A 144,179-nucleotide genomic window follows, 5' to 3' on the forward strand; every position below is an offset into this window, starting at 1 on the left:
AGAAAATTCAAATAGCCAACAAACATATGAAAAAAGGTTAATCTCACTAGTAATCAGGGAAATACAAATTAAAATACTACAATAATAATACTAGTAAGAGTTAACATTATGGTGTGCTTACCATATAACACAGACTGTTTTAGTGCTATAATTATAGTAACTTTAAAAAATATCTCAACAATACTGTGTGATAGAATGGTAGGCAGCATTAGTTAACTGATATGCTCTGCATGAGGAAACTCAGATAGTCTTAAAATCAGGCATCATAACTCCTTACATTTTGTTCTTTTTCAAATTTTTGTGACATTTCTGCATCTTTTGTATCTTTGTAAGAATTTTAGAATCTGCTTGTAAGTTTTTAGAAATGAATTCTGCTGGGGTTATGATTGCAATTGCATTGAATTTATAAATCAATTTGAGAATAACTGACATCTTAACAAAAGAATAAGGGATGTAAAAAGTGGACAAAAGTAAGTAAACAGTAAGATGCAAGCATAAATTATAGCAGTAATTATATTAAATGTAAATGGACTAAAAAGTTTTCCTGTTAAAACAAGGAAAGAGCAAACTTCCAATTTTAGTGTTAGCTTGACTCTGCATAAAATGTAGTTACTCACTGCAACAGAAAAGGCAGGGATTCCTAGAGCAAAATGTGGAAGAGGAAATAGCTTTTAGCTGCCAACCCTGCGAGGCTGAATTCTGAGTGAAGTTTGAAGCAATAAAAGCTGTTCTTTCAGTGCTGTGGATTGTTTTTTAACATGCAAAAGATGGACTTTAATCTGTCTTTGTTACAGACCTTTTATTTTGAGGAGTCCTCCAGAATGTGTCCTTAAGTAATGCAAATGTAAAGCAAAGACTCTCTATGGAAGCTGTTTGAAAAGCTAAACTGTGCTTTGTTGTTGCAAATTGTTTTAAATTCTTGCTAGTGTTGCTTAAACTCCAGTTTGGTCTTTTCACAGGAATGGTTGTGGCTAGTTTTCTTTTAAATTAACCAAAGGCAAACAGGTCATCTCTGTATATACAGGGGTGAGTAAAAGTAGGTTCATGATTGTAATACAAACAAATAATACAATAATTAATAAATGCTAATACAAGAATAAACTTTTGTGTACTCACAACTGTAAACCTACTTTTGCCCATTCCTGTATTTTTTTCTGAAGACCACACACTAGTCTCACATGAAAAACTTATTTTCTCTATATTAATGACTTTGTCCTCTTTCAAAAATAAAAACCTTGCTTTATTATTCTAAAAGAGAATTCCCCAGAATATTTTTTCTCCTCTGTATTTTCATTACAAATAGCTCCCATTTTATCTGAGGATGTGTCTGTCTGATTGATCTAAGATGGAAAATATCCTTTCTAATAGATTATCTTATATCTTCAAATTTCTCTCCTAACTTGGGGATGGAGTGGGAAGTGGGTGGTGGAGGGTGATTGGGTAAATCTCATCACACCTCACATAGCATCAGTGTCAATGGTAGGATACTGAGTTGGTTGGACCATACTCTATCTAAATTTTTGTTATTATTGAATGGCCCAGGAGTGTCCAACCTTTCGGCATCTCTGGGCCACACTGGAAGAAGAGTTATCTTTGACCACACATTAAATACACAAACACTAACGAAAACTGATAGGCAAAAAAAAGGTGTTTTTTTTAAAAAAAAAAAAGATTTTATTTATTTATTTATAGAGAGGGAAGGGAGGGAGAAAGAGAGAGAGAGAGAAACATCAATGTACGGTTGCTGGGGGCCGTGGCCTGCAACCCAGGCATGTGCCCTGACTGGGAATTGAACCTGCGATGCTTTGGTTCACAGCCCATGCTCAATCCACTGAGCTATGCCACCAAGGGTTCAAAAAAAGGTTTTAAGTAAATTTGTGATTTTATGTTGGGCCACATTCATATTCATCCGGGGCGGGGCTGTGGGTTGGACATCCCACAGTCTAAGAATTAGAGTGGAGAAAATCTATAGAGATAGAAAAGTATCCGTTGTGGTGTAAAGAAGGCAGGGCTTGCACTGGGGGTAGAAATTTCATCTTAGTGGCCTAAAATTATTCATTTACTAGCAATGGTATTTTTTTTAATCTGTACTGCTTGTACACTGCCACAGAGATGCAAAGAGACATCCTAGAAGAGCGTATATATGGAACCATATTAATAAAATGTATACAAGTGCCACTCATTAAGTGCCAAATAGGGTAAATAATACAACAAAACTTCGGAAAGTAAACATCGAAGTTAAGGCAGTGAGAGGGTGGTCTTTAAAGGGTAAAACTGGGATAAAATGAGGTGCTAGGGGAGACAAGTCTATGCAGGACGCAGGAAGCAGATAAAGGTCTATTATCAGGAAAACACGTGCAAAATTATTACGCATTTAGTTTGTCTTTTTATTTGTCATTTATGACCTTTCCAGTGAATGCAGTAAAAATGCAGTAAAAAAAATAAAGTATGACTCAATCTCCGCCTCAAGGAGTTTAAACTAGATGAGACACAAGACAAAGAAACACATCTGCAGCCAGTAGAGGACAGACAGGCCATGAAAAAGTGCCATATCGGGTGGTTCAGCCATAATTTCGGACAACAGCAGTTCCGCATAGGGCATAAGTAGGAGACAGGCTTTGGAATAAGACAGATCTAGGCTCCAAACTCAGATGTTCCACAAAATACCTGTGTGACCTTGTGCAAGTCTTACCACCCTACTTCTATGCTGTATGTTATAAACATGACTCGAATAAGGTCCAAGTCTCTTAGTTGTGGGGAGAACGAAATCGTGCTGATTTGACAAAGAGCTTGACCTGAGTATCTAACTTCTACCCGCTCTCCCCTCTCATCACACCGCCTCTTCTTCCCACAGTAGGAGTGAGTGATTCGAGTAGAAAGGGAAGGATGAAGGGAGGCAACTTCCTCCCCGCCCTTGCCCCCTCCCCTTCGCCCCAGCTCCCGATCTCGAGTTCCGGGAGAGTCACTGTGGAAGTGGGGTGAAGGCACAGAAGTGGGGTGGAAGCATCTGCTCACTGTAAACACAGACGCCATCAAGAGTTCAAATTCCGTCTAGCCACCGGATTTCCGTGTCACACTGATGTCACCCCACCCTGGCGCCTGCCCTCAGTTTCCCCAGCTGTGTAATGGGGATAGAACATCTCCTCTCCCGAGAATTTGCCTGACCTAACCGTGTGAAGGCGAGAAAGAGCCCCCAGTTGTTCTATAGCCCCACCAGGTCCCCCTCCCACTTCAGCTTTGGCCTTTTGTACCGGCCCCACGTGACCCGGCCGGCTCTTCTTTCTTAACTGTCCCCCCCCTTCCCCAACCCGCCCTCCGGCCTTTCCCAGCTCCCGGCCTAGCTATTCCCGCTCCTCATCAGCCCCCTCCCGCGCTCCTGCTCCCTCCTCCTCCCCCCTCACCTCCCTCGCAGGCTGTTCCCTCTCCCTCCCCCAGGCAGCCGTTCCCTCGCGACGCTTCCCCTCCCCCCCGTGGCTGTTCCGCCGCCTCGCCTCCCCTCCCCCCGGCCAGAGCTCACTGTCTCCAAGATGGCGGCCGTGTCAGTTTGGGGCATCTCCGCGGTCGGGGCCGGGGCCCCGGGATCCCGGCCCTCTTCCTCCCCAGTAAGTAGCCGAGAGGCCACCCCTGACCGCCTCTGGCCATCGAGCCTAAGGCTGAGCCGCTCTGGGGCCCACTCAGCCACCTTGCGGGGTCGGCGGGCCGCTGCAGGCCCTATCGCGGCCTGCGCCGCCTCCCGCTGCTCTGCGCCAGGCCTCGGGCTGGGGCGCCGCGGCCGCCCCCTCGCGCCCGGCCGGCGCCGGGCTCCCCCCGGCCTGCGGCCGGGGCACTGCAAGCCCAACGATCCCGCCGTCCTCCCGCTGGCTGCGCGCATCCGGGGGTGTCTGCGGGTGGGCGGGTGGCGAGCAGCGGCCCAGGCCCCGGAGCCTCGGGCTGGGTTGTGCGGGTGAGCCCGCTCTCCCTCGGGGGCGCGCCCACCGCCTTGGCCCCACCTGCGCCCTGTCGCTCGCCGCCCCAGCCGGCCGCGGCTCCTCTTGCCCGCGTTCCCCGGCGCTCGCTCTCCGTCTCGGGCTGGGTGTGTGGAGGTCCCAGCGGAGCTGTGGAGGCAAGTGGGGGTGACAGGCTGGCGGGTGTAGTGGTGCGGAGGAGGCTGCACGTGTGGTGTTGTGTCTGTCGGGCTGTCAGCCGGGGCGCCGGCAGGGGAGGCGGCGGGCTGCCTGTCAACCGCCAGCCGGTTTGGACAGGAGCTGCCGGACCTGTCAGGCTTCCCCGGCCGCCGGCGCGCCCCAGGCCCTCCTTGAAAGCAACCTCTGTGGAGCTTAGGGTTTGAAGGAGCTGGGAGAAGGGGATACATTGCTCTTAACTCTTTTACGGGATTTCGTGGTTAACTTAGTCCCCGAGTTCAGTTTCCGGCTAATGGGAACAGCGTACCCGTTGGCAAGCTGCAGGGTTGGTGCCGTTCAAGTGTTTCAAGTTTCTCGCTCTTTTAAAAAGAGAGCGCGAAGATTGTTTGGGGGTGGGGAATGGAGGCCGGGGAAGGTCTGTCGGAAGCAAGTTGTGCTTTCTCTCGAGCGGCTGGTGTACTTGCAGAGTTTAACGTTCAAGTCTGCAGGCGCTTTACTTTCTGAAGACCTGGAGACTCTTGAAAAATCCCGGCCGGCTGCCGAGACAGTAACTGTCATTCATTCTTCTACCTGCCGGCTTTATCAGTTAGGACGTTCCTAGCGTCTCAAACTTAGGCTGTAGCTTCTCGTTTAGTTTAGCGTTAGTGTCTACATAACGAACTTTCGTGGAGTAATAATATCCTCGAATCCTGCGAATTTTATCCTCTTGAGATTTTCACCAAAATGAAGCTTAGCTCTCTCAGGGAGCTTCTTTTTAGTTGGCCGATTTAAAAATAAATTTTGGCTCAGATTTGAGTGTTTACTTCAGCCTTTCCTTTCCTATCAGAGTTAATAGTATGATCCCTTTCCTAATATCTATTAGTTTTTCTTTGGATTTTAATTTCACTGTTAAGAATAATTGCTGTGGGAGCCATTTTCTAGCATTTTTTATGTTGTAAATGCCCCTCAGAATAAGAGCAGAGGTCTAAAAAACACTTAAGTTAGTTAAATTTATTTTTGGAAGCAAAGGAGTTAGATTGAGAACGTATTATTTTGGTGATTTTTTTAAAAAGATTTTTATCTGCCATGTTCTTTTGTCTGAAAGAATAATATTGACTTGGATCCTGGAGAGGCAGTGTATTAGTATATTTGTTTTATTTATTAATGTTCATTTCAGGACAGCATTCTTGAATCTGTATGTGATCTCTTTAGAACCTGAAACAGGGAATACATTTTTTCCATACTGTACATTTGATATGTAGTGTGTACATTTGAACACAGTGGTTCTGGTCCTTTTTCATTTCTAGTTTATCTGTAGATTGGTTATGAACATTTTGACTGCTGTTACTCCTTCAAATATATTGAGTCTCAGTGTTTTAGCTTGGCTGTGAGAAGCTATTGACATGTAATTGTTAAAGTTTGAATAACGTTGGATTATTTAAAAATTACTTAAGTACTTTTCACACTTGACTATTTTTAGCATTGTTTTTGTTTCCATTTGGAATATTTAAGGTAATTTGTACTTAAAATATGAACTTGGTCTGTGTAAATTGTATTTGTTTCTTTAATACATGAAATAGTTAAAAATTTTCTTAATGATTTTCTGTGTATCTTAGTGACTGTTTTTATACAGTCTGAATGTCTGGAATTTTAAAAAGTGAAAGATTCACTCTTACTCTCATTACAGGATTCTTCCTACTAATCCAGATACTTGTTGAAGTGCTGAATAGTTTCTTGGGGAAAGATGTCAAGGAAGAGTTTCAGTTCATAGACTGGTGAGCAGAGATTGTGGAGTACAGAATAGCCAGCACCCTCTAGTTATTTGTAGCCTAAGGTCATTTGTAGTGTATATCATTTTGTTTCCTCATTATATCCTAATAGTTTATGTTTTTCTTTTCTTTTTTACGCCCAGTGGTTTACATACATGATTGTTTTGGAGTGTTGATAGAAATGTGTTAAAACTCCTACAGGTGCTTAATAAACACTTGCTATTTGATTGCTTTTAAAGACTAGGATGTTTCAATTACAGCTTATTCACAAAATGGTCCTTGATAGAAAATTGACTTTGTTTTAATTTTTTTTCAGGCATAAGGTGCACAGTATTCTGCTGGAAATGAGATGTTCTTGAGTTTTTACGACTTTATGAAGAGACCCGTGTGTGATGCTATTGAGAAATTTATTGGGAAGTTTGAAGACATTTCAAATGACAGGTTGTTTTGGTTTCTAAAATAAAGCAGGGAGGCATTCTATTTTGTGAAAGGAGGAAGGACTTAGGCCAGAAAACTTGTATGCTATGGTTAACTGGTTCTCAGCCTCCGATAATGTTGTTTTCCATGGTGTAAAACTTACTCAGCATCAGGATAAGGGATAACGACTCTATGGATATACGAATCCTTCACCATGGTAAAACTCGCTAACCCACTGTATACGGAATGGATTTTGGAGGCCATCAAAAAAGTGAAGAAGCAAAAACAGCGTCCTTCAGAAGAAAGGATATGCAATGCAGTGTCTTCATCCCATGGCTTGGATCGTAAAACTGTTTTAGAACAATTGGAGTTGAGTGTTAAAGATGGAACAATTTTAAAAGTTTCAAATAAAGGTCTCAATTCCTATAAAGATCCTGATAATCCTGGGCGAATAGCACTTCCTAAACCTCGAAACCATGGAAAATTGGACAATAAACAAAATGTAGATTGGAATAAACTGATCAAGCGGGCAGTTGATGGCTTGGCAGAGGCCGATGGCTCAACTTTGAAAAGCATTGAACGTTTTTTGAAAGGTCAGAAGGATGTGTCGGCATTATTTGGAGGCAGTGCTGCCTCTGGTTTTCACCAGCAGTTACGATTGGCTATTAAACGCGCTGTTGGCCATGGCAGACTCCTTAAAGATGGACCTCTTTATCGGCTCAACACTAAAGCCACCAGTGTGGATGGGAAAGAGAGTTGTGAGTCTCTTTCCTCTTTACCTCCAGTGTCACTCCTTCCACATGAAAAGGATAAGGTGAGAATGGTATATGCATCAGTGTTCATAGAGCTGATGATGTAGCGTGTTAAAAGATGCATTACTAGGAAGTAATATAGAAGTTACACAAGTTTTGTGTTTGGAGATTTGTGAAATGGTCAGCTCTGGTTTTTTACTGGTGAGTTCTAGGCATGACAATTCAGTAGATGCTAAATGTTCTGATACTTTGTTCTGATGCTAATTTTTCTGAGATTTTTGATGCCTGAGTCAAAGTGTAGACTACTGATCTACCTAAAAGAATGAGTTTAGTTTAGAATTTAAAAAGCAGTATACAACTTTAAAACTGTTTTGTAAAAGTTCTTTTAATATTGTATGGTGGAAATTAATGGGAAGCCAAATGAATGTAGGAGCATGAATTTAAAAGAAGAAGGTTACTCTTAAGAACCTGTATTCTTTTTTCCATTTTGCTGCAGATTATCATTAGACAGGAGTGAGACCCATTCTGCTGACCCATAGTAATAGCTAAGCAAATTTAGCAATTCTTATTTCTGCTCTTTGTATTTCAGCTTTCTGTCGTATATTCTTTGCATGCCATGAGTACTAAATATTATTATTTATGGCAGGTAAAAGTGCACGGGTTAGGAATACAGTATTCTATGGTAGTAAAGGTCTGGGGAGTTGGGACTTGTGATGCACAGATGATAAACCTTCTTCTGCTATGTTTTATGCTGTTATTTTGTGTGGTTTAAAGTATGTCTTAATAGTAAATTTTGTTCCTTAAGTAGGTATTTGGGGATGAGGAGAGTTTTGATAATAGCTGTTTTTCCCCATTGACCTGGTATCCTAGCTGTATGTTTATTTCAGTTGCTCTGATTTGTAGTTGTACACTTTGTATACAGTAGTAAAATAATATTTATTTTGCTTAAGATCATGGAGTCTCCTTCTAGGATGAGAAGATTGTAAAGTTAACATTGAATATAATTAAAAATATTTGAGACTTGATCTAAATTTACTGTAGTTAATAACCCACCTATAGATATTTGTTTAAATAACATTGAAAACAGTATTTTTGTTTCAAGCTTTTAGAGATCTATTTTAGAGTTAATTTTTTTCTCTGCAAACTTTGAAATAGAAACATTATCTTACTGTTATTACCCTTAAAATGAATCTGATAGAGAATTATATTCATAAAGTAGCTTTGTATCATTTAAGCATTTATTGAGAGTGTTATTGAATATTCAAGGTGGACAAGTGTAACTAAAATGCTTTATTCTGTTCAGTACTGTAAGAACTCTATCTGTAAGAACTGTTAATCACATATGGCTGAAGTGAAATAAAATACAACAGTTAATTCCTGTGACTGTTTTAAAATGATTTACAGGTTAATGGCATGGAAATGGAATAATTTATAGTTTAGGATGAATTTAGTGTCATATCTGTGGATTGAGTATTATAAATTCTTTTAAGAACACTTGGGTGCTTGGCTTGTATTATAATTTCCCTTGCTTGAGTTAGATTTTTTAGTTAGTTAAAAAGATATTAGTCATACATGAAATTTCAGCTGTGCATATTTTTAAAAGGTAGGTAGTTTAGTGTAGTGCAGTGTAGGACAAATCTGAGTTCTATTACCTAGGATATTTACTTTTGAAAGGGACTTGAAGAACCATCTAACCCACCAATTCTTATTATGCAGCTGAGCTGAGTTTCATCTACAATAGTATAGATCTGCTGGTGTGCTTTGGATAGAAGTGTGTCTTTGGTTACATAACTTTAGGAGTATGCATTTGGGAAAATTGAGTTTTATTGAGTAGACTTATATGTATGTGTACTGGTCTTATTGGAAAACAAGTTTCAAGAGTTGGTGGGATCTATTTATATTTTTAAATGTATCCTTATTTGCAGTAGTGAATTTCCCGGTGGACTTTCCCCAAAGACAGGGGTGTCAAATTAATTTTCACCGGGACCCACATCAGCCTTGCAGTTGCCTTCAAAGAGCCAAAATAATTTTAGGATTGTATAAATGTAACTACTCCTTAACTGTTAAGGAGTTGAAATTACATTCGCCGCTTTGAAGACAACCATGAGGCTGATGTGGCCCCTGGTGAAAATGAGTTTGACACCTCTGTCCAAAGATATGAAAAGTTCACATTCAGTATGATAATACAGTGGGCTGTAGGGTGCAGCATTATTCCTTCTCCAAACAGATTACAGTGTATGTCTGTCTCCTTTCATTGTATCTTAACTACTTTCCTTCCTCTTTTTTAAACTACCTGGTGGATTTCTGTGTGGATTTGACTGGCTTGCTGTTATGAGCCTAGATATTTAAAAAAAAATTATACAGAGTGTATTTTTGACAGTGATGGGGAAAGGAAAGAGTAGGCCAGAAGTACCTTCACTTATAGACTTTTATTAACTCAGCAAATAGGTATTGGGCACCACTATGGGTCAGGCACTCTGCTTAAAACTGAAAATGGCTTGGAACTAGAGTGTTATCTTCTCTGGAATGCAAATACATGGTCCGGCAGAAGTAATACCTGCTTGAGTGTGATTAGTAGGGTAATACTATGGGTGTAATAATTTATAGCTTTAATTTGAACAGTTCACCTGAAATGTCATATAATGTGCTTGAGTGTGATATTGTTATGTTACAGAATTGCATGCTTATGATTCTGTTATAAAAGATTTTGTAATAAAAAAGGGGCGTTATTTGTGCTGGACCCTGTGTATCTATTGGCCTGTTCAGCAGTGGGGTGAGATATGAAATTCAGGGAGTATGTGGGGTGACTTGAGCAAGTGCCTCTTTACAGTTTTCTATATCAGTTCTAACTTTTTATTTATTTATTTCAATCAGCCCTTGGAAGGAACTGTAGACATGTATGTTTTTTTAGCAGCTGAGTAATTTTTGCTCTTTTCAATGAGATCAGCTGTGTAGAAATATTTTAAAGAATTTTTGTGAAGACGCTTGAACTTAAGTATGTTTGCACATCGATAGGTAGTGAGGAGAAACTGGGATACTATGATTTAAAAGTTTCATCTATGTTGTAAGATAAATAGCTGACCTAGCTTTAGGTGTGCTAGTTTATAGTGAGTTTATTCATTTTTTTAACTTAATGATGTGTTTACTGTGTACCAGGCATTACTTTAAAAGCTAACTTTATTAACTCTTGTAATTCTCATGCAACTCAGGGTAGGAGTGTTATTTTACAGATGAAGCAAGTGAGACGTAAAAGAGATTTAGTACATTGTCCAAGTTGGGCATCAGGTGACAGAGCTAGGATTTGAACTTGGGCCGTTTGACTTCAGGTTCATTGTATGATAACAGTTTATCTCCTGCTTCTTGGGAGTTCTTATGTATAATGCCTATCACTGCATGAAATACGTAATTGTGAGTGTTCTTGGTGTTAACTTCATAGCACATTCTCTAATTGTGGAAGGACACATTTCTCCCTCACCCCATACACTCACTGTTTGTGTTCCCTTTTTTCTCTATCATTGAATGAATTCTAAAACTGACTTTAAACCAGTGATAAGAATGTATCATAAATAAAGATTATGAATAATCTAGTTTTGTCTACCTGATGTCCATAAAAAGTAGTTTGCCTACATTTTGTTTTATTTTTAAAAAATAATTTTTAAGCTTATTAATTTTTATTTCAGTTGTCACTGAAGTTTTATCATTTGCAGTTTGGGATCTGATGCATGGCTGTAATAGTGTGCTTTCATTTGGGACAAAATGTTGCTTTCCCTTAAATTGTGGGATATAGGTGAGGGTAATAGTGTGTAACTGGCTTAAATAACAACTTCATCTTTGTAAATTTCTTTCTTTTTGAAATGTAAATATTACTCTAATATGTGCTCATTTACTTCATGTATTTATTATTCATTCAGCAAACATTTAGATGTCTACCACAAACAGTGCATTTAGGATTTAGGCCCTGTGGTAAATTAAGACAGCATACAGTCCAAATTATTTTGCTACTGGAACTTGGCATTTTAAATTTATGGAATAAGCAGGATCTTAGATTTTTGGTATAGAGATCTGATTAGAATGGAAATATGTTTGCAACTTACGAGAATTAAAAATGATAAAGTTTTGATTTAGTTATGTGAAAATGGCCTATAATTTATAGTAAAATTGCTTCACATTTATGTTAGAATAGTGGTATTATAAAATTGTTTATATTTAGAAACTTTATATTCGGTATTCTGTTGCTATGATACTTTTTCATAATTGTTGTTGCTGTTAAATTCAGAGATGTATTAACTACTTGACAGAATGATTGGTCATTTAAAAAACAAAACAAAACCAATTACAAACCATTGAAAGGAAAAGATGCTATAAAAATGTTGAGAAGAGATAAAGTGGTGGTAAATAAGTGAAAAAAAATCTCTATTCAAACTATAAAGATTTTTTATATTAAGATTTTTTAGTAAGAGCATGCAAGCAAGTGTATTTAATAGTAATTGGGAAACATTTTGGGGGGAACTATTTTTAAAAAGGATTTTACTTACTTATTTTCAGAGACAGGGGAAGGGAGGGTGGGACAGAAACATCAGTTGGTTGCCTCTTGCACACCCCCAACTGGGGACCTGGCTTGCAACCAGGCATGAGCTCTGACAGGGAATTGAACCTGTGAGCTTTCAGTTTGCAGGCCAGCGTTCAATCCACTGAGCCACACCAGCCAGGGAAGGAAACTTTTAAAAAGTACAAGTTTTAATTCTTACATTATAGAGGAGGGAATGAAGGATGATGCTGACATAGCAGTTTTTAAATAAATAAGGATTATTTTAGAGAGAATTATCCTAACCATGTATAGTGAATTGTGGTTTTTATCTCATGGCAAGGACATAGGGACATGGGTAATGTGGATTTGAGTTTACAACCAACTAATCTCAATAATCACAATTTTTATACATTTCTTACATCATTGTTTATACCATATTTTGGTGACTCTGAAGGTTCTTCATCCTGAGGAGAAGCTGGCTAGAAATAAAAATTTGTCACTAACAAGTCATTGAGGTAGATTAAGTATATATGTTGTTAGAAATTGACTCTCACCAGACTTTACATTAAAAAAGACAAAAACAAATTTAAAAATAACTGTTAGAGATCATGTTTGTAATGCAGTGTATGTTTAAATTCACCAACTCCACAGATAGTTTTTTGGTCTTCTAGTTAGTGTATGAATTCTGTGTGTTTTGGTAATTTTCAGCCCATAACACACTGTGAAAGAAAACTTGAGCCACTGAACAACCTTTGGTTTAGTCATTGCTAATCAAAACTACTATACCCAAAACTTCTATGCACACACCTAGACATTTTTCTTGTACTTACAGTTACTAGCACTGTATTCTGTGTGTAACTTCTAATAAATTGATGAAATAAAGAGAAGAAATTAATAAAGACATCAGATGCTACAAATTGCTTTAGGAATTAGAGACCTAGAGGTTTTAAACATCTTCACCTCTTTCTTTGTCCTAGATCAGTAAGTCAGGAGAACGGAAGCAGTTGCTTATAGAAACCTACTAATAGCTAACATTTGTTAAGGGCTAGCAGTGTGCTGGCCACTGTTCTGAGTGCTTTAACATGTACTTTCTTATTGAAGTTTCAGAAGAACTTTACATGGTTAAGTTTTATAGCCATAATATATTTACATAATAGTTCTTTAATAGCATTTAATAATACAAATATTCATTATTGTTTCTCATAAGACACCAAATGGAAAGTGAATGTATGCAAAATATATTATCTTTCCCCTTATCCTTTCTTCCTTTTATTTAGTTCATCCTGACACATGGGCCTCCACTGTTTTACATTACATTTATTTTTAATACTTTGAAAGTGAATAGATAACAGGAACTGTTTTATGAATATGGAAAAAAAATTATTCCAGGCCTCTTGAGTTTGTAAGACTATCCGTGACCATTTTTTTTTCTCTTCCTATTTAGAGTATTGGAGAAAGTATATTTTTTACACTTACTTGGTTCTTAGCTATGTGAGAGGACTGAATGAATCTGGATGCCAAATTTGCTGGTTAAAGTTGAATTAAAAAGTTTTTCTAGTGAACTGGGAAGTGTTTCTTAATGAATACTTTTCATGCTCTGATTTAAAAATTTTTAAGAAACAAATCTTACATATAGGAATTACTAAGAGCCTCATACTGGTACAGTTGTTTACCAATTGGCTACTCAGGGTGGAGTCAGTTCACAAAGGATCTGCAGCAAATGAATTAGACCTGCAGCAACTTCAGCTCTTCTGCTTTCCCCTGCTCGAGCAGGATTAGGACTCCTTCGGCTGCAGCTGGTTCCCAGGAATATCTAGGCGGTTTCGTTCTGGTTTTCCTTTGACAGGAAAGTCATAGTTCCCAACAGATGGCTTTCATCAGCACTATACATAACTCTGTAAATTCGGGTTCAAAGAATTGCTTTCAACTTCATTAGGGAACAGGTGAGAAAACAGTTTGTAGTAAGGGATGAAATTAAGCATAGAGGTTATAATAGTGTAGCATTTAGATTTGGAGAATGATATTCTGGGTCAAAATAGTTTTTAACTGCCAGAAATTAAAAAAAAAAAACGACTTCCTAAGAAAAAATAAATCACAGTGTAATGTTGATTAAGGTTTAGTTTACAGATGGATTAATTATATTATGTTTTCAAAGTATAGATAATTTCTTACAAAGAAGAATTGAGTCTTCTGCATTTTGTAGAATTTTATAGCAATCTTGGGTAACAATGACTCTAATTTTATTCCACAAATAGAGAAACTGAACACTAAGGAGATTTAAGTGTCTTTTTGCATGCCACACAGCAAGTTAATCAAATCTGGGAGAAGTGGTTAGGCCCTTCTCTGTTCTGTGCTTTTTTTCATTAGACTGTAGTACTGCTTTATAGGATTAGAGAGCAATGAGTATAAACTGTTGTAGTTAGAACACTCTTCCTTCATGGAAACCACAGACTAAAACCCTGGTTTAGAGAATTTTGGTGGCTTTTATAAACCACACATATGTAAATCTGGTTGTTTCAGAGTGTGAAGATAGCTGTATACTCTAAAAGTCAAAACAATTTTTTTGAAGGGGGAGGGGAAAGACTGCTTTCTTATTGCCCAAATCAGAGGAATTAGAAGGTCTTCTTATATGTTTAGCTAAATATTAGAAGGAGAACACGTTGCACTGCCTTAATGTGGGAAGAAAAAGTACTCCTTGAGTTTTGGGGAAAAATGTCCACTTAGAGTTAAGTCTGATTTTCAGGAAGTGTACAACACAGATGACCTGTGAGTGACTTGGATAATTGGTTAGAATGTAAAAATTTCAATACTGAGACAGGAAGGTACAAGCCTTTCTATTTGTCAGTGAAGTAATTCATATAAAAAGCATGACTAAGTATGGGTGGATTAAGAGTATCAGTCTGTCACTCATTGTTATGCATATTTAGTATCTTGATTCTGGGTGATTTGTAACACCAGTGCACAAACTTTACGGGGAAGGTAGTATACAACAGATCATGTTTGCCATTTTGGGTCTTTATGGTAACAGTTCATCTCTGCAATACTTTGTCATAAAATTTAGCAAATGGAATAGTGGGAAATAAAGGTTAAGATCGAGGACAGTTATTTGGGTGGTTTTAAGAGTACTGGCAAAACTTGTTAAGGACAAAATGACTCCTAGTAGAAAGAAAATCTGGCATCTAAAAAACTTAAAATCTTTGTATATGTGAAAGACAGCTGATTCCTTTGCTGTTTACCTTTTGTGTTTCCATATATGTGGGGTATTGTTATGCTTATCCTATAGCCTGCTTGTTTCCTTCAGTGAACTGTGAACAGTTCTTGACCTAGGGGAGCTGCTGAGTGTTGGTTATCAGTTCTTTCTGCTTAGTAGAGTGTAGGGTTGTTTTTTTTTTTCTTAGTCATTGGCCTACAGTGGAACATTTAACTCCTGAATTTTCTACAACCTATAACAGAACTCTTGCAAACATTACGTTTTTGTGTGTGTGTTGAGTGTGATGTTATGCTTTAATGGTTTCCCAACTTTTCTATTCAGGACATCTTTAAATATCTGACTTACTAAACAGTTTAGATCCTCTTTCACCATTTTCCTGCTTTAGTTATTTCTTCTCATGCCTGTCAGTTTTTCTTTAATTTTGTAACATAAGTCTAAAGCCCTGTTCTTTCTAAAGCAGAGGTCTTGACACTGAATCCACTTTAGAATTGCCAGAGGAACCTTAAAATGTAGTAAGCCCAAACTAATTAAGTTATACCCTGCCACTGGGGCCCAGATTTCAGTTTTGTTTTAAGTCTCTGTGTGCTTTAATGTACAGCCAGGGTTAAGAACCACTGCTCTAATGCTTAGAACCAACATCTGTGTAGTGGAAAGTGGCTGAGGGAGTCGGGTCAGAAGGAGTAGCCACTTTTTACCTAATAATTGAAATTCAGACAAATACAGGAAACATCATACCTATGCTCATGAGCACACTTTGAACCCGGGACAGTGTACTTCTGGAAACCCAAACTTGATTTTATCCTACTCCCTGACCATAACTGCCTCGGTTCCACCTTTCTCTCTCCTAACTCCAACTGTACCTGCTCTTTTATTTCATCAAGGTCTCAGACAGTACATATATAGTTTGGAGAAGGTTCCCTGTGAATATGATGGATGCCCCCTCCCACCCCCCAAATGCCTTTTCTTTTATCTACTTGGTGTTATGGTTAATCACCTTAGTTACACACTTTACTCTTGCATCTAATTGACAAACAGAGACCTTGAAATTAAGCCAACCATTTTCTCTCCCTGCTTCAATATGGGGCTGTTTATCATTTTGAAGAAAATTTCACAAACCATGCAGTGGGGTGCCACTTAGAAATTTGAGGCCTCTAATCTCAGCTCTACCCTCTGCTTGGGGCAGGGGTATATGTCTGTGTCTGCAGTCTTCTCTTGCAGCAGTTGAGCATTTCCTCCAACCCTTTTACCTTTTTCATTTTTAACAGACTGTCATGTCCTACTTCTTAGAATAGAACCTATCCAGCTGTATGAGTTCATGCAACTTATACCTCTTCCACATTAACCTGAAAACATCTGTACTTACTGTTATACCCTTTGCTGTCTTTTCAGAGGATGTAAAAGAAGTGTCTTGACAGGAGCTAATTTCTCCATTTATGTGCGGGATCCTGGTCTTTCTTGTGTCAGGGCACTTGTTTCATCTGCATAATGTTCTCATTCTTGTCACGTTTTACCCCTTAGATTGGGAAAGTCTCTCCCATCAATTTAGAATAAAATAAACAAAAACACCATTTCAGATCCTTCTCTCCATCTACACCCTGTTTCCTTTCCTTCATTTTGAAGCTTCTTGGGAAAAAATAAACTCTATATTCACTGCAAGTCTGTTGCAATCTGGCCTTTAGCCCTGGGGCACCACTTAGAGTTCTTGTGGACAGTTTTCAGTCTTTATCTTACTTGACCTCTCAGCAGCATTTGGCACTGGTTGACTGTATTCTGTCCTTGCTTGGCCTGTGGGGTACTTCTTTCTTCCTAGGTGTCTTCCCTGCTCCTTCCATCTTAATGGTAATTCACTTTGAGTTTACTGGCTTTTCATCTTTGACTTTTTAAGAAATCTTACTTGTAGGATTCCCTAAGGTTTTGTTCTTTGTGCACTTCTTATTGTTTCAACATCTCTGAGTTCTCTCTCAATATCTTCCCTGTAGTAAATTCAGAATCCAAACCTCTCTTGTTCATTCCAGACTTATGTCACTATGTAGTGTCTTAACTCAGTCACTTCAAATTCGTGATGACCCAGGTGGAATTTATCACCTCCTTCCCACTTGATCTTCTGATTTCTTACTGAGGTGGGAGGCATTGCCATTGGCTCTGATTACTAAAACAAACTTTGTTGTTAACTTGTACACCTCATTTGCACCTGTTTTGTATTCAGTTCTTTCATTCACAGTCCTACTTCTTTAACATCTCTCTTTTTTTTTAAAGTATATTTTATTGATTATGTTATTATAGTTGTCTCATTACTTTTTTCCCCTATCCCCCCCTCTGCCCAGGACTGTCCCCACCACCAGAATTCCTCCCTGCCTCTGTAATTCATGTCCATGGGCTGTACATATAAGTTCTTTGGCTTCTCCATTTCCTATACTATTCTTAACCTCCCCCTGTCTATTTTGCCCTGATCATTTATGCTACTTATTCCCTGTACCTTTTCTCCCATTATCCCTCCCTCCCTGCTGATAACCCTCCTTGTGATCTCCATATCTGTGATTCTGTTCCTGTTCTAGTTTGCTTTTGCTTTTGATTTTTGGGTTCATAGTTGTTGATAGTTGTGAGTTTGTTGTCCTTTTATTGTTCATAGTTTTGATCATCTTCTTTATCTTAGATATGTCCCTTAAACATTTCATACAATAAGGGCTTGGTGATGATGAACTCCTTTAACTTGACCTCATCCGGGAAGCCCTTTATCTGCCCTTCCATTCTAAATGATAGCTATGCTGGATAGAATAATCTTGGATATAGGTCCTTGTCTTTCATGGCTTTGAATACTTCTGTCTAGGCCCTTATTGCCTGCAAGGTTTCTTTTGAGAAATCAGCTGGTAGTCTAATGGGAACTCCTTTTTAGGTAACTGTCTCCTTTTCTCTTGCAGCTTTTAAGATTCTCTCCTTCTCTTTAATCTTGGGTAATGTAATTATGGTGTGTCTTGGTGTGTTCCTCCTTGGGTCCAATTTCTTTGGGACTCTCTAAGCTTTCCAGACTTGCAAGTCTATTTCCTTTGCCAGAATGGGGAATTTTCTCTTCATTATGTTTCCAAATAAGTTTTCAATTTGTTGCTCTTCTTCTTCTCCTTCTGGCACCCCTATGGTTCGAATGTTGGAATGTTAAGGTTTTCCTGGTGGTTCCTAAGCCTCTCCTCATTTTTTTGAATTCTTGTTTCTTCATTCTTTTCTGGTTGAATGTTTATTTCTTCCTTCTGCTCCAAATCATTGTTTTGAGTCACAGCTTCCTTCCCTTTACTGTTGGTTCCTTTTATTTCACTTCTCATAGCCTTCACCTTTTCCTCTATTTTGCAACCATACTCAACCATTTCTTGAGCATCTTAATTACCAGTGTTTTGAACTCTGCATCTGATAGGTTGGCTATCTCTTCATTGCCTAGTTTTTTTTACTGGAATTTTGATCTGTTCTTTCATTTGGGCCATATTTCTTTGTCACTGTGCACCTGTTATGTTGTAAGGGGCAGAGCGTTATGTATTCGCCAGGGTGGGGCAACTCACCTTGTTGCCTTTTGGTGCTTCTGTTGGGGGGGCAGGGAGTCTGAGAGGGAACAGTGCTGCTTGCTCAGCTTTCAGCTGGCTTTTAGTCACTTCCCCTGCTACCAGCAACCAGATTGGGCCTTCTGGTGCTGATTCCTAAGTGGGTGGTTTTGTGTATGTTTTAGGACCCTGTGGGTCTCTCCACTAGACTCTTCTGTGAGACTGGGAGTTTCTCCTGCTGCTGCAGTCCCCACAGTTTTTTCCAGGCAGAGGTTTTGAGACTTTATTTCTCCACACTGGAACCCTGGGTTGCCCGATAATCACTTTGCAGTTATTCCTCACTGTTTATCTGCATGCAAATGTGGGACCACCAGCTGCCATCTCCCCTGCCTGGTCCTCTAGCCGTGCCTTGCTGTGCATTCTCTTCACCCCCACCGCGTGTCTGCGTCCCTCCTACCAGTCTGGGTGAATATTTCTTCTTTAACTCCTTGGTTGTTGGACTTCTATGGAGTTTGATTTTCTGGCAATTCTGGTTTTTTGTTTTTAAATTTGTTGTCCTTTTTTTGGTTGTGCGAGGAAGCACTGTATCTACCTATGCCTCCATCTTGGCTGGAAGTTAACATCTCTTTTAGTTCACCTTTGTTCCATCTGCCACTCTCTTAATACAGTTGTTTGTTTTTTTTCATTTTTCTCCTGATTTACCTTAGAAGCTTCCTCATTGGTTTTTCTTCCTCCAGCATCCTCTTCTTCCAGTCTCCATTATGGCCAAGAATGATCTTATTAGAAAGCAATTAAGAACACAGGCTCAAGAACCAGACCATCTGGATTTGCATCTCATATTGGCAGTACTTGTTTTATGACCTTGGGTAACTGGTTTAATCTTTCTTTGCCATGCTGCTTTCTATAAAATGGGGATAATGCAATACCTATCTCATAATGAAGTTATGAAGATTTAATGAGTCAATACATATTGGTGTTGTCTAATAGAGCTTTGTGTGATGGTTGAATGTCCTATATCTGTGCTCAATACAGTGGCCAGCTCTTGAAATGAGGCTGATTGACTAAAGAACTAAATTTTAAATTTAATTGTAATTTAATTGAAATAGCCACATATGCCTAGTAGTTACTAGAGAGTACAGAATATATAAAGTCCATTGCTCTATAAATGTTAGCTATTACTATCATCTTTCTAAAATTAAATTTACTCCTCTTTTTAAAATCCTTTAGTGCCAATATTTTTGTCTTCACCCGAGGACATGCTTATTGATTTTAGAGAAAAGAGAAGGGAGGGAGAGAGAAAGGGAGAGAAATGTCAATGTGAAGGAGAAATATTGATTGCCCATTGCATGCATTCTGATTGGGGATGGAACCTGTAATGTAGGCCTGTGCCCCAACTGGGAATTGAACCTGCGATATTTTGGTTTACAGGTGATGCTTCAACTAACTGAGCCACACTAGTCAGGCCTATATGTGACTTTTAACTTGCTTCTGCACCTTTTGCATTGCTCCATACTTGTCTACTGGTAGTTCTTTGTATGCTCCCTGTGTTCCATTATACCAGTGGTTCTCAAAGTGTGGTCCTGGGATTAGAAGTAGCAGTAGTGCCACCTGAAAACTTGTTTGAAATGCAATTCTTGGGTCATATTCCTGGGCTACAGAATCACAAACTTGGGATGCGGTCCAGCAGCTTGTATGTTAATAAACCCTCCAAGGGAATCAGGTGCTTGCTATGGTTTGAGAACCACTGAGTATTCCAGACTACTTGCATTTCCTTAGATCCACCTTATTTTCTCTTGCTCCTACAAGTGGTGACACTTGTTCAGATGATCATCCTCTCTGTCTTCTTCACCTCTTCAAGCTCTGATTGAATTTTGCAGACTTTGTTCAGGCATATACTCTTTCAGCTTCTTCCTTCCCTTTCTTTCACCCATTCTGTTTGCATGCTGACTCAGAGAGCTAGCTCTCTACGCTCCCGATATCCTATACATTCCTCCCTCATAGCTTGTTTTGCGTTGCATTGCTTTAGCCTCTCTCCTGCTAGACAGTGAATTTAGGATCTTGCTTTTCATCTTTGTATGTCTTTTAATCTAACACAATGTCTAGTATGCTTTACAAGTATTTGTGGAACATCTTCCAGGTGCCAGCATAGTGAGTATAGGTCATGGGTAAAGGAGATAGAGTCCCTGTAATTAACACCCGTGGTGATAAGTGCTCTGATGGGATAAAACAGTTTAGTGGAAGCACAGGGTGGGGGGGAGTTAGGGAAGTCTTCTCAGAGGAAGTCACATGTGAGAGATTAGTGAGATGGGGAAGCTCATGGGTGGGGTGGGAAAGAGAGTGGTTCCTGCAAAGGGAACAGCATGTACAAAGGCCTAGAAGCAAAACATTGTAGACTCATAATAAATGTTTCATTGAAGATGAATAAAACACCAAATCACATGTTTAACTTTTAGATCTTGGTTTTGAAGCCACTGCTCTCCTCAGCAAACATTCCTTAGGATTTTATATGGTTAAGGTTTGTGATAGGGGTAACCTCCAAGCCAGCAGGATACATTCATTTTTTTTCCTTTTAATCGTAGAAGAAAGAATATGGTTTATCTGAAGAATTATTCTACAGGGCAAGTAACATCAGTAGAGGCAGAGGTAAACACATTCCTCTCCTTGTATAATAACAGACCAAGGTCTTAAACTAACAACTTCAGACTTGGAGCACTAACAAAGCACATCATTAAGAAGGCTGCAAGGTGGCTAGCATGACAACCACAACTGTTGGCACTTCCATAGTCCCTCTGTATTGGGCCTTTTTGCTCTCATTGCTGTCATTTTAGGCTGCCTGTTGCTAACATTAACCTTCATTTGTAAAAGCATCAAGGCCTTGGTAGATAGATGTGTTGTGTCAGCTCCAGCTTTTAGTCGTTGAATACCTGCTTTTGTCTGTTTGGGATTTTATATATGTAATTTTCAGTACAAACTTATCTTTTACTCTCTTGGAATGTTTTACAAGTGGGTTGGCTCCATCATCTATCTTTGACAGAATGATAAAAATCATTTTATTTCTGATAACTTCAGCTAAGCAGGGAACTCTTAACTTCAGCCAAGAAACCTAGAGAAGGAAAAGGGGAAATAAAAAAACAAAATCTTCCTCCAAAACTTCATATGGGTGGTAATAACGTGTTTCTGAAGTGTCTCACAGATTATAAAGAATTTTGCTTTCATGTATATTTTATATAACGTTTTTATAGTAAGGAAGGCAATCCAGGTGCTATGATAGCCAGGTTTTATTTATGCAGAATTATATGGTTAGTTAAGGGAATGAATGGAACTGGTGCCCAGGTCTCTTTCAAGACCAGTACTACTTCAGCCACATCATGCTGCTTCATGTTCATGAAAATGACCAACATTAAACAAAGTAGATGCTCCTTTAACATTTATTACATACATCTCTCAAAGTATTTATCAAATCATATGTGTTATTAATCTATGTATCCAGGTCCTGGCACTTTGTAAGATACTCAGAAAATGTTTTTTAATTGAAACTGTCAATTAAAAAGGTTTAAACTGGAGAGGGGAGTGATGGAATTAGGGTGATTTTTAAAAAGCATTAACTCTCTTAGTAAACTTAGAAGCCAGACCATTTATCCTCTCAAAATTTATAGCCTGTACAGAATAAGAGGAGAAAGTTTCAGATGTTTTCTGCAAATGTTTGATAACTCAGGTGAAAAGTACCAATTGCTACTTCCTTCAAGGTAATATTTGTTGTCTATTAACCATATAGCATTTTTTAATAGTTTAAGAAATTGTTTCCCCAGTGTAGATTATACATTCATTAGTACATAAAAATTTAAAAGTACGAAAGAGTATTACATGACAAGGATTATTCTAAATCTTATTCCTTCGCTAACCACTTCCACTCCTGGGAGACAGCCAGTAAGTTTAGTTTCTTTTCTACCTTCTAAAGAGATTGTGTGTATAAAAATATTTACCTTATGTATTCACTTTCTCCCTTTGTTTTTCTCCTCACAGTTAACATACCTTAATACATTGTTCTGCACCTTACTTGGTGGAATACTTGGGAGCTTGCATTTTTAACAAGCCCCCAAATATTCCACGGCTGTGCAGAATGCATGTTGAATAGTAAGTTTCTGTAGTACTGAATCTCTCCTTTACTCTTGACTGATTGTCTTAAATTATACGTGTATTTTCAGACACTCATTCAGAGTTCCAATTAATATCTATGTCCCAGGCACTATGCTAGGTATTGGGAGTGTAACAGGAGTGCCAAATAGATACCCTCCTCTCAGTCAAGTTGGGAAACCAAGGAAATTATAACAAAGTATATGAAGTGATAAGGGGTAAGTGCAGGGAGCTCTGAGAATCTGAGTACAAAAACTGCTTTTGAAACAGGTTTGTGAACATAATGAAACTAATTTGGCTGATGTGTCGACCTCTATGTTCCTAATTAGGTGTACAGTGGAGCTTTGATTGAATTGAATGCTACACTAAAACAGATGTTGGCAAACTTTTTCTGTAAAGGACCAGATAGTAAAAACTTTAGGCTTTGTGGGCTGTGTAGTCTCTGACCTAACTACGTAACTGTACAAAGCAGCTACAGGCAATGTGTAAACAAACAGTTATGGATTCCAATAATACTTTATTTACAAAACAGCTGGTGGGCTGGACATGGTCTGAAGGTCATAGTTTGCCCAGTCCTGCTCTAGAGCAGCATGGGCATCCTTGAGCGTTCAAATCAGTTACCATGATTTAGGGTAGCAAGTGGAATTTGGGCTCTGGAGTGTGCTTTCTTGGTTCACCACTTAACTAGTTGTGTGGTCTTGGGCAAAGTATTTAACCTCTTTGTTACTTAGCTTCTTCATGGGGTCATGGGGTCATGATTCACACAATTTTGGAGATGGTAAGTAAGGAACACTGTGTTTGATAACACCCAGGAGAGCACTGGTAAATGGTAAGCATTCAGTAGGTGTGACTTTCCCTGCCTTCTGACCTGCCTGCAAAGTAGTTCATTGTGTACTGAGGAAAATTAAGAAAAAATGTTCTTTACACATAAGAATCTTAAAATTTTCCTGGAGATTAAAAGAGGAGCACTTTCAAAATAATGTGCAAACAAATACAAGGCCTCAATAAAGAGGCAATCTCAAATAGGTGAGAAATACCTTTTACTTGTAGAACTAAAAGTCTTAGGGATTCTTTCAATTCAAACCCTTATTTTTATACATGGAAAGAGATTAAATTACTTCCCCTAAATGTCTTTGTTGTCTTTATAGATATGCAGAGAAGGCTTTTTTAACATTTAACTAGATGTTAACTGGTTCTTGGCTAGGAATTTATTTCTGAGCTAAATTTGTCTTGTTGCAGTTTAAGCACCTAATAGCTTGTTCTGGATATTTTGAACACTTGGTAAATGTTGACTCCCGATAATTTTGTAACCTCAGCAGATATGAAGAATAACTATAGTTCTGATTAGATTAAACCATTGTGATTTCTTTAATATTGTCACTAGGCACAATTTTCTATGACATTTTTGTAGCTGTTTAGTAAACCAGCTTGGATTTTTTGCAGAACTTAGAATTTACCATACTGTTAGTCTCTTTGAGCTGCATAGTAGAAGGGAAAGGTGACATTGAATACTGACAAGTTTAAAGAAAATATGTTGTTTAGCAGTGTTAGTCATGCCTCCTATATCTGTCTCCCATTGCTTTAGTTCTGGCTTCTTTTGTTTCTTGGGTTACTGCACTTGTCTTTCAGCTGGTTTCCCTTCATTCATTCAGTAAATATTTAATGAAATTTCACATGTGGCAGGTACTGGTCTAAGTGCTTGGGATTGAGCAGTGAACCAACCAGATAAAAATCCCTGCCCTCATGGGGTTTATGCTATCTAGCAAACTCCAGTCTAGGCTTTTGGAGCTCACCTCTATACTTTTGTCTGATTACTCGCTTTAAAATATCATGCCCTCTCCTTGTTTATATCCTCAAGTTCTAGTGGATTTCTGTTCCTTCTGGATAAAATTCAGACTTCTCAGCCTTTATCCAACTTGATTTGTTGCCACACTCTTTTGAACCCTGTGTCTTTCAGCTTGTTGCAGTTCCTTGTACTTAACCATACTCTGTTGCCTTTTCAGTTATTATATGTATCTCTGTTTGGAACGTTACTCTTTTAGACCCTTTCAGTTTTTATGTGTCTTTGTTTAGAGTGTTAATCTTTTGGATGCTACTTCATACAAAAACAAAAGTAGCTAATACTCATCTTTTAAGCCTCCTTGACCTATCCACTACCATTTCTCGGTGAGGTGACTTTTGTATGAACATAACATATTCGCATCGTACGTTTAGCATGCTGATGCTATGATGTTTTTCTCCCTGTATTGTGATAGTCTATTCATCTGACTCTTCTACTAGATTTGAAGGCAAACGCTGCTTTTTTATTTCTTTATTTCTCAGTGTAAAGGCGCCTGGCTCATAGTTTGAAATATTCATTGAACAAATGAATGAAGTGCCTGAACTTTTATCTTAGCACTATCAAGTTGACTGGAGAATGTTGGGGTTTCATTCAGTATATCTTTGAACTTAAGGAGTGCTTACTGTGTGCCAGGTAATAGAAACAAATAGAAAAATTGCTGTTAGATGAGTCAACAGTACCGGGGACAACTTCCTTATTTTCACAACAGACTGTTCTCTCTCTCTTTCTCTCTCTAAATAGCCTCTATCAAGTATACAAACGGTGCTGATAGTATCTTTTTAATGAAGCAGTGTTTTAAACAATTAAAGAAAGACTGATAAAAAATTGGGGACACATAAACCATTTAGGATTATGTGAGTCCTGGTTTATCCACAGAAACTTTCTGTGGACACCTTCTGGTTAAGATCAAGAAAGTGTCAGCATCCAGACTTGCAGAATGGGGTCAATAGCTTGGAAGAAAATTCTGGAGACCAGAGTAAAATAATCTTTAATGATTATTGCATCACTGACACCCTGGGTGGTTCAAAGAACGATGTTCTAAAAACAAACAAAACAGCAACAACAACAAAAAAAATGAGCACTGACAACTCTGAATAGAAAAGTGATTCAGAGATGAATTCTGAATTCAAAAAGATTAAGGATACTTAATGTTGGTTACATTTTTCTATTGCTGCATGACAAAAATATCTCTAAATAGGAGCCTTTTCAATAAGTTTATGTGAAAAATTTAACTAATAAAAGTTTGACAAAAATAATTGGAAAACTAAGTGGGGGAGAAGGCAGAAAACTGTACTTGAACAACAATAAAAAATAAACTAAAAAAATAATTGGGGGAAAATGGAAGTATATGCAATTCTAATCTTTTTTTGCACATCCCAGAGATCCAAAATCACTTGGATAATTTAGTAATGTAAAAAAATATATTTTAAGCAACTGTATTTGCTTATTAAATTGTTGTATCTACTATCTTTAAAAAATGTGAAGGCTTGGAAATGTTTTCTTCCTCCCTCTAGTTAAGAATAAAGTCTTGACCTTCAAATGTTACTTTTGGAGAAGAATTTCTTCCATTCCCTCTGTCCCCCATCTTTATAGTAGAGCTATCTACTTCTATTTTACCAGCACCTCTCTGTTTTAAAGTATAGTAGTCATTTTCATATTTCAGTTCTCTTTGATTCCTTTATGGGCATTATACCTACTTTTGTATTTGTAACTATTAATCTCTCAGTTTGTTGTTTTATGTTTATAGAGATGTTAAAAGTGTTTTGTTTACTCATGCTGATGTTTTTACTTCAAGGATTTGCATATGTAAATCTGCTTTGAAAAGAATTGTTAAAATATGCAGGTTGGGGCAGAAGTGGGTTTATAGTTGTGAGTATGTAAAACAGTTTATTCTTGTATTATTTATTAATTATTATATTATTTTCCATATGGACAATTGTAAACCTACTTTTGCCCCTCCATGTACAGTGTGTGTGTGTATTTGTATAAGGAAAAGTTCTAGTTGATCTTTGAATAATTAGCCTTGATGTTAATTTTTATTGCTCACTTTTAATACTAATTTAAAAACATTAAGTAGGAGAGTTGTGTTTCCCAAATTGCTTCTTCGGTACACCAGTTCCTGAAATGCATTTAGAGAACAGAGAGTCACAATAAGTTTAGGAAACAGTGCATATTTACAGTTCACATAAACATATTAAGGGAATTGTGGAATCTCCACCTCTACACCTCTTAATTTTGCTAACAGAACTTATTTGAAGACAACCCGTACTCCCATCTCTTACCACCCTTAAGACCTGTTTAGGAAGTAGTGCTAGTATGCTTTTTCTGGGCTCTAGTGTTCTTTCAGAATTTAGTCCTTTGGTTGTTAATGGCAATTAAAGTCTCTGATTTTCTGCATTTGCAGTAAAATACATGTGGAAGTTATTTAAAGAAAAAAGAAATTGCTACTTTATTTCAATTGGAAAACCCTGTCTCTAGGGTTTGCGTATATCCATGAGCAAACATTTTTGCTATCTTGGATTCCTATGAGAATATCAGACTTTTAGCTGTTTGGATTATTGAAGTAGAAATAGATAAATTGATGTTAGACTCAGTTTTTCATGGCACTGGAAGGGACAAAAATGTTTTTTAAAAAATAAAATGAAAATGCTTTTTATAAAGAAAACCTTTAAATAAAGTACTCTTAAACATACCCGTTTCACTCACCACTTTTTATTACCCATTTCTCTGCTAAGAGGAGAGGACAATCCAGTAGTTGAAAAGTATCTGTAAAACTTACAGGAATTTGCAGATTGGCATGGAGGGCTTTCTAGATATACTAATTTTTAAGCACCTTGAAGATAAAGTGTTTATTTTTTTATATTGCTCTTGGGCAAATACTGTTTTATGGATGATAGTAACTTGTGTTTGAATTTAAGGAAAGGTGTTTGTTTGTTTGTTTGTTTGTTTTCAATTACAAAGTGCCTCCTATGTGTCTGACATTGTGAATCACCTAGGATTAGCCATTAAATACAATTGTGGTAGCTGGAAACTTGTTCTAGTTGCCTCCTGATTTCTCTTCCCTCTTTACTTCCCAGCACTGCTTTCTTTTCCCTGAGCTCACAGGGCCTGATGGGACCTGACTATGGATTGCAGTCTGCTTACCGTAGCACAGGGCTGCTAGTTTAAGAGTTAGGATTCTCTTTAGTGCAGAAGGGACACAAAACCAAGGCCCTGATCTCTTTGGGCAAATATTTGTGGGTTTTGATATGCCAGTGATGATATCAGTAGGTCTTGCTATGTCTTTGTGGATGACATCAGTGGAGCATCTCTAACTTTAATTTGATATTTTCTAGCCTACTCTATATACTATTCTCTTCATTGTCATAATTTCTCCTTTCACACACTGGTTAAACTATTTGAAATAGTCTCTTGAGGCTTAAGGATGAAGAGTAGTTGAAGAATTATGAACAGTGATTTCTTAGCTAATTAAAGAGACCTGAACCTATAATCTAACCTAATTTAACCTAACCTAATCATGAGCCTATAACTAAAGCTAATCGCTGCATGTACCAAAGTATGTTACTGGATCACACACTATTCCATCTTCTGCTTCAGTGTCTGTCTCTCTTGTAGATGAGGTGGCTTATCCTAGTTGAGCGACATCTCTGGATTTTTGTTTATGCAGATTTGTCCCACTTTATTATTTTATTTTTTCTTTATTTCTCTTTCACCCTCCTATCTGTTGTCTTACTGGTATGATTTTCACCCCTTGCCCCCCAATGTACCCTAAAAGAAAAATGATTATGCTTTGGATTGCAGCTATGTTTATTGATTTGATTTTATATATATATATATATATATATAAATTTATATTTATATTTATATTTTATTTATTTATTTTTAGAGAGGGAAGGGAGGGAGAAAGAGAGAGAGAGAGAAACATCCATGTGCGGTTGCTGGGGGCCATGGCCTGCAACCCAGGCATGTGCCCTGACTGGGAATCGAACCTGCGATGCTTTGGTTCGCAGCCCGCGCTCAATCCACTGAGCTATGCCAGCCAGGGCTGATTTTATATATTTTTTTAAAAAGGGCCCTGGCTGGTGTGGCTTGGCTGGTTGAAGTATCATCCAGTAATCCCAAAGGTTGTGGGTTTGCTTCCTGGTCAGGGCATATACCTAGATTGCAGGTTCAGAACTCTCCAGGGCACATTCGAGAAGCAACCCATTGATGTTTCTCATATCGATGTTTCTTTCCCTCCCTTTTCCTCTCTCTAGAATCAAAAAGCATGTCCTGGGGTAAGGATAAAAAACAAACATAAAGAAATGGTAACTTGAGACTTTGTGTGTTTTAAGAAAGATCATAGCCCCTAAATATCAAGTCAAAAATACGGTTCTATTTACTGGTATGTTGCCTTCAATTGATTTAGCCTTGGATAGCTGTAGCATGGGTGCAGGAGATTGTGAATGATCTGTAATAGTTGATTATAGAATTATGTCCAGAACTTGTTTTGCTTTGTATTACATACAGGACAATATGGTAGGAAAACAGCTATAGCAAAGAGACTGTAGTAGTATATCTGATATCTCTTTTCTCACTCATCACCTACAGTTCAACAGTGAATACTTTCGGCTTTGCCCTTGGAGCAGGAATCAATAATTTACAGTCCCAGCCAAATTTTCACATTCATACATGTGAAAATTATATGTATTTCAGATTTCAGTGTCCATATAAAGTATTGGAGCACAGCTACCCTTGACTTGTGGCTTCTTTCATGCTTTACAGGAGACATGAATAGTTGCAACAGAGACCTGATGACAGGGGTGTCAAACTCATTTTCACCGGAGGCCACGTCAGCCTCACAGTTGCCTTCAAAGGGCCGAATGTAATTTTAGCACTGTATAAATGTAACTACTCCTTAACTAGGGGCAAGGACCTCGGCGCTGCCACTGGGTAGAAACAAGGTGCCCAGCCCGATAAAAACAAGGTGCCCGGCTGGATTCAGCCAGCAGACCTTGTGTTTGCCACCTGTGCCTTATGGCCTGCAAAGCCTGAAATATTTACTATCTGACCCTTTACAGTAAAAGTTTGCCACACCCTGCTCTAGAGTAAATGCAGAATTCATCCATTTCTCACTGCTTGTACTGCCACTGTTTGATTCAAACTTCTTGACTAGACCATTGCTATTACCTCCTAATTATCTCCTTGCTTTTGTCCATTCCTTCCCACATACACACACTTCCTGGTTTTACTTCCTGTTCTCCCCCTTCGAACTGTCCACCAGCGCTTTGACTTTCATGTTGTTCTTTGGTATAGACCTGCCTCGTGGCATTTTGAATTTGCTTTTCCCTTTTTTGGAACATTTTCCCTCCAGGTAGTATCTATTGAGGATCTTGCTGTGTACCAGAGACTGTCCTCAACTCCTCCATATTGCCTTGTAGCTTAGATTCCTTTGTGTGGGAGTGTAGATGGTTAAAAAAAAAATTAGCAAACCTAAAAAATAAAAGCTATGATAGAAGATGTGCACTGGAAAAAAACAGAGCCTGCCAAGAGAGGCATTGTGGGTAAAATGACCTGTGCACAGAGGGCTGGGGTGGAGGTTGTGGTGGTGTCTCCGTGGTAAGTGTTTGCATGGTTTGTTCACCTCCCTTTCTCCCCTGTGTGGAGCTGCGGTCTCTCCACCACACCTGGAGCTTACGACATGTCTTGTGATGCTTTGGTATGTAGCACTTACTGCCATCTGATGTATTCTGTATTGTATTTATTTTTGTTTGTCTCCTCCTACTAGAATTTAAGCTCCAAGAGGGCTTTCTTTAATTCCTGCTTTTTTCCTTAGTGTCTGACACATAGCAGGTGTTCAGTATATATGAAATGAACCAATCTAGGTGAATCTATAATCCCTAGACTTATTCTTTACTAGTGTTGTTTATAGCATGCTTATCATTACGTGTATTAACTGCTTAATGAGAAATAGGTTATTGGGTATTAAATTTGAAAGCAAGGGAAGAATTTCAGCACCATTAAGTACTCTTCAAGATGATTTTGTTTCTGTTCAGACCAAATGGGTACTTGCCTATATAGGTAGGAGGGTAGCCATTAAGAAAAAGTGATGTTAGGAAGTGATTGAATGGGAGAGAAAAAAACATAGGCTGTACTCAGTGATACATTTAGATAGGGACACACATATCCAGCTTCTCAGTAAGAATGCCCAGAAGGGCATCTCCCCAAATGTTCATCATTATTTTCTTTTCCAATTCAAAATATACTTAAAACAATTGATTTAGAGCAGGGATCAGCAAACTAAACCCAGCCTGTGGGCAAGATCCTTTGACCTATTTTTACATGAGCCTTCAGCCAGTTTTATATTAAGAGTTATAACGAAGCAAAAAAGATGATATGTTCTAGATGATATAGACCTTATGTCAGGGGTGTCAAACTCATTTTCACTGGGAGCCACATCAGCCTCGTAGTTGCCTTCAAAGGGTTGCATGTAATTTTAGGACTGTGTAAATGTAATTACTCCTTAACTGTTAAGGAGTTGAAATTACATTTGGCCCTTAAAGGCAACCACGACGCTGATGTGGCCCCCGCTGAAAATGATTTTGACACCCATTCCTTATGTGGTCTGTAAAACCTAAAATATTTCCTTTTTGACCTGCTGCAGAAACAGTTTGTCAACCTCTGACTTACAGGCATCTTCTTGATTACACTTCTGGAGGTATTGGGACCTAGAAAGCTATACTGATTTATTAGGGGGAGGGGTCACACTTTTATAGGTACAGATCTTGAGTCTCTAGCCCATTATTATTATATTTTTAATCCTTACCCAGGGATATGTTTATCAGTTTTAGAGAGGAAGTGGGTGGGAGGGGAGGGGGAGTAACATCCACTAGCTGCCTCCTGCATACACCCTGACCTGGGATCAAACCCACAACCTTTTGGTGTACAGGATGGTGCTCCAAACCAGCGGAGCCACCTGGCCAGGGCCGGCCCATTATTTTTTATGTGCTTTTCTTTTCCATATCAGTGAGGAGTGATATTTCCTGTTCTGTGATATCTTAGGCAAATTGTCTTCTCTAAGACTTAATTTTTATCATCTGTAAAACTGAGAAACTGATAGTGGTATAGGGTTTTTGTAATGATGAAGTAATACACACAAGATACCAGTATACAATTTAAAATTCTTAACAAATCAGTTATTATATTTTGTCATGGTATGGTTAATGGATTTCTTGGGAATCACTCCCCCTCCCCCTACACACAGTTTTTAGGGAATAAGGTCATGGAGCGAATGTGTTTCTGTCTTTTAAGACCATTAATTCAGATCTCTTTTGTGTCTTGAAAAGTAGTTGGAGATCTAACTATTTTAGTAACATTGTGCTTACTTGATTTTGGGGGGCTTAACCAACTTATAGAACATAGTTAAATAGAACATTTTATTCCAAGATGTAAACAACTTATTTACAGACAGAATTTTGAACAAAATTGGATTGCAGATTTGATTACTTTTCTAACGGTAAGGCAGAAGAGATTTTTGTGTGTGTGGTCATTTTGTTGTATGCAATATTAGTGACCAAGATGTGGGGGAGCTGAAGGGAAAGACTGAGGGGAAGGAGAGAAGGAAATGGACTACCTGTGGGAATTCAGTATAGTAGTACAGGTCAGTCTTTATTTCTAGTGCATGTTTACAGAAATGCTGGGAGATTGTAAAAATTGCTCAGAATATCATTTATGCATGGATTAGTGCTGCTTCAAAATTGACCTTGTCTCTGAGGGGTAAGTATGTTATGAGATTGGGAAGGCCATCACATGGTTCAACGATCAACCCTCCCACCCTGTGTTTACATAAAACAGGGTTAAAAAATGAATATCAGGGGCAGTTTTGAATGAAAGTCACAAAAGGACTAGCAACTTTGGTTAAGATAGCATCAAGGAATCGTGTATCCAGTGTTTAAATGTTTATTCAATAAAGGAGTGATTGTACATGTATTCATATGAGCATTCAAAAAACAGTGTCAGAGCTACTTTGTAGTACTGCATTTATTTATAAATTTATATGCAACAGTAGGTTCTTTTTGGTGTATAGTTTTGTGAGTTTTGACAAGTGCAAAGGGCTGTGTAACCATTACCACAATCAAGGTAACAGAAAAATTCCAGTATTCCACCCTGACCTCAGTGGCTCAGTTCACTGGGCACGTTCCTCAAAGTGAAAGGTCGCTGGTTCTATTTCCAGACAGGGCACATGCCTGGGTTGCAGGTTTGGTCCCCAGTTGATGTTTCTCTTTCACATCAATGTTTCTCTCCTTCTCTTTCTCCCTCCCTTCTCCTCTCTCTAAAAATAAACAAGTAAAATCTTTGAAAATTTCAGTATCTCCTCAAATAAACTTCCCTCATGCTACTCTTTTGTAGTCAAACCCAACTTCTTCCTAAACTGGCAAACTAATGAGCTGTCATTCTCCCTATACTCTTGCATTTTCCAGACTATCATATAAATAAAATAATATATAGCCTTTTGAGTTTGGTTTCTTTCATTTAACAGAATGCATTTGAGATTCATTCATGTTGTTGTATGTATCAATATTTTGCCCCTTTTAATTGCTGAGTAGTATTCCATTGTATGGTTGTACCACATATTTTCTTTCTTTTTTTTTTAAGATTTTATTTATTTATTTTTAGAGACAGGGGAAGGGAAGGAGAAAGAGAGGGAGAGAAGCATCAGTGTGTGGTTGCCTCTTGCACACCCCCAACTGGAGACCTGGCCTGCAACCCAGGCATGTGCCCTGACTGAGAATTGAACTGGTGACTCTTTGGTTTGCAGGCCAGCACTCAATCCACAGAGCCATACCAGCCAGAGCTGTTTTTTTTACCTGTTGAGGGTATTTGGGTTGGTTTTGGTTTTGGCAATTATGAGTAAGACTGCTATGTACCTTTATATACAGGTTTTTGTGTGAACATAGGTATTTTAGTTTCCTGTGTAACAAATTGCCAAACTGGGTGCCTTAAAACAACAGAAATTTATTTTCTTACGTGTCTGGAGGTCAGAAGTCTGAAATCAGTATCACAGGGCCAAAATCAAGGTGTTGGCAGAGGCATACTCCCTCCATAGCTTCTTTCAGCTCCTGGTGGCTCCTGGCATTTCTTGGCTTGTTGCTGTATCACTCCAATATCTGCCTCCATATTTATATTATGCTTTCTCCTCTGTGTGTGTGTGTGTGTGTGTGTTTTAAATTTCTCTCTGTCTCTGTCTTATAAGGATATGTGTCATGGTATTTAGGGCCCATTTTGTAATCCAGGATAACCTCCAATCTCAGAATCCTTAATCACATTTGCAAATACCCTTTTCCAAACAAGTTAACATTTACAGGTTCCCAGGATTAGGAATTGATAATTTGGGGGACCTTATTGAGCCTAGTACATTGGGTTTTCATTACACTTGGGTAAACACCTAGGAGGGGGCTTGCTGGGTTGTATGGTAAGGGTGTGTTTAACTTTTTATGAGAAAGCACCAAACTGTTTCCATAGTGGCTGTATTGTTTTGTATTCTTACCAGCAATATATGAGAGTTTCATTTGCACTGCATCCTTACTAGCATTTGGAATTGTCATTTTTAAAAAGTTATTCTAATAGATACATAGTGGTATTTTATTGTGAATTAATTGACATTTCCCTAATGACTAGTCATGTCCAGCATTTTTTTTGTGTGTGCTTATTTGGTGAAGGGGTCTGCTCATTTATTTTCCCATTTTCTAAATTGGGTTATTTTCTCTTTTCAGCTTGCTCGTTTAAAAACACTTCTGTTCTCCCCAGAGTTAGTCCAGGACCCAAGGGGATTTGGATGATGTTGGTGCTTTTGTAATCCCTGAAGTTTCTTATATTTCCTCGCTGCAGGCTTGTTTCCTTTTCTGAATTTCTAAACTAAACAAATTAGACTTGAGTTCTCTTCTGGCTCCTAATAGATTTACTTAGTATAGGAAATAAAATCCAAATCAGCATGCAGTGGGTGTGTTTGTCAGGTCTGGGGTTGTAAGTGACTGAAACACTTGAGGAAAAAGAGTGATTTATTAGTGCATTTGATCAAAGGGTAGGGATGAAGTTGACTTTAGGGACAACTGACCCAAGGATTAGGTAGGTTACTGCCTGGAGTTTCTGTTTTCATCTTGCTGCTTTCTTTCTTTTTTTTTTTTTTTTTAAGATTTTATTTATTTTCTTTTTAGAGGGAAAGGGAGGGTGAAAGAGAGAGAGAGGAACATCGAGGTGCAAGAGATATATCTCATTGGTTGTTTCTCTCACACCCCCAACTGGAGACCCGGCCTACAACCCAGGCATATGCCCTGACTGGGAATCAAACCTGCAGCTTCTCAGTTCGCAGGCCTCCGCTCAGTCCACTGAGCCACACCAGTCAGGGCTCATCTCTGCTGCTTTCAATTGATAACATTGTCTCCCATCTCAGACAGATTCTCTTTAAATACCTGGGAACATGGTTGCAGATGTTTTAGGAGTCAGATCCTTCCACTCTTGAGACCCTGGAAGAAAAAAAGGGATCTTATTTTCTTTATTAAAGATTTTATTTGATTTTAGATAGGGAGGGGAAGGGAGGGACGGAGAGAGAGAGAGAGAAACATCAGTGTGTGAAAGATGCATCTGTCAGTTGCATCCCAAATGCCCCCAGCTGGGAACCTGGCCCACAACCCAGGCCTGTGCCCTGACTGGGAATCAAACTGGTGACTTTTCCTTTTGTGTCACAGCATTAAATTGGCTGAGCTAAGCTGGTCGGGGTGGGATCTTATTTTCAAACTTGGTTCAGAAAACCCCTGGAGTTTTCAGTCTGCCCTACTTGAACATCTTAACTCAATGTGAACAAAACAAACTCTTGATTCCTCTTCCCTCTTTTTCCCCCATTGTTTTTCCATATCAGTAAATCCACCCCTTAACAAAGCCAGAAAACCAGGAGTCCTTAATCCTTCTCTTGACTGATATCCAAACCTTGCTTACTATTTTGTAACCGCACTGCTCTTCCTTTAATTTCTTAATACACCAAGCTTTTTCATTCCTCGCGACCTGTGCACAGCTGTTCCTTCTGCATGCAGTGATTTACCTCTCTAGGAGTAAAGCTTCTTCTCTGCCGTTAGATTTCTGCTTAAATGTCACTGCCTCAGAGAGGTTGTCTTTCTATAAAGCATGCAGCTCCTTCTTCATTCCTTTCTCTTTCCAAGCTCCTTATTTGCTTCATAGTACTACTTGTTACAACGGAGACTAATTTTATCCATCTCTTTATTTGGGTTTTGTCTTTCTCTATTTTAACACTAGATTCTAAATTTCTTGAAGTTAGGAACATTATGTTGTTGACCATTATAGCTCCAGTTCTAGTACAGTATATGGGGTATACTACATTAGGCATGTAGAGGTTTTTGAAAGAATAAGAATGCATTTTTACCATAGGCCCAAACCTGGGTATAGTGCCCTTGTGGGATAGCAGTTAGTAGATAGAATCATAATGGCCACTGCAGTAGGCTCCAAGGAACCTACATTAAGATGCCATACTTAATGCTTTTTTTTTTTTAGTATTTTGAAAATAATAGTAATCAATTCTGGTGTTAATCATTATATTTATTAAAATTTTTATTTGAATAGAAATAATCTCTAAAAGTTATCTGTAGGCATAGGTCTAAACTAAATTTAGAGTCTTTATTTGAAGCAATACTTACTAGAGTCTGATTAGCCCTCTTCTCTCTAGCTACTTCGTGTGGTGGACTGAGTGACAAGGGCTAACCAGGTGTTTTAAGGCAGAAGCAGTAACATTCATTTTCACATTGCTCTGTTATGCTTATCGTTGAGGGCTTCTGTTTAGTTTCTCTTATTGTCCCTTTCTAACACTTTCCTTTTGACCATCCATGTATTTGCTGCTCTCTTAACCAACTATGGGAAATTCAAGACAAAGAAGGGTCTAGAATCAAGAATGTTTGGACATGTAGTAGGACACGAAGTTTATAAACCTGGCTGGAAATGACTGCTGAGATAGTGAAGGTTATAGTGAGTGGATAATTTGTCATTCAAACCAGGACATTTTTGAGGTGAAAGGGAGGGCCAAGAAAACGGTTGTAAATCTGGCCTGTCTCATGAATTCCCAGTATTGGGGTGGTAGGTGATAATCAGTTGTTACAGTATGTGGTACTTTGAGCCTGAAGGCTTTGAATTGGGAAGAGACTTGCCTAAGAAGCCAGGCAGAGCTCTGGGTGTTTTTTTGTGGACTAAACATAAACAGCGAGCCAAGGGTTTTGTAGATCTGTCCTAATTAGTAAACGTAATTGCCCAACAGATAAGGTTGAAATCCTAGAACTGGAACCTAATTCTCTTTGACTTTCCCATAGGAAACAACTAATATGCTTTGCTCTAATGTTCACTCAAAGAAGACATAGGTTGTGTGATGTATTCTTTGTCTTGTGAAGGCAAGCTTCTGGCCTTCTGCCAATAGAAGGTTATTGAGTATATTATGCTCTGGTGTTGAAGGCTTTCCCAGATAAGTTCACACTTTCTTGCCAGTTTGTCCTATATATAAGCTTTACACATTTGTGAGTAGATTGGAAAGATGGGCTTTAAGATAGGTTTTTCAAAGGCATGAGGCTGAGGCAGGGGCAGGAGTACACAGCAGGGAATGGAAGGCAGTTTGGAGATGGATGGTAGTAATAATAGCAGTTGCTATAATTTTTTTTACTATACATTATCATTTATAAATAACATATATAAATACCTTTTTTTTTTTTAACATTCCCGGGGCAGCTATCTGTGACCTGGGGAAGGGCTGCTTTTAAAACTTCATTTATTAGACTTCCAGGAAGTCCAGGAAGCTCAGAGAGTCCCAAAGAAGTTGGGCCCAAGAAGAAACATACCAAGGCACATCATAATTACATTTACCAAGATTTTAATCTTGGGGGATAAGGAAAGAATCTTAAAAGCAACAAGAGAAAAGGAGACAGTTACCTAAAAAGGAATTGCCTTTAGACTATCAGCTGATTTCTCAAAAGAGACCTTACAGGAAAGAAGGGGCTGGAAAAAAGTATTCAAAGTCATGAAAGGCAAGGACCTACATCCAAGATTGCGCTATCCAGCTAAGCTATCATTTAGAATGGAAGGGCAGATAAAGTTCTCCCCAGATAAGGTCAGGTTAAAGGAGTTTATCATCACCAAGCCGTTATTATATGAAATGTTAAAGGGGCTTATATAAGATAAAGAAGATGATCAAAACTATGAACAGTAAAATGACAACGAAGTCACAACTATCAACAACTGGAGCCCCCAAACAAAAACAAAAACAAAGTAAGCAAACAACTGGAACAGGAACAGAATCACAGAAGTGGAGATCATATGGGGGGGTTACCAGAGGGAGAAGGGGAGGGAGAGAAAGGGGGAATAGATACAAGGAGTAAATAGCATAAATGGTAGGTACAAAATAGACAGGGGGAGGTTAAGAATAGTATAGGAAATGGAGAAGCCAAAGAACTTATATGTACAACCCATGGACATGAACTAAAGGGGGGAGTAATGTGGGTGGGAGGTGTGTGCAGGGTGGAGGAGAATAAAGGAGGGGGGGAATGGGACAACTGTAATAGCATAATCAATAAAATACATTTTAAATTTTTATTTATTTATCTATCTATCTATTTATTTAGAGAGGGGAAGGGAGGGAGAAAGAGAGGGAAAGAAATATGGATGTGCAAGAGAAATGTTGAATGAGCGAATCAGCGATCACTTGCCTTCTGGCTTGTGCTCTGGAAGGGAGCCAGACTGGGAACCAAACCTGGGACCTTTCAGTTTCGGACCCATGCTCAACCTGCTGAGCCACACCAATCAGGGCTATAAGTACCTTTAAAAAGATTGGGTTTTAAATCTTATTTATGTAAAACAAAGTTGAATTCAAATTAGGGAGAGGGCACAGGTTTATAGTCAGGTACATGCTGTGGAATTTCATCCTCGCTTTTTAAAATTCCACCCTGGGAATTGTTAATAGGAGTGTTGTGATTGAGATTAATAGGTATGACAATATGCAGCAAGACTAATTCTATAAAGATAAACATCACTCTAGAATTGGGTTTTTAATTTTTGTTAGGTAAATGTGTACTTTTTAAAAAATGAGACTTTTGTGCTTTTGACAGTGTTCATTAATATTGAATATTTTGTGAAAAAATGGAAAACATTAAAAGTTTTGTGAAGAATGTAAAATATATATTTGTTGTATTTGAGCTGCTGCCTCATATGTTATCTTTTCCATGAAGACACTTTTGTTATGCTTTTTCTTAAAAAATATTTTTTACTCCCTTGCTAGGTTATGTGCACCTAGAATATATAAATTTGTTCAGTGAGAATCACAATTACTATGTTTTCTGAGCTAATATTAAATGTAATATTGTAAAATTTTATTCCTATATAAGGTAATAGCAGCACCATTTATATTTTAATTCAGAGTACTTTATGCTTTGCATTTTATTTCATTTAACCACATCAGACAGATCTAGTTACTGTTATCTCCATTCTTTGGAGGAAGAAAGAGAACCAGTAAATAGCTGTATTTTCAGCAACCCATTAAACTCAACCCCCAGAGAACTAAATGAAAGACGAAGGACATGAGGCCCTTGGTAAAAAAGCTGTCCTCGCACAGGGTGCTATGCATAGAGTTGTGCACTGTGGAGTTTATATTAAAAATAGTTTTTCAACTGCTGTGTAGACATTGCTGTATTCGCTTTCTATATTGCTTTATTCATCAAGTTTAAGACTGTTCATCAATTTTAAAATGTCTTCCCTCTATACAGACTTTCTAGACCTGTACCAATACGGTTGCCATTAGCCACATGTAGCTGTTTTAAGTTTGAAAAAATGGTAGCCACATTTCGAGTACCCAGTAGCCTCAGGTGGCTAGTGGTTACTGTATTAGACAGCATAGATACAGAAAATTTTCATCACAGAAAAATTATTATTAGCATTGTTTTTTAAGAACACTATTAGAGAAAATACCACTTGAGGACAGGTTTTGTTTTTGCTTATTAGGCTTTAGGAATTTTGTTAAAAATGTAAACTTTACATTATCATAATGAGAGGAGCTTTGTGGTTTACTGTCTGTCGATCAAGCTTGTCATATTCACACTTAGTCTAATCTTTGATTAAGTTTCTCTCTATATAAATCAACCATACTAGGCTGAGGAATATTTTGGTTAAGTAATAAAAAAATTGCAAATGTGTGCTTTATGTCATTAATGGTTAATATCTTTTAGGCCTTTCTTAATGCTTAATATGTTTTTTCTTATCCATAGAATGAGGATAATGAGATAATGAATACATGGAATTTGAATTAATTGGTGGCAATTATGAAGTTAAGAATTCAAATCCTAGTGAACCTCCTAGTCCTAGCAGAAATCTTTGCTCAATTTTGAAGTTATTTCAACGTCAACTCTTTTAGTTTCTTAGTCCTTACAGTTTAGTGTCTCATTAAACATAGTCTACACACTTGTTAAATAACTACTCTGGACCAGTTACTACCTTACTTATTTGCTAATTCACTTAATGATTACCCTTAACTAGATTATGAACGACTTGAAAGTGGGAAATCCTGTTTTGCATTTAAAATACCTATAATTTTAGAAATTAAGAACTGAAAGAGACTTTAGAGATACTCATGTCAAATATTTTCAGTTTACAAATGAAAAACCGTGAAAGGTTAGATTATTTGCCCACAGTTGGAAAATGAGGCCTACAGAACTTGGGTAGCTTTCCTTCCATCAGACTCTCTCCTTCACTAGTTGGTTGTTAAATTTAATCTGAAGGGAGCCCTAAACACTATTTTCGATTGAAGCTACTACTATATTTTGTAAGTGTAAACTATGTCAGTGTGGAACAAAGTTATTTATAACTCCTGATATTTCCTGTTTGTTTCTTATGATGCATTCTTAGGGACAGATTATATGCTGTTTTTGGAGATACAGCATTTTTATCTTGAAAAAGCATCTTTGGTTTTAGAACTGAATAAACTGCCTGGTTTCTCAAGTTAAATAAATGCTCAGGCATTTTTATGTCTTACCTTTGGTAGTAGTAGTAACTTATATAATCTGTTATGGAGGTGGAGTGTCCATTTATAGAACCTAATAGTCCTGTTTTTATGAGCTATGATTTCTGATCTCTACTTATACATTCTAGTTACAGTTTTTGTTTCAGTATTACTGTTGGTCACACACACTCACAGGAGTGCTAAGAATAGTAAATATTACTATGTACAAATGAAAACTTACATTGCTAGGGTACCTGAACAGTTTCTTAAAATTCATTTTTTATTCCCTATAGTCCTTGGCATAGTGTATATTAGATATTTATAAGGTGATTGTTATTTGATAGGATACTTTTGCTTCTCAGAGATATTATTGGTTTATTTCTCTGTTAGCACATGCTTGTAGTTGGCATGGACCAGACCAGCTCAGGATGTTTTGCAGAATGCTAGCTATTTCCCCCTGAGAGTAGAATTCATCCTCCTCTCGTCACCTCCACACCCCGAGAATTAAAATCGATTTCAGAAGGGAGCCTTTGCTTGTGAATCAAGATATTAATTATAGGCTTTCTTCTTTCCAAAGGCACTTCCCTTTTCTGCAGTTGTGCTGTGTGCGTGTGTGTGGTTGCATGCAGCGTTTGGATCTGTGCAGCACATCGGCTTTCTAGACATCCTTTGTATAGTAACAGCATGTGCGGAGGGGCTGGCAGCCTGTAAAGCAGTTTTTCTCCTCTTCCCCCTCTTCTCAACCTCCCTCCCTCCCTCCCTCCCCAGATCTGGTGACATTACATAGATAAATGTGGTGGCTAGGAAAACATCAGAAGGAATTTAATGTCTGCCAAAAATTTGCAACATGAAACCAAGCTGGCTGCTTCACCCTAGCTTTCCTGATACCTCATTGTGTGTGTGCCATCCGCACTTGTCAGGGCTTTCCTCCTCGAGCATTACGTCACTATGTGCTCCACCCTCATCACACTCTCTTTTATTTTGAAAAGCTAGTGTCCTCAGGCTTTAAACTTGTTAAACACTTTAAGGCTTTATTTGTGCGCTTACAGAGGTAATATTGAAGATGAAATATATTTAAGTCTGAAAGAAACTTTAATTTGATGTAATGTCAGTTTAAAGTCTATGTGTGCACTTGTGTTTTTGTACAATATTAGGTTAGTAAAGGGAAGATAAGGTACTGATAGCTACCTGAAATTATTACATTGGTTTAAAAAAAGGTCTTTCTATTCTTTAGGAAGAGAGACATTTTCCCAGAGGACTTTGAAGACTCCTTAGAGAAGTACTGATTTTTAACTGTTGATCAGCATTGCAAATAGATATTTCTAGAACAGAAGTTCTTTCATTTATTTACTGTCTGTTGAATTGAAGAAGATGATATGAGACCTTGAAATTTAGGGTTCTTATTTTCAAGACTACTAGTAAAGTATCTATACTATAAAATGCGACAGTAATTTTTAGAGAAAAAATAGCTTTTTATTCTTGCCCACAGTTTGGTGAAACTGCTTAAATCCACATATAAAGAAATGGTTTTGGCTATTAATTAAAACTTTATATGAAAATAAGATGAGATTTTACTTTTTAAAATCCCTTTAGGCTTTTTATAGTTTAGGAAAGTACTATGTTGAATAGATTAATTTGAGCACCTTTAACTAGAGTATTTTCATTGCATTTATTTCTTAACATATGCTACTCTGTATTATAATGTATTTTTAATGCATATGTACTGTTTTTAAGACTCAGCAACAGAGAACTAGATTTGTAACATCTTGTTTCTCTAGCATCTTACTCAGTGCTTTTATATATGATAGGTAGTATGGATACTAGTATGTGGAGATAACAGTGAAGATGAGAATAGAATGAAGTGATTTCAGCAGACGACTGTCTTAGCTAGGGCTCCCATAACAGAATACTGTAGACTGGGTAGATTTAAAAGAAGAAATGTCCTTCTCACAGTTCTGGAGGCTGGAATGCCAGAAAAAGGGTGACAGTGAGGTTTATTTTTCCTGAGGCCTCTCTTGTCTTGCAGATTACTACCTTCTTGCTGTGCCTCAAATGACCTTTTCTTTGGACACCCACAGCCCTGGTGTGTCTCTTCCACCTTTTGTAACATACCAATCCTGTATGATTAGGACACCATCCTTGTGACTTCGCTTAACCTTAATTACTTCTTAAAAGCCCTGTCTTCAAATACAGTCACATCAAGGATTAGGGCTTCAACATATGAATCAGAGGGGTGGGTCACAGTTCAGTCCATAAACAATGACCTGAGGATAGGCAGATATGGCAACTTATTAAGCTGCTGGGCTGGCCAAAAAGTTCATTTAGTTTTTTCCATACGATGGCTCTAGTAGTGTTTAGTTGTCTTTAACTTCATTAGAAACAATTTTGTTAACATTGTATTATGACAGCTGTCATATAAGCGTTATTTTTTAAAAACCTATCAAAATTGGTAAATTTTTTGTGCAGCCATTTTAATGTTGAAGATGGAAGAAAATATGCAACATTTTCAGCATATTATGCTTTACTATTTCAAGAAAGATAAAAACGCAACTGAAATGCAAAAAAAGACTTGTACAGTCTGTGGAAAAGGTGCTATGACTGATTGAAGTTGTCAGAAGTGGTTTGCAGTCCTGGCTGGCACAGCTCAGTGGATTGAGCGCAGGCTGCAAAGCAAAGCATCACAGGTTCGATTCCCAGTTAGGGCACATGCCTGGGTTGCCGGCCAGGTCCCCAGTGGGGGCCACATGAGAGGCAACCACACATTGATGTTTCTCTCTCTCTCTTTCTCCCTTCCTTCCCCTCTGAAAAAATAAATAAATAAAATCTTTAAAAAAAAAGTGGTTTGCAAAGTTTCTTTGTACATTGACATCTTGGCCAAATAATTCTTAGCTGTGGGGCTGTCTTACGCATTGGAAGATGTTTAGCAGCACCTCTGGCCTCTACCCACTAGAAGTCAATCATGGGAGATAGCTGACATGCTCACAATTTCCAAATCAATAAAGTTATTGGTGAAAATGAAAAATGTGTTTTGTCTTTTACAGAAAAACTAAATAAACTATCCATCTGCCCTGACCAGGAATCAAACTGATGACCTTTCGGTTTGCAGGCTGGTGCTCAATCCACTAAGCCACATCAGCCAGGGTGACTACTATGAATTTTAGATGCTGAGAACATTCCCTGTACATGAGACTTGGTATTGTATGGTGTGTTAGAATCTGTTGTGGCTGGCCTTTGACATTTTTTGTTAACTAGTAGAATTAAAAGATCATGTTACATCAGAGTAGGGTGATTTATCTTGGTGACTTTAGGATGTTGGCTCCATTGTAAGTATAATTATGCAAAGCTAAGAATCCAAGAAAAAACTGCCTGAGAGGGAATTAAATGTAAGATTTGATATGAAAGTACCAACCTTGATCCTGAAAGAAAACAAACCCACAGTAACAGCAGCAATTGAGCAGAGTCTTGAGTACAGAAACCCAAATATAACTCACTGAAGTCAGTGTGAACAAAGTTGAAATCAACTGTGAAAAATTGTATGTACCATAAGAAAGCTTTCAATCATGTAAGTTGTAAAAAGAGTTTTTATCCATAGTTTGTTTCATTGAGTGACTGAGTTGAAGCTGTTTAGATTATTGGACTTGTAGTCAGAATGTCTACCTGAATTTAAATACCTTTAATCACTTTACTAGTCATATATAGCTTTTGACAATGATTTTTGTCTTTGGTAAAATAAATATATAATGGTTTTTAAAGATTACTTCCAGTTCCAAACATCATGATTATAAAGTAACAAAAATATACTTCCTATCAGGTATGCATTAGTTATTAGTTTTGGTAGGTCTTGAGGAAATGATGATATTTTTCAGTTTGTTCAAGTGTTACTTTGACCTTGGCCACAATAATCACACAATTACAATCTCTTAAAAATGTAAACATTAAAATTTTGTTGAAGATCTTGCTCCTTCTAAACCATCACTTTCATATACAGGGTGGGACAAAGGTAGGCTTACAGTTGTAAGTATGTGAAAGACAATTTGTTCTTGTATTATTATTTATTCATTGTATTTTCCATACAAACAATTGTAAACCAACTTTTGCCCCACTGTGTATTTTTAGCATAGAGAATATTCTTTGTTAATGTTTTTGTACTCAAGTACCACTGAAGAATTTTTCCTTAAAGTGGGCAACGTGTCCTGACTGGTATGGCTAAGTGGGTTGGGCGTCACCCCACAAGGCAAAGTGTCACCAATTCTATTCCCAGTTGGGGTATATGCCTGGGTTACAGGCTACCAGTTTGGGGCATGACAGCCAATCTCTGTTTTTTCACACATTGAGTTTTCTTTCCCTCTCTTTCTTTCTCCCTTCCCCTCTCTCTAAAAATAAAAAAAAATCTTAAAAAAATAATAAAGTGGGTAGTGTGCAGTGTAGTAAATATGTATGTACAAAAAGACTTTAAAAATCTGACTTTCGGCCAAGATGGAGGCATAGGCAGACACACTGTGCCTCCTTACACAACCAAGATAGGGACAGCAACATTTTAGAAACAGAATAACAACCAGAACTGACAGAAAATTGAACTGCATGGAAGTTGGACAACCAAGGAGTTAAAATAGACATGTTCATCCAGACTGGTAGGAGGGGCAGAGTCAGGCAGCTGGGCCTAGGGCGCAGATTGTGGCGCAGACTGTAGAGAGCATTGGGACTGGGCGTGTAAGGCATCTGGGGCGCACAAGACCACAGCAGGCGGACCCTGGGCCTGCAAGCAGCTGGCAGACCCCAGCCGAGGGGTGGCAACTGGCAGACCCAGCGAGGTGGTGACTGTGAAGCAAGGTACTTCGCACAACCCAGGATCACAGCACTGGGAAATAGAGCCTTGGGGCACTGATTGAAAATACCTGTGGGGGTTGAGGTGCAGAGAGAGATTCCCAGCCTCACAGGAGAGGTTGTTGGGAAGTCCCATGGGGTGCACAAGTCCACCCACATGGGAATTGGCACCAGAGGAGTCCAGTTTGCTGGGGAAAGCGGCGGAAGGGACCGAGGTCTGACAGAGGGCGGACCAAGCACTGTTGTTCCCTCTCAAACCCCGCCCCCACATACAGCGTCACAACCCAGCGACTGGGTTGACCCACCCTCGTGAACACCTAAGGCTCCACCCCTCATACATAACATGTGTGACCAGACCAAAGGAAAAAAAATATGGCTGAAACAGAAGAACAAATGAAAACCCCAGAACCAGTACTTTTAAGCACCTGAGAGATAGCCAATCTATCAGATGCACACTTCAAAGCACTGGTGATCGGGATGCTCACAGAATTGGTTGACTTTGTTCACAAATTAGATGAAAAAATGAAGGCTACAATAAGTGAAATGAAGAAAAATGCACAGGGAACCAATCGTGATGGAATGAAAGCAGGGTCTCACATCAATGGAGTGAGCCAGAAGTGGGCCAGAAGGAAGGAAAAAACATAAACCAGAAAAGAATGAAGAAATATGAATTCAAAAAAATGAGGAGAGTCTTAGGAACCTCCAGGACATCTTTAAATGTTCCAACATCTGAATTACAGGGGTACCAGAAGGAGAAGAACAACAACAACAAGTGGAAAAGTTATTTGAACAAATAATAAAGAACTTCCCCATTCTGGCAAAGGAAATAGACCTCCAGGAAGTCCAGGAAGCTCAGAGAGTCCCAAAGAAGTTGGACCCAAGAAGGAACATACCAAGGCACATCATAATTACACTAGCCAAGGTAAAAATGAAGGAGAGGATCCTAGAAGCAGCAAGAGATAAGGAGACAGTAACCTACAAAGGAGTTCTCATCAGACTGTCAGCTGATTTCTCAAAAGAAACCTTACAGGCAAGAAGGGGCTGGAAAGAAATATTCCAAGTCATGAAAGGCAAGGACCCACATCCCAGATTGCTCTATCTAGCAAAGCTTTCATTTAGAATGGAAGGGCAGATAAAGTGCTTCTCAGATAAGGTCAAGTTAAAGGAGTTCATCATCACCAAGCCCTTATTTTATGAAATGTTAAAGGGACTTATCTAAGAAAAAGAAGATAGAAAACATGTATAGGAAAATGACAGCAAACTCACAATTATCAACAACCACACCTAAAACAAAAACAAACTAAGCAAACAACTAGAACAGGAGCAGAACCACAGAAATGGAGATCACATGGAGGGTTAGCAACAGGGGAGTGGGAGGAGGAGAGAGGGGGAAAGGTACGGAGAATAAGTAGCATATATGGTAGGTAGAAAATAGACAGTGGGAGGGCAAGAATAGTATGGGAAATGTAGAAGCTAAAGAACTTATGACACATGGACATGAACTAGAGGGGGGAATGTGGGTGGGAAAGGGTATGCAGGGTGGAGAGGAGTGAGGGGGGGTAATGGCTTGGTGTAATAGCACCAATAGCACTGTACAATAGCACTGTAATAGCATAATCAATAAAATATATTTAAAAAATCTTAATGCAGTCATGTAAATAACATATATAGAAAATCTATTAGTCCATGGAAAATTTTAATCATCTTACTTTTTTTCTTTTGATGTTAAAACAACACAAAACAAAACCTTTCCCTGATTTGAAAAGTGGCAGCTGATTACTTAACAAAGGTAAGCTCTGAAGGATAGTTTAGAACAGGGATATAGGAAACCAGTATTTATAGGTGCTCCTTTTGAGTTATGGTTCCATAACTTTATCCCATTTAATTTTCACAAGAACGTAGAAGGTACGTACATATGTTGTGCTATTTCACATCAAAGAGGTTCAGTAATTTGGCTAAAGTAATGCAGTAAGTGGCAGAACCTAGTCTGTGTCTAAGTTCTTCTGAGCTGATTCTTAGAGACAAGGATACAAAGGACTGAGGGAGGGGTAGAACAACCTAGGGAAAGAGCAAGCAGTATGATCTTCTGAAGACAAGTGAGTGTACTGGGAGTAGAGGAAGATGGTGTGAGAAAAGTAGTTTAGTATATGTGGAGAGAATTGAATAATGGCCTGTGGGAGTTGGCAATTGGCATATGTTGTGTAATTTTTGAGCCAGGCAAGTAGCTGCTTTAAAAAAATAGTATTTTAGGAGAATTACTCTGATAGCAATGTGTAGAAAAAAAACAAAGACTAGAGGTCCACATAGAAGATTGCATATGGGGAGAGCCATAGGTATATGAAAGAAACTGAAATAGAAAGGAAAGGACCACAAAGGAAAGGAGAGACAGTAATAACTTAGCAGTATCGTATTTGGATGAATGAAGAAAATGATACAGCACTGACAAATTACGCGGGGCTTTCAAATAACTGGTGAATGTATGAAAGTTAACTGCAGTTTCTTAGCATAGTATTTAAATTAAAAAAATATGTATACTATAATTTTTGATGTCACCTCTGCTAAGGAACTAGAAAATTGTTATAGTGTCTTGACAGATGATTGCTTTCTCATCTACCATATTTTGCCATGTATAGTGCTCTCCTGTCTATAATGTGCACCCATGTTTTTTCCAAACTTTCAGGAAAAAAAGCTTTTGTTTTAATTTCTTAATGCAATTTTTAATTTATATTTAGAAACAAAACAGATTATCGTATTCCAGGGTATTATTTTGCATACGGAAATTGTTACTGCTTACTAGAGTTACACTTTTAATGCATAAGCATAAATAAAAGAATTAAAAACATTCATATAGATATGGAATTAGTACTATTTTTCCAGACCCATATATAATGTGCATCCTTATTTTTCCATCAGAAATTTTGGCCAAAAAGTGCATATTGTACACAGCAAAATATGGGTAAATATTATAGTAATCTATATGCATAGTAAAAATGTAAATTGAAATTCAGCATTACTGATCTAATTATACCATTAACTTTCACCAGTAATCTTGTTATTATATCTAATTGTAGAAGTAATTGAATGAACTCATCATAATAAAATTGAGTTCAATTTAGTACCCCTATTGAGGCTTTGTAATGCCTAATGGGTTGTGTTGGAACTGATTAAAATTATACAAGGTTACCTTATTGTAGACAATAAATAATGGAAAATGGACTCTTTTCCAGGCAATTCATGTCATATATTTTGTAACTATATATGGTCGAGGAAAAGATTATCCTACAAATATGTTTAATAGGAGCAGTAGATTGCTTGATAGTATATAGGGTGCTAAAGAATTTAAAGAGATTAAATCCTACCCAAGTTCACCTCCCCTGAAATTATTGAATCTTAGAGGAGAGGCTTTGAGCTACTTACTGATAAACCTATTTGAGGCTAAGCATGATTTTGTTATATATTAATTTCCTTTTTTTAAAGGTTTTATTTATTTATTTTTAGAGAAAGGGGAAGGGAGGAAGAGTGGAAGAGAAACATCAATGTGTGGTTGTCTGTCGCACACCCTCTACTGGGGACCTGGCCCACAGCCCACACACGTGTTCTGACTGGGAATCCAATGGGCAGCCTTTTGGTTTACAGGCCAGCGCTTAATACACTGAGCCACACCAGCCAGGGCCCAAAGCCTGTACTCTTTAAACAGTAACTCTCCATTCTCCCCTTGCTTCCAGCTTCTGGTAACCTCTATTCTACTTTTTATGTGTATGAATTTACTACTTCATGTAAGTGGAATTATACAATATTTGTCCTTTTGTGGTATAGCACTTAATTAAAAATAAATAGTTGTAGTAATTATACTTGAACCTAAGTTTTTAAATAGTCGTTGTATAATACTCTATAGATATTTTGTAATTAACTCTAAGGAAGAATGATCTGACCAATTTTTATTGCTTAGTGCAAGTTTGAATATGATAGGGGGTCTTATGTGAATTATGTGTTTCTTTCATATTCCTAATATTGGCTGTGTTAACTTGTCTCAGTTATTTCCAGTAGCAATAAAACTCAAGAAAATTTGTAGCTTTTAAAAAAATTGCATATCTTTGTTGCCTGGTATAGCCTATGAAATGACTTTATTATTCAATTCAGTCTTGGAATGACTGGAAATAATTACATAAGCAAAACAGATTCTTGACTATCCTTTATGTCAGTGTTTAAGAATAGAGACAACATAAAGGTGGGTTTGAATTCCTCAGAAGACATTAGACTATAGAGACAATGACAAGTGTGTAATGGGGAAAAATTCAAGGCAAGTCTTGGGTGAAAAAATGAAAAAAAAAAAAAGAAAAAAGATTGGACTACCTCAGATGATGTATTTGGATAACTAGAAAGTGTCATAATATTTAAGATATTCTAAATGATTGTGTCTAAAAAGTATTTTCTTTCATGGCATAAACCTCACACAGTAGAGATCTCTGGATAAAATTTTTACTTTTGTATTCTTGTTTCAAAAGTTATTTCCAAAAGCTCAGCTCAGAATGCTACTCAACAGTCTGCTTGTTTTGAGAGCATCTATTGTGTATTTGCCTGAATGCTGCCATCTGGTGATTGTAAAAGAGATCTCAACATGGTGCTTAAGGCAACCTGAAGCAACAGATGACACAAGGTACAATCTCAGTACCTCCTGCCACAAATTTTCTCCTGCTTTTGAGAAATTGAATGGAAGTGGGTTGCTGTGGCCGAAGTCCTAGTTATTGAGGTCATGAAATTACTTTGTGAGATTATTTGGTAAACAGAACATTTTTATATTATTAAGATGCTCATAGCTTTAACAGGCTCATACCAACTCACTTCTTTATAAGATACTGTTTTTCTTATTATTTCTAATTCTGCAAGGTAATTTAATGTATTGAACAACACTCAGGGTATACTGTATACTAGGCAGTGTTATTAGTACCAGGACTGCAGTCCTGAACCAACAGATAGAAAGAACCTTCATCGAGTTTACATTTAGTGGGGGATAAATAGTAAGATACACCTGTACACAATATGTTAATTATGTGAAAATAATTAGAGGAAAAGATAAAGCAAGGAAGGGGGATATGAATTATTGTGGTTGCTGAGTTGTTTTGAAATGTTAGATGGAGTGGTCAAAGAAATCCTTATTGAGATGACTTTGAGTAGAGATCTGAAGGTTGTAGGGAAAAGAATTCCAGACAGAAGGAAAGCAAGTGCTGCAAAGGCCCTGTGACTGGAACATCTGACTTGAAAAGAAGTAAGCGAGGAGGCTGGAGTAGAATGTGAAAAGGAAAGAGCAATAAGAGATGAGGTCAGAGAGTTATTGTGTGTATATGCGTGGGGGCGGGAGGATGCAGATCACATAGGGCCTTGTTGGCCATTTGGCATTGAATCTGAGGTGGAAGTCTCTGGACTGGGTGGAGGGGTTAGAGCAGCTGAGTGACATGCTCTGACTTACCTTTTAAGAGGTTAACCCTGGTGCTGTGTTTAACAGTGTGGGAAGTCACTTGCTACGAACTTTTTGTTTTATAAGCTGTGGGAACAGATTATATAGCTATGAGAACAGTAAGGTAAGGGCAAGGCTTGGACAGGTATAGAAACAGTAATTATATTGCATATTGCTTCTCTTTACATGGATTTTTAAAATTATGTTAACAATTGTTCTTATTTTATCTTTGTGATAAAAGGTAATTAAAACCATCTTGTAGAGTTTTATTAGGACAATGTTACGAATATCTCTTCATTGCCTGAAATCACCCCAGCACATTTCAGGTTTAGATTTCTGATTTTCAAGCTCATTATAATATTTTGAGAATGAGAAAGATCTGGCGTTGTAATTTTTTAGGCTCTTAACGGTATAGTTAGCCATATTCTAAAATCACACAATTACTGATTAGCAGTGCTATTTGGTCAACAAAGAAAACCTCACAAACCTCACAGATTATGTTGTAACCTAGACAGTTTATTTAAACCACTTTTTTTGCTTGCAGTTCAATTCTCAAATGACTAATCCTCAAAGTACTGTTACTCTTCCCCAGATTACACTGAACCGCACCCCCCCCCCAAATTATCAATTAGTTTTTAAGAATCATGATCATTTGTCAGAAATAGTATTTCTCTGTGGATTCAATTTTATTCTGATATCTGAAAAAAGTTTATAGTTTTTATGTTTGGTCCTGTGATATCAAAGAATAAACATCTTCAGTGTGAAGTGTTTAGGTTAAGGAAATATGGCTGCACTGCGATATGTTGCTGAAAACTATCTGTTTCTATATAATTTCAGTCTGTTTGGATCAGTGACTTAACAAACTGCTTTTCAACCTATTTTATTATCACATTGTAAATATCAAGAGTGTATAAACTTAAAGTTGTCATTACTGGGAATAATCAGCAAATTGTTTTGTGTAGTGAGTAGGCAAGGTCTAAGACTATAGTCATGTGATAAGTACCAGAACAATTGAGTTAAAGTGAATGGCAACACAGTTCCCAAGTAATCAGGCAGCCAGTTTGTCTAGATCACCTACCCCCTACCCCGCTCTAATGAATAGATTTGAATGACCTTCAGTTGTTTTGGATTGGAATAGATAGTATATATAGTAAAATAAAGTCTTGATCAGGTTAAAAAACATTAACAGCAGTAATATTGCAGGGAACCTAATATAGGGACAGTTTTGCTGGAGATTTCTTACGTATGATTTGAAATAGGATTTTATGTCATTAGGAACTTGATTGCCTAGTTCTAGATGATAAAGACATGTGTTTGAAGACAGATAATACAGTTTTAATTTAAGACATTTCCTGTGCTAAAGGATAACAATTTCATTTCTTAAAGTTTCTCTTCTCTTCATCCTCCTATGTTTGCATCCTTAAATATGACCTAATCTATCTCTCAGAAGTAGTTGCAGATTAATTACTTCACTATAGCTAATATGTGTAAATTATGGTAAGTTAGTTTGAATTATGACACTGCTCCCCCTCAGCCCTATAGCTTTTTATTACAATGTAGGCTTCTCCATCTTTTCCATGATTGCCAGTTACATAGGATTCTTTTCATCTGAACCCAACTTTGTTCTTTTTTAAGCAGACTGCTTAAGTAATGTAATGAACTTGATCTGTGAAAGTAGTACCATTAGCCTACCACTAGTAGGTCATTACATTGAATTGTGTCCATATCCTCCTAAGTAGAGTTACTTTTCTATACTCTTGCCACTCTTTTTAAAAGGGGCTGAGAGGTACTCAAGAAGAGTTGATACATTATTTGACCTTTGCAGCTTCTAAGATGATTGTTATTCCTTTATTAAGTAAATTCTTTTGATAATAAGTTCTTCCCATCTACTAATACCACAATCTCTGCTTTTTTTTGGTACGGGGGTTGGGGGGGGGCTGTCATTTACCAATACGCTTTTCTTTAAAACTTTAGAAAAATTGGAAAAGTCATTATTTTTGTTGACTTAACACATTCGTAAGATTCTTTTACAATCATGTTTTCCCAGCTTTTTGACTTCCTAACTTTATTGTCTTCAACTTGACTCTCCTCTGCACTCAACTAGAATGTGAATTATGAAAGTGGACCTTGGTTTGCCTTTTCACCACTGAACCCTCAAGTGTCTAGAATAGTGCTTACTGAATATTAAAGAGTCCATGCACATTTGCCATTTGAGCTTTTTAATTAGCTGAAACTTTATAGTTAGGAAATTATGAACTCTGAAGTTCCTTTGCTGCCCACAATCCCCATTTCTCCCACTTTTCCAATTCTTCTACTTCCTGCTGGACCTTTATTTACGATTCATCAGTATTTCCATGGTACCAAAGCTTCTTACACTTTCAGTTTGTCAGCCTCTTCTGCTTATGATGCCCTTAACTTTGTGGCCAACCATTTTAGAAATATTTGCATTCTCGTGGACCTTTCCCTTTAGTTTACCTTGGCAGTCTGTAGTTCTCTGATTTTGTCAGTCCAAGATTTCAGAGGTGTTAAGAAAACTTGTGTAACCATTTTTATTGGAAGTAATACAGATAGATTCTTTCAGATCTTGACTTTGTGGTTAGGGTTGATTGACAGTTTTCTTTTCCAGTACTAATTGATTTCCTATCACCTTACATTTAGAGGCTTCCAGACTTTTTCTGCTCTCTGTAGATGCCCAAACCTATCTACTTTTCTTTAAGCAAGTGACATTGCCTTCTATTTTAGTGAAAACATAGAGGCCATTCTGCAGAGACTCCAACTTTTCTCTTGTGTTTTGAATTTATTCTCTGTGTTAATACATACTTTCTGATTCTTTCTTTCATGAGGAATGTGTATCCACTTTCCATTTTGATAGGAGAGTGGTTTTTGTTAACTCCATTCTTGGACCTAGCCAATCTCACCTCTCAATTTTCTCAGTCAGTTATCACTTTCTCCTGGTCTATCTAACCAACCCCTTGCCCCACTTTTAGCAGGGGATTTTACTTCTTAGTTTCCAGAAATAATGAAGATATCAGAAGTTAGCACCCTCGACTTTTCCCTGTTTATGCTTTCCATCTACAAAGAGTATGCATCTATATCACTATACTGTTAAGGCTAGTCCCTTTACCCATGCTTTAAATACTATACTGCCAAGACCAGTCCCTTTACCCATGCTTCATAATTTATCCTCTTTTGAGAAGGGGGGTGGTAGGAGTAGCAAAAGGTCAAGGGGGTCATATATACGGTAATAGAAGATGATTTGACTTTGGGTGGTAGTCACACAATGCAATATTGAAGGCCATGTATCATAGAAATGTACATTTGAAACCAATATAATCTTATTAACCAGTGTCACCCCAATACATTTAATTAAAAAAATCATCCTTGAAAAAAATAAAATTGAAAAAGAACTCAACAAACTCACAGTTATTACTCTGAGTAATTACTGTATTACTGTCATTTTAGTTCAGTTGTTAATAACTGTGAGTTTGTTGTCAAAAACTTTAAGGAGGATAGTTCATCCTCTTTAAACCAGTGTTACCCAATAGACCTTTTTGTAATGGTGGAATTGTTCTGTATTCGTATGTTTAATACTGTAGCCATTAACCACATGTGACTCTTGGACATTTGAAATGTAGCTAGTGTGACAGGAATTAATTTAACTTAATTTTATATTAAATTTAACCAGTTAGGTCTTGTAGTGCCTACTGAATTGAACAGTGCATCTCTAAACCTTACTCCATACGTTCCTGTTATTTCTTGTTTCGTGAATCTCTGACCATGTGTTGTCTCTTCCATATTTTAAATAGATTTAGTCTTTCTCATCTTAAATACTTTGAACACATCAAAACTGTTTGCCTTTTTTTTAAAAAAAACTATCTCCTGTTTGGTCTCTGTCCCTTCATGGCATTCTGTTGGTTTCTGAGTTTAGTTTTTATGTTGTCACTGAAAAGGATGTACTCTTAGTAAGGTTTCCAATTATTTCTCAATTGTAGAAGCCACTAGATACTTTATCTTCCCAACATTATTGATTCCTCTGCTTCTTGAAATCCTTGTGTTTTCACTTCTCTTGGTTCTGTTTTCTTTCAGACTGGTCCTTTCTGGTCTCCTTACTCACCCCACCCCCTGCTCCTTGTTTCTAAATGTTAATATTCCTCTGTCTCAGACTTCATCTCACTTCTCCACTCCCCTCCACTTACTCTCACTCCACCTTTTCATTGGATGCTAGCAGTTATCACCTGCACCTTGATGTCTTTTAAATCTGCCTCTAGTCTATTCTCTATCCTAAGTCCCAAACTCCTGTGTCCAAATCATCATTGGTATTTCTGATAGAATATATTCCAAAGGTGCCACACTATAGATGTTTACTAATTTAAATTTAACTTTCTAACTAAAATATATATAAAGGAAGGTATACAGATTGTAAGTCTATACCTTAATTATTAATTATTACCTAATTAACAGATATGAAACCACCATCCAGGTCAAGAAAAAGAATGTTACCAGCACCTCACAAGTCTTTTTCTAATTCACTACCTCTTCCTTTCTCCCTAAAGTAACAACTATCCTGACTTATAACAATGCAGAACTATTTTTGAACTTTATGTAAATAAACTGATACAGTGTACAGGGGTGGGCAGTTTGTATGGGAGATAATATAATAAGTAATAAATAACAAGAATAAACTGTTCCACATATTCACAACTGTAAACCCACCCTGTATATTCCTTTGTATCTGTTCTTTTGTTCATTATTTTTTAAGTATATTTTATTGATTATGCTATTATAATTGTCCCATTTTTCCTCTTCCCTTTATCCCCCTCTGCCCTACACCCTCCCTCCAGCAGTACCCCTTAGTGCATGTCCATGGGTCGTACATAAAAATTCTTCGTACATATGGCTTCTCCATTCCCTATACTATTCTTAACTCCCCCCGTCTATTGTACCTACCATATATGCTTCTTATTCCCTGTACCTTTTCCCCCTTCCCCTCTCCACTGAGAACCTTCCATGTGATTTCCATTTCTGTGATTCTGTTCTTGTTCTAATTGCTTTGTTTTTGTTTTAGTTCAGTTGTTAATAACTGTGAGTTTGTTGTCATTTTACTGTTCATAGTTTTGATCTTCTTTTTCTTAGATAAGTTCCTTTAACATTTCATATAATAAGGGCTTGGTGATGATGAACTCCTTTAACCTGACCTTATCTGGGAAGCATTTTATCTGCCCTTCTATTCTAAATAATAGCTTTGCTGGATAAAGCAATCTTGGATGTAGGTCCTTGCCTTTCATGACTTGGAATACTTCTTTCCAGCCTGTAAGGTTTCTTTTGAGAAATCAGCTGATAGTCTTATGGGCACTCCCTTGCAGGTAACTCTTCTCTTGCTACTTTTAAGATTCTCTCTCCTTCTCTTTAATCTTGGATAATGTAATTATGATGTGTCTTAGCGTGTTTCTACTTGAGTCCACCTTCTTTGGGACTCTCTGAGCTTCCTGGAATTGCTTCCTTTGCCAGACTGGGGAAGTTCTCCATTTTTTCAAGTAAGTTTTCAATTTCTTGCTCTTCCTCTTCTCCTTCTGGCACCCCTATGATTCAGATATTAGAACATTTAAAGTTGTCCCATAGGTTCCTAAGCCTCTCCTCAATTTTTTGAATTGCTTCTTCATTCTGTTCCAGCTCTATTTCTTCCTCCTTTTCCAAATCTTTGATTAAGACCTGGTTTCCTTCCCATCACTATTGGTTCCCTGTATATCTTTCTTTATTTCACTTTGTATAGCCTTCACTTCTTCGTTTTGTGTCCACACTTAATCATTTCTGTGAGCATCCTGATTACCAATGTTTTTGAACTGTGTGCATCTGATAGGTTGACTGTCTCCTTTTCACTTAGTTCTTTTTCTGGAGTTTTGATTTGTTCTTTCATCAGGGCCATATTTCTTTGTCTTGGTGCACCTGTTACGTTGTAAGGGAGCCTTAGGTATTTGCCAGGGTGGAGTAACCCACTTTGTTGCTCAGTCACTTCCTCCACTACTCACAAGCAAATTGGGTCCTTTTAGTGTTTGTTCATTCCTGGGCAAATGGGCATGTGTATGTTTTAGGTCCCTTTGGGCCCCTCCAGCGGACTCTCCTGTGAGACTGGACCCAGTTTCTCCTGCTGCTGCAACCCCTACAGATTTTTACAGCCAGAGGTTTTGAAGCTTTGTTTCCCAGTTCTGGAATCACTGGTTGTGTGGTCTCTCTCACTCCCCAGTTGTTCCTCCTGGCTTATCTGCATGCAAATGTGGTACCACCTGGTCTGCCAGCCACCGACTTGCCGTGCATCATCCCCGGCTCCCCCTACCCCACTGCTGGTCTCTCCCCCACCTACTAGCCTGGAAGGATGTTTCTTCTTTAACTCCTTTGTTGTTGGATTTCTATATAATTCTATTTTTTGGCAGTTCTGGTTGTTTTTTTTGTTTTTTGTTTTTAAATCAGTGGCGATCCTTCTTCTGGTTGTGAGAGAAAACAAAGCATATCTAACTATGCCTCTATCTTGGCAGGAACTCTGTTCACTATTGTTTGTGGTGTTCATCCATGTTATTCACTGTAATTTATTTTCATTACTGTTTTGTATTCTATTGTATGGTTATAGCACAATTTATTTATGTGTGCAACCATTGCTAGTTATTTGGGCAAATCTTGTTTGAGTAAATTTTGTTATGAATAATGCTGCTCTGATCGTTTTTATGTATGATTTATTGTTTATGTATGTAGGTACTTCATTTGGGTATGTAGCTAGGAGTAAAAGTGCTGGATCATATGGTATGCCTATGTTTGATTTTCATAGATAATGTTATATAGTTTTCAGAGTGGTTTCTTTCAATATATATTCCAGTTAGCAGAGTGTAAGATAGTTCTTGCTGTTTTACCTTCTTATCAACACTGTTGTCAGTCTTCAAAATTTTAACCATTCTTAAAGATCTACTTCTTTGATGGCTAATGAGGTTGAGTGTCTTTTCTTATGTTTATTGGCAGTTTATGTATTACTCATGTATTTGCTGTTGTGAATTACTAGTGGAAGTCATTCGCCTACTTTTCTCTTGAGTTGTCTTTCTCCTTAATGATATATAAGAATTTAAATGTTCTGGATATGAGTCATTTGTTAAATATGTGTTAATATCTTTGTGACGTGCCTTTTCATGTCTTTGATGATGTCTTTTTAAGTTTTCCATCTTCCTTACTGTGCTCCCCATCCCACATAGCCATCAGATTCTGCCAGTTCTGTCTTTTAAATATCTCTTATGTCTCTTCCCCATTCCTTTTGTCAGTGCCTTAATACAAGCCCTCATTACTCATGGCCAGGATCATAGATCATATTCCTTCTAATCCATTTTCAGTTGCTTTGTAGAGTGACTTTTCTAAAATTTAAATCTTGCTCATATCATTTTCTGCTTAAAATCATCTCATGGTATATAGCATAAAGGTCAAACCTCAAGAGCTTGCTTCTGCCTTTTCTCTAGGCCTTGTTTTAGAGTTTACTTAATGTTTCTCCTCCAGGATGAAGCCTTTCCTGACTTCACTCCCTGGTTCTTTTCCATGTGCTTTTTAAAAGAAAGAAATGTGATGATCTTTACCACAGCCACAATTGTTCAGACAACTTCCACCTGTTTATTTCGAAATCTCTTGGCTCAGCAGTACTATTAGTGTGCTTGTGTGGGACTTTCTATGTTGATGTATACCACTCAGCTTTCTCACAGATCTATTTCTTTTTCAGCCTCTTCCCTCTGCCAGTCACTTACATATTGGTGTTCAGACCTTGGCCCTCTTATTTCCACCTATTCTCTATGGGTGAACTCATCAACTCTGATGGTCTTAATGCCATTTTGTATGTATATGACTTCTAGATTTTTATGTCCAGAGTTTCCCTTGAACTCCAGATATCTATATTATAATGTCCATGCGTATTGCTACATGGATACTCCATAGGCATTTAAAGCTCAGTAAGCTTAAAATGCCCAAACCAAGCTCTTCTCCCCAACCCCCCAAATCCGATTCTCTGTTTTTTTGAACATCCCCGTCAGATGAGCCTGCCTATCAAATACTTCCAGAACAACTTAAGCCTGGGAAACCTTTCCCCTACTTGATCACTTGCTTCCCCCTGCTTGATGACTTCCCTCTTTGTTTCCCATTTTAATACTTCTGCCAAACATTTTATTCCAGACCCCGCCCCCCCGCCAGTAGACTAAAAGCACCTTGAGGCTTTATACTGCTGTTCTGCACAATGCCTAGCATAAATAGTTGCCTGAGAGTGCTTCCAAACTAAACATACCTGAAATCAAATTTATCTCTTTGCTTCCCTCCTAATTTTTTTAAGATGACTTACCTTTCACAGTTGATAGTATTACCATCTTTTTAGTTAAGTTAGTCATGTGTAATTCATTTCTTTTTCTGTTACTTCTGCTAGTAGTTGGCTTCTAAGTCCATGGCTTTTCTTTCTATTTCATTTACTTAGTTTTCATCAGGTTTTTATCTTCTCTTCACCAGACTGTTATAACCACTATTTAACATTCTACCTGTCTTTAGGTTTTCTCCCATATGTCTTTGATATTGCTACTGGAATTATTTTTCTTAAGTACAGGTGATCATCTCTTGGTTTAGTAACTTTCTGCCGTTCTTTTCCTGCAGGATAAAGTCCAACTTATTTACATAAATTCAGTGGCAGTCTCCACAAAGTGATCTAGAGTGTCCCCAAGCTTATCACAGAAACCATATCCTTAAGCACTGGCCTTAGCAGACTGCACACCTGAGTTAATCTCATTTATACTACCTGTATTGCCTTTTTCTCCATCTTAGGGGTGAGGATAGAGAAGATAGTGCTGGAGACAGAGGAATGTGGAAACCTAGGTTTAAACCTGCTTTTAACAATTATTATCTAATGTCCTTGGAATAGCTTCTTAAGACTCAATAGCATAGTATATGCCATTGGTACACATTGTCTTCTTCCTCTTCCGACCCTTCTCCAATTCACAGTTAGAATTTATCTTTCTCATTCGTACAGAGAGCACAACTGTTTCTCTCTTATAGCACTTAATGTCTTCTGCCTTATATAATGTTTATTTTTATATATCTTACTTTTCTCTATACATGCTTTTTAAGGACTGATATTGTGATTTATTATACTTAGTTCAGTTGAATTTTTCAACCTTAGGTGAAGGATTTGCTCTGTTTAATCTGTACTATGTCATTTAGTTTCTAAGTGACTGGGATATGATTTGGAAGATGATTTTTTTGGACCAAGGACTACAAAGACCAGTTTGTAAAAACTCACCTACTTAGTTGGAAAATTAGGAGAGTGATGCATTTGTCCTAACGTTACATGTAACTCTTTTAGGAATTTAAAACTATAATTTTATTGTCTTTAGATCAATACTAAGAAAAAATACTATTGTCTGAGTGATTGTTTTTCTTTACAGCCGGTTGCTGAACCAATTCCCATCTGTAGTTTCTGTCTTGGTACAAAAGAACAAAACCGAGAAAAGAAGCCAGAGGAACTCATCTCCTGCGCTGACTGTGGCAACAGTGGTATGTGATCCCTCTGTTTTTTCTAACACATGCCATCAGGCAAGAGGGAAGTATATTTTACTAAGTTTGTATTTTTGATCACATTTTAATTTGATCCTGGTTTTAGTTAACCTAGATGAGCTTCTAGACAAGGGAGGGATTTAAGTGTGTAGTTGAAATATTTTATTCAGTTAATTTAATTCAGATCTCAGGGATTTTTAAAAATAAAATGCTTTCCATAGACTTCTCCCCCGTTGATCTTCATATTTCACTATCAAACATCTGTTCAAATTATAGCAATCAGTTGGAAGTTATTGCTTTTTTTTTTTAACATGATCACTACTTATCTTTCTTGATTTATGCCTCAGGCTGAATAGAACCAGGATGATAACAGATTTGTTTTCTTGATAGAAACTTACATATGTCACATTGGGAAATAGAGTGTTGACACTGCATTTTAGTGAGCTGTGTGAAATTCTGGGCTTTAAATTCTGCAGAGAGTCTTCTAGTTTGTCAATTCCAGAGGTACTCTTGGACTACGTTTTAAGAATTTAAAAGACTTTGCAGGAAGGCAAAAATCAGCATTATCTTTGATCATTGGCTTAATTTTTAGTGTTTTATATTTGTTTCAGAAATCAGAAAACACACTAGATACTTCAAGAGGAAGGGAATTTAATGGTACAACTAGGTATTTGTGAAATTGTTGGAAGGGCTGAAAGAGGAAAGCTCTAGGCTAGGCTTTAAGGACTGATTCTTGGGACACTGCAGAATTGCCCCACCAAAGGAATCACTATATCTGCCTCCACTTGAAAGAAGTGGAAGTGGAGGCTACTGTGGAACCATTGAGTTTTGTAGTTGGATATGGAAATGCTGAATTTGGCTATCATCACAACCGCCTCTGTGTAGCCATGAAGGCGAGGAGTAGATTGGCATTTTCCTGACTCTGCTTATCATTAAAAAACAGTCAGTATGAAAAGGAAGATGGTCTTTGTTTCATTTCTGCCTTTCAAAAATCATTAAAATATATTCAGTTAGTAGAATTTTGCTTATATCTAAAGCCTAGCCACAAAAGAGTCAAGGAAGTATAGTTTCTAGCTTTTCAGTTTTTGTGAATAAGAAGGCATTAGAAGAAGGTGAGACTATATGTTACATAGTAGGTGATCATACACAGCATAGTATCACAAACCAAAATGCATTCTGGATGGATTTCACAGTTAAATATAAACCATAATATATAAGGTTAAAGTGTAGTAATATGCCATATAATGCAATGATTGCCAAACTGTATTTTAGTAATGGAACCCTTCAGAAATCTTATGGGAACCAAATATGTGAAACAGATAAACATGTATCTGCTGCAGGTGAGGTGGGAATGAAGTGGGGCTCAATGGGGGTGGTGTGTTACAGCCCTGCCTTCTGCAAAGCGTTATATATTTGAGGTGGTCTCTGAGTTTGTGTAAGATAGGGAAGAATGCAGTTTGGAAAGTTATTGTAGAGGAAACTTTTAAAGAATTAGTAGAATAATGTTAGTTATCTATTGCTGTAGAAAAAAAATTACTCCAAACTTAGAAGCTAAAAGTAATAATAAATTTTTTTAAAAAATTTCATGTTATTTTTGTGAGTCAAGAATTTGGGCATGGCTTACCTGGGTGGTTTTGACTTGAGACCTTTGATGAGTGTGGTCATCAGGATTTCAGCTAGGCTTCAGTCGTCTGAAGGCTTCCTTGATGAATCACTTAACTGGCTCTCAAGTTAATGCTGCCTGTTAACAGGAAGCTTTGCCTCATGGACCTCTTCATAGGCTACATACATGTCCATAACATGACAACTGGATTCTCCCAAACAAGTGTCTAAGAGAGAGAGGGCAAGGTGGAATCTGCAGTATCTTTTCTAACCTTGCCTTAGAAATCACACTGTCATTTCAGCAGTATCCCGTTGGTTACACAGATTGGCCATATTCATTGTGCGAATGAACTAGAAAAGGATGTGAACGGACATTTCTTGCCAGAGGCAAGAATGATTGGAGGGCGGTTTGGTCCTGGCTGTCCCACTAACCAAAGACTAAGAGTATGGACATAGTCAGATATATGGAATTTGATTTTTTTTTCCAAATTGAGAACTAAACTGTCCAAGTTTTTTTTAGAAAAGCAAGAATTGTTTGGGGAAAATAATTGCATTAAATATGGCAAAGACTCAAAAGCTTTAAAGTATAAAGAGTATGTTTACATTTCTAAGCATGAAGTCCAAGGGTCAGAGCCTATGAACAGTTTATATAGAGAGAAAGTTAATAGTTGAGCATATAAAAACATTTTATCAAACAATAATAATAGGAGTGCCCACCAAAGCCACAGTGAAGTGTCAATTCATAGCTGTTATAAAACCTGAATTACAGGAGAGCCCACACCTAGAGCTGATGAAGCTGTGGTAAGACCTTCGTGCTTTGCGGGCAGCACTGGATACGTCACAGGGTGTGGAGTGAGCCTGGGCAGTGCAGTTTCACTTTTCAGGCAAAAAAAAAAATACTTATTTCATTTTGTTTACTATCCCCACTTTCAGATGTTTGTCATAAGGTATTAATGTAAAAGAAGGAAAGACTGTAAACATGAAATAATTTATTTTAGTATTCTAACTTTTGTGGGTAGTAGTTTAATAAGTATTTAAGGAAATTGGTCAGGTAGGTTATAGTTTGTGAACACAGTGGAATATAATCCGTTTAAGGAATACAAATAGAAAGTTTACTTGAATAAAATAATGAGGAAAAGCAAAACAAAACTCTGTATAGCCTATAATTAAAACCATGAAAGTGCTTTTAGCTAGTGTAAAAAGGAAAAGTAGAATGTGAAAATGGCTATTCTAGGATGATAGGATTTTTTATGTCTCTTCTCCCACTTTCTTTTAATGTTAGTGATATTTTGATGATACACTTCTTACCACCTCATGGAAGAGACTGTTATTTGGGCATAGAAAAAGATGAGAGAAAATAATTCAACTAGGCTTTGTCTCACCAGTAATAATAATAACAACAACAGCAACCACCACCACCACCAGATTTTAGAGGAGAGAGACAAATCTTTCCAGAGTTGAGGGCAAATTGGCTACTCTGAATTTTTTAAAACTACTTTTATTTTAGTCCTGGCCGGCGTAGCTCAGTGGACTGAGCTCAGGCTGCGAACCAAAGCATCGCAGGTTTGATTCCCAGTTAGGGCACATGCCTGGGTTGCAGGCCACGGCCCCCAGCAACCGCACATTGATGTTTCTCTCTCTCTCTTTCTCCTTCCCTTCCCTCTCTAAAAATAAGTAAATAAAAAAAAAACTTTTATTTTATTTTAGAGAGAGGGTTGGGGGTGGGAGGAGAGAAAGAGACATCGAACATCTGCCTTCTGCACACGCCCCAACTGGGGATCAAACCTGCAATCTAGGTAGGTGCCTTGAGCAAGAGTCGAACTGAGGACCTTTCTGAGTACAGGACTGTGCCCCAACCAGCTGAGCCACTCTGGCAGGCCTCTACCCTAACTTTTTGAGAATCAAATTGATACTGACTCGTAGAAGAGGAAAGTGTTTTTTCTGTGATTGTTCCGTTCACAGTAGAAATACTGCTTATGTTTTAGTTTTAGCCTGAGTGCCTTAAACCATGAGCAACAAGTTCACTTTAAATTATGTGATTTTTATTATATATATTTTTAGTTACAAAAGTAACACATGTTACTGTAAAAAAACTGAGAGCACAGAAGGGTATACAATGAAATATAAAATCCTTCAAAGTGTTTATAGCTCCATATCCTAGCATATTATAATTGTATAGTTTTTGCATATTCTTTTAGAAGTGGCCTGGGTATATTATGTATTCATAAACATACAAGCATGTGCATACACGTAATGCTTTAATGTAGGCTTAATAAAAATTTGGAGTTTGTCAAGTTTTTAATAGTCAACCTTGTGGGGTGTGCACTAAATCCTGTTTAGTGTTAATAAAACTGAATTGGAATATAGTAAATCTTAATGAGGCATGTATGACAAGCTTCCAGGAACATCCTTTTTTCTTTGATATATGTTTTAATTTAAGGTATTGACTTTTTCTACATTATTCCTTTAATACAATTACAAAATGATGGATCATTTCTGTTTTGAATTTTTCTCTCTTTTTAGGTCACCCATCCTGTTTAAAGTTTTCCCCTGAACTAACGGTTAGAGTGAAGGCCTTACGGTGGCAGTGCATCGAGTGTAAAACCTGCAGCTCCTGTCGAGATCAGGGCAAAAATGCAGTGAGTGTCCCCACCTTCCGAAGTGAATATCTCCTTTAGACCTAGAATGTACAACTGGCATGACCCTGTTAGTATGTTTGACTATTTTTCTAGTTACTCAATCCAGCGAAATTTAGAACAGTATCCTCTTCAAATCATGTATTATTTGTTTAGTATACTTGCTACTTGAGACTTGGATTTTTTTTTAGGTAGTTTCTAAAGTACCTTAATCACAAATTTGCACAAAGACCAAGCTATTTTAAAACATTACTCTGAAATTGTTAGAGTGGTATGGAGGCTTTCATTTAGGACTAGTTAGTATATTAATTACAGTTGTCCCTTTTTTATTGTTAAAACAGACTAAACTTAGCTATATCAGATTATTGGATAAACTTGAAAGTAATGAAACTAGTTCTTATTAAAGATCAGATGAAGCAGACAAAACTCAAAACTGGTAACTCAGACTCCATTTATATAGTACAAATTAAGGAAACTTTTACTATTATAATACCTCATTTCCTTTCTGAGATCGTTGAAGCTTCCTGCATTTTATGAAGTCATGATCTTGATATGTTTCTGTTTCATAAGGGTAAGCAGAACTGCCCTTTCTCTTTTTTAGGATAACATGCTCTTTTGTGATTCCTGTGACCGAGGTTTTCACATGGAGTGTTGTGATCCACCACTCACCCGGATGCCAAAAGGTGACAAATACTTTCTGAAATCAAACTGGCAATGTTAGTGAAAGCACCTGTTATCTATGTTGAAAAAATGAAAGAGTAATTTGCATCTTTTTACTTGGGGTTGTATAAGTAGGGAGAAAGCTTTCACCTTAACGGTGGGGACAGTCTTTCTTTTAGGCATCTTGACATTCTTTCTTTTTAAGATAGATGATAGGTAGATAGATAGATAGATAGATAGATTCTTAGAGGTAGGGGAAGGGAGGAAGAAAGAGAGGGAAACATCAATGTGTGGTTGCTTCTTGTGCGCCCCCTACTGGGGACCTGGCCTGCAAACCAGGCATGTGCCCTGACTGGGAATCAAACCAGTGACCCTTTGGTTTGCAGGCTAGTTAGTGCTCAATCCACTGAGCCACACCATCCAGGGCAGCTCCTGACATTCTTGTGTGATGTGGATTTATTATTACTCTCCTCTCTTTTTAATATCTAAGCATCCATGGAGGATGAAGTGGTTCATTTATAAATATTTGCCAGTCCTGTAGTTAGAGGACAAAATACTTGCCTTATGTAATATTTTGAAATACCTTTTTCTTTAAAGGAAGAAATGAAATTGTATTAGGTCATGTTGATTATGTCATGGCTCATCACTTTTGAGGGATCTTAGAGCTATTACAGTCTCTGGTTTATTCAAAACTTACTATTATTATGATTTTTTTAGAAGATAATTTGTGAACAAGTAAGTGCCCAAATCATAAGAGTACAATGTAATGTTACTCAGTTCTTTGAGTCCTGTTAGGACAGTTGCCTGTTGTTTGGACTTCCATCTTATCATATGCTTATAATTTCTTAAAAAAAATACAGAGAATCCTCTGCTCTGTTTTATCACAGATTTTGTTTTCAACTCTGATTTTGTGATTCATAGGTTTCTTAAGATGTTTATAGGATTTTTGATGTCTGTTTGAAAAAAATTTTCTGTTGATGGAAAAGGACTTGACCTTAGGTATAGCCAAGTTATTCTACTTCAGGATCTTACTTGAGTCCCTCTCATGCCACTCTATTGATTGCTACCTTTTGAAAAGTCTTAAATGTATATATGTATTAGAGGATAAATACCCCCTTTCCTTCCTTTCCCATTTGCCTGAAATCTGGTCAAAAGGCCTTCTGAGAATCCTTCAAGATAAGAAAGATTTTCTTAGGATTTTATTCCTATGTATTTCATGCCTACAAAAGAAGTTTTATAGCAGCTTAAAGCAGGAAACATTTTAAAACAATTTCAGACTTACAGAAAAGTTGTAAAAGTGGTGTAGAGTTCTTATTGACCCTTTAAGTAGCTTCCCCTCTTGTTAACATTCTACAAAACCATAGTACAATTATTGAAACCAGGAAACTAATATTGGTATGATACAATTAACTAATATGCAGGCCTTATTTGAATTTTCTAGTCTGCAATCCAATTCAGAATCTCACATTACATTTAGTTGTTATATTTCCTTAGTGTCTTCCAGACTGTGTTAATTCCTCAGACTTTGTCTTTCCTGACCTTGACACTTTTGAAGAGTACTTGCTGGTTAATTATTTTGTGGAAAGTCCTTCCATTTGGGTTTGTCTCTCACTTGATCATGATTAGATTGAGGTTTTGAGGTTTGACAAGAGTCCCACAGAAGGACTGCTGTGTTTTTGTCGGTGCATTGTAATGCTGTGTTACACCTGTGTGTCTCCTTACGAGTAGTGTTAATGTCGACCACTTGACTGCAGTGAAGAAACCTTAAAGTTGTTATTCTTCTGCTTCTCCCACTAACTTTAGCACACATCAATTGCTAAATTGATGCACCTATTGCACCAATTTTTACTGTAATGTTTGATAATGATAATTTTTCTATTTTTATCATTCGTTCTGCATTTATTAATTGGAACTTTGTGGGGAAAAGCTTATTTCTCCCATTTATTTGTTTAATTAATTTATGTCATCATGAATGCACCACATTTATTTTATTCTGTGGGTTTTAACTCACTACTGTGATTATTTCCTTTTTTGTTCCCTTTGACCCAGATTTAACTATTGGGAGCTCTTTCAAATTGGTTCCTGTGTTCTTTTGATATACCTTCATCATCTTCTGAGCACTTAACTGATTTTCTAGCATCACAGGATGTTCTAGGTTATCGTGTATTTTCCCTGCTCCAGTCATTACTCTATGGCAGGGGTGTCAAACTCATTTTCACCAGGGGCCACGTCAGCCTCACAGTTGCCTTCAAAGGGCTGAATATAATTTTAGGACTGTATAAATGTAACTTGCTTCTTAACAATTAAGTGAGAGCTTGGCACTGCTACTGGGTAGAAACAAGGTGCCAGGCCAGATAAAACAAGGTGGAGGACTGAATTTGGCCTGTGGGCCTTGTTTTTGCCACCTGTGCTCTATGAAATCCTGGCGTCTTTTCTTGTATAATGGTAATTAGAAACTAGTATCGGGGTGCTAGGTATAGAACAGGGATTTTTAACTGAGGATCAGTGGATTTTAGCCATGTGTGGGCCTCAGATACTTGTGAATCTCTTTCAGTTTTTGTTGAATTTTGTGTGTATATGTATTCATGTTTATTTTTCTGGATAGATTTCATCAGATTTTCAAATGAGAGTCCTTGATCTGAAAGAGGTTAAGAACTCTTGACTTACAGTATCTGAACTCTTTCAGTGTATTTACCTCTATTGTGCTTTTATGTGGAATGCTCTCTCTTTATAGGCATGTGGATATGTCAAATATGTCGACCTAGGAAAAAAGGACGAAAACTTCTACAGAAGAAGGCGGCACAGATAAAACGGCGCTATGCTAATCCAATAGGACGTCCAAAAAACAGGTTAAAGAAACAAAACACGGTGTAAGTTGTACTTGTGGCAAGGTGAGGGGAGAAAAGGATAGGGCCTTCTCTATAGTGTAGGATTCCCTTGTTTGCTTTATGGAAAAAATTTCAATGGTCATAACTGGCACTTTTATGCAATAATAATGGCTAACATTTATTAATCCCTTAACAAAGTGCCAAGGCACTTGCTAACTGCGTTATGTGCTGCGTTAAATCATTTAGTTCTCCCAACAACCCAGTGAAGAGCAGGGGCTATGATCACTCTTACATTTTAAAGGTGGAAACTACAACGTGGAGAGATTAACTTGTACAAGTTTATAGTAAAATGTTGAGCCGGGGGATTAAAGCCCAAGTAGTCTGGCACCAATGCCTGCCTCTTAACTATTGCCTTATGTAAAAACAAGAAAGAAAGAATTGTGTTACTAGCACTTCACAGATCCCTCTGATATTAGTCTCATTAATTTATTTCTATTAGATGTACAAATGACTAGAGAGTTTCTACTGTTGAGGTCATAGCTAAGTGTCATTTTTATGTCCTGTGGTAAAATAATGCAAGTTTTTGATCTATTAGAAATCAGGATATAATTATCCCTTATGGACTAGGAAACTGGTCTATGTCTGGAGGAGGTGGGGCAAGATTCCATAGCTAATTCTACCTGTTGTTTTTTTTTTTTTTAAGTATCTCTAAGGTAATTTACTTTAGATGATATGTAAAATACCTTTAGGCCTGTAAATCTCTCTTTATTCTAAAAAATTTCACTTACCTTTTCTACATTTAAGATTGTCTTGAAGGTGATATGTCTGAAATGAATGGGCATCAGCAGATTGAAATGTACAGAACCAGCATTGTGGTAGTTTATATTTTAAATCTTAAATCAGCTTTAATTTTTCTATGAAGTGGTCTTTTGATTCCTCACTTTCAGAGAGTAACCCATCCTTGTGTTTAAAGGTAAAAGTATCAGTCTGAGTTGGTACAGAGATCATAGGACTTTATACCCGGAAGGATCTTACTTGTTCTCTGGTCCAGCTCTCATTTTACAGATGAAGACTGATACTTAGAGAGAATGTGATTTGTCCAACATATACAGCTAGTAAGTGACAGAATTATGACTCAAATGTGCCTTCTGACTCCTGACCTAGGATTCATTTCACTATAAATTAACTGGGCTTCTTGGAAAGAATTTTTAATTTATTACTAAATAATAAATTAAATAATTTATTATTCTGTGCTAAATTTCTTTTTTAAAAAATTTGTTTTGAGAAAGTGAAAGAAACATCAATTTTTGTTGTTCCACTCATTTATGCATTCATTGGTTGATTCTTGTATGTGCCCTGACAAGTTATAAAACCCACAACCTTGACATATCAGGATGATGCTCTAACCAACTGAGATACCTGGCCAGGGCCAAATTACTTATAAATTAATAATTTTAAATAATATTATTTCTAGTTCATATAATATTTATAGTTTATGAAATATTCTTAATGATACAGATTTTTTATAAAGCTCTAGGTTATTTACTAATTATATGTTACATATTAAGTAGAAACCTTATACAGATTTCTTTTTAATAGTTACCCTTTTCCTGTTTGATTCTTTAGATCAAAAGGTCCCTTCAGCAAAGTTCGAACTGGCCCTGGAAGGGGTCGGAAACGTAAAATCACACTCTCCAGCCAATCAGCATCATCATCAGAAGAAGGCTATTTAGAGCGAATAGATGGCTTGGACTTCTGCAGTGATAGCAGCGTTTCCTTGAAATTCAACAAGAAAACCAAAGGGCTCATTGATGGCCTTACCAAATTCTTCACCCCTTCCCCTGATGGGCGGAAACCACGGGGGGAGGTGGTAGACTACTCTGAGCAATATAGAATCAGGAAAAAGGGCAACAGAAAAACAAGCACTTCAGATTGGCCCACAGGTAAAAAAAAGTTTGTTCACTTAGAAACAAAAAAGTATTCCATAAGTGTATTATTTGGAATAACACTAGTTATCTGGCATAGATTTATATTTGGTAATTGAATCTGGAATATAAGGATGTATTAAGCATACATATTTAATAATAATAAGGTGATAACTACAGCAGGAATTTAGAGGCTAGACATAAAAGTTTGAGATTGGACAAGTAGGAGCTCTTAGACAAAAGAAGGTGCTTGCTTGGTAGAACCACCAAGAATCTGCCTACAGAAATTTGGGCTATAATCTTGAATCAAAGATAACTTTATGCTTCATAAATTTGGAAATAAATCATGTGATGAGCATCATTATGCTTACTTTCCTCCCAGAAGGAAATAGGAAAGAGTAAGGGAGGACAAAATGCTGTTGATTTAAACGTAAGAAGAATATATGCAAATAAAAGGTCATTGATTTTTCTACTTCACATCTTGGCAAATATAGTTGTGATTTTTTTTAATGGCTTACACTGCGCAGGGGGTGGGGTGGGGGAGAGAGAGAATATAGCTTCAGACCATTTACTTACGTAGTAGGCTAAATTCTCTACTTCTCAGAGAAGAGAATGTCTATGGAGATGGCAAGATAGTGTAGCAGGTGATTCCAGTCAGAGGAGAAAATTTTGATTAGCTGCTCAGATAATTAAAGCTTGAACTAGCCTTACTGCTTGAGTGCTTTGAGTTTAGAGAACATAACCCTGGGAAGGAAGTAGAAATGGTACTGAGGAAGGTAGAAGAATGAGAGTAGACATTTTGGATCACAAGCCTCTTTTGTCTCATATACAGTAAGGGATTTTAAATTCCTTCTGTTTTTTTCCCCTGAATGTCCCATTGGTGATTGTGTTCACTGCTTCCTTATTCTCGCTTACATGAATGGGTGAATCGTCCAGCGCAGAAGAGAAAGTTCTCATCATTCTCAGGTCTCCCTTTATTGATCAGCTTTTCACCAGAGTGGCAATCAACTAATTACTCCTTAAGCATTTAAGTACTTTTCATGCCTTTATCAGCAATGCAGACTATAGATAAGCTCTAGTTTGAGCATGTTTATCCAAGAAGACAAACAACCCATTTAGGTTGAACTTAGATGGAAAAAATCTCATAAAGCAGATCTTAATGAAAGGCATTCTTGAATTAACCATTTCATTGTGGATAGATTATTAGGAGAATCTACTGGAGAGTTTCAGAAATTGAAATTACTAGAGCAAATGTCAACTTCCGGCCAAGATGGAGGCATAGGTAGACATACTGTGCCTCCTTGCACAACCAAGATAGGGGCAACAATTTAGAAACAGAATAACAACCAGAACTGACAGAAAATTGAACTGCATGGAAGTCGGACAACCAAGGAGTTAAAATAGACACGTTTACCCAGACCGGTAGGAGGGGTGGAGTTGGGCAGCCAGCACAGGTGGAGGCTCGGAGAGCAGAGAGCATTGGGACCGGGCGTGTAAGGCATCTGGGGCGCGCAAGACTGCAGTGGGTGGACGCTGAGTATACAAGCGGCAGCTGGCAGACCCCAGCCAAGGGGTGGCAACTGGCAAACCCAGCGAGGTGGTGATTGTGAAGCAAGGCACTGCGCCCAACCCAGGATCACAGCACTGGGAAACAGAGCCTCGGGACACTGAAAATACCTCTGGGGGTTGAAGTGCAGGGAAAGATTCCCAGCCTCACAGGAGAGGTCGTTGAAAAGTCCCACGGGGTGCACAAGCCCACTCACACAGGAAATGGCACCAGAAGGGCCCAGTTTGCTCGGGGGAAGTGGCAGAAAGGACCGAGGTCTGACAGAGGGCGGACCAAGCACTGTTGTTCCCTCTCAGACCCCGCCCCCACATACAGCGTCATAACCCAGCGACTGGGTTGACCCACCCTCGTGAACACCTAAGGCTCCACCCCTCATACATAACAGGCGTGACCAGACCAAAGGAAAAATAAAAGATGGCTGAAACAGAAGAACAAATGAAAACCCCAGAACCAGTACTTTAAGCCACTGAGAGATAGCCAGCCTATCAGATGCACACTTCAAAGCACTGGTGATTAGGATGCTCACAGAATTGGTTGACTTTGGTCGCAAATTAGATGAAAAAATGAAGGCTACAATAAGTGAAATGAAGAAAAATGCACAGGGAACCAATCGTGATGGAATGAAAGCTGGGTCTCACATCAATGGAGTGGGCCAGAAGGAAGGAAAAAACATACAATCAGTCTTCTGGTCAAGATGGAGGCATAGGTGGACGCACCGTATCTCCACGCACAACCATGACTGGAACAACAACAATTTAGAGGTAGAATAACACTCAGAACTGACAGAGAATTTACCTGAATGGGAGTCAGACAGCCAAGAAGTTGAAGTAGACCCGTTCATCCAGCCCGGTAGGAGGGGCGGAGAGGAGGAGCCACCAGGCACGGGTCGCTGTGCGGGTCGCTGTGAGGAGAGCGGAGAGATTGGGCGCATAAGGCATCTGGGGCGCGCAAGATTGCAGTGGGTGGACCCTGAGTACACAAACAGCAGCCGGCAGACCCAGTGAGGCGGCGATTGTGGAGCAGGTCAGAGTGCGCAACCAAGGATCCTAGGAAAGGGACTGAGGTCCCATGAAGAACCGGAGCTACCGCCATTGTTCTCTCTTGACCCTGCCCCTACATACAACGTCACAGTCTAGCGACTGGGGTGCCCAGCCCTGGTGAACACCTAAGACTCTGCCCCTCACCGGAACAGGAGTGACCAGACAAAAAAAAAAAAGAGAGAGACAGAGAGACATGTCTCAAACAGAAGAACAGATCAATGTCCCAGGACTCATCACTTTAAGCGACCGAGAGATAGCCAGTCTATCAGATGCACAGTTCAAAACACTGGTGATCAGGAAGCTCACAGAATTGGTTGATTTTGGGCGCATATTTGATGAAAAAATGCAGGTTATCATAAAAGAAATGAAGGAAAATGCATAGAGAACCAATAGTGATGGGAAGGAAACTGGGACTCAAAACAATAGAGTGGACCAGAAGGAAGAAAGAAACAACCAAGCAGGAAAGAATGGACAAATGAGAATTCAAAAAAACGAGAAGCTTAGGAACCTCCAGGACGTCTTTAAATGTTCCAACGTCTGAATTATAGGGGTGCCAGAAGGGGAAGAGGAAAAGCAACAGATTTAACATGTATTTGAACAATAATAAAGGAGAACTTCCCCATTCTGGCAAAGGAAATAGATTTCTAGGAAGTCCAGGAAGCTCAGAGTGCCAAAGAAGTTGGACCCAAGAAGGAACACACCAAGGCACATCATAATTACACTAGCCAAGGTAAAAATGAAGGAGAGGATCCTAGAAGCAGCAAGAGATAAGGAGACAGTAACCTACAAAGGAGTTCCCATCAGACTGTCAGCTGATTTCTCAAAAGAGACCTTATAGGCAAGAAGGGGCTGGGAAAAAGTATTCCAAGTCATGAAAGGCAAGGACCTACATCCCAGATTGCTCTGTCTAGCAAAGCTTTCATTTAGAATGGAAGGGCAGATAAATTGCTTCTCAGATAAGGTCAAGTTAAAGGAGTTCATCATCACCAAGCCCTTACTTATTTTATGAAATGTTAAAGGGACTTATCTAAGAAAAAGAAGATAAAAAACATGTATAGGAAAATGACAGCAAACTCACAATTATCAACAACCACACCTAAAACAAAAACAAACTAAGCAAACAACTAGAACAGGAGCAGAACCACAGAAATGGAGATCACATGGAGGGTTAGTAACAGGGGAGTGGGAGGAGGAGAGAGGGGGAAAGGTACGGAGAATAAGTAGCATATATGGTAGGTAGAAAATAGACAGTGGGAGGGCAAGAATAGTATGGGAAATGTAGAAGCTAAAGAACTTAGGACACATGGACATGAACTAAAGAGGGGGAATGTGGGTGGGAGAGGGTGTGCAGGGTGGAGGGGAGTGAGGAGGGGGGTAATGGGACAACTGTAATAGCATAATCAAAATATATTAAAAAAGAAAAAAATTATTAGAGCAAATGTATAAAGTATATAGAGCATCAATGTTGAGCTTTAGGCATTAATGTGAACTTTTGCTTTAATTTTCTCTGTCATTTTCTTTTATGAGTTTTAGAGTTTAAGGAGCAGTCTTGCAAAATTTGATAATACTTGCAGCAGTACTGAATGCTGTACTAGATCTGTGCCTGTATCTATCTATGTTGTGCACTAGGGGGCGTTAAAGTCACATAGTATCTTTAGATTACATATATGTATTTTTCACTTTGGGAATATTGTGAACAGTGAGGCCCTTGTCCCCTTCCCTATACTAAATAAATAACAGCCTATATGTGCAGTTAATATGAAAAGAACTATCTCACTTAATTGGTCTTTTCAGCCACCCTCATACAGAGAAGAAATGTCAGTGACACTAGCAGCAATGTCATCTTCAAATGCAAAGTATAATGATCTACATAATCCTCCAGTAGTCCTTTTACTAATTTCTTTGTCTATTTGAGGAAGATGCATCATTTAGTGGGTCAATTATTATAATTTATCATGCTTAATCAGAGATTATGATATCCTCAGTTTTGTGGAGCTGGTACTTTGAAAGGGCACCCCGAATGTGAAGGGAGTTGGTACTGCTTGACATCAGTTGAGGGTAGCTATTTCAAAGGTTATCTTTATGCTGAGATAAGAATGTATTGGCCTTATGATAATTGCAGAATCACTGGGAAGTTTAAAATGAGCCAATTGCCCTGTTTTCCTCTCAGCTGATGAAAATTATGTCTTACTTAACAAACTTTTCCCATACTACCAAGGAATGAAAAAACAGTATTTGAATGTTATGTTGAACTTATACTAAAAGTATTATACTCATACTATTTTAAAATAAATTTTATACTTCTTAGACGCTTTCCTGTTCTGTTTTTATATGTATTGGGTTGGCCAGAAAGTTCGTGTGGTGTTTTCCTTGAAATAAAAGACACATTTTTCAGTTTCATCAATAACTTTATTGATTTAGGTATTTTGAGTATTTTGGCTATCTCCCACGTGGTGTAAAGTTGGTTCTCAATTAATGTCTCGGTTTGATCCCTATCAACTTGAACTGGTCTACCCAACCGTGGAGCATCTTCCAGCGAGAAGACTCCAACACAAAAGTTCACAAACCACTTTGACATATTTGATCAGTCACAGCACCTTCCCCGTACACTGCATAAATATATTTTTTGTATTTAAGTTATATTTTTACCTTTATTGAAATAATAAAGCATAATATGCCTAAAATGTTACATATTTTCTTCCACCTTCAGTACTAAAATGACTGCAAAAAATTCACCCATTTTGATAAGTTTTTGTTTCAAATGCAGGCTGATGTGACAGCTGTCACAATACAAACCTAACAGTTGATTTGAATGAAGTTAAAGACAACTAAGTGGTACTAGAGCCATCTTATGGAAGAACCAAACGTAATTTTTGGCCAACCCAATATTACAGTATGTTAAAATGTAATCTCTTTTTAATGAAGTTTAAATTTAGTTATGTAGTATTTTTAAGAAGACAGTTCAGGATTTTTACTATAAGGTTGATACAACACATATACCTTGTATGTTCTTTATTGACTAGTATCTTTCTAGGAGTTAGTTTAATGCTATCCTCTTCTTTGTCATATAAAATAATAGCAAAAATAAGATGGGGGTCTCCTAACCGAAGTAAAGTCTTCTGAAATTTTTTTCTAGATAATGCATTAAACTAAGGATGATATTAATAATGTGTGAACCCTTTTTTTATGTGCAGACAATCAGGATGGCTGGGATGGCAAACAAGAAAGTGAGGAGCGGCTTTTTGGGAGCCAAGAAATCATGACTGAGAAAGACATGGAATTATTTCGTGATATCCAAGAACAAGCACTACAGGTAAAGTTGGCTATTTGGATTGGACAGCCAAATAATTTGTTTATGGGTGAGGAAGAGAGAATTAATTATATTATACATAAAGCAGTAACAGCAACTGATCCATCTGATCTGGGACTATTTTGTCATGTTTCTCCTCTGTAAAATTATTTTTCTTCTGTAAGTTAAGACTTGGGTGTTTATTGTAATTGTAGTGGGAAACCACTGAAAAATTTTTAGAAAGGAAATAGGATCAGATTTGCATTAGAAATTGTTTTTCCTTGACCACCATATTAAGAATGGATTAGAATTAGGTAAGAGTAGAAGCAGGGAAACCAATTTTGAGGCCTTTATGTGGTCTAACTGAAAGAAACTGACAACTAGAGAGGTGGCAGTGGAAATGGGAGTGAGGTAGATGGATTTAGAATGTATTTTAGAGATGAAATTAGCGGCACTTGGTGATAGGTTCTGTGTAATTTGAAAGAGTAAGAGGTTATCAAGGATGACTCTCTGGTTCTCTGACTTAATGTAATTATGTGGGTTGAAGCCAATGGGAAAGCTGCTGTTGATTAAATTAGAGGATGTTTTGAATAATGAAAGCATTCATAAAGATAATGACCTAAGTCATTTTCATAGCCTCCGTATGGCTAGTGGAAACTGCTTTAAGCCCTGGCTGGCGTAGCTCAGTGGATTGAGCGCGGGCTGGGAACCAAAGTGTCCCAGGTTCGATTCCCAGCCAGGGTACATTCCTGGGTTGCAGGCCATAACCCCCAGCAACCACACATTGATGTCTCTCTCTCTCTCCCCCCCCCCCACTCCCTTCCTTCCCTCCCTAAAAATAAATAAATAAAATATTTAAAAAATATTTTAAAAAAAGAAACTGCTTTAACCTTTGTTTCAAAACTTTTGCATGAAGATTTTAGACAGTCTAACAGTTGTACCATTAAGAAATAAATGATAAAAGAATTAATATTTGGAACCCATCTAACCAACAATCCATCATCTGTTGAGTACCTCTTTTGTTCTAAAAACTGTACCAGGTATAGGGGCTATGTGAGTAAAATATAGAGTGTATAATTTATTAGGAATTCAAAACAGCAAACCCAGTATTTGTGCGTAGTGATTATTTTGAGTTATTAAATTTTGTGTGATATATTTCTAATTCAAGAGTTATTGAAATGCTTAGCAAGATTTTTATCAAAAAGTCATTCATAATTGGCTTTGATTTTTTGTTTTTATTTCAGGAGAAATAAGGATATAGTTTGTCTGGTACTATGTTCTGTTATTACCTATATAAGGAACACTTTATAAAAAAGAACCCCTGAAAAGAAAAATAGAAGCATAAAAATTACTAGCATAGGCTTCTGTTCTGGAATTTTATTTTAACAATGACCTTTGGAGCTTGGCAGAAATGTTTTTTTCTTAAAAGGTCCGTCACCAGAAAGAAGTATTTGTATTCACTTATTCCATTAGAGCGTAACAGCCTTCTTGAAATATGTAGAATGATTTTTACATAAGATATTACCAAATATCACATTATATTTCCATAGTTAATTTTAATGATTTTTAGTTTTGAAGGATTTGATTGTTACAGCAGTTTTTAAATCTGGGGTACTAAAATATTTTTTTGCATAAAGAATTGAATAGTTATTAGAAATGCAGTAAGTTAGGTTCAATAACTCTCTTACCCCTCTGAGGTAAAGATTATTATCCTCATTTTACATATGAGAAAACTGACTTTTTGTTGAGTGACTTTTCTGGTGGAGTTAGAACACAGGCCTGTGTGACTTCAACATCCTGCATTACCCTGTCAAAAAATGTTATAGAGGCACCAAAATTATGTAATTTGTCGCTGTATTAAATGATACAGACCGTTCCACATTTTCACAGCATACTAAGAATAAGTAAGAATTGCTGTGATCTGGACGTTCACAGAAGGAGGCTTAAAGGATGGTTAGAATTTAGGTAAATGGAGAGAAAGAGGGCTTACCAGGTGCAGTAAAAATTAACTTCAGCTCTGAGAAATAACGAGTATAAATACGAAAGATGTGTGATGGTTGGTCTGTCAGATCCACAGATATTTGAGGGCCTACCTTGTGCAAGCCACACTGAGGGGGCATAGAAAACACAGTGACTGCCCATACAGGTGTTGTAGCACAGGCAGACCTAGCTTTGTATGCAGCACATTAATGGAAACATGCACATCGGAATCATGTCCATGCTTTATACATTTCTGTGGCGACTGAGATTTGATCTTAGTTTTGGTATGTGTCAGTTAACATGGCACCATGCAAAGCGAGGACTGTCGGTAGTGTAGTTTGAGAGATAAAATGGAGTGGAACATTTATTAGGAATGGTAAGAAATAGGTTGACTTACTAGCACATAACTGGATATTGGTGAGTTTTGAATGCTAGTCAGAAGACATTAGTCTTGGAATGCCAGAAATATAAGGTATCCCCATAACTGCTTTTTTTATTGGAGTGATTTCTCCTTGGTATTGATGAAATTAGGGATGGGGAGTGAGGGGCTCTTAATGTCTTAGGCCTTTACCCATAAACATAAGACATATAAGGCTGTTTATTTTAAACCTTAGCACAACTTTAGTGAGAATTTTAATAAGAGAGTGATGAAAGGCCTAGGTACTAGAAACAAACTGTTCACATCCTATCTCTGCTGAGTAACCTTGGTTGGACAAGTTACTTACTAGGTTTGGTGAAAGGATTAAATGAGTTGCTGTGTGCAAGATGCTTAGTGTGTCATTTGTGTAGTGAGTGCTAAATGTGAGCTGCTGTTAGCTCTCTTAGGGACAGGTGCTGGAAATACATGCATAAATAGAAAATATATCTCTGCCCTTCAGTTGTGGAGACATTTGTAAAGAAATAATTAAAGCCATGAAATTAGTAATAGGTACTCTTCTACTGTGTTCCAGGTACTATATATTGCAACATCAACTTGAGCTTTTAATATATATGTGTAACCTTGTTATTTAATAAATATAACATTATTATTATTTGCTCTCATTTGGCAGATGTCTTCATCGAAGTCTTAGAAGGAGTATCTTACCTAGAGTTATATAACTACATTTTAGAATCAGTATTTAAACCCAGGCAGTCTGACCCAGATTCTTAACCCTTAACTGCCAGTCTATGGTATAATGTTACCAAAGAGATTTGCATAAGATGCAGTGAGAATAAACAGGAAAATATCTGTCCAGGAGTGTTAGGGGAGTCACTGTAGCAGCGTGTTGAAGGAATTAGTAATAATTTACTATTGAGTAAGAAGAGGAAGGCACTTCAAATAGAACAGTTTGGGTGTAAAAAAGTTTAATGAACCCTTGGAGCTGGATGTAGTTAATTTGTCTTGCATTCAAGTAAGAGATGAGGTTGAAAGTAAGTATAGACCAGATCACAAATCCTGTGGTACATGTTAAGGAATTTGTGTGAAACACAAATTCCTTTTTAGTTACAGTACCTTTTTTTTTTTATTTGAGAGAGAGGAAGGGAGGGAGAAAGACAGGGAGGAAAACACTGGTGAGAGAAAAACATCAATTGGTTGCCTCTTTTACTGAGCTCACAACCTAGACATATGGCCTGATGGGAACTGAACCCATGACCCTTTGCTTTGTGGGATGACGCCCAAACTGCTGAGCCATACCAGTCAGGACATTACAATAGCTTTTTAAAGGAATCAAATAGCTTTTGAAGGGCTACTGAAGAAGTTCTAAAACGAGAATGACATAATTGTATTTACATTTAGAAACTCATCTTAGGTGATACCCTGCATAGTGGTTTAAAGAATACCTGAACGAGGACATTGCTCAGTCCAGTGATTACAGTAGTTAGAATGAGAAGCGACTAGAGTCTAAATGAAAGCGGAAGAGGTACAGTAGGCAGAGGTTTTGAGAAAGATTTAGGATAGAATGGGAAAGGTGTAGTGTCGGGTTAGAAGTTGGAGTTGAAGGAGAAGGTGGAACCAAATGGGTCTCCCAGCTTTCTGTTTTGAGTACATGATGATACTAAATGTGGTAAGAGGAGCTTTTTTGGATGGAGGAAGAGACCATACCTACATTAAATTGGGGATTTGTGTAAAGCCTAAAATGGAGAACTTCTGTAGATTTGTATTCAGAGATCAGGAGGGCTTGGGTAGGAGCTTTGCCAAGTTATGGGCACACCAGCAATAGGTGAAACTACATAGGTAATAGCTAAAGTTATCATAGATAACATTCATATAACAATAAATACTACTGAGTACTGGTTACTGTGTGCCAGATATTGGATATACAAGAATGAATCAGACAGGTTTTTAAAAAAAAATTCTCACTCTCTGGAGCTTACAGTTTAACTGGGGTAGCAATGGTAAGTGGTGTGCCATGTGGTGGTGGGGGGGAGAAAAGTGAGGAGAGAGAGAGAGGGAAGGGTGGGTTCGTGCAATTTTAAACTGTTGTGTTAGGGACTGTCTCACATTTAGTAGAAACCTAAAGGAGGCGAGGCAGTGAGCCATGTGAATATCATGGGAGCATAAATGCAGGCTCCAAATTGGGATTTGTGCTTAGCATAGTCAAGAAAATGCAAGGAGGAGGCTAATGTGGTTAGAGCTGAGAATAGAAATTAGGTGATCAAACTCTGGCTGGTGTGGCTCAGTGGACTGAGCACCAGCCTGTGTACCAAAGGGTCATTGGTTTGATTCCCAGTCAGGGCACATGCCTGGGTTGTGGGCCAGGTCCCCAGTAGGGGGCGCATGAGAGGCAACTGCACATTGGTGTTTCTCTCCCTCTTTCCCTCTCCCTTCCCCTCTCTAAAAATAAATAAATAAAATCTTTAAAAAAAAATAAGAAATTAGGTGATCAAGACAGAAAGGTAATGGAAGGCTAGATTTTGTAGGGTCTTCTAGACCATTATAAGAACTATGATTTTTATTCTGAGTGTGATAGGAACCCTTGGAGAATTTTGAGCAGAAGAGTGACCCAATCTGACAGAGGTTATAATGGAATTTCTCTGGCTCCTGTGTAGATTGAAGAGAGGAAATACAAAAGCAGGGAGAAGTTAGGAGGCTGTTAGCATTATCCAAGTAAGAGATACGGGTCATTGTGGTAGTGGTAGAATTGGAATTCTTGACTGTGTTGTGAAGGTAAGTCCATTAGGATGTGCTGTGGGACTGGATGGTTTTGAAAACAGAGTCAAGGATGACACTAGAGCACAGTTGGAGGAGGGAGTGGCCATTTACTTAGATGGAGGTGAATACAGGAGAAAGAGTTTTGGGGAAAAGAATATTTGGAGTTTGATTTTTGGACTGTTGAAGTTGAGATTCCTATGACACATTTAAGAGAAAAGAGCTATTTTTTTTTTAAGTAGACAATGGGATGTATGTGTCTGGAATTCAAAGGGCAGGTCTGGGCTCAAAATTGAAACTTAGGACTTGTCAGCAAGTTGGTGGTATTTAAAGGAATGAGACTAGGTGGGATCACCAAAAGAGAAGAAAAGAGCTTGAAGAGTCCTGGGGCATTTCAGCATTTTGAGATTGGTGAGACTGAGAAGGGATGGCTAATTAAACCATAACTCCTCGTTTCTCCCTCCCTTAGCCCCCGACAGCCACCATTCTGCTTTCTGTCTCTGTGAGTTTAAACTACCACAGGCAGACCTCATACAGGTGGAGCCATATGATATTTGTATTTTTGTGTCTGGCTTATTTTACTTCATGCATTTTCAGAGTTCATCCATGTTGTAACCTATGTCAGAATTTCTTTTCTTTTTAAGGCTAAGTAATATTTTATTGTATGTGTTTACCACATCTTGTTTCTCCATTCATCTGTCAGTGAATACTTGGGTTGCTTCCACCTTCTGGGTATCGTGAATAATGCTGCTGTGAACAAGGGTGGACAATATCTGTTTAAGTTTCTACTTTCGTTCTTTCATATATCCAAAAGTGAAATGGCTGGTTCCTATGGTAATTCTAGGTTTAATTTTTTTAGATGTTTTGAGGAACTGTCATACTGTTTGCTTCAGTGGCTGCACCATTTTACCTTTCCACGAGTGATGCACTGGGGTTCCAGTCTCTTCACATCCTCGCCAATGCTTGTTATTTTCTGGGGTTTTTTTGTTTGTTTTGTTTTCTTTTTTTATAGCAGCCATCCTAATGTATGTGAAGTTGAATTTCATTGTGATCTGCATCTGCATTTCCCTAATGATTAGTAATGTTGAATATCTTTTCATGTGCTTTATTGGCTATCTGTGGGGAAGGTTTTTTTTTGAGAATGAAAAAAATTTATAACTCATTTTACAGTAAGATCTCACTTAATTATTGGCAAAACATGATTTGAAATGATGTACTATATATATTTTTAAGATTTTATTTATTTTTAGAGAGAGGGGAAGTGAGGGAGAAAGAGAGGGAGAGAAGCATCAGTGTGTGGTTGCCTCTCACATGCCCCCTACTGGGGACCTGGCCCACAACCCCAGGCATGTGCCCTGACTGGGAATCGAAATGGCAACTCTTTGGTTCACAGGCCAGCACTCAGTCCACTGAGCCACACCAGCCAGGGCTATATATATATATTTTTATTTACCCCACTTAATGTGACTATTCATGTATTTTGCTAAAGAAATATCAGTGATATCTGATTATGAAGTGTTCCCCAAATTCTGCAGGGTTTGTTGATTTAAGGAACATGTAAGCACTGTAATACTTTCCTAACATCAGAAGAATTCAGGATTCCAAAGCACATTCTCTTCCAAGAGTTTAGATAAGAGTCTGTGGATTTTTATAGCTTCTTGTTTTCTTTTTTGTTTTTTTAAACAAAGTTCCAGTTCAAAAAAACTTAGACTTTTGGAATTCAGAACATTAATTAGTTGAGGGCCATCCATATTTCCTATATCACCTCTACTCATTTTGTTCTTTTCTATTTTATGATTCACTCCTGATATTCTTGTCCTGGGGTTTTTTGCCTCTTAACCTTCCCGAGCCTTGTGTTTTCTCCTTCATCTTTAAAGTGAGCATATTGTTTCCTACTCTGAGGAACGGATTGTGGGGATTCAATGAGATAACAATATAAGGCTCAGAGTCTGGCGCAGTAGGTGCTCCACAAATGCTGATTTTCTTTATTTCTTAAGTGTATGTTCTTTCCATTTGGGAGTATGTGAACTCATTCTTACATATCTCTTTCATCAGGTAACTTGTAATCCCTAATGAATGGAATTATTTTTTATTATAGTGTTTCTATGGGAAAATGTTCAAATAACAGAAAGACATCTCACATTTCACATTCTCATACTGATAATAAGGGTGCAAAACTGCCCTCCACGCTCATCTCGAAATGTCATTTCCCCAGGGGAAATGGAAAAGAAGGTCCAGGGGGAGTTATCTAATGTAGGCCAAGGGAGGGGGGCAGGGTTGTACCTGCATGAGTTGTAATTTTCGTGTTTGTACGAGACCTGGACTTGAGGGTGCTATAAGAGTGGCCTCTATATATTGGAAATTGGAATTAGATAAGTCATTTAATGGAAGTGGAGTTTCTATAGAAGCTTAATAACCTTTTCTCATAAAATGCTAGTAATAAAAGTTCCATTATCTAGGACAGACATATATATATTTAAAATATATTTGATTGATCATGCTATTATAGTTGTCCCATATTTTTCTCCCTTTTATTCCCCTCCACTCTGCACCCCCCTTCCAACAGCATTCCCCCTGCCCTTAGTTCATGTTCATGTCCATTGGTTGTACATATAAATTCTTTAGCTTCTTCATTTCCTATACTATTCTTAACTTCCCTCCTTTTTTAAAAAGAAAGATTTCATTGATTTTTAGAGAGGGAAAGAGAAGGGAGAAAGAGAGAGACAGAGAACCCCCAATATGTGGTTGCCTCTCACGAGCCCCCACTGGGAACCTGGCCCACAACGCAGGCATGAAACTGGTAACCCTTTGGTTCACAGGCCAGTATTCAATCCACTGAGCCACACCAGCCAGGGTCTGGACAGAATATTTAAAGTTATCTTTTGGTTTAGCCCAATTACTAACACATTTAGTGCCCTCCCTAACTTTCTTAGGTTAAAAAGTCCATTTTTAATGACCTGGAATATATATGATCATATAAAGATTCTGGCATAGTCAAATGAGAAGGAGGGTATAAAGTGGCAGGACTTGAATTAATAGTTTTTAAAAATATGTTGTGCTGTCAATTATATTGACTTCCGCTGCTTTGGAAAGTTGCATGTTCTAACAGGAGTATTTTGGCTGAAATTTTAAAATAAAATGGCCTAGCAAAGGTGATCTTCTAATTCAGATTGACAGTTTGACTTTGGCAAAGACTGGGTTAATGAGTGTGTTTGAAGCAGCTCTTGCTTCCTCAGAGCACAGAGCCTTTGTTAACTTCTAAACCTTAGTGGAAACCCACGGCTCACCAAGCTTTCACCAGGGAATTGGAGGTGGTGGAGTACAGCAGTGGGTAGGCGCATGTGCCAGAGCATTTTACAGTGCACGAAGGTGAGGGAGTGGGGAAATCTGCTCTGAGTGCAATTTTACACACACTCTCTTAGTTGTGGTGATGTGCAAACAATTATACTGGAACTGGGTATCCAGTTTCTCATCAGGCATCCACCTGGAAGAGCGCCGAGCAGCTGAGGGGAAAGCTCTCCAACAACGCGCCGTGCTCCAGCAGGTGCCTGTTTTCAACTTCTGTGCTTCCTGTTTGATCCTTGGCTCCGGAAATTAGCTATGGTTTCTGATATTTGGTTATTCTGGTATTTTCTATACAACTGTTCTTGTTATTTTGAGCTGTGAAGATAGGTTAAAAGATACTACTTTCTGAATTAGAATACTTGGTTCTGGAGTGTAGTTTAAAGAACATTGTTTTTAAAACCTACGAAGTTCTAATTTGGTTTTGAGAAATGAAAAAAAAATCTTTCTTTAACCCTGTCTTGTCTATTTCCTTGCGATTTTTGTTTTTGGGAGATACCCAGTACTCCTTGGGGGATCCATCCAACCTACAGATGTTTGTCTTTTGTTTTGAGGCGTCTAAAGGAGAGGATGCGGTTTCACCTGGCTGTCTTCCAGTGTGAAACTTGAGACTAGTCCCTTGGCTTTTGGTAAAAGAAAGCAGAGGAGGGAGTGTTCAAATGAGTTGTGGTGAAGAGGCTGCTTCCTTAGATGGATTTGTGTTTGAAGAGTGAATTTAAAAATTGTGATTTTTTTTCCATTTTGTAGGTGTGTGGTGTGTGTGTGTGTGTGTGTGTGTGTGTGTGTGTGTTCCTGCCTGTCTTCCGTGTGTGTCTACAGGCTCCAGTAATGGGCTTTTAAAATCTCTCAGTGGTTTTAAAGCATTCAATGAAAGGGTGATGTACTATATATATAATATACACACATGTGTGTATATGTGAATGTGTTGCTACATTGAGTGCAGAGCAATTCAAATTGCCATTGAATTTAAGGTTTTAAAACCTGATCTTTGTAGTCCTTAACATAACAATGGCTTATATTGGAGTTACTGGTGTAGAAGACATAAAGGCTTTACAAGTTATTCTTTTTAGAAAGCCTGAGAGCATAGAAATTGTTTTCATTATAAATAGAAGATAGATACAAGGGGTAACAGTATGTGTATAGCAGAGTATTTTTATTTCCTTTGATCAAATATGTGAAGAGCTACTACTAATGAAGGGAAATTTTGCGGCAGGGAAAAATGAATTGAAGCCTCTTTTGATACTTGTTTTGCCATATTCTTTTTGTAGTGTTCTTAAATATCTATTTTCCCAAAGCAGAAAGTCATTTTTTCCTATTCGTGCCCACACACTGAGTGGGTCATTTCTGCTGTCAGTTGAGGCATTGTATGTATGATCATGGCAAGTATGCAGTGCCCTCCCCGCCACTCGTTACATATGATTGTTTATCTTATATTCCCAAACACCAGCAGTTTCTCGTTAATAACCAAGTCATATAGGGCATGAGTTTAGTTAAGGAAGGTATTTTCAGTTTTATTAAATATGGTAATCCAGTGACACCAACTATACCAGCTTCTAAGACTTACCAGCATTTTTGTTGTTCTTTTGGGTGTTTTATTTAAGAAATAATACAGCTTACTTCAAAACTTGTTAGCTTATTCCTGACTTTTTTGCTGTCCTGTGGAATTCTGAGATGACAACATTTAGATTCATACTGGGATTTTTTGTTTTGATTGTTTTGTTATCTGTCTCATGTACTTTATTTAGCTAAATTTTGTAATGTATTTTTTGCCTGCACAGAAAGTTGGAGTGACTGGTCCCCCTGATCCACAAGTCCGCTGCCCCTCAGTCATTGAGTTTGGGAAGTATGAAATTCACACCTGGTACTCTTCCCCATATCCTCAAGAATACTCAAGGTATGTTTTGAGAGACCCTTTACCTTCTGTTTATAAATTCACAGAACTCCAGTGCTAGAAGGGATCTTGGGGACATTTCATTCTATTTCATCTTTTTACATTTGAGGAGACTGGTAGCTTTTAAATGTCCAGAAGAGCGGCATGCTTAGGCAGCTACTTAATCTCAGTTGGCATTAGATTGTTTTCCTGTAACCTGTCTAAAAGCTGATATTTAAGATTGGAAACTGGATGCATGGTCAGAAAGAAAGGGGAACATATTTTTTTTTAAAGATTTTATTTATTTATTTTTAGGGAGGGAAGGGAGAGAGAGAGAGAGAGAGAGAGAGAGAGAAAGAAAGAGAGAAAGAGAGAAAGAGACATCAATGTGCGGTTGCTGGGGGTTATGGCCTGCAACCCAGAAATGTACCCTGGCTGGGAATCGAACCTGGGACACTTTGGTTCCCAGCCCGTGCTCAATCCACTGAGCTACGCCAGCCAGGGCTGGGAACATATTTTCTCAAAAACAAATTTCCCTTCATACCTTGCACTAAGAATTAAAAGAGGGAAGGAGATAAAGATTCTTAACCTATAAATAAAGTTTCACTGAGTAGCCTTTTATCTAAATTGTTATAACTTAACATACTTAATGGTTTGTTTTCCCAGGAATAATTGGACAAATAGTATTAAATTATATATAAATAGCTCAGGTTTCCAGATGTATAAATTGATCAGTCACCAGCTTTTAGGGATGCAGCAGTGTGCTTAGTAAAGCGAGATTTGTTTCATGACTCAACTTGGACATGTATAAGCTACATAACCTTAGTAGTGACCCAACAACTCTAGGCCTCAGTCTCCTCCTCTTTAAAATGGGGTCGGAATAGTACTGACTTCACAGGGTTTGTTGTGAACATTGCATGGGTTAACACATGTAACTCACTTAGAAAATGGTAAGTGCTCAATCATGTCAGTTATTACTTTTTTTTCCCCTTCAGGGTTTAAATTAAAGGAGTTGAAAAATAAGATTTGGTCAAAAAAATCAAACTTAACGTTTGAAGTATGGCAGTCATATTATGCTCTCTTTAATCTGTAAATTTTGTATCCCACAGTTTCCTATTTAGCAAGGTATTATAAGGAGTAATAAGTTATGGTTCTCTGTGGGTTAAGCAGCCCTGGCTGGTGTGGCTCAGTGGTTTGAGCACTGGCCTGTGAACCAAAGGATTATGGGTTCAGTTCCCAGTCAGGGCACATGCCTGGGTTGTGGTCCAGGTCTCAAGTTGGGGGCACATGACAGACAACCACACATTGTTGTTTCTTTCCCTCTCTCCCTCCCTTCCCCTCTCTCTAAAAATAAATAAAATCTTAAAACAAAACAAAAGAGTTTTATTGGATGATTCCCTTTAGACTAGCAGTGTCATCCCAGTGGGCTTAGTTATTATAAAGTCAGAGGCTTTTAAAATGTTTTCAGCAAGAATGAATCGGAATGAAGTCAATCATGAAGCTGCTTGCTTTTTTTTTACTTTTATTATTTTTTATGTAATAATGTTTGCTAAAGGTTTTTTTTACTCATCAGTAAAATGCTTTACGTCTTGCTATTCCAAAGAAATAGCATGAACTCATAATTTACCCAAGTAAGACTTGGCAGTAATTTCTCAGAGATTTTATTTCTTCCGATGTTGTCTTGAATAATTTGATACCTAAAAGAGCTTTATAATGAATTATGCTTTCTGTCATAGACCTTAATAAATTGTATTTTATTTTCATGTTCCTGTACTGAGACCTAAAAGTTTAATTAGATGCTTTTAAAGTTGGCATTTATCTTTACCATAATCTAGAAAGTTTAGTCGCCTGTCACTGGTTCTTTCTTTTTTCCTTTTCTTTCTTCATCATTTGCATAGTAGGGGGGCATGAATTATATTTGCATAGGGAGACCCTCAGTCTTTTTTTTAAATATAAAGATTTCATTTATTTATTTAATAGAGAGATAGGGGAAGGGAGGGTGAAAAAGAGGGAGAGAAACATCGATTGATTGCCCCTCTCACACACAACAACTGGGGACTGGGCCCACAACCCAGGCATGTGCCCTGACTGGGAATTGAACCAGCAACCTTTCACTTTGCATAATGACACTCAACCAAGTGAGCCATGCAGGTCAGGGTGAGACCCTCATTCTTCTACTTTCCTTTTAAGAAGAAATTATTCAAAATCCGGATGTCTAGGAAGATAGGTAGTTGTGGGCCACCGTTGAGTCGCAGTTAATACATCTAGTGCCCACGTTAGATGATGAAGTTTACAATTGGGGCCATTTCATTTTAAGGTTTTCTTAGTTCTGATGGTAAAGAAGGAAAAAAAGCTACTTACTTATTCTTCTGCCATTCCTTTCCAAGTACTGGGGTTTGAGACAACCTGCAAAGGAAATAAGCAAAGTAGCCTAGGGAACCTTTCTTTTCCATGTTCTTGGCTATTGCTTCTTGACCTTAATTAATGATGTCAGTCATTTGTTTTTACTCAGTACTTTATTTTGGAATAAGTTTTGTACTAATGTATAATTTTAGGTTGTTTTGGTTTGGCTAATACTAGAGGTTTTGGAAAATAGTATTTACATATTACATTTAGAAATATGCCACAACAGTTCCTTGGAAGCTTTTTAGTGTCTTGGATGGCAGTTTAAAAATAAGATGTGAGATTACATAGAAAGAATTGATGTGAATCCCCAAGGCAGAAGGAAAAAAAAAGTCACGTGCTCTTTCCCAGCTTTTAGCATGGGACACTCAAGTGCATACGGGACTAACATTCCGTAAATACACCTTGGGAAAGGGTTTAGTTGAATGTTAAATGTTTTCAGAGAAATAATTATGCTTCAAAACTGCTTCTAAAGTAAAACTTGAAAAAAATAGTTATGGTCTTCACACTTTTTAACATGTCAAACATTTGTGTGTGTGTTAATCTACTTTTTCTTTAATTCCAGGGAAACCTTTTTGTTTGTTTTGTTTTACTCCTCACTGGAGGATATATTTATTGATTTTGGGAGCAGGGTAGAGAGACAGACATCGATCTGTTGCCTCCTGGGTGCACCCTGACTGGGGATCAAATCTGAGACCTTTTCCTGTACAGGATGGTTCTCCAACCAGCTGAGCCACCCAGCCAGAGTCAGGGTTATCTTTTTAAAGCAGAGCTGTCCACACTGATAACAACTAAATGAATGAGGTTTTGTAAGTTTCCTTCAGCCTCAATACTTATTTATAATAATTTGTTTGAATTATATTTTTTGTCATCAGTATCATTCAGTATTTTGCATACACAATTTTAATGATAGTATCAGATCTCAGATTATCAGGGCACGACCAATTCTAGACACAGTTCAGGATGGAGGTGTCATACAAGGTGTGTATCTTCTAATAGAAGAGCCATGTGGTCTTCTGAATTTGAACTAAAATAGGTATAAAAGCCACTGGTTTTTAATTTAGGTTATGTTTCTTCCATTACTTTATGAACTGATTTGCTCCCTTAACTTTATTGTCTACCTCCTCATAGAAGGGATAAGGAAGTCCTGTTGAACAGAATCATAGGTATGGGATCATTTGGAGGGTTATCAGCTGTGAGGGGGAAGGGAGAGAAAGAGGGAAATGGTGCAGGGATCAGGAAGCATAATTGGCTTGAAGAAAACAGACAGAGATGTCAAGAATAGTATAGGGGAGGGAGAAGCCAAAGAACTTACACAACCCATGAACATGAACTAAGGGAGGGGCATTGCTGGAGGGAAGGGAGTACCTGTTGGAGGGGGTAGAGGGAAAATAAAATTGGGATAACTGTAACAGCATAATCAATAACATATAATTTTAAAAAAGAAGTCCTGTTAAATTGCTAAAACAGCAGGACTGTTGAATAAATATGGAGTAATAACAGAGAACATTTAAAAGAGTAAATTGAACTTTTATTTCAGTTGTTGAAAAATAGACTTTTGAGTTGCAGAATTTAATGTGATATTTAACCAGAGGGAAAGCCAGAGTTTCAGGGGTGGAAGGAAGGAGGTACTAGAATATGTCCTAACTTGAAAAAAACATACTCACTATTAAAATTGTGTATTTAAAAAGACAAAAAATTGCTTTTATAATATTCACTATGTGTCCATTTCACTCAGCACTCTATACCTAGTGTACCTAGCACAGCGCCTGGCACACACTAAATATTCAACAGATGTTTTTCTTTTATTGATGAGCTAATGATTAGATAAAGGAAGGAAGAATCTATAGGTTGACACAGTCTTCTTTATTTATTGGTGTGTTCCGAAGGTAGACTTTATTTTCTACTTACCAGAAATTATCAGTGAGAGAATGTGAGGTATTTTTGTATGTCTCAAAGGGGTAACTTTTAAAAAGACTGCAAAGTATTAGTCAAATAGGAAGAACATGGAATTAGGTGTCTTGATTTCTCACCCTTGCTTTCCTGCTGTTAATTACTTGGATACTGTTATCCAGATTAGTTTTATCTTTATTTTTCTTTCATCTGATTAATGGAGTTAATGATACATTCTCTACCTTTTTACTTGTGTGGTAATGAGAATCAAAAAAGAATTGTGAAAAGTTTGAAGTCTTATAAAATGTAAAGCCCTGTCTTTTTTTAAATTATTTTTTTACAGGCTGCCTAAATTGTATCTGTGTGAATTCTGTCTAAAATATATGAAAAGTAGAACTATTCTGCAGCAGCACATGAAGAAATGTGGTTGGTTCCATCCTCCTGCCAATGAGATTTACAGAAAGAATAACATATCTGTCTTTGAGGTAAAGTAGATATTTAGTAGTTATCTTTCCATTTCAAATATAGTACTACCTGTACTCCATGTAATTGTGCAACTTGATATTTTTGGAATCTTATTTTACTGTTCACTCACTATTAAGTCAGATAATTCTGCTATATGAGAAACAGAATTAGGCCAATACAAATGTTACCAAGTTTACAACCTTGATCCAAAATAAATTATTTTTTTATTTCATTAAATCAATAATTTTAATACATCTTAATACTTTATGTACCATTAAGAAGGAAAAAGTACTGTTAATGATTTGTAAGACTCCATTTGATTATAAAATGTCAACCAATTTTACATGTTTAGAGGTGATTAAATTTTTTCTTAGGATCTACAAACTATGCCGTTTAAATGAAAAGATTTCTGTAGTTCTATTTAAAGGGATATTTTGTAGAAATATATTTAAATAGCAGCACTAAATCTTACTACGTTTTCCTAAGTTGATCGTGATAAGAGTTATGCTGTTTGTTTCTTCTGTGTTTTAGTGGCATTTAATTTGATCCTCAGTTCTGTGGTTTGATTGCCAAGTGTGGAGTACCTGCCATGTGCTCAGTTCTGTTAATGACTAGAATTTACATTACTAGAATGATGAGAGAATTTCAGGTTTTCAGGATCTACTCAGTCTCTCATTTTCTTGATCTTCCCCAAGCCTTTATTTTAGTTGAGGAGTAGAGAAGCGCTTCGCCTTGGGGGAAGGGGAAAAGAAAAGGATGTGCTATACAATACTGTTTAAGAATACCCAAGAGTAAATTGTTTCTCAGTTTAAGCATATATTGGTGGGTGTTTTTAAAAATGTAATATTTAATTACTAAAATCAGTAAAGAGGTTTCAGTTTTGAAATGCCAGTGTCTTAGGCGTCTAATATTGGCATCCATTGGCATTTTCACAAAAGAGCAAGCTTTAACAACCCCCAGGAACACAAGGTGTCAGGAACAACGTAGCCTAGCACTACTGACTTTGGCCAGCCTAAGTCCAAAAAATCTCTCATTTGCCAAGTTGTCAGGGAACCTGCTTGGTGCTTCTGACAATAGTTAGATCTTCCTCAGTAGCTTTATTTGGCGACAGATCGAATCATGGCAGTCAGACTGCATTGCTTCTGGCTGCTGGTGCAGATTAGATTATGATTATACCTTGTTTTATTTACATATGTATTTTAGAAGCAGTTGCATTTAGATCCTCTGTTACATTAAATACTTATTAAAAAGGAATCAGATCAGCTTGCCATCTGAAGAATCCCTGCAATCAATAAATGTTGTTATAAAACCCAAAAGTGCTATATCTGAAATGGCAGGCACCTCTTGAACTATCTGTTCACACTTTGTTGAATACAGTAGTTTATATGTATACTAGTTGTCCTAAAACAACAAATACTGTAATTCTGCAACATCTAGGGATAGCTTCCAGGTTCCAGTGTCTTCACTGATCTTCTCTTAGGCTGGACTGTGGATACTCAGAGGTGCTTGTACCTGATGTGTGTTCTGGAACTAAAGGGACACTCTGCTGACCATTTCATTGTATTTTTTTTCCTTCTAGGTTGATGGGAATGTGAGTACCATTTATTGTCAGAACCTGTGTCTCTTGGCAAAGTTGTTCCTTGACCACAAAACACTCTATTATGACGTGGAGCCATTTCTTTTTTATGTACTAACACAGAATGATGTCAAGGGCTGCCACCTTGTAGGCTACTTTTCTAAAGTAAGTATATCAGCTTACAATTTATTTAAATTTGTTTGTAAATCTGAAACAATCTTTACTGGTTCTCACTAGGAGATACTACAGGATACAGGACCTTCTGGGTGCCATCTAGCTTTTTAGAAAGAAAAATAGAAGGAACATTCAGAAGCATACCAAGTGCTGGAAGGTGCCTGGTAACATTCAACAGACTATATACTCTCCTAGGAGCATGAACTGCTGGTTATACTCAAGAGGAAAAGCTTTAAAATGACTTCTATTCCCATGGTGATATACATAGAATTTGTGAAATAAACAGAGTCATTACATGTTTAAGTTCTTTCTCAGTTTAAATCTCCCTAATTTGAATTTTAGACATAAAAATAAGAGTAGAAGCCATTTTTATTACAGGATATTTTTCTTCTTCCTTTAATCTTTCATTCTGTTGGAGAGAAAAGGTTTTCTTTTCTGTTCGGACAATAGAAAGATACTGTGTTATTTGAGCAAGCCCAAGGTAAAATCTAAGTGCGTAAAATAGTTAAGTAGAAGGGCAACCAGCTTTGTAAGCAAGCATTCTGTTAGTACACAATTTCAGTAGTTAAATATATGATTGATTGAAGACATATTGCCTGGTCTATAAAAATATATTTGTACCCAACACTTTGGGACTATATTTTGTAGAGCTAGGCACAATTTATAGGGAGGTGGGATTGCCCTGTATTGGTCCAGAGGAGGAAATAAAAGAAACTTTAAAATAGTTGATGGTGAATCTTCTCACTTCTAGAATGCTACATTGATTTATAATTTGTATCTTTTGCAAGTTGATTGGGACTGATTCCTCTGCTCATCATAGGTATTGACATACTGTTTTTGAGTTGCAGATGGTGTTGGATGGCATCTTTTTATCTTATAACTTTATTCTCCCAGGATAGTTGCTTTGTAGGCAATGATGATGACTTCACATTGTCCTATCTCCTCCCAGTGGGGTATTTTTTTCTTGATGTGTATTGTTCCCAAAGGACCAGGGCTGTGGTTTTGACTGTTAGTCTGTTTCTGAATAATTAGCCTTACTATTCAGTCTTACCAGCCTGTAGTTTTAAAACTTGGCTCTATTTTCTCCACCAGGAAAAGCACTGCCAACAGAAATACAATGTTTCCTGTATAATGATTCTTCCCCAATACCAGCGTAAGGGCTATGGCAGGTTTCTCATTGATTTCAGTAAGTATTGTAACAATTTCTCATTATCTCTTCCTGTGGACCTGTGTGTTTGGTGTGTGTGTGTGTGTGTGTGTGTGTGTGTGTGACTTTTAAACTGAAAGTCATGATTTTTTTCCTTTTGGTTGGGCATTAAATGTTTTTAAATAGCTAATATTAAGTACCAACTTTTATGTGATTAAGTAAATACCTTTAATTTGCAACTGTTAAATTACTAAATGGAATTTAGTTTTATGTAGTAATTCTAACTTACAACAATATGAAAAACAGTGTATAACTACTTAAATTAATATCAGTAAAAAAGTGCAGCACCTACCCTATTTTTGTTCCCCAAAATGTGTTCATCATTTTTCATACACTCTCTACTTCAGTTAAAAAAGTGTGATATACTTTTAAACATCTTAAAGTTAATGACAGTTAATAATTTAATCTGAGTTAGATATTGAAAGCTAATGGTTCTAAAAAGGTTGCATGGAACTTGAATTTTGTTTTACACATTGATAATCTTGCATAGAAAGTAAATGTATGTTTGCAGCAAATTTTATATTGATTATAAAATAGCGATATTTGAGGGAATACTTTCTCAGACACTAAAAATATTTAAAAAATAAATTTAGAAACTGGTTTAAAAACACTAAAGATTTTAACAAGTACAGTAATCCCTTTAAATACTAGATAATTATATTGCCAGTGTTAAGAAATTAATTCTTATATAGAGCAGTGAAGCTTTTTTCTACTTAGCCTTAGAATATACACCTGATCATATTTTATTGGAAATAAAATTGGTTATTTTATATATTTCCTGGTCTTTTTGGATTAGTAGCAGAGCCTGGAACTCAAATTATTCTTTTAATATCAATATATTTTTGAAATAGAACTCATGACTGAATGTGTTATGCCATTAAGTGACATAGTGAGGGGGAATATTTTATTATGCTAATTAGTCCCTCTTTTGAGATATACAAATAACAGTCTGTATGGTTCCAGTGTGTTTTCAGTTACTTTCTGTAGTGTAATATATTTTCCCAAATTACCATTCTTAGACTGATTTAAAGTTTTCCTTAATGACAAGAAAACATTTCTTCTGCCACTCCATTTTCTACACTGAATCCTTTAGAGTTCATGCCCTTTTTTTCCTGTTCTTGAGTCCCGCACCAGACAAGAGGACAGACCAGCACCACCACACACTGACAGTGCCACCTCATGCTGACATACCGGTTTGTCAAGACTTGTAGTGATAGGACGTTGTGAGGAGAGCCTTGGTTGTAGTGAGAAGTTGTCCTCTGATTCTTGCACAGAAGAACCACAATCTTAATAGATAAGATGACAAGCTCTGAAGCACTCTCCTGTGTTCAGTTCGGATACAGCTGTTGCCCCCTAGTGGTCCAAGTAAAACATGAAAGGGTGGCTTACTACCATAGTACCTTAAATAAAAACCTTTATTGCCTTGCCCTTACTAATACAGCCTATCAGTATAGTCCTGATTTTTAACAGGTTGACTGTTTTAACAATATGATTTACATTAGCTATAGGCAAAATAGTAATACTAACCTAATATTCAGTATATATAAATTATGTAATCTTCCTGCAAATTGGTTTTCAAGTAATTTTGCAATTTTATTTTTTTCTTGAAGGACCTTATTATTGTCTATAATACTTAGATTGGTTGTGGAAGAAGGCATTGTTATTTTGGTGAATTAGCCTATTTAAGGCTCTCTGACAGACTTGTCGTTTGGGGGTTTCTTTAGGTTATCTGTTATCAAAGCGTGAAGGCCAAGCAGGGTCTCCAGAGAAACCATTATCCGATCTAGGTCGTCTTTCCTACATGGCTTATTGGAAAAGTGTAATATTGGAGTGCCTTTATCACCAAAATGACAAGCAAATCAGCATTAAGAAGTTAAGCAAGTTGACTGGAATCTGCCCTCAAGACATTACTTCCACACTCCATCACCTAAGAATGCTGGACTTTCGTAGTGACCAGTGAGTATTATATCTCTTTGTATACCATCCAAAGATAATTAGGTGAAGTTTTTGGATCAGGCAACCAAATCACTGATGGACAAACATGTACTAATACTAATAAGATACTTGGTGATCCTCAAACATCATTTTCTTTTCTATGATATTTGGTAGTATTGACCATGACCATATTTTCCTCTTTGTTTTTTTTTTTAAGATTTTATTTATTTTTAGACAGAGGAGAAGGGAGGGAAAAAGAGAGGGAGAGAAACATCAATGTGTGGTTGCTTCTCATGTGGCCCCCACTGGGGACCTGTCTTGCAACCCAGGCATGTGCCCTGACTGGGAATCAAACCAGTGACCCTTTGGTTCACAGCCTGAGCTCAATCCACTGAACTACACCAGCCAGGGCCATATTTTTCTAGACTTTTTTTTTTTTTTTTTGCCTTCCTCCTAACCTTTGAACCTAAACTCCTTAATCTTATTTTCTGGTATTGGGAACTTCTTCAGTCCTAGAAACAATGTTAAATAAATTATACCCATGATTTACTCTCACATACATGCTATAAGATGAAAGAAAGTTAAAGGAAAGAGCTCACACTTATCTAGAGTGGTTGGGACAAGGGTCACAAAAAAAGGAGGCATTAGAGCTAGAAATATGGAGAATAGGGGGTAGAGTTCAGGAAAATATCAGAAATTCCAGAGGAGGGAAGTTTGAGACAATAAGTGATTAAAATAATTTCATCGGCCCTGACAGGTATGGTTCAATTGGTTGGACATCATCTCTCAAAGATATCACTGGTTCGATTCCCAGTCGGGAAACATGCCTGGGTTGTGGGTTCAGTCCCCAAATGGGGTGTGCATACAAGAGACAACGAATCAGTGTTTCTCTCTTTCTCTCTCCCTCCTTCCGCTCTCTCTAAACATAAATACAATAGTTTAAAAAAATCCCCCAAAACCTTTATCCATTGCTGTAGTTGAGTGTGAAGTATTTATCTAACTTCATATGTTTTAACTACCTCATGTGATGGTGTGTTTCTGTATTTCAGCTTCCCAGTCTTGATATTTTAAACCACTTATCATCATACCTAGAATTTTCTGGGGGCTGCACCTCCACATTCCTGGTTTGGTACTCTTTGTTCATTGTTGATTGCTATAAACTTTTCTTTGGTTCCAGATTTGTGATTATCCGCCGGGAAAAGCTTATTCAGGATCACATGGCAAAGCTTCAGCTGAATTTGCGACCCGTAGATGTAGATCCAGAGTGTTTGCGCTGGACTCCTGTCATAGTCTCCAATTCTGTTGTCTCAGAGGAGGAAGAGGAGGAGGCTGAGGAAGAAGAAAACGGAGAGCCCCAGTGTCAGGAGAGAGAGTTAGAGACAAGTGTAAGTGTTACCGAACAACAAGGCGGGGCCTAGGACGATACACTATTACTGAAAGGAACCCCCCAGGTTTGTTATGTCCGCCTCCAGAGGAAAGACATCTCTCAATGCCAGAGATTCATGAAAAGGAAAGGAAATGTTTATTTACTGCTATACAGACTTAAAGTAGTGACCTAAAGGCTTCATCAAAATCCCAAAGCCCCTTAAAACACCCACAAACATACACAGTCCTTCCTTCCCCCTTTGCCCAGTCCAGGGTACCGTATCTCAGGAAAAGAAATAGAAGCCTGTGGCTCAAGCAGCCCCCGGTTCTCCTCAGTACTCCATCTCGGCCGGTAGGCCTCCCTCGGTTCCCAGCACCATCAGCTGTGTCGCCGGGATGTCTGCTAAAGCCAGGTGGGGGTTCCCCCTTCTAAAGCTGTGGGGGTCCCCACTCTGGCAAAAGACCGAGTGGTTCTCTCACATGTCCACAGCTGCATGGTCCTCTCTGCACAATGGCTGAGGGAGTCTCCACATGCCAAAGCCGCGTGGTTCTTTCTCCAATGGCTGCCACAGCTTGGTTTTAGTCCCCACGCCAGTTTTCCTCTTCCTCTGCAGCCCCATTTCCGACTCCTCCCACCATTGGCTACACTTGCCAGCACTCCATATCTTCCCAGCTTTACTGGGCTGCCATAGTGAGTCTGGGCAGGCGTGGCCCCATGTCATGGAGCCAATCATCTCCAAGCTCCCACACAGGCGCTGTAACTCAGGGGACCTGCCCCAGTTCCATCTTGGTGGGGAAGTTACTTCCATTCCCCTGACTCAGACCATGGCTACAACTATTTAACGTATCTGTGAAACCAGTTAAAGGTTATAGATATGTTAAATGACCACACCAGAGGTTAGCTGCAAAGCTGTTGTTATGCAAAACAGCTCTCAATGGCCCTGCTCCACGTGTCCCTTCCCCCAACCCACACCTGTGGGGCGGGGGGGGGGGGGGGGGGGGATGATGAGGACATCCTAATATTTCCTGAACACCTTTGAGTTCTGGACCCCATTCCAAATCCCTATTTGGGGTCCTCCTCTTGGCTGCACCCTGTTACATAAGGAGATGAGTAGTCTGTGTTTTTGATGATAAGGATGTGTTTTTGGTTTTCATGTGATACACAAACAACAGTCTATATTGGTTTAAGATACACACATAGTAAGTTCATATTAGACTTCCAGAGTTTATTTTAATCATAGAAGTTTCAGGAAAACTGGGTTTCATTTACTTATTTGTATATTTTTAAGCTTTTGATTATCAGGAGATCCTTCAGATTTGTTACATTAGTTGTGATTAAATGTTTCTTGCCAAAATGCCAATAAGCAGCTAAATTTTAAACTACGTAGTAGTTGAGGAATCTGAATTGAATTTAAATCTGACTGTTGTTAAAAATGAAATGAAGATATGTTTTCCTTAAAAATAGAACATGGAATAATGCAGACATATGTGTATGTTTTTAAGAGCACTAAATAGTTCAGTAAGTAAGCAGTAAGTCTTTAGCCATTAATGTGTTAAGGCGATTAAAGGGAGAGACTGTAGTTTCCAATATTTTTCATCATGTGGTGAATACCTTTTTTTAAAGCAGTCCTTTCATCCTTTAAAAATATATGTCTGTCTTTGATAACCATGAACAATTTTATGCCCCTGTTTAATGTCATATAAACTTTAAAATTAAGTGTTCAGAATAAAAATAAAATAATTACAGAAGTTTTTTTTCAAACATCCCCTTTTTCTTGCTCAAGCCCGAGAGCCCATCTCCTGTGTTTATAACTTCTTATCTCTCAGAAATTTCATAAACTAAGGTTTATAAGAACAATAACATTCACTTTGTTATTGAAGATAGTATTGCATGTGTCTAAGCACTAGCTCTTGGGGCAGACTGCCAGGGTTCATGCCCCACCTTCTTAATTTGCTACGGCATGATCTGAGGCAAGTACTTAAGCTTTCTGTGCCTCAGTTACCTGGAGGTAACTTACAAAATGGGCATATAATTAATTATACATTATATAATTGTGAAGATATACCTATAAAGCATTAAAAATAGTGTCTAACACATAAGAAGTATTCATGACAGCTATTAAATAATAATTTTCTTTTTTAAAACTCTGTTTTTTTAGTTTTTAAAAGATCAGAATAGGAGATATAATCAAGTAAGACAAAAATTAACCACCATGGTTTTATTTTCTAAAATCAGGTGGTAAAGTCTACATCTCGGGAGAACAAAGAACAAGATTCTTACTCTTCAATAGAAAATGAAAAGAAACCAGAAGTTCTGGCACCAGCTAGTTCTACACGTTTGAACAAACAAGTCCTTCCCCGTGATAGTCTTCCTGCAAATAATCAGCCGTCTCGGCGAGGCCGCTGGGGGAGGAAGAACAAAAAAACCCAGGAACGTTTTGGTGATAAAGATTCTAAACTGCTCTTGGAAGAGTCATCAGCTCCTCAGGAACAATATGGAGAATGTGAGGAAAAATCAGAAACCTCCCAAGAACAATACACTGAAAGTGAGGAACAGTTGGCAGCTTTTCAGGAGCAGCCAGGCCAGGATGGAAAGCCAGACATTCCCAAACGAAGACTCAGTGAGGGGGTTGACCTGTGGCGAGGACAGTTAAAGAAAAGCCCCGAGGCTCTGAAGTGTAGGTTAGCCGAAGGCAATGACAGACTTCCCCGTCGCTATAGTGATGGTGACAGGGCTCTGCTTAGGGGCTTCAGTGAGAGCAGTGAGGAGGAAGAGGAGCCAGAAAGTCCTCGGTCCAGCTCACCACCAATTCTTACAAAGCCCACATTGAAGCGAAAGGTAAGGCGTCCTTCGACATTTTTATCCCTCCAACTGCAGCTCATTGTATACAGTTGTTGTCCTAGAGTTCTGAAAAAGTAAAGGTAGAAATTCTTAGTGTGCAATTTTTTAAACTTGAAGCCTCAGTATATTGTTTCCAGTGAACATCTGAAATGTAGGTATGATTTCTTTGGTTCATGGAATTAGCTTACAAGTCACAGGCATATTTAAGGTCTGACAGACTGTTTTTTGGCTTACTAGTTTGATACTTAAATCATGACTTCTAGGGATTTTAAAAATATTTGAAAAGCGTTTGTAGATTAGAAATGTTTCTGTGGGAAAAGAAGAGTATTACCCAGTTCTGTGGGAAGCGGGTGTCTGTAGGGGTGCTCAGTGAAGCTGTTCATCTCACCTTGGCGGCACTGTTTCCCACACTCGCACCTCTCTTCTCTCTCTCCCCTTCAACTCCTCCAATAGTTTGACTTAACTTTGTTTTAAAAATATATTCTAAGCTACAAGGATATATTTCATCCTCATGCAGAGTTTCAATAAGAGCCAGTTTGTTAATAAATTCTGTGTGATGATGATGGTGAATTTTGTTAAACTGTGTACCAGAAATGTCCCAGGCTGTGGAGTGACCTTTAAGCATGGTCACCAGCCAGCCACACTGAATTATGTCACCCCTCTGGATGAGCCGCCCTGTAGTGGGATGACAGCTTTCATCCAAAGCAGTGAAAAACCATTTCTTTCCTTGGCAGACTCTTAAAAAAAGGTAGAGGTATTCTTTTTGTAAAAAGCTCTTAATTTTAGAACAGTTTTAATTTTATTTAGATTAAGAATTATTGCAAAGAAAGTACAGAGACTTTCTGTATTCCTTATGCCCAGTTTCCCCTATTCTTATCTTCTTGGGTTGATATGGTACATTCGTCACGTATAGTGAACTAATTAATTATTAACTAGAGTACATACCATATTTTGCCATGTATAATGTGCACTTTTTGTCAAGATTTTTGAGGGAAAAATAAGGATGTACATTACACATGGGTATAGTGATTATGCACTGGGAGTATAATGGGTCTAATAACCCCATGTATAATGCACAAAAACATGGGTGCACATTATACATGGCAAAATATGGTACTTTATTCAGATTTCCTCATTTTTCCCTAGTGTCCATTTTCTGTTCCAGGATCCCATCCTGCATACCATATCACATTTATTGATAGTAGTTACGTCTCCTTAGGCCCGTCTTAGTTGTAGTAGTTTCTTGGGCCCCTTGTTTTTGATGACCTTGGAAGTTTGGGGAATGTTACTAGAATGGTACCTCATGATATTAGAATGGGGTAATGTGTTTTTGAGAAGAAGACTACAGAGGTAAAGTGTCATTCTCATCACATCATGCAAAGGGTATCTCCTATCGGTAGGAATATATACCAAATGACTTTTCACAACTGTTAGCCTCTGTCACCTGGCTTGAGGTAGTGTTTGTCGGGTTTCTCCACTGCAAAGTTACTCCTTTGTTCTATTGTCCATACTGTGCTCTTTGGGAGAAAGTCACTGCCCACAGCCTACACTTAAGATATGGGGAGTGATACTCTACTCCTTAAGAGCAGAATACCTGTTTTAGAATTCTGCCTGGGATATTTATACACTCTCATTTATTTGTTTGTTTGTTTATGTATTCTCCTTTAGCTGTTTATTTATTTGTGCTTTTATTTATATCAGTATGGCTTTACAGAGATTAACTTTATACTTTGGGTTATAATCCAATACTGCTACTTTATTTAATTTGTTACTCAAATTATTCTAGTTTCGGTCATTAGGAGTTTGTTCAGTTTTGCTCCTGTGTCCCTTTAACATGCATGCCTTCATCATTTCAGAATTTTTTTGTTTGTTTTGAGTACTTCCTTACTTTCTGGTACTATAAGATATTTCAGCTTCAACTTGAATATTTTATCCCTCAATCCCAAAATCAGTGATTTTTCCAAAGAGTAGGGCCATGTTTAGCCTATTTTGAAAATTGTATTCTCAACTAGAAGAATTAGTAAATCTGAAGTGGAGAAAAAGTGAACTCTTGACTAATTCTACTATTCATTATGTGACCATAAGAATATATCTTTGCATTCTAGGCTTCTATTGCCTGCCTGTTCATAAAATAAAACTATGCCATTTGTTTGTGTAAAAAAGGAATATCACGTACAAAGTACTTTTGAAGTTCTTGAAGCAAGTCACTTGACTGGGAGTCAGAGACTGTATTTTATAGCCATTTCTCTACTGACTGAATGCATGACCTTCAGTCCTGTAACCTTTCTGGTCTCTGTAGGATGAGGGAATTTGGCTAAGATCACTTCTAGTGCATCATCTCTGTTTTGTGCTGTTGTGTTAAGGTATTAGATCAACCTTAGTACAAAATTGTGCCTAATGTGCCAAATTGCAGTAACAGATTTATTTTATAATTTATATGCTTCACTAACATCAAGTAAATATATGTCAGTTCCATATTTCTGCATTGAAATGTAACTATGGATAGCTCATGAAAATAGCATACCGCTTCACTGATAGTTCTGCGGACCTTCATAGTAGAGCTATGAAACAAAAAGAAAGTGTTTTATTCCTTTTTTCTTTTCTCTTGAGGAAAAGAGAAGTTAAGGGACTAGCCTATGTGTCATTTTTAGTACTGAAATAGACAACTCCCTAGGGTGTTTAATTTAACTGAACTGTTAATAAGGTAATTATAATATCTGCTCTTTGGGCATACCTGTCTATTGTTTTACAAAGTTGTATTCAGTTATCCAACATCTATGTATCTAAGATACATTATGTATGGTATCCCTTTTTTTAGTCCTCACCTGAGGGGGTATGTTTATTGATATGAGAGAGCGAAACAGATTTCTATCAGTTGCCTCCTGTACATGCCCTGACTGGGCATCAAACCTGCAACCTCAGTATGTGCCCTGGCCGGGGATCAAACCTGGAACCTTTTGGTGCATGGGACAACGTTCTAACTGAGTCACCTGGCCAGGGCTATATAGTATGTTACTATAGTATTTTGGAATAATATTCAAAATATCTTTTGCTAAACAGCATCCTCATTTTATATATGATACTTCTATTAGGTTTAAAAACTATTAACCATGTTATTAATAGAAATGATAGTGTTTACTACTATTAATAAATTTTTTCTCTTTTAAATAGAAACCAATTCTTCACCGTAGAAGGAGAGTCCGAAAGCGCAAACATCACAATAGCAGTGTGGTCACAGAAACTATTTCGGAGACCACAGAAGTCTTAGATGAACCTTTTGAAGACTCTGACTCGGAGAGGCCAATGCCAAGATTAGAACCCACATTTGAAATTGATGAAGAAGAGGAGGAAGAGGATGACAACGAACTCTTCTCTAGAGGATACTTCCATCGGTTATCCTCACAGGATGTTCTCAGGTGTCGATCCTCTTCTAAGAGGAAGTCTAAAGATGAAGATGATGATGATGATGAAGAGTCGGATGATGTTGATGGTATGTTTTACAGAACTTTTGCTTATTGTAGTTTTATTGTCTTTAAAGATACAGCAGTGGTAGCTGTAAATCCCTCAGTAAAAAGGCTGAAAAATGAACACAACCTTCTAAGCAACTAATGGATGACTTGGTAATCTCTAAAAACTTGTATCAAGTATATTCACCCACATTTAGTCCTCTCTCCTTTTAAAGTGATTTTTTTCTAGTTTCCCTTCAACTCAGGATCTATTTTTGTTTCTGCAGAAAATACCTTGTTGTTAGGAAATTGTTCTTTTTCTGCTTAGTCCTTCTTTGTTCATTATCTGAAATTTTAGTTAGTAGGTAGATTAGACAGTATCAGGAAGATATTTAGGTAATAACTCTTTACTAGAATGTGTGCTGTATAGACTTAATCTGTGTTGCTATTTGTATGCTGAGTGCTTAATATAGGTACTCAATAAAAATTGTTAAGTGAATAAATGCTAAGAAGGTTCTTAAATAAGATCAGATTCATGTAAATTGGGCGTGGTTCAGATCTGTTAGGAATCCTTCCTGAACTATCTCTAAGTGTCTTACTCAATTAGTAGCAAATTTCTAATAAAAATAGTAACAGTGCCTCAAAATAGGTTAAATTTAATGGCATAGCTAGACAGTCAATGATTTACTTTTAAAATACCCTTATTGTCCTTTCCTCTTTAGAAATGAAGAAACTGGGTCTCACATGTCAGCTGGGTCACACACTAGTCATTTGCATCCCAGCCTGAAGATTTTTGCCAGTGTATCATGCTTCCTGTTCTGCAGTGTTTGCCTTGCATGGGGTCAAACTGAACTTTTTATTTTGCTGGGTGAATTTGAACAAATCTATAATAGTTGTACATATAAATGTATAGCTATTATATATTAACTAGTTGAGCTTTTTATTTTTAAAAAAATTAATTCACTCAATTTCAAATCTAGTGGATAACTTTCATTTTCTCCATTCTTATATTTATATAATATTTTTAATAAAGTGGCCGTAGCTGCTGCGGCTCAGTGGATTGAGCATCAGTCTGCAAACCAAAAGGTCCCCCTATTCAATTCCTAGTCAGGGCACATGTCTGAGACGTGGGCCAGGTCCCTGGTTGGGAGCATGTGAGAGACAGCTGATCAATGTTTCTTTCCCTCTCATTCTCTTTCCCTTCCCCGCTCACTGAAAAATAAATTATTAAAAAAATAAAACTTAAGTGATAAGATGACTGAAGTCTTTCCTTTATTGGGAATGATTTTTCAGAGTCTTATTATATTTTGAGATACACAATAAGTAGGAAACTAAAAATTCACATTTTAAATTTGGCATATTAGTAAAATTCTAACCTGTATCATAATAAACTAAAATAGTATCCTTTAACTTTATGTTCCATTTGATACATTTTCTGTTTATTTCCAAGTTATTATTACCAAATATACCTTTTTAACTTTCCCCCCAAAATCTTGTTCTTGCCTTTGTTTTCTTCCCTTTAAAAATTAATGGGAAGGGATCCAAGATGGTGGAGGGGTAAGTGAAATCTACACTAACCTCCTCCCAGGAACAATCTGGAATTACAACTAAATTGCAGAGAAATCATTCTGAATAACCAACTGCACACTAGCTAGAGAGAAGCCTTATAACCAAGGATAGACAGAAGAAACCACTTCACCACAACAAGACTGGTAGGGAGTGCAGAGGAGGCGCAAGCGTCCTGGCTGGGCTCCCATGGGCAGCAGCTGAAGTTCTGGAGGGATATTTCAGTGGTTGGGGGGTTCCCCCTGAGAAGATCCCCTTGGGATCTAAACCCCAAGTTGGGTTCCCTAGCCTGCAGCACCAAAACCAGAAAGGAGCACAGATAACACCCATCTGTGAAAAGCATCAGGGTTTCTAGCTGTCAGGGAGAGATGGCTGGAAACTCAGAGAGCCTCTTAAAGGGGCAAAACACAAAATTTCATTTGCAGCCACTCACCTTGGCTTCCAGCAGAGAGAGGGAGAGCAGAGAAGATTAGACATGCATGAGGAGAATCTGGGGTTGGTAGCTCTGGAGAGAACTGAAAGAACAGCTGCCAGGATCCCTGTGCTAAGTCATTCCCCCTACTACAGAAGCCATCTTTCTCAGGCAGAACATTCCTCTTAAATTGATACCAGGCTGAGGGGAAGCAATAGCCCCTCCCATAGGAATTACTCTGCCCCACGCTGTGGAGGTTAAGCCTGGCTGCTAATTACAGCTTGAGGCTCTGTCAATGGTTAGTTTAATGACTAAAGCAGATCTCAGGAGCATTGTGAGACTTCAGCTGACCCTCCCCAGGGCACGGTGCTAATAAAAGCCGGCCTTGGTGCGCAGTCTGTTTCTTTCTGCACACAAACAGGCCTGGCAGAGGGAGCCACGTACTGTGGATTACTGACAGCTCTAAACAGGTTGACAAGGGTCACTCACAAGCAGCGTCTAACAAAGGCCTACACCAGAGTCTTTGCAGATCAACCTAATCCATAGAAACAAATATAAAGAAGCAGGCAAAATGGGAAGACAAAGAAACAGACCCCAGATGAAAGAACAAGAGACTTCTCCAGAAGAAGAGCTAGATGAAATGGAAGCAAGCAATTTATCAGATAGAGAGTTTAGAATGATGATTATAAGGATACTCAGCAGCATAAAACAAAAACAACAACAACAAAAAAAACAGAAACTATAAAAAAGGACCAGTTAGAAAAACAGAATGCAATGTCTGAAATAAAACAATGGAAGGAATAAACAATAGCTTAGATGAAGCAGAGGATCAAATCAGTGATTTGGAAAATAAGGTAGAAAAATCACCCAGGCAGAGCAGTAAAAAGAAAAAAAGAGTTTTTTAAAAATGAGGAGAGCTTAGGAAACATTTTGGACAGCATGAAGCATAACAAGATCCGCATCATGGGAATACCAGAAGGAGGAGAGAGTGAGCAAGGGATTGAGAGCTTATAGCTTATTTGAAGAAATAATGACGGAAACTCCTCTAATCTGGTGAAGGAAAAGGACACACAAGTCCAGGAAGCTCAGAGAGTCTCAACTAGTTGGACCGAAAGAGGTATACCCCAAGACACATCATAATTAAAATGTCAAGGCTTAAAGACAAGGAGCAAATCCTAAAAGTCACAAGAGAAAAGCAGGTAGTTATCTACAGGGGAGCACCAATTAGACTGTCATCTGATGTCTCAACAGAAACATTTCAGGCCAGAAGGGAGTGAAGTGAAATATTCAAGGTGATGAAAAGTAAGGATCTACAATCAAGGCTACTTTACCCAGCAAGACTATCATTTAAAATTAAAGGAGAAATAAGGAGTTTCTCAGACAAGAAAAAACTAAAGGAGTTTGTTAACACCAACCAGTACTACAACAGATTTTAAAGGACTTGCTTTAAGAAGAAGAAAAAGAGACAGAAAGAGCAAAATAGTCTAACAATAAAATGGCACTAAATACATATCTATAATCACCTTAAATGTAAACAGCTTAAATGCTCCAACCAAAAGACATAGGATAGCTGAATAGATAAGAAAACAAGACCCATCTATATGCTGCCTCCAACAGAGCCATGTCAGATCAGAAGACACATGTGGACTAAAAGTATAAAGGGATGGAAAAAATATTTCATGCAAATGGAAAAGTAAAAAAAGCTGGGGTCGCAGTACTTATATCCAACAAAATAGACTTTAAAGCCAAGGCTATACTGAGGGACAAAGAAGGACACTTCATAATGATAAAAAGGGAGCAATCCAAGAAGAGGATATAAACCTAGTAAACATTTACACACTCACCATAGGGCACCTAAATATGTGAGGCAGATCTTGATGGGCATAAAGGGAGAGATTGACAGAAATACAGTCGAGGTTGGAGATTTTAACACCTCATTGACTTCAATGGATAGATCTTCCAGACAGAAAATCAACAGGCAGTGGCCTTAAAACACACACACACACTATATCAAGTGAATTTAATTGATATCTTTGAGCATTTCACCCCAAAGTAGCAGAATATACATACTTTTCAAGTGCACATGGAACATTTTCTAGGTTAGACCACATGTTAGGACACAAAATAAGTCTCAGTAAATTTAAGATTAAAATTATATCAAGCATCTTCTGTGACTACAATACAATGAAACTAGAAATCAGTCACAAGAAGAACACTGAAAAACACACAAAGACATGGAAGTTAAATAACATTGTTAAACAGTAATGTTTCAACAGTGAGATCAAGGAAGAAATCAAAAGATACCTTGAAACAGGTAAATGAGGACATAATAATCCAAAATCTGTGGGACACAGGGAAATTAATCCTAAGAGGAAATGAATAGTAGTATAGCCGTATCTCAAAAAAAAAAAAAGAAAAAGCTCAAATAAACAATCTAAATTTACACTTAAATGAACTTGAGAAGGAACAAGCAGCAAAGCCCAAAGTGAGAAAAAAAGGAAATAATAAAGATAAGAACAGAAATAAGCAAAATGAAGTCTAAAAAAATACAAGAAAAGTCAATGAATCCAAGAGCTAGTTCTTTGAAAAAACGAACAAGATTGACAAACCTTTAACCAGACTCATCAGGAAAAAAAGAGAGAGGACTCAAATAAATAAAATCAGAAATGAAACAGGAGAAAAAACAACTGACACCAAAGAAATACAAAGAATTATAAGAAAATATGAACAACTATATGCCAACAAACTGGACAACCTGGATGAAATGGATAAATTCCTAGAAACATATAATCTTCCAAAACTAAGTCAAGAAGAATCAGAAAATCTGAACAAATTACATCTAATGAAATTGAAGCAGTAATTAAAAAATAAAAGTAAAAACTCAACAAACAAAAGCCCTGGACAGGTTGGCTGCACAAGTGAATTTTACCAAACATTCCAGGAAGATCTAATACCTCTCCTTTTCAAACTCTCATTAAACTCAAGAAGAGGGAAGGTTCCCAAACTCATTTTACGAGGCCAGCATTATCCTAATTCCAAAACCAGATAAAGACACTACAAAGAAAGAAAATTATAGGTCAATATCCCTGATGAACACAGATATTAAAATCCTCAATAAAATATTAGCAAACTAAATACAGCAATACATCAAAAAGATCATACACCATGATCAAGCGGGGCTTATTCCAGGAATGCAGTTGGGACAACATTTGCAAATCAATAAAAATGATTCACCACATAAACAATATGAAGGATAAAAACCATGTGGTCATATCAGTAGATGCAGAAGAAAGCATCTGATAAAAATCAGCACCCATTTATGATAAAAACTCTCAAAAGTGGCAGAAGAGGGAACATACCTAAATGTAATAAAGGCCATATATGTCAGTCCCACTGCCAGTGTCATACTCAACAGGCAAAGACTACAAGAGTTCCCCTTAAGATCAGGAACGACACAGAGGCGTCTGATTTCACCTCTTAAAAACACAGTTCTCGAAGTTCTAGCCACAGCAATCAGACAGTAATACATTAAAGGTATTGAAATTAGAAAGGAAGTAGTGAAACTATTTGCAGATGACATGATACTATTCATAGAGAACCCCAAAGATGAGAACCCCAAAGATGCCACCAAGAAACTACTAGGACTGATAAATTAATTTAGCAAAGTAGCGGGATTCAAAATTAATATCCAGAAATCAGTTGCATACTTATATGCCAATAACAAACTAACAGGGAAATTAAGAAAATAATCCCATCCCATTTACAGTTGCTTCAAAAAGAATAAAATACCTAGGAATAAACCTAACCAAAGTTATAGAAAACCTGTACTCTAAAATTGTAAGTCACTAAAGAAAGCATTTGAAAAGGATACTAATAAGTGAAAGCACATACAGTGTTCATGGTTAGGAAGAATTAACACCATTAAAGTGTCCATACAACACAAATCAATCTATAGTTTCAACGCAATTCCTATCAAGATTCCAGTGATGTATTTCATAGTACTAGAACAAATATTTCAAAAATTCGTATGAAGCTACAAAAAGCCCTGCAGAGCAACAGTGATTCCGAGAAAGAAGATCCAAGTTGGAGGAATCACACTACCTAATATCACTATACTATATATATTATATACTATATGGTCCTATATACTATGAGACCGTAGTAATCAAAATAGACTGATACTGGCATAAAAACAGACATACAGATCAATAGAACAGAATAGAGAACCCAGAAATATGCCCATATCTTTATAGTCAATTAATATACGACAGAGGAAGCAACCACATACAATGGGCTAAAGATAGTTTACTCAATAAATGGTTTGGGTAAAATTGGACAGATACATGCAGAAAAATGAAACTATACCACCTTCTTACACCACACACAAGAATAAATTCAGACTGGATCAAAGACTTAAATGTTAGATCCACAACTGTAAAAATTGTAGAAGAAAGCTTAGGCAGCAAAATCTCAGACATTGCTCTTAGCAATATTTTATTGGATATATTCCGCAGTCAAAGGAAACAAGGAAAAATATGTGAGACTACATCAAACTAAAAAGTTTATGCACAGCAAAGGAAATCATCAACAAAATAAAAAGACAACCCACATAATGGAACAACATATTTGCCAATACATCTGATAAGGGATTAATATTCAAAATTTATAAACCTCAACACCAAAAAAACAAACCAATTTAAAAGTGGGCAAAGAACCTGAACAGACAATTCTCCCAAGAGGACATACAGATGGCCAATAGATATATGAAAAGATGCTCAATGTCACCAATCATCAGAGAAATGCACATTAAAACCACAATGAGATACCATCTCACACTTGTCAGAATGGCTCTCAATAGATTAACAAGTGCTGGCAAGGATGTGGAGAACTCTGGGAACTCTTATGCACTGTTGGTGGGAATGCAGATTGGTGCAGTCACTGTGGAAAGCAATATGGAGATACCTCAAAATATTAAAAATGGATCTGCCCTTTTACCCAGTGATCCTACTTCTGGGAATATATCCAAAGGAACCCACGACACTAACTCTAAAGAATACAAGCGCCCCTGTGTTCACTGCAGCATTATTTACAATCACCAGCCCATTTGAAAGCAGCCCAAGTGTCCATCAGTAGATGAATGGATAAAACAACTATGAGACATTTACACAATGTGATACCACTTGGCCATAAAAAAGAAGAAAATTTTACTCTTTTCAACTAGATGGATGGACCTGGAGAACAGCATACTATGTAAGCCAGTCAGAGAAAGACAAATGCCATATGATCTCACTCATAAGTGGAATCTCAGACAGACTCATAGGTAGAGAGCAGGCTGACAGCTGTGGGGCATGGGTTCAGGTGGGGTGGAGGGATCGAGCAAACAAGGAAAAAGGGCACATGGACTGGTACAGCAGTGTGATTGCCGGGGGCATAGGGGTGCAAGGGGACTAAATGATCATGGAAAACAATACAATAAAGATTAAATTTTAAAAATTAATGGGAAATGTGAATGTACTTAATGCTACACCAGATACTTTTGAAATGACTAATTTTATGCTCTGCATATGGCACAAATTTTATTACAATTTTTGAAAAGAAAAAAATTAATGGGGAGAAAATAATGCTAAAATGAAACTTATTTCAAATAAACCATTGCCATTGGTACATCAGCTTTTTCTTCAGGTCAGTATTTGTCTAAGATCAATTGCCTTGCAGCTACTCCTGTACAAACAGCATTGACTGATAACTTGTTTTGTAGGATTGCTCAATTACACAGGATTGCCTGTGTAATGGGGTCATATTACCTGAAGTAATGATTTTTTGGAGAATGAGAAACCAGAGAGATAATATAAATTGCAAACAGAAAAAAAACGAAGAAAATAAAGACAACTTGCCTGAAGTAGATGTAATAATTGCATAGTATTTGCCTCTTTATAAAGTTCATCTCCATCTTATAGGATGATAAAAGTGAATCTTAGAGGAACTTTCTAAATCCATGTCCTCAGCAATGATGAGCTTGGACTGGTTTTAACTAATGGGTGGTAGCAGAATGCCGACCAGCATTCTTTCATTCTCCTGCCTGTTTGCATTGTGACTTTAGAAGATGTTACTAGTTAGGTTTCTTCTTTAGATTCTTAACTTGAAAATCAAGAGTTTATAATGATTAATGAAATTATTTCTATTGTACATGCTGGTCTCAGAAAAAGGCACCAGAAAATATAAGATCTTGTAACCTATTTTTATTTTTTATTCCTCCTACACAGACACTCCTATCCTAAAGCCAGTACCTGTCTTGAGAAAATGTGATGCGAAGGATTCTCCACTTGAGCCGGATACATCCACACCTATGAAAAAGAAAAAGGGATGGCCTAAAGGCAAGAGCCGCAAACCAATCCACTGGAAGAAAAGACCTGGTCGGAAACCAGGGTTTAAGTTGAATCGGGAAATCATACCCATTTCTACTCAAGAATGCATTGTTGAGCCCATTGTCCCCATTCCTAAGCCTGGACGTAAACTCAAAATTCAAGAAAATGAAGAAACTGTTGAGTCAAAAGGAGACTTGCCTTTAACTGAAGAGAGGAAGGAAGAAGAAGAGATGCACATGGAAGCAGAAGAGGTCGAAGAGGGAGAAGAAGAAGATACAACCAGCAGTGAAGTTAGAGCAGCTTCTCCAGTGGATAGCAGCAACAGTCCCGAGATGGAAACAAAAGAAGCTGAGGTAGAGGAGGAAGAGGAGAAACCCCATGTCTCAGAAGAGCAGAGGCAATCTGAGGAAGAGCAACAAGAACTGGAAGACCAGGAGCCAGAGGAAGAGGATGAAGTGGCTGTAGAGACAAACCAGAATGAAGACCATGATGCAGATGATGAAGATGATGGTCATCTGGAATCTGCAAAGAAAAAAGAGCTAGAGGAGCAGCCCATCAGAGAAGACGTCAAGGAGGAGCCGGGTGGTCAGGAGTCTTTTTTAGATACGAATATGCAGAGCAGTAGGGAGAATGTAAAGGATAAAGACGAAACAGAGCCAGACTCTGAAGAGGAACAGACTTCCCATGAGACATCCGTGGTATCAGAGCACATGCCAGGGTCTGAGGATGATCATGAGGAAGATTCAAACTCTAAAGAAGAGTTAATTGAGTTAAAAGAGGAAGATGAGATTCCCCATAGTGAGCTGGATCTGGAAACCGTGCAAGCAGTGCAGTCTTTGACCCAAGAAGAAAGCAATGAGCACGAGGGCGCCTACCAGGACTGTGAAGAGACACTCGCGGCTTGTCAGACCTTGCAGAGTTACACCCAGGCTGATGAAGACCCTCAGATGTCCATGGTTGAAGACTGTCATGCTTCAGAACATAACAGCCCAATATCTTCTGTTCAGTCTCATCCAAGCCAATCAGTCCGTTCAGTCAGCAGTCCCAACGTGCCTGCCCTTGACAGTGGTTACACCCAGATCAGCCCAGAACAAGGATCCCTGTCCGCACCTTCTATGCAGAACATGGAGACCAGCCCCATGATGGATGTGCCTTCCGTATCAGACCACTCTCAGCAGGTGGTGGACAGTGGCTTCAGTGATCTGGGCAGCATTGAGAGCACCACAGAAAACTATGAGAACCCTAGCAGTTACGATTCCACAATGGGTGGCAGCATTTGTGGGAATAACTCTTCCCAGAGCAGCTGCTCCTATGGTGGGTTATCATCCTCCAGCAGCCTCACCCAGAACAGTTGTGTTGTCACTCAGCAAATGGCAAACATGGGCAACAGCTGCAGTATGATGCAGCAGAACAATGTCCAGCCTGCTGCCAACTGCAACATCAAGTCACCTCAAAGTTGTGTGGTGGAGCGGCCTCCCAGTAACCAGCAACAGCCGCCGCCACCACCACAGCCGCAGCAGCAGCAGCAACAACAGCAACAACCAGCACCTCAGCCTCCACCACCCCAGCAGCAGCAGCAGCAGCAGCAGCAACAGCAGCAGCCACCACCTCAGCCCCAGCAGCCTCAACCCCCACCCCCACCTCAACAGCAGCCGCCCCTGTCGCAGTGTAGTATGAATAACAGTTTCACTCCAGCGCCTATGATCATGGAGATACCAGAGTCTGGAAGCACTGGGAACATCAGTATCTATGAGAGGATTCCAGGGGATTTTGGTGCCGGCAGCTACTCTCAACCGTCAGCCACCTTCAGTTTAGCCAAGTTGCAGCAGCTGACTAACACCATTATGGACCCTCATGCCATGCCTTATAGCCATTCTCCTGCTGTGACTTCCTATGCAACCAGTGTTTCTTTGTCTAATACAGGACTGGCTCAGCTAGCTCCATCTCATCCATTAGCTGGGACCCCTCAAGCACAAGCCACCATGACGCCACCCCCAAACTTGGCATCCACCACCATGAACCTCACGTCACCTCTGCTACAGTGCAACATGTCTGCTACCAACATTGGCATTCCTCATACTCAGAGGTTGCAAGGGCAAATGCCAGTCAAGGGGCACATTTCCATTCGCTCCAAATCTGCACCACTGCCCTCTGCAGCTGCTCACCAGCAGCAGCTGTATGGCCGCAGCCCACCAGCGGTTGCCATGCAGGCTGGCCCTCGGGCATTGGCTGTTCAGCGTGGCATGAACATGGGGGTTAATTTAATGCCAACCCCTGCCTATAATGTCAATTCCATGAATATGAACACCTTGAATGCCATGAACAGCTATCGGATGACACAGCCCATGATGAACAGCAGTTACCATAGTAACCCTGCCTACATGAACCAGACAGCACAGTATCCTATGCAGATGCAGATGGGGATGATGGGGAGCCAGGCCTATACCCAGCAGCCTATGCAGCCAAACCCTCATGGAAACATGATGTACACTGGCCCCTCCCATCACAGCTACATGAATGCTGCTGGTGTGCCCAAGCAGTCACTCAATGGACCTTACATGAGAAGATGAGCAAGATGAACTTGCAGTTAAAAACTTAAATATATATAAATAAAGGAACCTTTTATACTGACAAACCAGAGAAAAATGGACCTTTTTTCCAGTTAAAATATTGCTGTAGATTTAGAGGAATTTTTCTTTGGTTTATTTTATTTTTTAGAAAACCTGGTCTTCTCTTTTTGGGGGGTTCATTTTGTTCCGGGTTTTGGTTTTCTTCATAATCTTGAACATTTTACAATAGAACTCATCTAAAAATGGATTTGGGGATGGGGAAACGTGCACAAAAATCTTTTCATAATTAAAAAGAGCCTTACTTTCTTTACACACCACATGGACAGAATTTGTGTAAAAGTGAAATATCTTTATTTGAAGATGTATGTTTCCCCTCACTGTTTGCAGCTCCCAGCGTTGTTACTTTTAAATGTTATATATACATCTCGAGGGTTAACCAGACCCTCTCCTCCAAACCCGACCTTTCATTTCCTACTTCATTCCAGCAGGAGGCACTTACGGGAGACTCGGATGGGGACATGGAGAACAACCCAAGCTCCTTAAACTTATTATTATTGTTAATATTATTATTATTATTAATAAAGTGAGGCAGGAAAATGCTTCTCCTTTTAAAATCCCCTCCACTCCCTACACACACACACACACACCTCTTGAAACCTTTCCCCAAGAATGTTTCTTTATAGATGGACTTCATTGAAATGTTTGTCTTTCTTAAATCAAGTGTAATATAATTTTTTTTACTATTCCCACTCAGCACTCAGAGACACAAAAATACTGTAAGTCTCAATTAACAGCAGAATCTCAGAGGAAAGCTGTTTGCAATCCTAATTTAGCCTTGGAGGAATAGAGATGGTCAATTAACAATCAAAAAGAGGAAATTAACCTCGTGTTTTTTACCACCTGGTGAATCAGCCATAAAGCCCGTATTCCACGCAGTCTCTTGTTTTTAGTATGTACTTTGAGATGCTAAGGGTCTTGATTCTTGAGCCTTTGACTCTGATTAAATTCAGTCCCCAGTGATTAGCCTCTTACATTCTGACAGTGTTGGTGGATGACTGTACATTTCAGTGATTTGAAAATACCTGACAAACCTTTGACACTGTTTATGTTGGAAGAGATGACACAGACTGTGTGTCGTAAGAGAGATCATGTTGTGTGTTTTATAGCTACTTAAATGATACATACCTCTAGCCTTCATTTGTCTTTGAGATCCTGAGTTCATCCCCTGTGAATCAGAGTGCACCAGCCACTCACCAGTGAGTGGCTCAAGAGAAGAGGGATAGATAAACCAACCACCAGCATAGTAGGGCAAATCTGGACAGCAGGGTTTTAGCAGGCTATGTTGTTCCCAATTCCATTCTCTTTTCTCTTGTGCAGCCAGTTTGCCCATTCTCTTCCTGTTGCTCCAGGGATAGGTAAAAAATATATATATATATATTCCATCATTAGAAGATGGAAACTATTATACCACTTGGTATGTGCAGTCAAATATCCAAAAGGGGGAAGTACTGCTTAAAGAAATACCTGTAAGCATTAAATTCTCTCCTTTATTTGTACATTTTATATAGATAAATTTTTGAAGTACTAATTAGGCATTAAAGTTTTTCAAATGCACAGGTTTGTTGGTTTTTTTAATACACTTTAATTGACTTTCTCAATTAAATGTGTTAGGTAGAAAAAGGCAGAATTCCACATCTTACCGCTATCAATCCTGAGCATGTGCAAGGCTGTGTAGGACCCAGTTTCTCTGTATATACTATTCCAGTTCTCAATCATCTGTGTAGAAAGTGCACTGTGCTGCCCTCTCCCTACATCTTCAGCTATGTCATTGCTTCCTGGTTGGGGTGGGGGTGGGGTGGGTCGGGAGGGAAGTATATTGGGGGAGGGTGGGTCAAGGCAGAAGGAGAAGCTGTTGAAATGAGGGCCGTGAATTCAGTTTCTGTTGGTTTGCGGTTGTGTTTCTTTTTTTTTTTTCTTTTAAAAAATTTCAATCGGGCAGCTCCCTTTTTCCACAAGCCTTTTTGTGACTGTAGAACTATTGTAGAGAAAATGTTCTTTTCTATATTATAAAAGAAATTATCCAACACAGTAATATTGGTACCTGTCATTTTTTCACTTCTGTTTTAAAAAAAATGTATTTTTAGCAAAATAACTTGGGTAATCTTCTAAAAAAGAAATTTAAAAACTCACTGTTAGTAACTTTGATGCCTTTTAAAATAAGAGCTTTTTCATTTCATTCCATCTTTAAAATTTTTTATCTTTGTTGTAGAATATTAAAAACTATTTTAAGAAAGATAAAAAAATTCTCTTTAAAGAGATCTCTAGAGTGTGTGAATAGAGCTCCAGATGCCTCTAAAAGCCGCATGTACAAACGAAGCTAACTAAGTCTATTCCTGTCTGTTTATATTTGCTTTTCCTGTTTTGTAACCTCTTTGTACTTCGTTCATGGTGACTCGTAAGCTAAGGGGAAGGGGTGCCTAGATGCCTTTGTATTTCTCCATGTCATGCGCTCCTGGGCCAGCTGGTCTCCCTTCCTCTCCTTGTATGTAATATCACTTTTTCCCCCCTTTCTAGCAAGTACTTTCAAAAGAACTCTGTACATTTTAACATAAAAAAAATAAATTATGTTGAGCCATTTTGGATGTCCGTCTTGCATGTGGAATTTTTCTCCCAAATATCTCAAACTCCAGTTGTTTTCATGTGCACAGAGCCTTCTCGTGTGCCTCTTTATATAGCAAGTGGAAGTTCATGGCCTTTGCTTTAAAATCCAGGTTTCAAATATGTGTGTTTAAATGCCAGCAATATAGACTCTTTTTTTCTTTTCCAAAGGAAATGGCATTCTAACCTCATTTTGGATTCTTTAGGGAAATCCATTTGAAAACCTGAAGGGATAGTGATTCAGCCAACCACAGAAAGGAAGTGCAGTTGCACAAGTAGCTCTTTGGCTTGAAGTACAGCAGTGTTGCTTTCTCATTTCGGTTTACCTGATTGTGTAATCTAGGGAGATTTGCTACAGATCACGGCCCTGAACATCAAAGATCTCTTTCTGATGTTTTCTGAGTTCCTCTACTTGCCTCTAATCATTTAGAATTTTGGTTCTAAGGCAGATTCCAGAAAATTAGATTACACTTTGGGAAACTGACAGCTTCCTGGGGTAGAGAGGTGAAGCAGGCACAAATTTTAGTGACCCCCCCCCCCCCAAATTTTAATTGCTGCTTTTTCCCACTACTTGGAAATTTAGGAGGTGTACATGAATAGTATCTATTGCAGACATTTGTTCTAAACCTCATGCTACTCAAGTTTTAGGCCACAAAGTCATCATCCAGAAAGAAATGGTTTGTTTTCCTTTGATTTCTGTGCTTGCTTAAGTAACCGTGATTTGGACCCAAGAGCCTGTTGGTGGCACTACGTGATCGTGAGTGGATTGTCTCCAAAATACACTTCTTGCCTTTGCTACTGCAAACTACCTGCTCTAAGGGAAGTCAACATGCAGCAGTTTTGATTTTTCTACAAAGGAGATAGTGTGACCAAAGAATATACATTTTAAGTGTTAACACCCCCACTCTATATGACATTTAAAATGTAATTTGAATACTACAAGTCCATGTATAGCCCACTCATGAATGGTGTGAGTAGAGGAGGAGCTCTAGTCCTTTACTGTCCACCCTCCGGCCTTCCACTCTGCGGCAGAAGGCAGGGGTGGGAGGGCCGTGGGAACGCACTTGAACGTGTATATTGCTGAGACTGTGTTGCTGTCCATTTAGTAACTAGGGTCCCGGGAGTCATGTTTCTACAAGGCCCCTTGGAGCTTTGTAGAACCTAGTAGCGTGGTGACAGGTATGTGTTCACCAAAAGCCAGAGTCTGTCAGGGTGACAATTAGCTTTTTAGGTGAGAATGAATTACTGTTTCAGGTTCTCCCTGTTAACAATCTGGACAGTGTGTGGTGGTTTTTGTCCCTTTGTCTTCACACAGTGCACAGACTGTGGGTCAGTGATGGTAGCGGAAGGCGTAGTAAAGAGAAACTGTTGCACTTGGGTCACCGGCCAGCAGTGACCACGGAACGCTGTGGATGGCTTGCCGAAAAACACGCGAGAAACAAACATGCACAGAGACAAACTAGTTTCTGTGGGGAAGTAGGGATGAAATGGCCACCCCCCCCAGTGGGGAGCGTGCTGATTTACAGTCCATACCTGCTTTTATTGGGCTCATTTTGCATAATAATTTGGGTAAAGTACAGTACTCATTAGGGAGAAGTAAGGAACCATAGAAAACAAGGAACTCTGCTGGTCTATTGAGTCGGGGTCAAAGAGCTGTAAGACTTTGAGGAACAAACTTCCTCCTTGGACCCCTCTCATTCAACTGAGAGCATTCTAAACAAAGAAGGTTTCACAGTAATTTACATATTCTTTCTTAGGCCTGATCACCCGGGGAATCCGCCCTTTTCAGCACAGAGCTGCACCACCCTGTCATTGTTTTAGGCTTAGCTGGAGCAAGGGAACTAAGGCAATAAGATTTTCTCCCAGACGGTGAGAACTCAGGCTATGTCAAAGCCGAGGAGCGAGGGTCCATCACCCCCTTTTGCTGCAGCCCCCCAAGTCCTTCTTTTGGGGGGCCTCCCAAAGTGATCGTGCCTGGCTTAGGTCGTTCCCCCCCGTGGGGAATCTTACCCGTCTTTGGCTAACTGACCAAGCTTTTTGGGGTTCAGTTATGAATAGAGCAGCAGAAGCAGCATTCCTGCCAGGGAGACAAGCCCTTGTCTCCTTGCTGGCTTACGGTTCCAAGGGCGTTCCCTTAGCCTTAGCCTACCGGGGGTTTCAGCTTCTGATACCAGTCAGGGCGGTTCCCAACAAGAAACGAAGGAACTGTCCTCACTGGCAGAAGAGAGTAAGCAGGGTGGTTATGACAAGTGTGTGTGAGAGGGAAGAGCTCCATATCCTCGATGTGACTTTCAAGAAATCTGAAGATCAGGTGATACATTTCTGTAAGTGAACTCAGAAGACCACGTAGAGTAACTTTATGGTGGCTAATGTCTGGAATTCTTGAGCATGACCATTCAATTAAAAGCCAACAATCCCCAAAATAAAACCTGACTTGTGTCTTAATATGCCCTTGTTAAGGGGCAGAATGGGTTTGTTATGTAAGTTGGTGTGGTTACATAAGGCAGCACAGACCCATGGATTTTCTCTCCAGTGTGACAGCTCCAGATTGGACTTAATGAAGACTTCTTGTTACGTCAACAGGAGCCTAAACGTTGGTATACAGATTACATGAAACCTCAAGGTGGCAGGTGTAATTTTTGCCTGAAATGAGGAGAACCCTGGGGCATGATGGACTTGGGCTTTTTGAGATATTTTAAAAACACCAGACATACAGTAATGGGAAATGGTTTTCCTGCAACTCGTGAATACATTTTTTGAGTGTATTCTCAAATACACTTTGAGTAATATTGTTAGCAAGAAGAAAAATGTACTAACGTTGAACTATCTACCAAACTGATATTTCTGAAAGCCACATTTAAGCAACATTCAAATAATAGTAAACGTTCTCTGGGATGACATGGTCATTTTTCACCAACTCATTTTAACTACCCGTTTTATACATGCAGGAGATGAGCAAACACTAGCAGACGAACTTAGGGGTGAGCTATTGAAGTAACTGCCTGTGCTCCAACTGTAGAACTGTAGTGCTGGTGGAGCGCACTGGGGTGTCTATGAATATGCATTGAAAAATGGAAATTTGGCTAATGTTGGGAGACAGAAGCCATTCAGGTGACCTCCTGAGTTATTTGAATTGGCCTTAAAAGAGCTTTTGGGGACCCCAGAATCTTTTACTTTTGAAAACTTCTTTTAAAGCATTTTAATTAGTATCCTAAGTTTAAAGTCTCTTATGAACAAAGTAAAGAAAAATATACATAAAATCTTTTTGCTAGGCTTTTCCCCAAGTACAAACAAGTTCAAATTGTTTAATTACTATATTTTAAAAAAAATTAACTGGTTGATTTAAATTTTTTTAGAGTTTTTATTTAATTTTAGGAAAAGAGAGGGAGAGAAACATCAGTGTGTGGTTGCCTCTCATGCGCCCCACAGTGGGGACCTGTCCTGCAACCCAGGCATGTGCCCTGACTGGGAATTGAACCAGTGACCCTTTGGTTCATAGGCCTGTGTTCAATCCACTGAGCCACACCAGCCAGGGCTTATATTTCTTTTTAAAAGAAACTTAAGGACAGCAGCTAGCTGTATATAGTCAGTTATGCCTAAATGACTGAATTTGAGCATAGTTTTCCAGAGAAAATGAAAACGGTTACATATTTACTAGGAGATAGTGATGATAGCTTTCCTAAACACAAGGGCCTCTTGCAAAATAGAAAAACAGAACACGATTTTTTAAAAGTTTGTTTAGCTCCTGTTGAAGGAAGATAACTAGAGTTGTTTAGAACTCCTAAACAATTTATTTTTACCTCAATTTAATAAGTTTGGGGACATCCCCAAAGGGTTCTTGATTGCAAGTTGTAATGTGGAAACTGAGTAATAAGGAGTCTTGCAAGAACAACTTTAGAGAGCCAAGGAAATAATTCTATTAGAGATTACAGAGGAGTCCTGGCTGGTGTGGCTCAGTTGGTTGGAGTGTCATCCTATAAATGGAAAGGTCGAATGTTCAGTTCCCTGTCAGGGCACATGCCTAGGTTTGGGGTTCAGTCCCCAGCTGAGGCATGTAGGAGAGGCAACCAATCAATGTTTCTCACGTTGATGTTTCTCTCCCTCCCTTCCCCTCTCCAAAATCAATAAGCATGTTCTCGGGTGAAGATAAAAAAAATTACAAAGGAAAACAGACCGAAACCAGCCACTACAGCCTCTCGGCTGAGTCGTTTCACTGGGGCTCCCAGGCCACGGAGCCTCTCTCATGGACATGCCCCACCCTCCTCCACGCATCGATTTCCTCCTGTCTTGTCCTTGCCGCGTCCTCTGCAGGCTCAGGCACAGTGGGAAAATGTGAACACGCCTGGAGGAGAAGAGGGACTTTGTTTCCCAGCATCTTCTTCATGTCCATTTCTACTGTGAAAATGCAGTGCATATACAGAGTACACAAAGCATGTACACAGCTTGATGAATCTGAACCTGCATGAAAACAAATCGGCTCGAGCCATACAGCAGCCGCCCAGAAATCCTCCGTCCTGACTGACGGACCTTTCTCATCACCGTGTGCTCTTCCAGCTGAGCACGGTCACCAGACCTGTATGGTAAATACTTCCCGTGGTTTATGAAAATGTTTTTACTACCTAGGTGTGTCATTCTTAGACACCGAGTTTCATTTTGCCTGGTTTTGAACTTTATAGAAATGGAACAAGTTCATTTTGCCTCTGGCTTCCTCCAGCCCAATTGTGAGATTTGTTCATGATGTTGCCTTTGCTGTATTATTCTCATGCTGTAGAATATTCCATTAAAGGACTATACCATAATGTATTTATACATTCTAAAGATTACTATTTCTTTATTTAGAGAAATAGGAAGGGAGAGAAACATTGATGTGTGAGAGATACATGTGTGAGTCAACCAAAGGTTTGCTGGTTCAATTCCCAGTCAGGGCACATGCCTGGGTTGTGGTCCAGGTTCCCAGTAGGGGGCGCACAAGAAGCAACCACACATTGATGTTTCCCTCCCTTCCTCTCTCTAAAAATAAATAAGTAAAATGTTTAAAAATTTTTTCTCTTTTGTAAAATGTCTCTTCAAATCTTTTGCCTATATTACTGTTGTTTTTTTCCTATTGATTTGTAGGAATACTTTATACATTTTGGAAGAGTGTTCTGTCGGTATATATGATACATACTTCTCCCATTGTGTAACTGGCCATTTTGCTTTCTCAATGGTGTATTTTGAGGAAAAGAATTCTTACTGTGATCCAGTAAAATGATTTTCATTAGCGGTGGTGTTTTTCCTACCCAGAGATTGTAATAGTAAGAGTAATTTGTAACAACTTCATTGTCTTGCTTCACAGTTAACTTTTACTATGTCTGGAATTTTGTTCATAGCATGAGTTAGGGACCAGTTTCCTTCTCTTCACACAGTGCTGACATCACTCATTTCCCCACCACTGTTCTGCATAGTGTCCACATATGCATAGGTCTCTCTCTGGGCTCTGGGACGGTATCTATTCCGTCTCATTGATCTGTATGTCTATCCTGTCTTAATCACTACAGCTTTATGAAAAATCTTGATATTAGGTAAAGTCCTCCTAACTTATTTTTCTTCTTTAAGAGTGATTACCTCTTCATGGCCTTTCATATGTCCATGAAATTTTAGAATTAGCTTATCCGATTCCTAAAAAATCCTATTGGTATTTTATTGTGACTCCATTGATCTTTAAAATCAGTTCAGCAACAAATTGACATCTTAACAGTATTGATTCCTCCATTCATTGAACATCAGTGATGCATCTAAGATTTCTTTAATTTCTGCCAAAAAATTTTAATTGATGTCTACATAGAGGTTCTGCACTTTGTTACTTTGTTCTTGGGTATTTAATATTTTTGAAACTATTAAAGTGTTAACTTTTAAAAATTATTTTTATTTGTGGCACACACATATGTCAGAGATTTTGTATTTAGCCTTATATCCAGTAACCTGGTTAAACTTGCTTAATCTAGTTATTTGCCTGCAGATTCTTAGATTACTTACCTATGTTGTCATATAACCTCTAACAATGAACCCGAGACCTTCCCTTTTTTCCAATTTTTATATCTTTTTTCTTTTTCTGGCTGTATAGCACTGGGTTATATCTTTTTTTTTTTAACCCTCACCTGAGGGATGCTTTTTTAAAATTGATTTGAGAGATAGAGGAAGAGAGAGAGAGTGAGAGGAAAAGAAACACCAGTGTAAGAGAGAAGCACCTATCCATTGGTTGCCTTCTGTACGCACCCTGACCAGTGGCTCCAGGGTCACACCACCACCTAGGTAGGTGCCCTGACCTGAAATCGAACCCTCAACCTTTTGCTGTACAGGACAACACTCCAACCTACCTCAGTTGGTGGCTCACACCTGGCCAGGACACACTGGGTTATATCTTGAGCATGATGTTGAATTGAAGTGGTAAGGGAAGGCATACCCTTAATCAGATGGATGATTCATTCAATTTCTAGTTTTAAAATAATTTTTATCATGAATGGATGTTGTATCTTATCCAGTGCTTTTTTCCTGCATCTATTCAGAATTCACATGATTTCAGCTCTAATATGTCAGTCAATGTGGCCAAAATGTTAATTGCTTTTCTAATACTAAACCAATATTTGGAAAAAATACATGGGTAAATTTCAAGTGAGTTAGGAGATGATAAATTGAATTAAAGTGTTTTCATGTCCTTACATTGTCTTGATTAATATTAGCTGTTGCTAAATTAAGGATGCATATTTTAGTTTCAAGGGGAAGCACTAAAAGAATAGAAACAGAGTGTGTAACTTCCAAAATATATTAGTATAAGGGAGAAATTGCATGATGAAAATAATAATAAATCCCAAAGAATGGAATAAAGGGGAGAAAAACACAGGCAAATGATTGGAATAGAAAATACAAAATAAATAGACTTAAACCTAAATATGTCTGTAATTAAATGATTTCTAAGTCAACTAAATGTTTCATTTAAAAGGCAAAGATTGTTAGGAAAGAAACCTAAAAATTGTATTATATGCTGTTTATAAGTGGAACAGCCAAAAGGATGCCACAATTTTTTAAAAGATTTTATTTACTTTTAGATAGAGGGGAAGGAAGGAAGGGAGAAAGAGAGGGAGAGAAACAGCAATGTGTGAGAGAAACATTGATCAGTTGCCTCTCACACGCCCCCATCTGGAGACCTGGCCCACAACCCACGCATGTGCCCTGACCAGGAATCAAACCGGCAGCCCTTTGTCTTGCAGACCAGTGCTCAGTCCACTGAGCCACACCAGCGAAGGCTGGATGCCACAATTTTTTAAATAAAAAATGTAAAAAGATATGTCAGGAAATTATTGAACAAAAAATAGTTACTGTATATTAACATGAGACTAAATAGAGTTTAAGGCAAAAGGGATCACTAAGATAAAGAGTTACTTAATGGTAAAGGTTTAATTCACCAGCGAGATATAAAAATATCTAAATTCATATACACTTATTAAGATGATTCCAAAATATATAAAGCAAAAAAGGGCAAACTGATATGAAAAATAATCTACAGTCAGAGTGGGAGAATTTTTTAAAATTTTCAGCCACGGACACACTGACTGATCTTCGGGAGGAGAAGGGAGGGAGAGAGGACGGGAAACACCGTTGCGCGGGAGAGAAACACCGATGCGTCGCCTCTCCTCTGCGCCCTGACCCTTCGGTTTACAGGGTGCTGCCCCAGCAGCCGAGCCACCTCGCCAGGGCATGGGAGACTTCTTTTTCAGTTTATAAACTTTATTTATTAGGGCACCTTCAGTTTCACAGCAGCATTGAGCGGAATGCCCCAAAAGTCCCCGTGTGTCTGCGGTCCCCACACATGCTCACCTTCCCCTGTTGCCGTTTTCTCCCACGACGGCACGTCTGTTGAACTGATGGGCTGCGCTGGCGCATCACAGTCCCCCCAGTTCACCGTTTACACCAGAGCTCACTCCTGCTGCTGTGCATTCTGGGGGTATCATGACTTGTGTTCACCTTTGTAGGGTCACCCATGATAGCTTCACCACCCTAAAAATCCCCTGTGCTCTGCCTGCTCATTTCTCCCTCTCCTTACCCTCAGCCAACCACTGACCTTCTTAACTGTTTGGGTGCTGTTGCCTTTTCCAGAATCTCCTGCTTATGAACATGGACTGTCTCTTCACTTATTTAGTGCTTTGATAATTGTTCATCAGACTTTCGTAGTTTTCCTCATATAAATCTTATGCATATTTTGTTGGATTTATACCTAATATTTAATTTGGGGGGGTGTTAATATAAATGGTAATGCATTTTTAATTTCTAATTTCATTTGTTTATTGCTAGTATATAGGAAAGCACAGTGAGTGGGAGATTTTTTAAAAATATTTTATTTATTTATTTATTTATTTACTTACTTATTTATTTTTAGAGAGAGGAAAGGAAGGAGAAAGAGGGGGAGAGAAGCAGCAATGTGTGGTTGCCTCTCCCATGCCCCCTACAGGGGACCTGGCCTGCAAGCCAGGCGTCCTGACTGGGAATTGAACTGGCAACACTTTGGTTCACAGGCTCAATCCACTGAGCCACACCAGCTAGGGCCAGAGAGGGAGATTTTGAAAGACTTTCCTGACTCAATGATAGAACTAGCAGACAGAAATCAGTCATAAGGTATCTGAACACAATCAACAGAATTGTCCAAATGGACACATATAAAATACAGCATGAAAGAATAGGAGAGTATGCATTATTCTTAAAAATTGGCCATATATTGTACTAAGCAATAAAGCATGTTTCAACAAATACCAAAGGACTCAAGTCACACCGAGTAAGTCTCTTGACTACTATGTGACTACGCTAGCATTTTGTGACAAAAAGGATAACTAGATGGACAGAGACTTGACTGGGGGCCGGTGAACACACAATACGGCATGCAGATGATGTGCAGTAGAACTGTGCACCTGAAACCTGGACAATTTTGTTACCCAGTGTCACCCCAACAAACTCAATAAAAAGGAAAAAAAAGATAAGTGGAAAATGCAGATATGTTTAGAAATTAAGAAATATATGCCTTTATATAAGTCATAGGCCAAAGAAGAATAAAAATAAAAATATTTTTAGCTGAATTATGTACAACCCACATGAAACAGTGGATTTGAATGAAGATTATCAAACGCAGCCAGCATCACAAAAAGAGAAATGTGCTTTTCACACTACCTACGAAAGTATTCCTGCCAGAAAAGCACCCTGGTTCTGAATAAGCCTTAATCCATCAGTGTACAGGAAATACGAGAGATGGAGGAAGGTGTTAAATACCACAGGGATGCCATCAATGAAGTCTAGGATAAGTGACTCAGTTTCCTCAACAGATAAATTGCCAGGAATGTCAAAAGATAGGTGGCAGGCACAGAGCAGGAATGTGGTGGGAATTTACAGATGAAGAGATTTAAGAGACATGTGAATGAAATGCAACGCGTGGACCTTGTTTGAATCCTGATTCTAAAAAATTAACTTAGGAGGTTTGTGATACAGGGAAATTTGAACACTGCATATTTGATGATATCAGCGTATTATTTAAGTGTTATATTACACTTTCTGTGATAAAATGATATTGTGTTTCTTTTTTAAAAGATCATTTTCTGCCCTGGCTAGTGTGGCTCAGTGGATTGAGTGCCAGCCTGCAAACTAAAGGGTCACCAGTTCAATTCCCAGTCAGAGCACATGCCTGGGTTGTGGGCCAGGTCCCCAGCAGGGGGCGTGTGACGGGCACCACACATTGATGTTTCTTTCCCTCTCTTTCTCCCTCCCTTCCCTTGTCTAAAAAGAAATAAATAACATCTTTAAAAGGTCATTTTCTTTTAGCATTAAATAAAAGTGTGTATAGGTAAAAGGATATTCTGTCAGAGAGTTTGCTTCAAATATTCAGTGCTGGTGTAAATGAAATAATATTAGCAATGGGCTGATAATTGTTGAAATTAGCTAATGAGTACATGGTAGTTAATTATACTGTTCTCTCCATATTTACACTTTTTTCATGAGAAAAAATGTTTTTAAAAATCATTAGATTCAGCTAAGCAAGTATTTAGAGAGAAATTTGTGGCCTTAGTTAAAATACATATATTTGAAAAGAAGAGCTGAAAAATGAAAGGTCACCGTGGTCCGCCGGATTAGTAAAAATGAAAGGGTAAAAATATAAGCTATTGGTGACGATACAAAGTAGTTGGGACTCTATAAACTGCTGGCACAGTATAAATTAGTTCAACTGCTTTTGGAAACTTCTTAGTATTATTTAGTATCCAGTACAATTGAAGTTACATATACACTGCCACCCAGCAATCGCATTCTTATAAACCTAGAAAAACACATGCATATATGCCCAAGGATACAGGTACAAGAGTGTTAATAGCAGTAAAATTTGTAATGGCCCAAAACAACCCACATGTTATCAATAAAGTAGATAAATAATTTCCAGTGTGGGCATACAAAGGAATTCTATGCACCAGTGAAAATGAGAGAACTACAGTTACATACAGTGAATGAATCTTGGTATAATGATGAGCAAAAGAAGGCAAGTGTAAAGGAATACATAGGACACCAAATACGTGAACCATAAGATAAAACAACTGACAAACTGGGTTTTATTAAAATAAAATTTTTTTCAAAAGACACCATTAGAAATGAAAAGTTTGGCCACAGACTGGAAGATACGTGTATTTGCAATGGGCATATCTGACAAGGGACTGGTAATCAGAAACTATAAAGAGCACTTCCAACTCATTAAAGAGACAACACAATTTTTAAAACACAGGCAAGAAACTTGAAAAGACAGTTCACCAAAGGAGGTATGTGAATGAATAATAAGTATATAAAAAGATGTTTGACATCATTAGCCATTAAGGAAACGTGGATTAAAGCTACAACAGGATACCTCTTTACATGACTGGCCTTATTTTGTGTTGATAAGGACGTGGAGCAACTTAAATTCTTACATAGTGCTGGTGGGGATGTAAAATGATACAACCACTTTGAAAAACATTTTGGCAGTTTCTTATACAGTTAAACTTACCAGACACTTCTCTGCAAGTCCACTCGTAGGTATTTACCCAAGAGACATGGAAAGCATATGTGTATCCAAAGACTTATGCCCAAATCTGCACAGCCGCTTGATTGACAGATGCCCAACCCTGGGAATAAGCCAAGGTTCCTCGGCTGTTGGATGGAAGAACAAGTGGGGAGTATCCATAATGGGGCACTTGCTCTGCAATGAAGGGAAAACTATGGATACAGGACAACGTCGGTGAATCTCAGGAACTCAATGCTGAGCGAAAGAAGCCAGATTATAAAGGGTACATCCCATATCATTCCATTTGTGTAGAATTCTAGAAAAGGCAAAATTAATCTGTAGTGACAAAAAAGCACATCAGTGGTTGCCTGCAGTTGGAGGGTGGTTGATTGCAAAGAGGCGCTGGAAATGTTCTGTATATGGTTAACACTAACCAAACTGTGCACTTAAGGAGGGTAACTTTTGTTGTATATAAATTATGCCTCATTGAATTTTACTTAAAGGATTTAGGAAGTTGTGAAGCTTCAGCCAAGACCAGCCATTCATGTGGAAAAGCCACCGTTCACAGCTGTAGACAGAGTGGGGGACCCCAGGGCAGGTAAACAGCGTTAGCCAGGTTGATGGAGTCTCAGACATGGCACCCACCTACCCAGAGAGCTCTGTGGCTCTGCCTGCCTTTCCGTCTGGGAGAAAGCTGTCTCCCAGTCCTTGCCTTGATGCTAGACACTTCAGACTCCCCCTGTGTGCCACTGGTGCCTTTCAGACTGATACCTGCTGCTGGAGCTCAGAGGGAGGAGTCTGAGTAAGTTTGTGTGTGGTTTCTTTAAGGGAACTGCTTGGGACTCCAGAAGTTTCTCCACTGCTGGTGTTTGCAGCCAGAAGTTCTGGGGACTTATCTTCCTGACACTGGAGCCCTGGGCTGGGGTGACCTTGTGTGGGACTCACTCCTAAGATATTTCTCCTTAATTTTTATCCACCACAGGTGGATGTGGGACCAGCCCATTCTGTGCCTGAGCCCCTCCTCCATTGCGGATGGATGTGGTTTCTTTAATTCCACAGTTGTCAGACTTCCATTCAATTCAATCTCTGATGGTTTTGAGTGATGGTTGTTCTACAATTTAGTTGTACTTTTGATGTGCTTGTGCAAGGAGGCAGGCCATGTTTTCCCATGCTGCCATCTTGACCAGAAGTCCTAAATTTGATTTAAAAACAAAACAAGAGATAATAGTATACCATAGTATTGCCCTGGCTGGTATAGCTCAGTAGATTGGGCGCGGGCTGCGGACCAGGCATTGCAGGGTGGATTCCCAGTCAGGGTACATGCCTAGGTTGCAGGCCATGGCCCCCAGCAACCGCACATTGATGTTCCTCTCCCTCTCCCTCTCTCTCTCTCTCTAAAAAAAATAGTATACCATACTATTCATACCAGTATTATTCACAAGAGCCAAAAATGGGAAGCATCCCAATTATCCACTGATGGATGAATGGATAAACAATATGTGTTATGTATAGTCAATGAAATATTATTCAGCCAGCCCTAAAAACAAAGGAAATTGTGACATGCTACCCATACAGATGAAACTTGAGGACATTATACTAAATAAAATAAGCCAGGCACACACACACACACACACAAAACTGTATGATGCTACATACAAGAAGTATCTAGAGTCATCAAATTCATAGAGACAGAAAGTAGGGTGATGGTTACCAGGGGTGGGACGTGGGGAGATGGGGAGTTAATGTTCAATGGGTACAGAGTTTCAGTTTGGAAAGATGAAGAAGTTATGGAGATGAACAGTGGTGATGATTTCACAATGTAGATATAATTCATGCCACTGTACACTTGAAAATGCTTGAAATGGTAAAACTTATGTCATGCATCTGTTACTGCAATTTTTTAAAGAGGAAAGTAGAAAGACATAATGAATGAGAGCTGGGGGCTGGTCTGTGCCTTCGCTCATCTTCTCAGAGAGGATGGACCGCGGGCCCAGGGCTGCCTCCAGGCCCGCGTGCCAGCAGGGAGGGGGCCGCCACCTGGCCGCGTGGGGCCAGCTGACTGATGGGAGAAGGGCCTGCCAGCTGCTGGCCGTGCTCACGTGAAGGATACGTATGGAACAGCAGAAAGGAGACAGAGCTGTCTTCACTCTACTTCACTGACATGAACGCAAATACTTTCATCAAGGTCCTGAAAGGGGATAACTGAGACTCTAGGAGACCGATGAGGAAAAACCCAGGGCAGCCGAAGAACCTAAAAATGACGCTTTTAGTAGCAGTTAACTTGTAAGTAATAGTAAGTAAAGTAAGAGATCTACACATTAAGGAAATAAAACTTCACAGAAGGATATGAATGCAATGGAAAGTCAAATTCCTTTCTCCTCCCCGGTCCTCTGTTTCTTTCCCCGAGAGCAGCCTACTTCAGGATTGTCCTTGCATCTTCCTAGACATTGTCTATGTATTTCTAGCCATAGAAGGATAACTACTGTTTGCAAATATGTTCTCAAATAACTGCTCTCATGTTTTATTAGCCTACTGAAAGCATCGATACTGTTCTGCATCTTATTTTTATCATTTACTCCATTTTGGAGAGGATCTGTAACCCACCCCACCATTCTTTTAACGTTATTTCTGTAAATGACAACCTGTTAACTAATATGTGATTGTGAATAAGCAGGCTGTTTGCTTTAGAATTCTAGGAACTATGCCCTGGCTAGTGTGGCTCAGTGGATTGAGTGCTGGCCTGCAAACCAAAGGTTTGCTGGTTCGATTCCCAGTCAGGGCACATGCCTGGGTTGTGGGCCAGGTCCCCGGTGGTGGGGTGTGTGAGAGTCAACCACACAATGATGTTTCTCTCCCTTTCTCCCTCCTTTTCCCTCTCTCTAAAAATAAATAAATACAATCTTTAAAAAAAAGAATTCTAGGAACTAACTTCAGAAGAAGCAGACTCTGTCCAACCTTCAGATATTCCAGCATCGTGAGATTTGCTGCCCTTTGACCAGTTGTCTGCATGGATTGGGTTGGCTTGCATGTGCTCTGCTGGGCGGGGAACTCGGTTCTGTTTTTTTCTTCCTTCTCTCTCCTTACAAAACCCCTGCCAGTGTCCAGTTGCTAAGATGGTCTTTGCGATGTGAGTCTGCCATCTTCTCAAGCTGCTGGCTCTCGAGTAAACCTACTTTCCTTCCACCAGCCTTTGTCTCTGGTTTACTTTTTGGCTTTCAGGCAGCAGGCAGCTGAACCTGGGTTCAATATCAATTCCATGTCTATGCAAGGTCTGTCCAGAAGGTATCCAGTCATGCAATATGAAAAACAAAGATACAAGAAACACTGAACACAGGACAATGATGCCTCGGTCCCCTTCAAAGTAGGCACCTTGGGACCTCACACTGTTCTCCCAGTCGCTATCAAGCTGTCCCATCGTGTTTTCCTGAATCTTACTGACAGTCTGAAATCTCTTCCATTTCAAATGTGATTTTAGTTTTGGAAAAGCCAGAAGTTGTGGGCATCAAATCTGGGCTGTAGGGGGCCTGAGTCACTTGATATTTGAGTGATTTGATGTTTCACCAAGAAAGTCTGCACAAGATGTGATGCATGAGCAGGCACATTGTCCTGATGAAGCTGCCGATCACCAGTTGCCAGAGCTGTGGCCTTCTGTATCATCCCAATAGTTTCTGCAGAGGAATGTTCAAGTTTAATGTAAAATTCATTGCAGATTTGTTGCTCTACTCACTCAGTTGTTTGAATGTGACAGCCACACCGTACACACGCTCACTCAGTGGTGTCTACCGCCCCCACTGACTAGTACAGTGAAGTTGTCATTGTTCACACATGCACATTCCAGTCCACTCTCCTTTGCTGCCAGGTTACATTGATGTTACCCAAACAGTTCTCATTATATTAACAGTGGCTGGACTTTTTCTGGACAGACCTTGTATATCATATAGGGATTGCCTTTGTTCTTTTTATGTTATATTCTTTTCTTTCTTTTTAAAGGCTGCACAGTTTCCCACTGTGTGGATATGTTTCCATTATGCTTATAGGCTAGCGGAAACCCTTTTCTACTTTTCCCGTGGGCACGGGACTCTTCCCCACTCAGCTGCTGGCTGGAGCGCAGGTGCTAAATGCCGCGACATTTTCTACGCGCGGTGCTAAGCGGTGGACACGCTCAATGAGCATGTGAAGGAACGAAGTCACCTCTGCCCATGAAATCTTTTCAATTCTCCAGCCCCAAATCCCCCTGCCCTTCATGTGTGCTTTCACACTGCTGCTTCTCACTTTTTCTTCCAGTTCATTGTCTGTTTCTTCCACCCCGTGCGGCTTCCTACTTCCAGCAAGGTGACTGCGGGCTCCCCACTCTCCACCCTCAGGGGCCCTGGCTTCTGGCCTCACATGGGCCTGTCCACCCCGAGGGCCCTACGCCTTTGGGTCCATTAGAAACCAGACCCAGCCCACATTCAAAGTTACACAGAATACTTACAGGTGAACAGCTTACATTTAGATGCCTTTTAACCTCTTCATGTTGATACACTTCCACATTTAAAGTATCGGGCAATTGTGTTTCATCTTAGTAGATGAGAAACTGACTTTTAATTCGGAGAACTTCATAGAATCTGAGAGTATGCGAAGTGGAAGGGACCTTTCAGAGCGACTCATTTAGTGAGGAGGGAGCCGGGACTGGCCCAGGAGTTTTGGCAGCCTGCCCGGGTCACACCGCTGACTTGTTCTTTGGAGGCTGTGCGGACTGTGTACACAGAGATACGTCTCACTCGTGCAGCCAGTCAGGAAACACGGACTGAGTTTACTCTGCCAAACACTGGGGCAGGCTGACAATACAGCAGTGAGGGCACGGGAGAGGCCAGATGAGCCGCATCCCCACTTGCTGAAGCTTGGTGAGTCAGTTGCCCGAGTCATGGAGCAGATCCCTGGGCTATCAATGATAGGAAGAGACCACACCAGTCTCTCCTGCTGGGACCTGCTTAGGACGGCCTGGGCATGGCTGCATCCCTGTGCTTACTCAGTAGCATGTGCCCTTTACGATGGTTCCTTTCCCTTCTTTGTGCCCTGCCTGCCCCGTGCCAGGGCCAGCTCCCAGCCACCTATGGAATGGGGGGCTCTAGGTGGACGATGCCTTCGACCAGGCACCTTTCACAACCTGCGTTGCTCTGTATGTTTGCAGCAGGACCTGGAGCTGTGACTGCACTTGGCCTGTGCACCTTGGATGAGCTGGAAGTGCTGCTCCCCTGCAAACTGACACACCTCTGCCCTGCAGAGGCCCGTCTGCTCCCTTGAGTGCCACATTTCCTGGAGTCTCCAGCCCATGATTTCTCTGGAAAAACTGGCCCGTTCTCGTGGCCCCTCCAGGCAGAGCTGGGGGACCTCAGGGAAGTCCCACCCCCTCCCTGCACCTCCGTTTCCTCCTTTGCAAAATGGGGATCCTAGGATCTGTAATGTGTCTTTTGGCTCTGCTGACATCCTGCAGTTCAATCAACCAGCCTGGGGGACTCTGAAATCCTGAACGGAGTCCTGAGGAACGAGAGAGCCTGTGAAATCCTTAAGGCCTCTTCGGTGTTCAGCTTGCACCTCGGTCACAGAGGAAATCCCCAGGGGCCATGAGGGACTCTCAGGTGCTGGGCAGAGGAGGTGTGTGTGGACTGGCCTCCCTCCCCGACTCCTCCACCTCGCTGCATGGCTCTCACGCAAGCCCTCGATTCCAAAAGGGGAGCCCAGAGAAGTGTTTAGAAATTTTAGTGGGGGAAATGAAACCATCAACAAAAGGTCTTGGCCAGAACAGAAATGCCAAGGAAATGCCAGAACAGTGCAATCTAACTTGATGCAATACAAATGCCCTTGCCAGTTTATATGAATGAGAATGTGTAAGTCCACCCACATTTTAAAAGCACTGGGGGGAAACCACAGTAAAGGAAATGCACACTAAATCCTTAAAAAGAAAAAATTTTAAACAAGTATCTATTAGTAAAGCAATCGCCCTTCCCTTTTGCCCCCTTCCTTTACTGATGTTTTTTGGTATTTTAAACTTTTTATATGTTGAACTGGAACTTTTTATACTATTTTATTTTGTTTTTACTTTTGATTTTTAGGGAGAGGAAGAGAGGGAGAAAGAGAGGGAAACACCGATGCAAGACATTGACTGGTTGTCTTCTGCACATGTCCCGAGCGGAGCCCACAACCCAGCCATGTGCCCCGGCAGGGCATCGGGCATCAGCGCGGCGACCTTTCGGTTTGTGGGATGACACCAACCAGCTCTGTAGTGAGTCTTCTTAAGTAAAGCCCACAGTTATAGGAAATTCACCAGAGGTGGTGGTGGGGAGCTGCATTTATGCCTCTCAGGGTGTGTTTTAAAATACCAAACAGAAGGGCAGGAGGGAAAAAAAATTACATGCCTTCTGGTGCCAAAAAAGAGGTTAAACGAAGAGGCTTTTTACAGTTGGATCGAGGGAAAATGTACTAAGGAGAAAACAGCCTGCTAATAAATGAACAGAAGCCTGCCATTAATGATGATGGCAAATGTTTTAGGTGATGAGTTCATTTTCAAAGCTCATTAAAAAATCTTTAATAAAAATAATCAAAGAAAGAAATAGGAACACCAGGATGCTCTGGAGGCCTTGTGAAAACAACTGTGGCTTTAATTAATTAATTAAATAAATAGATGAATTATATATGCTCATTATATTAGCGTACAGCCTGCTCTATCTCAGCCTCGGTTAGACTCAGTGGGGTTAATGCAGTAAACAAAACAGACTAAAATCCCTGCTTTCATGGGGCTGACATTCTAGTGAGGGAGACGGGAGAAACCACACACGATGCCACACAGTGTGGCAGCTGCTGATGTGTTAAGGGACTGAAGAGAGCAGGAAATGCAGAAATGAAGTTATGTGGGGTGCAAGGGGATGAGGTTTTCGGTGTTAAGGGAGACTGTTCTGAGCTGAATTTGCCCCCCAAATTCATGTATTAAAGTTGTGCCCCACCGTACCTCAGCATGTGACTGTAATTGGAGATAGGGTTTTTAAAGAAGTAATTGGGCCCAAAGGAGATAACTCGGGTGGGATCTAATCCGACTGGTGACTTCACAAGAAGAGGAGACCAGGACCCAGGCAGAGGGGAGGTCATGTGAGGACACGGGGAGAAGCAGGTGATCTGTAAGTACAGGAGAGAGTCCTCAGAAGGAGCCAACGGTTTCAATACCTTGACCTTGGACTACCAGCTTCCACAACTCTGAGACGATATATTTCTGTTGCATAAGCCACTTAGTCTGCAGTACTTTGTTAGGACAACCCTAGCAAACTCATATAAAGACCTCATTGAGAAAGTGACTTTTGACCCTGAACACGGCCGATCTCGTCTGATCTCGGATGCTAAGCAGGGTCAAGAAAGTGACTTTTGAGGAGAAGTCAGAAGAAAGTGAGGGCATGAGCGAAGCCAATGAGTTAAGGGGGACGGGGTGAACAGCAGGTGCAAGGGCCCCGAGAGAGAGATGTGCCTCATGTTGCTGGGACACAGATGATGGTGTCTTGGGCCAAGGTGGGACAGAGGGTTGGTAGGATCTAGCTGAATTCTGGATATATTTTGAAGGCACAGCCAGCAGGGTTAGCTGACCAATCACATGTGAATTGTGCAAGAAATAGAAGAGTCGAGAGAATGCCAATGCTTTTGTTCTGAGCAACTGGAGAAGTGGAGTTAACATTATCCAGGGTGGGCGAGAATGTGAAAGGAACAGCGTGTGGGGAAGCAGCAGGAACTCAGCTTTGGGCATGTTAGAAGCTTCTACCAAAAGAAGTGTTCATGAGTTCGCTATCCATAGCAGCTTTACTTGTAGTGTCTCAAACTGAAAACAACCCATGTCCATCAACAAGAGAATGGATGAATAAATTGTTGTGTATGCCCACGATGGGATACTACACAGTAATGGAAAAATATGAGTCAGTGCATGTGCCTGGGCTGTGAGCCAGGTGCCCAGTAGGGGGCGCGCGAGAGGCGACCACACATTAACATTTCTCTCCCTCTTTCGCCTTCCCTTCCCCTCTCCCTAAAAATAAACATGTAAAATCTTTAAAAAACAAAAAGAAAGAACAACCTGCTGATACATGCAACACCATGGCTAAATCTCATGAACGTAATGTTGAGTGAAGGAAGTCATGTACACAGGGTTACACAGCGTCTGATTCCATCTACATGACCGTTTAAACCTAGGGAAAGTTAATCTGAGATGGTCAAGGTTAGAAGTGTGCTAACCTTTGGGGACAGACATTGGCAGGGAGGAAGCGAGAGGAGCATGCTGCTGTGCTTGGAACCTCCCCTGTCTGACCTAGGTGGTGTCACGCAGGGCACACACGTTTAAATCATTGGGTTCAGGGACGGTGGAGAATAGAGGTCATTGCTGCAGTCTGTCCATATCTACTGAATCAGGGTCTACACTTTTTTAAAGATTTTATTTATTTATTTTTAGAGAGGGAAGGGAGGGAGATAGATAGAGAGAGAAACATCAATGTGTGGTTGCTGGGGGTCATGGCCTGCAACCCAGGCATGTACCCTGACTGGGAATCGAACCTGTGACACTTTGGTTCACAGCCCACACTCAATCCACTGAGCTATGCAAGCCAGGCAGGGTCTACATTTTTAATGAGATTTCTAAGGTGATCTGAATACACATTCAAATTTGAGAACTACTTTTGAAGAAAGACGCTGGTATCTAGCAGGCAGTGGAGCTGGGGGTGTAAAGGAGAGGAAGTGGGAAGTTCCCTGAGACTCCAGGCTTCTGGCTACCTTGGTGAATGGGTGAATGGTAGCACCGTTAAGTGGGGAATTGAGATGCCAGGATAGGTGACGATGCCTGTGACTCGTGATCGTGCTGTCTAGGAGGCCTTGGGTTCACTACCTGTCTCAGTCTTAGGAGAGAGGTCACAGCTAGAGCTACAGATTCAGTGTCACTGGTATGTGAGTGCTAGTGGTAGCCAAGCCTGAGATTATGGAGGGGGAGTAATAAACTGACAAAGTGTCAGGGCAGAAGTCTTTCCTGATGGGCCCTAAAAAGAACATTCAGGAGATGGGAGGATAAGGAGAGAGTGGCGTGTCAGAAACTAGGACAATACGCAACCAGGTCAAATGCATCAGGGAGTTAAATGCGAAATGCAAGTGTGACGGTTCCTTCTGTGGTGCAGGGACGCATTCCAGGTGAGGAAGGAGGAAGGTGAGAAAGCCCTGACCACTCTTTCTGGCAGCTCGGCTGCAGAGGGAAGAGAGAAGACCATCACACAGTCGTGGCTTGTGCGGAGTCTGTAGGTTGAGTGGAAGGAGCTGGCGGAGAGGCGTCTGGTGGATACCGGGGAGGGAGGGAGAGATGATGCAGCGTTTTCTGAGGAGGTGAGAGAGGCGGGGATTCAGAGGATGACCCAAAGGAAAAGCATTGACAAGGGGTCTGGTGTAGACAAGTGTGAACGGCGAAGATGAAGAGGAAGCTAAGGACGTTTGACTTGGTGGCCTCCAGTTCTATGAAGTGGAAGACAGTGGCACCTGTTGCGAATGACAAAGGAGAGAGGGTGGGGCGGAGCTCGAGGTTTCCGAGAGCAGAGAGGAGAGCAGCAGACAGGGTTACAGAATGGCTCTAAGGACCCAGTTCAGGGAGACGGAATAACTGCGTTTTACTCCAACATTTTCTAAGAATCCAAAAGCAAAACCTCTTCTTATTTTTCTGTCTTCTCTGAACACCTTGGCATATATACTCTTTTGCTTCTTCAAATTCCATCCTGGAAAGTGCCATAATTAAAGTGATATGCTGCCTTTATTTGTACACCTTGGACAGGAAATGAGGAATTCTCAAACTCGGTATTCACTTGTGCTATGAATTCCTGATATTATTTTGCACAAATATAAGGGCGAAATGAAAGCTTTCCTCAAATATTTGGAGATATATCACAGAGAGGCAGGATTTGAATAATTGATGTGTCTAGCCGGAGGGTTTGGACTCTATGTGGAGCGGAGAACAGGCCCTCCTGGGCAGGCTGTCCAGGCTGTGATTTGGCCTGGGAACATGAGACTGAGCAGGGGAATCCAGTGCTCCCATTGGTTGGGAAATAGAAAGGCAATTCCTTTGGATTCTGAGATTCTCTGACTTTCCACTTGCTCTCCTGTGCCATCCTCAACATTCATGCCTTGTAATGACCTTTCCTGGCTCAGACTTGAACTGGATACCTGCAGAGTGTGGCACTGGGCTGGATGGTTGGGACCCACAGGTGAGTGGGAAAGAGCTCAAGTGCTGGTAGAGAACAGTTGGTGCCTTCTTTTCTACAGGAGTCAAGGGTGCGTGGACAAAATAGAAGAGACCTTCAAAGGCCAACCTCAATTTAGGATGCTAGCTCTGGCATTGGAGTACAAGCACAGGCTCTAAACACTGACATTTTGTTTCCAATCCTGGGTCCCATGACTTACTAGCCACTGACCTTGAACAAGTTGTTCATTCTCTCTGTGCCTCAGTTTCCTCATCTGTAAAGTGATGATGAGGATCACAGCACCTACCTCATGGAGCTGTTTGTTGGGGTTAAATATGCTCAGAAGAATGTCTGGTACACTCCATATATTTTAGCTATTTATATTATTTAGTGCGGGAGGCAGCTTTTATCTTGGGAAGCTTTATTAATTATTAATAATGTCTTTTAAGAACACAGATAGGTCTAGTTGTGTGAACGCACAATAACAGAATGAGGTTGGGGGAACTAGTTGGAAATCTTAGGGAAGAAAGCAAAAATATAGAAATGACTCCCCCTTCCCTTTATTGAACAGCTAAATAAAAGGGGCCCCGCTGAAATACAGAGTTTACTTGAGTAGTGATCGCCCTGTGGGGAGAAGGAAAGGGGAGGGGCTTGTAGGGAATGTCTCCTGTGCAGTTGGCGGAGGGGGGCGGGGTGCTTCAACTTGCATTCCATGGCCATTGTCCTGCATGTTCAAGTGAGCAGCCCGTCCTCACCATGGGGGTGCACACAGGACCCTGGGGTGCAAGAAAAAGAGGCACAACGAGCCTGAGGAGGGACCACAGCCCAGGCGCCTCCACCCGGTCAAGCGAGGGCGGCCTCTTCAACCTTGAAGCTATGCAGAGCGCTTCTGTTTCTACAACTTCAGAGGAGCAAGTTGGCCATTTTGTTGCCTGCCTGGGGGCAGTATTTTATGTGTCGGACTCAAGTAATTGCTATGGCTTCTGCACGGCAGGAGAGCCCCCTGAGTCACTGGCGAATCTGGCCCAGGACAGTTCCTCCAGGCCGGGCTTGGATTTGCATTCTGACTCCAACCCCGTAGATGTGTAACCTCAGGGAAGGCAGGTAAACACGCTCAGCTCCCTCTTGTGAAAACGAGGACAAACAAGGCTTTTGAGAGAAATAAATGTTACTTAAACGATTAGCAGTGCCTGGGGCATAGCAAACTGTCAATACTGTAAATGGTGGTGGTTATTATTATTGTCCGTTGACAGGACGAGAGTCTAGAAGGATTATCTTCTGAACCCCATGGATGCCCAACACTGTCTGTCCTCTCTGACCCAGCGGGAGGGAGCCCTTCTAGCTGCTGAGATGGTTGGTGTCCCTTTTCTCCTGGCTGGTCATCTGCCGTAGGAACCCAGGGAGAGCCGAGAGCCAGCCGAGAGCTGCTGCCACCCCTCGTGACCTCTGTCCAGATCAGCTGTTTGGAGCAAATGCCTTCAGACAGCACAGTTCCGTTCTCTCTTTCTCGGCCTGCCATCTTCCCGTTATATAATAGGGTCCAAAAGGACTACCTTACGAGCGAACCCCGGACATGGACAGATCTTGCCCGCTACTGAGTTTTGCCCCAGAGCTGCCACCATATTAATTAGGGGTGATCTGGGGGGAACGAAGGCAGGTCCTCTGCACCCATCGCCCAGTCTTCATTAATGATAATACGTCCTCTTTGTGTCTATGAGATCTTTTTGATCTTCAAAAGGCCCCTAGGAGGATTTAGTTGTACAAGAGAAGTCAGGATTCTGAAGCTGAAAAGGGCCTTAGACACCAGCTTGTCCAACCTCCTCACTCTTTACATGGAGAAAGAGAAGCTTGGCGAAGCACTTGGTTTAACTGAGTTCCTTCGCATTCACTCTCTCCCCGGGTCCTCCTGGCAGTCCCCGGAGGGAGGTTCTGGCAGTCAGTACCTTGTTCACAGATCTGGAAGTTGGCCAATCTAGTGCAGTGTGATGGTTAAGAGTATGCACTCTGGAGCCAGACTGCTAGGGTTCAGGTTCTGGCTCCACTGTTGACTAGTGTGTGACCATGAGCAAGTCACTTCACCCCCTGGTGCCCCATTCCTCCCATCCGTGAAATGCCGGCGATACATGGGGCAATGGAAGTGCTGAATAAGCGTCAGCTGGTTCCATTGTTGTCCCTTAGGCCAGGACACAGTCGAGTTGTTGATTTCTTCAACACGTGTTCATTGAGCCCCCACTGTGTGTCAGGCACCATGCCAGGCACTGAAGACACAGGGTGAGCGAGACCAACCCAACAGCGGTAGGAAGCACCTGACTATTTGGGGCCATAAAGGAGTTTGACCTTCATCTCAGGAGCGAAAACGGATGGTGAGCAGAGAAGTGACAGTGATCAGATCTGTGCTTTGGAAAGACAGGTGTGACTGCAGTGTAGGGACAGATTGGTGGGTGGAGAAGGGCAAGCAGGCCCGAGGGGCAGGAGGCTGAGGAGCACAGGTACTTGGGCCTGGAGCTCAGAGCAGGCCTGTGCGGAGGGAAGATGTGAGCCCTGTGTGCAGGAAGGCTGACAGCCAGGGTCTCGGTGAGCTGGCCTGGGACAGAGTCTGGAACTGTGCTGTCCCAGAGAGCAGCCTCAAGTTACACAGGGCTCTTAAACCACAAGATGTGCCTCCTCTTGTGGCTCAGTTGGTTGGGCGTCATTACACATAGCAAAGGTTGCTGGTTTGATTCTCTGTCAGGGCACAACCCTGGTTGCAGGTTTGGTCCCCTGGTGGGACGTGCCAGAGGCAACCAATTGATGTTTCTTTATAAGGTTTAGCACCTGACAACAATCTAGTTTCACCTCAGTTTTTTAAAAAGTACTTTAAATGTGCCTCCTCTGAATTTCGATGTGCTGTTAAGTATAAAAATATGCCCTGAATTTTGAAACCTTAGTATAAAAGAATGTGAAGTATCTCAGTAGTCACTTTTTATTGGTTGCACATTGAAATATTTTAAATATGCTGAATTAAATAGTATTAAAATTAATAAATTTTAAGCTTGTTTTTACCTTTAAATATGTGTCTACTTGACAATTGAAACAATATACAGGGTTGGCATTGGGGGCTCTCATTTTTCAGCTGGACAAAGCTGGCCTAGAGTGGAAAGAGGAGAGGGTACGACCCAGCCCTGGGAAAGGGCAACGTTCAAGGCAAGGTTTCAGCCAACCCCTTAATTCCTGGCAAGCATCTAGGTGGAAAGGATTATACAGGACAGGGACACGGCAGGCAGAGGGAAGGTTCCAGTTAGAGGAAAGCGGGGAGGCTGGAGAGGAGGAGGTGGGTGGTTCGACCACCCCTCAAGTTTGTACTCTACCGGAGGGGTGCCCGGCTCCGAGCGCTCGGAGGGCCGCTCCGCCGTAGTACGGTGGAGGTGCTGCCTGTGCTCTACATGTGGCTGGTTACATGCGTGCATCAAGCCCTCAGCTTAGCAGGGCCTAAGGAAGCAGACTATTTCCTAACGTTTCACCAATTCTTAAATATTGTTTTCCGCACCCCCCTCTGTAGCCCGCTGTGGACGAAGAGCAGCGTTCCACCGGATGGGGAAGGAGTGTGTTGGGAGAGGCACCAGACCGAAGGGGCCGTGCTTCTGGAGTCCCGGCCTCAGTTTTCCCGCCTGTTACTAGGGAAGGTGACCTTAAGTCCCCGTCCCCTCCTGCAGCTTGCGTTTCCAACTGCGAGACACAAAACAGCCAGGTGTGTGCTCTTCCCAGCTGAGCACGGATACAGGCGGCGTTGCCCAGGGAGAGGGTGTGCGAGATGCTGGGAATGGGGGGTGGCGGTCCCGGGTGCGGAGACCAGTTGCATTCTGGTCGGAGAGGACCAGAAGGAAACTGCTCGCTAGATCCTGGACACGTTTTCTATCTGTGATAGGTAAATATGCAAATAAGAGTCCCACAAGGGCCGGAAAGGGGAAATCAAGCTCTAAGAGAGATAGGGGGATCGATCTCGGTTCTTGCCAGAGGAGCCCTGGCACCCCGCGCGCCCCTCGGCTAGCGTTCTAGGCGGGAAGGCAGCGGAGGCTCGGGGTTGGCTCCTCGCTGCCCCGCGGCGGCCGCCGCCCGGGGGCGCCCCAGGCCCGCCCCCGCCCCGCCCCCCCCCCCCCCCCCCACCAGCCCGGATCCTTGCGGGCCCGGCCTCCGCGCCCCGCGTTGCTGTAGCTTCCGCCGCCGCCTCCTCCAGGCGCGCTGGTCCGCGGGGTCGCCTCCGCGCGGGGGCCGCCGCAGCCTCCCCTCGCGCCGGGGCACCACGGGGCCGCCCGCGGCAGGGTCCTCCGCGGCGCCCCAGGGGCTCCCGGTGCAGCGACCGGCTTTGTTCCCGGAGACCCGACGGCGCAGAGCTTCTGGCGGCGGCGGCGGCGCCACTGCAGTGGTGGAAGCCCGGCCGGCCCGCCAGCCTGCAGCCGGACGCTCGCGATGCACCAGCGCGGGCGCCGAGCGCGCCGAGCCTCGTCGGGCCGGCCGGGTCCCCCGGCTGCAGGCTGCCCCCGCGTCCTCCTGCGTTAACTGCTGGAGTCCGCCTCCTCCCCGGCCGGCTCGCCTCCCGCCGCAGTACGAGCCGCCTCCCCGCCCCCGCCCCCCGCGCCGCCGCCGCCGCCGCCGCAGGAGAGGGAGGGAGGGAGGGACAGGGGAGGAGGTGGCGGGCCCTAGCCCAGAGCCCGTCCCGGGAGCCCGCGAGCGAGCTCGGGCCGCGGCGGGAGGCGCCATCCCGGGGCCGCGGGCAGCCGGGCGCGCCTAGCCCTCCGCGCGGCTCGCGGCCGCCTCCCCCGCGGACACGGCCGCATCCTTCCCGCGGCGGGGAAAGAAGCTCCCCCCTCGCGGAGCAGAGCCTCCTTTTCTCCTCCTCGGAGGGGGGGGGGGTGTCGCCACCTGGATCGCTAAGCGTGCGGGGTCCGGAAGGCAGCGACCGGAGCACCGTGACCCGCCATGGCTCAAGCGGCCAAACAGCTGAAGAAAATCAAAGACATTGAGGCGCAGGCCCTCCAGGAGCAGAAGGAGAAGGAGGAATCCAACAGGAAGCGGAGGAACCGCTCGCGTGACCGAAAGAAGAAGGTAAGAAGGGGGCGGCGGCGACAGCCGGGCGGCAGAGGCGCCCTGGAGGGGGGCTGCCCGCCAGACCCGGGAGCGCGGCGGGGGCGCGGGGCCCGGCGCCCGCGGAGTTGGAGCCGCCCGCGAGTGGAGGGCGCGGGGCGGGAGCGGAGGAGAGGAAGGGGCTTCGGTGCGGCGGGGAGGGGACGCGGCCGGCGGCGGGCAGGGCGGAGCGGAGGCCAGGAGGCTGAGGGCGCGCGGAGCCGGCCGGCCCGCGGCCCGCGGAGACCTTTCAGCACCTCGGACAGACGCCGGCAGGCCCGCGCGGCTCCGGGAGGAACTTTTCCGGCCTCCCCGCGGCCCGCGGGTTGGGTGGGCTGCCCCGCTCCGTCTCGTTGCCTCTCCGATTTCCGGGGGAGCTGGTTTGGGTGAAGGCGACTCCGGGCTCCAGAGGCTTCTCTGCTCGGCGCCTGCCTCGGTGACCCGCTCTCCGGCGCGGAGGGCATCGTTCCCAGGGCTCTGAACTAGTGGGGCTCCTGTCCTTCCCGTCCCTCTTCGCTCCCGGGAAGCGCCTTTCCGAAGGCCCTGGGACGGCGGCGAAAAGGCATGACCCCGGGCACTTGGCAGTGTCTTCTGTTCGGGTCACTTAAGAGGAGCCGCCTCTGGACGGCAGACGGGTGCGCGCAGCCCGGCCCGAGGCCTGGTGGAAGGACAGGTCCGCCTCGCTCGGCGGAGTGAGGCGAGCTCTGCCCCCGCGGTGACCCGGACCGCTTCGCATAACTGTCGCTGTGCCCAGCGCTTTCCTTTCGGGTCTGGGGTCTTCCTACCACTGACTTAAAGCGCCTTGAGAAACACCTTTGGTGAGAAACACCGTTTGGTTGGAAACGCCTTTGATTTTGAAGGGGAGGGGGCAGCTCCCTGGGCAGAGGGCTCCAGCCGAGAGGTGTTTTAGAACTCCCCCCACCCACCCCGACTGAGGAGGCCAGGAGTACTCGG

The 144,179-nt window shown here is 39.6% G+C and overlaps 2 protein-coding genes across 6 annotated transcripts in view; both read left to right on the top strand.

Moving 5' to 3' along the window:
- Positions 1-3,508: 3,508 nt before the first annotated feature.
- On the top strand, positions 3,509-116,848 carry KAT6A (lysine acetyltransferase 6A). 5 transcript variants are annotated; one of them, XM_036011560.1, is made up of 18 exons: positions 3,528-3,602; positions 5,788-5,875; positions 6,186-7,100; positions 60,010-60,118; positions 64,244-64,359; positions 64,958-65,039; positions 67,751-67,886; positions 69,471-69,787; positions 75,571-75,689; positions 85,896-86,011; positions 90,627-90,768; positions 92,328-92,489; positions 93,591-93,684; positions 95,430-95,661; positions 96,818-97,025; positions 99,242-99,844; positions 103,019-103,337; positions 111,535-116,848. In XM_036011560.1, the coding sequence occupies exons 3-18, from the start codon at positions 6,501-6,503 to the stop codon at positions 114,204-114,206; spliced, it is 6,027 nt and encodes a 2,008-aa protein (XP_035867453.1). In that variant the 5' UTR covers positions 3,528-3,602; positions 5,788-5,875; positions 6,186-6,500; the 3' UTR covers positions 114,207-116,848. The 5 variants fall into 5 exon arrangements, with proteins under 5 accessions (XP_028382165.1, XP_028382166.1, XP_035867453.1 ...); XM_036011561.1 differs by lacking the exon at positions 3,528-3,602 and adding an exon at positions 4,652-4,668; XM_028526364.2 differs by lacking the exon at positions 5,788-5,875 and having other exon boundaries at positions 3,509-3,602.
- Positions 116,849-143,078: 26,230 nt separating this feature from the next.
- Positions 143,079-144,179, top strand: part of ANK1 (ankyrin 1) — a 229,778-nt gene continuing 228,677 nt past the window's right edge. Inside the window, exon 1 of the mRNA XM_028526395.2 lies at positions 143,079-143,207. Within this exon, the coding sequence (XP_028382196.1) occupies positions 143,082-143,207 (126 nt within the window). The 5' untranslated portion in view covers positions 143,079-143,081. The remainder of the gene's footprint in view (positions 143,208-144,179) is intronic.

This window comes from Phyllostomus discolor, chromosome 11 (assembly GCF_004126475.2).
Source record: "Phyllostomus discolor isolate MPI-MPIP mPhyDis1 chromosome 11, mPhyDis1.pri.v3, whole genome shotgun sequence".
NCBI lineage: Eukaryota > Metazoa > Chordata > Mammalia > Chiroptera > Phyllostomidae > Phyllostomus > Phyllostomus discolor.

Bases quoted from the DNA above. Each gene is read 5' to 3' on its own strand.
- KAT6A (XM_028526364.2), top strand. From the start codon at position 6,501: ATGGTAAAACTCGCTAACCCACTGTATACGGAATGGATTTTGGAGGCC. The intron at 64,360-64,957 runs GTGAGTGTCCCC...TCTCTTTTTTAG, and splicing joins GAGATCAGGGCAAAAATGCA to GATAACATGCTCTTTTGTGA. The intron at 75,690-85,895 runs GTAAAGTTGGCT...TTGCCTGCACAG, and splicing joins TCCAAGAACAAGCACTACAG to AAAGTTGGAGTGACTGGTCC.